The sequence below is a fragment of the Hyperolius riggenbachi genome, chromosome 12, assembly GCF_040937935.1.
Source record: "Hyperolius riggenbachi isolate aHypRig1 chromosome 12, aHypRig1.pri, whole genome shotgun sequence".
NCBI classification, from domain to species: domain Eukaryota; kingdom Metazoa; phylum Chordata; class Amphibia; order Anura; family Hyperoliidae; genus Hyperolius; species Hyperolius riggenbachi.
The window spans coordinates 220,675,243-220,819,421 of NC_090657.1; the positions used below are offsets into that span (position 1 = coordinate 220,675,243).

General features: G+C 46.4%; 4 protein-coding genes across 10 annotated transcripts in view; 1 reads left to right on the forward strand and 3 right to left on the reverse strand.

Annotated features, from left to right (window-relative positions):
• MRPL12 (mitochondrial ribosomal protein L12) overlaps positions 1 to 18,668 on the reverse strand; it is a 35,545-nt gene extending 16,877 nt beyond the window's left edge. The window contains exons 1-3 of the mRNA XM_068264475.1: positions 18,497 to 18,668; positions 14,904 to 15,081; positions 854 to 937 (exon numbers count right to left, since the gene is read on the reverse strand). Of these exons, the coding sequence (XP_068120576.1) occupies positions 854 to 937; positions 14,904 to 15,081; positions 18,497 to 18,558 (324 nt within the window). The 5' untranslated portion in view covers positions 18,559 to 18,668. The remainder of the gene's footprint in view (positions 1 to 853; positions 938 to 14,903; positions 15,082 to 18,496) is intronic.
• Positions 18,669 to 31,957: 13,289 nt separating this feature from the next.
• HGS (hepatocyte growth factor-regulated tyrosine kinase substrate) lies at positions 31,958 to 93,769 on the reverse strand. 7 transcript variants are annotated; one of them, XM_068263688.1, is made up of 21 exons: positions 93,614 to 93,769; positions 87,554 to 87,638; positions 85,360 to 85,435; positions 81,803 to 81,895; positions 75,500 to 75,623; positions 70,794 to 70,846; positions 68,841 to 68,909; positions 56,803 to 56,927; positions 56,615 to 56,693; positions 54,918 to 55,016; positions 50,168 to 50,230; positions 50,003 to 50,041; positions 48,880 to 49,026; positions 44,934 to 45,147; positions 42,055 to 42,227; positions 41,834 to 41,974; positions 40,605 to 40,782; positions 40,393 to 40,520; positions 37,719 to 37,829; positions 34,812 to 34,907; positions 31,958 to 33,054 (listed from the first exon to the last, which is right to left on the reverse strand). In XM_068263688.1, exons 1-21 carry the CDS (start codon positions 93,648 to 93,650, stop codon positions 32,953 to 32,955), a joined length of 2,232 nt encoding a protein of 743 aa, XP_068119789.1. In that variant the 5' UTR covers positions 93,651 to 93,769; the 3' UTR covers positions 31,958 to 32,952. The 7 variants fall into 7 exon arrangements, with proteins under 7 accessions (XP_068119789.1, XP_068119787.1, XP_068119788.1 ...); XM_068263686.1 differs by having other exon boundaries at positions 50,144 to 50,230; positions 93,614 to 93,768; XM_068263687.1 differs by having other exon boundaries at positions 50,168 to 50,236; positions 93,614 to 93,768.
• ARL16 (ADP ribosylation factor like GTPase 16) lies at positions 93,640 to 105,824 on the forward strand. Its single transcript, XM_068263691.1, has 5 exons — positions 93,640 to 93,970; positions 101,314 to 101,369; positions 103,923 to 104,039; positions 104,134 to 104,249; positions 105,645 to 105,824. Exons 1-5 carry the CDS (start codon positions 93,904 to 93,906, stop codon positions 105,808 to 105,810), a joined length of 522 nt encoding a protein of 173 aa, XP_068119792.1. The 5' UTR covers positions 93,640 to 93,903; the 3' UTR covers positions 105,811 to 105,824.
• Positions 105,825 to 142,211: 36,387 nt separating this feature from the next.
• Positions 142,212 to 144,179, reverse strand: part of LOC137542310 (uncharacterized) — a 21,194-nt gene continuing 19,226 nt past the window's right edge. Inside the window, exon 6 of the mRNA XM_068264135.1 lies at positions 142,212 to 143,665. Within this exon, the coding sequence (XP_068120236.1) occupies positions 142,961 to 143,665 (705 nt within the window). The 3' untranslated portion in view covers positions 142,212 to 142,960. The remainder of the gene's footprint in view (positions 143,666 to 144,179) is intronic.

Here is a 144,179-nt window from a genome sequence, read left to right on the forward strand (position 1 = left end):
CCCATTACAAGAAGCACAGGCAGCAGAAGGAAAAATACTTCACATTAGTGTCCTTCATGCTTGTGGTTTCTGCAGCACTTTACAGACATTGTACATCGCATACATGCAGGACTACTGTTGCCTGAAATGATCACTTAGGATAGTATTTTGCATGATATCTGAGCTCTGCCAAGCAGACGGGTCTCGCTTCTGCACTTCTCACCGCCATGTCTGATGGGCACAAATGTACTACTCCTTCAGTGACACCATAACCCTAATGGCCAGGAATAGGATCTACTCACCTTCCTGCTGTTCCCCTGACGATCGGCGCTGCCTACCGCTCTGGCCAGCAACCCCACTCGCTCTGAATGGTCTCTGACGAAAGACTGAGAACAGACACTGTCCATTCTCAATAGGCTAGTCGTGGCATCCGCGTAGCCTGTCCATCACTGACGTAATACTCACGCCAATAGCAACACCTCGGTCCCTTCTGAACAGCCCAGAAGCCGGGGGATCTCCAATGGGTTGCAAAAGACCAATGGGAATCCTCAGCAACAGGGAAAATTCTCATTGGTTCATGTTGGCCAAATGAAAGTTCTCCCTGTTGCTAAGCAGAATTGGCCTGCTGCAGCCTATGGCGAGACGCATCCTTCTGCTGGCCTCCGGGCTGTTTGGAAAGAGCCGAGTGGCTGTGGGACAAGTGAGCGGCGATACGTCTGGGCGGACGTGATCCGTGCAGGAGCGGACCGGGAATCCCTCACAGAACCGCTTGTCGTTTCCGTTCTGCATCTGCTCAAGTGTGAACCGGCTCAAACTCTACACGCTGCCATCTCTCTCAATGCCTGTCTTGTAAGGAGTTATGGAGCGGCTTTACCTGGGCTGCTGCGGGCACACCTGCTGGTCCCGCCATCATGGCTCCCATCGGCATCATTCCAACATCCTGAATCTTCAAGGTTTTCTATTTAAAAGACAGAAAAAGAAAAAAAAAAAAAAAAGGATGGAAACTGGTTTAATGAAAAGCATATCAGTGAAGCGAGCCACAAGCACAAGAATTTTAAAAAGCAGTTGAGGTCAAAGAATATGCAAATCATTTCTACTTGATGCAGGATTATGTCAATCCTGTGTGCAAATATATGCAGCTTAAAGAGAAACTCCGACCAAGAATTGAACTTTATCCCAATCAGTAGCTGATACCCCCTTTTACATGAGAAATCTATTCCTTTTCACAGACAGACCATCAGGATGCACGGTATGACGGATATTGTGGTGAAACCCCTCCCACAAGAATCTCTGAGGACCGTGGTACTCCTGGCAGTTTCCTGTCTGTGAACCTTGCTGCATTGTGGGAAATAACTTTACAGCTGTTTCCAACTGCAAAACAAACAAAAAAAAAAAAAACAAAAAAAAAAAACACAAGCAGCTACATCACCTGCCAGCAGTAAAAATGTCACCATGTAATAAATGTCAGAATGTAAAAGATTTTACAAAGAGCAAACACTGACTAAATCATTTATACATAATTATTGTAAAAATGAAGCACTTTTTTATTACATTATTTTCACTGGAGTTCCTCTTTAAAGAGAACCCGAGGTTTTATTTTGGGGGGCAGATGGCTCAGGACATGCCTCTGTGACCCCACACCGCTCTCTGCCCCCCAAGATGAGCAATAATATTTGTCGCCATCTTGGAGTGTAAATACGGGAGAGAGGGATTCCCGGTTCAAAACGCACGCCAAGGGTGTTCCTGCAGGATTTCCAGAGCTGCCATTGGGCAGCTTTCTCTCCCTGGCCACATCCCCTGACGCTCCCCCACCTCCCTGCACGCTGAGAGATAGAATTAATCTCTCCTTTCACCATCGTGACCCAGCAGTCACGAAAACGAAGAAGGTTTTGGCGGCTACCTGATCTGCAGCCCCCCCATCATTTTATGAGCCCACCTCTGCCTCTGATAATGACCGCCTCAGCCGATAGCGTGTACAGTGGCCCCCGACCCACAGGAGATCCTCACAGCTGATCAACTCGGCCCCACGACAGCCAAACGCATCGTATTTACATCAGCCCACAAATTGTTTCTGGGCCATGAAGGGTCCTCATTTTTACAAGTTGGTGTGTGGATTTTGATTGCATTAAAGAGACACTGAAGCAAACTTATTTTGCCTATTTTACCTTATAATTCGCTTCAGTGCTCTAATGCCAAGTAATCCGCCGTGTCCCCGCCGCTAAACAAGGGCTGCAGAGCCCCCAAATGCCGGGGGGGGGGGGGGGGGGCAATCCGGCCGGCATTTCCTGGGAGGGGCAGAGCTTTCAGCTTCAGCTCTGCCCCGCCTGACGTCAATTGCGGCGGTTTGCCGCCTCTCCCACTCTTCCTCCACAGAAAGGGGCGGGAGAGGCGGAGATCCGTGTGGCGATTGATGTCAGGAGGGTCAGAGCTGAAGCTGGAAGCTCTGCCCCTCAGCGCAGCAAAATCCACGACCAAGTTGGAAGAAATCCCCGCTGTTTACACCAATACGGCAGCAGCACCGTAAAGGAGATCGGCGGAGATCGGCGATCCAGGCCCTCTGATTGGCTGGGGATCGCCGGCATCTGATAAGCTAAAGCCTATTAAAGGCGGCGCAGGACAGATCTCCGTCCTGCGCCGCCCACAGCACGGAGGGGAGGGAGGGAAGGGCAGAATAGTGCTGCGGAGAGGGGCTTTGAGGAGCCCCCCCCCCCGCAAAACCCAAGTAGCCGGCGGCGATCAGACCCCCCCAGCAGGACATCCCCCTAGTGGGGAAAAGAGGGGGGGGGGGGCTGAAACACGATCTGTGCTGTGGGCTGAAGAGCCCACGCAGCACAGGTAAGGGGAAAATCCCCTGGTCATCAAGTGGTTAAAGTGAACCCCTGGACTAAAAATCGACTCAGCAGCACTGAAAAGGCTTGGTGTTTCTTTAACAGTTTCACAGCATCAGAACTTAGTTTCTCTTATCCAAGCCTCATTTTTAGCTGCACAAAAGAAAACTGCCTGGGCTTTTTTCCCCTGATTTTGTGCAAAGCATGATGGGATTTCTGATATTGTTGCTCTCGTTCTGTTTTGGTGCAAAAAAAAATTTTCTTACATTTTGAATTTGACATTTGAAGCCTAGTGTGTGCAGCTGGGAGGTGTGATCAGGACACAGGACAGTTGGAACTGTGTCTCCTGCTCCTTGTCACCTCCTTTCAACCAAAAAGATGGCTGCCCCCATGACAAAGAAGGCAGCCCCCATGAATCACAAACACTTGCCTGTTCTTTCAAAACAGGGTGGGTAGAAGATTATATTACCTATCTATTCTAATTAACATAACTAATGTAACTTAATGACAGTATGTTTGTTTAGGCTGAAGTTCCCCTTTAAGGAGCATACACACGCACTACTGTCTGCTGAAAGTCCGCCCAGTGGGAGGGTCTGACAGACCCGTCGTTGGCTTCTGTAGTGTATGTATGCACCTTTAGAGTTTGCCAAACACTCAGGCAGAGATAAATTAAGATGTAATGAGGCTCTAGGCAAGGTAGGAGAATTGGGGCCCCCTTGTGGTCTTTTTGTTAAGCTGAAGTGGAGAGAGGTCGGAGATGGTGGCAGGTGGGCCCCTTGACACCCACTAGGCCCCAAGCACCTGCCTAGGTTGCCTGGTGGATGATACTACTCTGCACACAGGTTAAGTAAACAGAATGTCATCAGGATGGATGGGGTGCCAAACTGAATCAGTTTGAATGAAGATATACTGTATAACTGAGCCTACAATGATGCAGTGTGCCTGTGTGACGACATTTCTAGAGGTCTGGGGGTGGGGCATGATTTGAGAGTGCGATACTGGTAAAATGGGCGTGCCCTAAACCAGGCCAAGGGGGCCGTGCCCTAGACCAGGCCAAGGGGGCCGTGCCCTAGACTTCATATCATGCTGCAAATTGAAATCAAACAGATGAGCTCTATGTCCAATTTTATATCATGTAAGGCAGAACTTTGGGATGGGTTAAACAGATGTAGCTCAACAAGTTTATAAAACATTTTTTAAAGTTAATCTGAAGTGCTTTTTAAATAGAACATACTCTACTAAGAAGAGGGAAGGCTCTGTGTCCTATAGAGCCTTTCCGTCCTACTGCAGGTCTTCCTTGTTCCTCCGCAGGCTCCTCCATTCGAATCTCCCACCGTGGGAGACTTAGGCAGTGTTCGGGAACACTCAGGCTTCCAAAGACAGGCAGCACTGTACTGCGCATGCGCGTGAGAGGGCACTTGCGCAGTACAGAGGGGCCCATCTTCAGAAGCATGAGTGCTTCCACAGGACTGACGAAGCAGTCTCTGGGAGGCTGAACATATAAGGGTTTTTCAGTCCTTTAGCTCCTGATATTTTCCCAGTGGTTCTGTGTCACCATGAGCGCTCTGTGTATTCCGTAGTCTCTGGAAGGAAACCTAACCATTTCACAGACTACTATAAAGAGATGAACTCAAGGGCTTGCCTCTATGTTCAGCACTGTCAGCAATCACCAAGTTACAACAGTGACACCTAGAGGATATAGGTAATATATATTACAGACAGTAATATAACTGCTGTGTAGTTGAAGGGGCACTATGGCAAAAAATTGTAAAACTGAAAATATGCAAACAGACAAATAAGAAGTACGTTTTTTTTTCCAAAGTAAAAATTAGCCATAAATGACTTTTTGCCTATGTTGCTGTCACTTACAGTAGGTAGTAGAAATCTGACAGAAGCGACAGGTTTTGGACTAGTCCATCTCTTCATAAGGGATTCTCAGCAAGGCTTTTATTCTTTATAAAAATATTCCCGAAATAGGATTTAAACAATGATGCTGGCCAGCTTCCCTGCTCGCTACACAGTTTTTTGGCAGTTGGACAGAGCAACTGCCATTCACTAAGTGCTTTTGAATAAATAGATCCCTGAGAATCCCCCATGAAGAGATGGACTAGTCCAAAACCTGTCACTTCTGTCAGATTTCTACTGCCTACTGTAAGTGACAGCAACACAGGAGAAAAGTTATTTATGGCTCATATTACTCTGGAAAAACAAATGTACTTATTTGTATATATGTTTGCACATAATTTAATTTTAAAATGTTTCGCTATAATGCCCCTTTAATGTAGCCACGTCACTGGTACAAGGAAACCGATAACGCTAATGGTGCCCATACACTGTACAATAAAACACATTAAATTTTCCCGTTTACTCCACCAAAACGATTGAATTGAAAGAAAGTTAAAGGGAACCAGAGACGCCAGGAAAGAGATTTTATACATACCTGGGGCTTCCTCCAGCCCCATACGCACGGATTGCTCCCACGCCGCCATCCTCCGCTTCCTGCATCAGCCAGTTCCGGGTCCCGTAGTTTCCGTCAGTCGGCATCAGCACGCGGCCAATTGTCCGCATCACAGGGGCTCCCAGCATACCATTACGTGTGTGGCTGCTTAATGCGAAGCTGCATGCGTACGGGTATGGAGGGAGCCCCTGTGATGCGGACAATTGGCCGCGTCCGCCGGAAGTGACGGGCCCGGTACCGGCTGGTCCAGGAAGCGGAGGATGGCGGCGTGGGAGCGATCCAGGCTTATGGGGCTGGAAGAAGCCCCAGGTATGTATGAAATATTTATTTCATTTTCTAAGTGCGGCGTCTCTGGTTCCCTTTAAGACATTTTTTTTCTTCATCAAGAAAAAATTTTCAATAAAAATCAGATCTGACATGTTGGAAAAATCTTTATATTTAATCTAATGGAATAATTGAATGAGATGATCTATTAAAAAAAAATAAAAATTGGACCACGTATGTGGGCAGCATTAGGGCCCTTCCCCATGAGCAGTTGATAGGCAGTGAAAAGACCATCAAACAACTGCTTGCCGCTGCCTGGCAACTGCTCGGGGGAACATGGGGACCAGCAGGAAAATGGGGAGGCTCTATAGGACCTAGAGCCTTCCCTCTCCTTAGGGGAGTATCAAAAAAAAAAAAAAAAAAAAAAAAAAAAAAAAAAAAAAAAAAAAAAAAAAAAAAAAAAAAAAATCGCACCAGAAAGCGATTGCGCATTTAAAATCGAATCACTATAGTGGAAAAAAACTTCTCATGATTTCTATGATAAAGTAGAAACCCCAGCGATTTAAAAATCACTCGTGATTTGCGATTCAGCTGTGTAGTGGAAAAAGACCTTAAATGTCACTAAATACAACCCAAAGTTCTCACCTACAATGGGGTAGAAATCAATAAAACAGACCAGTGCCTGATACCTCACAACACTGATTGTTTGCAAAGTCACCTTAAAGGGAAGGTCCAAGCAAAATTAAAAAAATGAGTTTCTCTTACCTGGGCTTCTACCAGCCCCATGCAGCCATCCTGTGCCCTCGTAGTCACTCACTGCTGCTCCAGTCCCCCGCTGGCAGCTTGCCGACCTCAGAGGTCGGCGGGACGCATTGCGTACATTTTTATGCATTCCCGCTAGTGCAGGAACATTAACACATACATTTTTACGCGTTAGTGGTTCAATGCATACATGTTTACGCATTGAACCAGTAATGCGTAAAATTGTATGTGTTAATGTTCCTGCACTAGCGGGAATGCATAAAAATGTACGCAATGCGGCCCGCCGACCTCTGAGGTCGGCAAGCTGCCAGCGGGGGACTGGAGCAGCAGTGAGTGACTACGAGGGCACAGGATGGCTGCATGGGGCTGGTAGAAGCAGAACTAGCTGGCGGCGGGGGACTGGAGCAGCAGTGAGTGACTACGAGGGCACAGGATGGATGCATGGGGCTGGTAGAACCCCAGGTAAGAGAAACTCATTTTTTTATTTTGCTTGGACATTCCCTTTAATAAAGAGAACTATTATTCTGTATTTATATAGCACTGACATCTTCTGCAGCACATTAGAGTACATAGTCATGTCACTGACCTCAGAGGAGCCACAATCTAATCCCTACCATAGTCAATGTCCTTCCATATTATTATTAATGTATGTATACAGTACCGGCATCTTCTGCAGCACATTAGAGAGTACATAATCATGTACAGGATGATCTCCCTGTAACTAATTATGTGACTGTGAAAAACAATTGGCTGCACCAGTGATGACAAAAGTAATGTACACATTAGACTGAACTTGCTCAAGGTGGCCATTTGGGGCTCTCTTGGCAGAAAATCTACAGCATACAAGTGTCCGACAAGGTCGCTTAAAGTAAACTTGAAGTGAGAGACGTATGGAAGCTGCCATATTTCATTCTAAACAATACCAGTTGCCTGACTGTCCTGTTGATCTCTTTGGCTGCAGTAGCGGCTGAATTGTACACCTGAAACAAGCATGCAGCTAATGCAGTCACACTTCAGTCTGTGAACCTGAGCTGCATGCTTGTTCAGGGGCTGTGGCTGAAAGTATTAGAAGCAGAGAGTCAGAAAGATAGCCAGGCAACTTGCATGGTTTAAAAAAAAAAATTGTGACGATAAGATGAACAGGTGTATGTTAAGTAATAAACATTAATAACCGGGCTGTTCTACCTGTTTTATTTTGCTGCCTGAAAGTTAATCTTTAAGGCTGGAAATTACAGCTTCTGTCTTGTCAGGAGCTTGTCAGGAATATTGTAAACATCACTGATAGGCAAATTACAGCTATAAAAGTTTTCCTGGCAGAATACATTTTTCTACATATTTCTGAAAGCAGAGGGGGAGAGAAAAGGGTCACTATAGTTCATGTATTTTTATTTAGGGACACTTAAAGAAACTCTGAAGAGAGTCTAATTTTCCTTTTTTTTTTTTTTTTTTTTTAGCAGGCAGTCATGTTAATCAGTATAATCAGTGCTAAAATGCTACTATCCCGCGTCTAATAGTAGCGTTGCAAGCCTCACTTTGAAAGAGGAAATGCTCCATAGCGAGGCTTGCAACCTCATTGACACGCTGAGGGGAGAGCGGCATTAGGGGTAATTAACCCCGCCGCATCCAGCCGCTCAGCTGGCCCAATTAAAGCTCATTTGAGTAACCACTGTGGTTACTCGCGATTAATCCGTGATGAGAAAGGCTAATCGTAACACAAATGTCAATCATGAGCCTGCAGCACAGCGCATGCATGTCGCACTGCCGCCAACAGGTTTTCATTTCCTGCGTCACCCACTGACTTACATTACTTCCGCCGCTGCATTGCCGAAGTACGTCAGTAACGGTGTGGCAGCTAATGAGGTTTCCTCCGTCCTCCTCAGGCATCCGATCCAGGGCTGGTTCCCCCAAACAGCTGACAGGAGTCGCTATGCACATGCGCAGTAGTGGCTGGTGGACATAGCCGAGCCTGATCGGGTACGCGCTACTGCACAGATACAGACAGCATGTGCCTGCGCAGTGAAGCAGACCCCATCGGGTGGGGAGAGCCTCTTTAGGGTCCAGAGACTTTCTCCTCCTCCTCCTGAGGCAAATACCCCCCAGAGGCACTTTTTCTCAGGGCTGTGGAGTCGGTCCAAAAATCCACCGACTCCGACTCCTCAGTTTAGGATTCCTCCGACTCCTCTAATTTGCATATTACAATTTTGTTGATTAAAAGTATGTAACATGAAATTCGTCTCTTAACTGCCAACGCTTAGGAATTTTACAAGACAACTGAAGTGAGAAGGATATGTAGACTACTATATTTATTCCCTTTAGATTAAAACTAGTCCTTGGTAAGAGTACTTGTAAAAAGGCACAAACCGGAACAAAGAACATCTATCAGGCCCTAGGCAATGTAAGTGTGGGTACATGTAAGAATGATGTGCAGGTACTCTGCAGGGGAATGAGGAGATTGTAAACAGACAACACCTCTGTGTTCAATGTGCACAGCATTCTCAGTGGATTCCCTGCAGCTCTGTGGGGAGTGCATATGTAGAGTATAGTACTACTGTGTAACAAAGTAAACCTGAGACAGATGAAATTAAAGTTTTATACATACCTGGGGCTTCCTCCAGCTGCCTTCAGGATAATCAGTCCCTCGTCGTCCTCCTCCACCACCTGGATCTTCTGCTATGAGTCCAGGTACTTGAGCCAGTCAGGCGTAGTGCGCATGCTCACACTCCGCCGCCAGGAGCATACTACACCTGTGCAGCACTATTGCGCAGGTGCAGAATGTTCCTGGCTGTGGGAGCGGCATGCGGCCGGACAGCGCTGACTGGCTGAAGTACCAGGACTCATAGCAGAAGATCCAGGTGGTGGAGGACAGTGAGGCACTGATTAGCCTGAAGGGGGCTGGAGGAAGCCCCAGGTATGTATAAAAACTTTACTTTTCATCCGTCTCAGTTACCCTTTAATTTGTAGTCACCAAATCAAATTTTAATAACATATCAAATTATTTGATTTCATCAGGAAAGGGAGTGCATACATTTGCATAAATCAGCATCAATGCAGAATTATTTCCATCTCGTTGACCATCTCTATTAGTGACACGGCTACACATCAGGCTTTATACTTACAGCATAGATGTTATTTCGTATATATAAGAGATTCCTGTGTACACATCATATATACAGTCACAATCAGATATGTATATCTGACCTTAAAAATACGGGGACTGCTTTATTGAAGCAGCACAAGTAACTAATTTTGATTGGTTTATTTCATTTTTGTGGACTAAGCATAGCTATTACTGTATATATACACATTATTTTTAATGACTATTATCTGAGAAATAGAACATTATCATATTTTCTATATTAATTACAGTTACAAATTCATTAGGAGTCGGTGCATTTTTTCCCGACTCCAGGCACCCAAAATTGCCCGACTCCACAGCCCTGCTTTTTCTTACACGTTTATTCATAAATTGTACTAATAATTTCATAAAACCAAATTTAAAGAGTGTGAGGGTGTGTGTTTTTTTACTGCACCTCCCATGGCCTGGCGGCTGTCTCCATTCATAATAAAGAGGTCCCAGTACAATGCAGTGGTTGGTGCAGCGGCAGTATGTCCGCAGGAAATCGTAGCCGGCGTGCGTGCCCCCTGGTGCCCAAGTGGACATTGTGTGCATGCAGTATGCCTGGGTCAGAGCAGGCAGGCACGCTACATCTTCCCAGGTGAATGCGCGCATACTCCTGTGGACATACTGCAGCTACACACACACGACAGAATTTATTAGGCACCAAGGTATCCTTTAACTCCATTCTACCATATATACTTGCATATAAGCTAAGGTACCCCAAGAAAAAGTTATTGACTCGTGTATAAGCCGTCTCCCCAGTAGCCAGATGTGCCCCCAGTACAAGTCAGCGCCCCTCTCCACAGCCAATGTGCCCCAAGAATTAGACAGCTGTGTCTCAAGATGCCACTAGATGACATCAGAGATATGAGACAGCGAATGCCACACAGGAAGAATACCCAATCATTGCAGCAGCACACTCTACACACCGTGTTGCAGGGGATCGGGGGCCACGGGCAAAGCAGGGAGTCAGCTGGCAAGTGCACAAACCTTTCGCTCCTCTGAAGTTAAAATCTGCTCCACCATGTGTTCTGCTTCACTGACTCGCATATAAGCAGAGGGTATACTTCAGAGTTCGCCAGACTTGCTCACACTTTACAATGCATTTTATATACAACGCTGTGGAGTACCTCCCATCACAGAAACTGGGCCATATTGCTTTCATTGTAGCCAGGCTGAACTCCAACAGCCTGTTAAAATTAGAAACCGTTTTCATTTAAACCTGAAATTGTGTATTTCAAATTCCTGAGCAAGAGCTCTCTCCCCTCCGTCGTGACATCAGCCGCTGCCTTTGCACCTTTATGAAAATATGAAGATCAGATTGACTGCTAGAGTCGCCTTGCTGGTGTATACATGGTTCTCTGCCAACTGTCTGCCGTGCTTGTGAGGGCTGATGCAGACCTAGAGCGCTTTTCAAAACGCTAACTTTCGCAAACGCTGCATTTCTGTGGCAATTCAGCCTCAATATTAAAGGACTTACGAGGCGAAATGCGCAAAAAAAGTTAATCACTTGCCTCATTTTTTAAGGCACGGAGGACGCTGTCTGCGCCGATCCGCCGGGTCCCCCCGCTCATTAGCCCCCCGGGCCGGCTGCCGACCCCACAGCCCGGGTCAGGCTCTCTCGCCTCTCCTAAGATGGCCACTTGCACTGGCCGCGGCTGCGCAGTCCGCATAGCCGCGAGTGCGGCTGCGCAGCTCTAGGGCCAACCCTCTCCCCCCACCCCCCGATCCACACCACGTGAAAAATCACTCTAGAAAGCGGTAGAACAGAGTGATTTTTTTTTTTTTTTTTTCTTTTTTTTTTACAAAAAAACTGTACACTTGCAGCTTAAAGAGGAACTCCAGTGAAAATAATGTAATAAAAAAAAAAAAAGTGCTTCATTTTTACAAGAATTATGTATAAATGATTTAGTCAGTGTTTGCTCATTGTAAAATCTTTCCTCTCCCCCATTTACATTCTGACATTTATTACATGGTGACATTTTTTACTGTGGGCAGGTTATGTAGCTGCTGCTAGCTGTTTTGGCTGTTAGAGACAGCTGTAAACAGCTATTTCCTGTCTGTGAACCTTGTTACATTGTGGCAAACTGTCAAAAGTACCGCGGTCCTCAGAGCTTCTTGTGGCAGGGGTTTCACCACAATATCAGTCATACAGCGCCCCCTGATGGTCTGTGAAAAGCAATAGATTTCTCATGTAAAAGGGGGCATCAGCTACTGATTGGGATAAAGTTCAATTCTTGGTTGGAGTTTCTCTTTAACTGCACAAAAAATAAAAATTGCTACACAAAACGATCCAAAAATCGCTAGGCATAACTAAAAAACCGTTAGGCACATGCCTAGAATCACTTCGAAAAACGCTGAGCATTTGCAATTACACTAGCTCTTTTAGGTGTTAACCAGAGATCTGACCAGGGCTATGGAGTGGGTACAAAAATCATCCCACTCCGGACTCCAAGTACCCAAAACTGCTCCGACTCCACAGCCCTGCTCCTGGCAGCAGTCAGTGAGGGGCGGAGAGAAGACAGTACACTAAGTTTACACACTAGATATTATCCTGTATAGAAGACATAAAATATAACTTAATATGAAGATTAAAATAAAATTACTGGAAGCCTATAGAACGGCTGCTATTTTACAAATAGAACTGAGTAAATACAGAGATTGTGGGTACTAAGGCAAGCATAAAAGTAAGAAGGTGAGGTATTGGCCTCACCCACCCATCAAATCTGCACTGTAAGGCTTATATCTAAAAACACTACCCCCAACAACCCAACATGTTTCACTTCCATAAAGGTAGCTTTATCAAGGGAAAGTCCTGCATGCTAGAGTGCAAATAAACAATATACAAAATTCAGTTCATAGTAACAGCATAGTGGCTGTATAGTAGCAGCCACTATGCTGTTACTATGAACTGAATTTTGTATATTGTTTATTTGCACTCTAGCATGCAGCACTTTCCCTTGATAAAGCTTCCTTTATGGAAGTGAAACATGTCGAGTTGTTGGTGGGGGTAGTGTTTTAGAAGGCCAATACCTCACCTTCTTACTTTTATGCTTGCCTTAGTACCCACAATCTCTGTATTTACTCAGTTCTATTTGTAAAATAACAGCCGTTCTATAGGCTTCCAGCAATTTTATTTTAATCTTCATATTAAAAGTTATAATTTATGTCTTCTATACAGGATAATATCTAGGGTGTAAACTTTATGATTCAGGTATTTGTAAATTGTTAAAGACAGTACACTACCAAGATGATTTCTGAAAGCTGTCATTTTAACGCACTAGATAAGATTTTCTTTTTACTCAAAAGTTTTTATTACACTCAAAGCATTTCTGCCTTCAATACATAATGAATAAAACCAGTTATGAATAAAATGCAAAAAAAACTGTACTTTGGGGTACTTGTAATTTCTAAATTACCGCATATACTCGCAAGCTGAATTTTTGACCCCCCAAAAGTGGGCCAAAAGTTGGGGGGGGGGTCGGCTTGCTTGCGAGTCACGTTGGCCGGTGGTCGTAGTGCGCTCCACCCCCCCACCCCCCCCCCGCCGCTGCTATTAGCTTACCCTGCGGCTGCCGGCTTCCAATAGTCCCCTCTCCGTCTCCCGGGCATGTAAATAGATCACAGCAGCTCGCTCCACGGCGGCTGCTGTGTGATGACAGGATTCGAAGCTGTAGGCAGAGCGGTTTCCATAGCAACGGCGATACACATCGCCGTTACAGGAAACTGCTCTCCCTACAGCTTCCTGTCATCACACAGCAGCCGCCGTGGAGTGAGCTGCTGTGATCTATTTACATGCCCGGGAGACGGAGAGGGGACTATTGGAAGCCGGCAGCCGCAGGGTAAGCTAATAGCAGCGACGGCCGCGGGGGACAGGGGTTGCTTGAGGCGGGGGCACTATACTAGCCATGGGGGGCACTAAACTAGCCATGGGGGGCACTAAACTAGCCATGGGGGGCACTAAACTAGCCATGGGGGGCACTAAACTAGCTATGGGGGGCACTAAACTAGCTATACTGGGCACTATACTAGCCATGGGGGCACTATACTAGCTATACTGGGCACTATACTAGCCATACTGGGCACTATACTAGCTATGGGGGGCACTATACTAGCTATGGGGGGCACTATACTAGCTATAATGGGGCACTATACTAGCCATGGGGGGCACTATACTAGCCATGGGGGGCACTATACTAGCCATGGGGGGCACTATACTAGCCATGGGGGGCACTATACTAGCCATGGGGGGCACTATACTAGCCATGGGGGGCACTATACTAGCTATACTGGGCACTATACTAGCTATACTGGGCACTAAACTAGCTATAATGGGGCACTATACTAGCTATGGGGGGCACTATACTAGCTATGGGGGGCACTATACTAGCTATAATGGGGCACTATACTAGCTATAATGGGGCACTATACTAGCTATAATGGGGCACTATACTAGCTATACTGGGCACTATACTAACTATGGGGGGCACTATACTAGCTATACTGGGCACTATACTAACTATGGGGGGGCACTATACTAACTATGGGGGCACTATACTAGCTATAATGGGGCACTATACTAGCTATACTGGGCACTATACTAGCTATACTGGGCACTATACTAGCTATGGGGGGCACTATACTAGCTATACTGGGCACTATACTAGGGCACTATACTAGCTATACTGAGGCACTATACTAGCTATACTGTGGCACTATACTAGCTATACTGGGGCACTATACTAGCTATACTGGGGCACTATACTAGCTATACTGGGGCACTATACTAGCTATACTGGGGCACTATACTAGCTATACTGGGGCGCTATACTAGCTATACTGGGGCGCTATACTAGCTATACTGGGGCGCTATACTGGGGCACTATACTAGCTATACTGGGGCACTATACTAGCTATACTGGGGCGCTATACTAGCTATACTGGGGCGCTATACTAGCTATACTGGGGCACTATACTAGCTATACTGGGCACTATATTAGCTATACTGGGCACTATATTAGCTATACTGGGCACTATATTAGCTATACTGGGCACTATATTAGCTATACTGGGCACTATATTAGCTATACTGGGCACTATATTAGCTATACTGGGCACTACACTAGCTATACTGGGCACTACACTAGCTATACTGGGACACACTGGGGGGGGGGGGGGGGGGGGAGAAATCACACGGCCAGCATTTCCTACCCCCGGCTTATATGAGGGTCAATCATTTTTTCCTGGTTTTTCAGGAAGAAGTTGGGGGGTCGGCTTATATGCGGGTCGGCTTGCTTGCGAGTATATACGGTAATAATAATACTTATGCACAAAGGCAAATATGATAACCGCATGACATATAAAAAGTAGGGAAACATGTTTTTATGGAATATTATTGTCAGGGTTTTATACCGCTTTAAAGGGAAATGCATACTTGTACCCCCCCCCAATCACTTCCATACAGAGTGAACTTGCTCTAATGTTGATGTCCTACCTTAAGCAGTTCATTGAGGTCAGAGACTTCCAGCAGAGTGAGGGCTGCTATCTCATCCACCAGGTGCTGGATCTTTGGTGGGTATTGTTTTGAGGCATTGTCCAGAGCCGGTATGGGCAGAGGTTCACTCCTGAGTGTGCAGGATGTCCGTAGATACCTCACCGCCGATATCTCAAACCTGCCAGACAAAACAGCATTGGCTAAGTTATAACAACAACAAATTAGCATCAAGAACAAAACTCTACGTTTAACCATTATTGCTTAGAAGGAAATAAATATGGCAGCCTCCATGTCCATCTCGCTTCAGTTGTCCTTTAACAGGTCCAGTAATAGCAGCCGGAGCCCAAATCACATTAAAGTGGACCTGAACTCAGAACTTTCTCTCTGTTCTAAAAGATAAGCAACAGCATAATAACCTTTAAAGAAAACATTTCTTTGATACAGCTGATACAAATCCTACAATAAAAATGCAGCGTCCACTTCCTGCTTTCATGATGTGTTTACAAATTAGCTACTCTGCTGAGGAAGCCAGCTGACAGAGCTGAGAGATAAAATTACAGTTGTGATTAGTCACAGATAAGGGGGTAATTAGACAGCCTAAACTCTTTAAAGAGAACCAGAGATCCTGTAAAGAAAAGAAGTTATACATACCTGGTGCTTCCTCCAGCCCTATACGCACGGATCGATCCCACGCCGCCGTCCTCCGCTGCCCGCAGCTATGAGAACCCGGGACCCCGCTCTGCCATCAGTCGGACTCAGTCTAGCGTAGCAGAGTTGCGCTCTTTGCGCATCGCTGCAGGAATGTATGGAGAGATACGTAGAGGGCACACTTCTCCTGCTCCGATTACGTCAGCTGGTCCTCGTAGTTGCGGGCAGCGGAGGACGGCGGCATGGGATCGATCAGTGCGTATGGGGCTGGAGGAAGCCCCAGGTATGTATAACCTCTTCTTTACAGGATCTCTGGTTCCCTTTAAAATACATACAGGATGCATTTCCCTGGGTTTTCCTTCTGTTCTGTGCAAGAGTTCAGGTCCACTAGGCATAGTGTGTACAGTAGGACTAGATTAGAAACAAGAAACCTGCTGAATGTATGGCCACACTCATAGCTCCCTCTTTTGGGAGGAACCCAATCCCGTCCCTCTTTCTCCCTCATTTGTCCCCCATTCAGGACTCGTGCAGATGTTTAACCACTTCCCTTCACCCGGGACAAGTGACTACGACCCTTCAAAATGCCATATCTCCGTGCAGGGAGCTACTACATCCCGAACCGCTCGCTCCCCACCCCCACGTGCGTTACTGCCGCTAATCGTTAGCCAGGAGATCAATAAATGGGAACAGTTCCCATTCATTGATCTAAGTCCCCGCATGAATGACCGCAGCCGTCTAAGAGATGACACCGCCGTTAAAAAAAATACATACCTTTGGCTTTGTGTCGTAATACTACGCATACGGAAGTTATGCGCAAGGACATCTTGTGGCCAAATAGTAAGATTACATTTACACTTGTTTTTTTTAAGAACATTTTGGGTAAAAAAAATAAAAATGTATGGCAAGAGGGTATACTACTGTTACTTTATAAATTATGGGCTTGTATTAGGGATGGACGCAAAACTGAAAAAAATGCACCTTTATTTCCACATAAAATATTGCCGCCATACATTGTACTAGGGAAAAAATTTAAACGTTTCAATAACCTGGGCAAATAAAATGTGTGAGTTTTAATTACGGTAGCATGTATTATTTTAAAACTATAATGGCCCAAAATTGAGAAATAATGAATTTCTTCCATTTTTTTTCTTTTTCCTATTAAAACATTTAGAATAAAGTAATTCTTAGCAAAAAGTACCCTCCGCCCCCTCCCCCAAGAACGCTTAATTGATAAAAACAAGATATATAGATTGTTTTGCTGTGATTAGTAATAAAGTTATATGCAAATGAATGGAAGGAGCGCTGACAGGTGAAAAGCCATTGGAGGTGAAGTGGTTAATTCACTCTAAACTTTATTCCCGTTCTTTAAATTGATATATTATTTTAAATTGTTAATATGGAGGAAAATGAGCCAGGATAGAAAGGACCAGTGTGGTTTTAATTAAAAAAAATTCTTATGAAATCTTTATGGCATGCCTGACTGGGGGGCATGGCAGGGGTATGGCTTAAAACAGACCCAAACTCAAAACTTCCTCTCTGATCTGTAAGTTGCACAAAAGCATAACCAAGAAAAAACATAGTTTAAAAAAAAAAATTCTTTGTTACAGCTGATACAAAACCTAAAATAAATCTACAGTGTTTCTACTTCCTGCCTTCTTGTAAGCAGACATAGGGTTCACATTCTGTGCTTTCAAATGAGCTTATATGCCATGGCAGTCAGGTGACACAGAGAGAAATCAATTTACAACTTGTGATTAGACAGGCTAAAACATACATACATACATACGTTTTTCCCTGTGCAAGAATTCAGGTCTACTTTAATTGTCGCCCTTATCTCAAAAAGTTGGAAGGTATGGACACACTCATTTGGTAGTTTGCCACCAATAATTACAAGAAACATTTCCATATGGGGTTTAGTCACTTAAAGTGGATCCAAGATGAAAAACTAACTAGAATAAAGTGACTTGTGTATATGTATATATATATATATATATATATATATATATATATATATATATATATATATATATATATATATATATATATATATATATATAGTTCACAGCAAATCTAGCTACAGACAGCTTCTCAATAGAATAGGATTATTTATTTCTGTGATACAATGACAGCAGCCATGTTTGTAAACATTACAAACAGGCAAGCTTATCTGCATCTTCAGTGAAACAAACCTACTCCCCCCCCCCCCCCTCCTCCTACCCTCTGCCTCTGAAATCTCTGGCTAGTAATACCTCCCCCTCCTCCTGCCCAGACTGAGCTCCCATGAGCCCTTGCTACTGCCGAGGCTCTCTAAAAAACTGTGGGCGAGGCTTATTTAGTTTATAGGGAATTAGAGTATTAAAACAAAAACTAAAAAGTATTTGGCTTGAGGAATGCCCTATAAACAATAGGAAAGGAACACAATTATGCAATGAGTAAAAGTTCATCTGGATCCACTTTAACTAAACTAGCACTGATATTACTCTGGAACAGAAGATCTGAGCTATCAGATGTGATTTCCCTCAGGAGGTCTGTGGGTAGAGCAGGGACTGGTTATTCTGTAGTGACTCCTGTCAGAAGATCTGTGCACAGTGCTGACATCACCAACAAGATGGCAGCTCCCATGGTGTCATAAGAACAAACAGCACAAATCATCCATAGTAAATACTGATTATATAGAAATAATGTGAAGCCTGATGAAAAGGTTTGCTCTGCAGATGGGAGGAGCTGCTTGTAATATGCAGTGTGTGTGCTGGGCCTGGTGATAGGAAAGCATAGCCTGCTGCAGGGTGTGCAGAGCAGCCCTCACCACTGATGACCTTACCCCCCTCTCCACACAATGGTACAGTCCGCTCACTACTTGCAGGGTGTGCAGAGCAGCCCTCACCACTGATGACCTTACCCTCACTCCCCCCCTCCTCCACACATTGGTACAGTCCGCTCACTACCTGCACAGGCTGGAGGCGGTGCTCGTGGCTCTCAGGCAGCAGCGGGCGGCGGGGTGGAACATGACGGCAACGGATCTTCCCGGCACTCAGCAGCCACTCTGTCACCGGCTCCAGCACATGGAGTCCTCCACACTGTGACCTACCCGGCGTACACCGCGCCTGCCAGGGAACTCTGTCAACAAGCAAAACTTTATTCATAACACCACCTGTCCCGTGCATGCGGCTCAATAGGCAGTAGGAAGTGACGTAAAGGGGAAAGAGTGTCAGCATACAGCCATATCTACTGTGGGCAACTGGCTGATATATGCACGACACGTGATGCGTGACAAGCATGGTTTTTTTTTTTTTTTTTTTTTTTTTTTTTTTTAGCCTCAGATTTTAGGAGTGATTAAAAAGTCTACCCCTGAATCGGGGAAAGAGGGTTGGGTGGTTGGAAGGGTAGACTACCTCCTCCTTTGAAGTTTCTGAGGCCCTATATATTGAAAAATGCAATAAATGATTCAGGATACTAACTTTTATGTTAATTTTCCTAGTTTTTGGCTTCAGAAACACTTCACATATCTATATATTGTTGTATTGGTCTGTAGCCCCGCCCTCCCAGGAACGTTTAGCCTAGGCTGTTTAGCTATGTGGAATTCTCTTCCCAGACTATTCTAAGAGACCGGGGGCCATATGCAATTGTCTTTTTCTCCTGCGTTTTCTCCTAGGAGATCATTTTCAACTTCTTTTTAATATGATTTTTCAGCACCTTGCAATGGAAAAAGTACTATCAAAGTCTTTTGAGTATATTCTTGCTTTCTGGGGGAATTTTATTGACAAGGGACCACATGCAATTCTCTTTTTCACCGGAGTTTTCTCCTAGGAGATAATTTTTTCATCTTCAATTTTAAATAACTTTCCAGCACTTTACAACTGAAAAAGTACCAAAAGTAGGTGAAAAAGTACTATCAAAATTATTTTGAGTATTTTCTTGCTTTCTGGTGACTTAAAAGGCATTTTATTGACAAGTTGACATTTTATTGACAACCTGGGAGAAAACTCAGGAGAACAAGGGAATTGCATATGGGCCAAGGTGTAAAAAAAAAATACCTCCAAGGAGAAAACTCAGAAGGAAAGGTTAGTTGCATATGGGCCCAGGGGTTATTTTCACTGGCTTCGGAACTCTCAGTAAACAAATATTCTGCGGTGATGCACCTGACAGGGTTAAAGATATTGCCACCTGCGCACCATGGTTTATTAGTGCTACTGTACAAGTGTGACATCTACAGGCGCCTGTACAGTGTGAACACGCTCATACATGGGGAGGGGAGCACAACAGCGAAGATGAAGAGAGTTCCTGCAGCGGAGGGGATGTGGAAGATCAGAGAAGTCTCTAGAGCAGGCTACAGGCTCATTCACAAGAGCTGGAATCAGTGCAATTCAATACAATTGCATTGCATTAGCGATACAGTTCGATTATATTGCAGGGAGAGGTGGCAGCACTTCCTAAAGCAGGCTGCATGTGAAATAGGACTACCAGCATAGGCGTGCAGGCAGGGGACACATCTGGTTTGTGTACACATTGAACACATGAATTAACTTAGAATAATATGCTGAGTTGATGCAAGTTTTATGCAGCTAATCCAATACAGCAAATGGCTTCGGTTGGTCCTTTTCCAAAAAGGACCAACCCAAGCCATCTGCTGTATTGGATTAGCCTTATTACAAGCCACATAAATTTACATAGACTTAGGCCTCTTTTCCATGGACAGTTCAACTGTGTGCTCAGCAAGAAGTTCCCAGGCAGCAGTGAGCAGTACCCAGGCAGCAGTGAGAGCAGTCAGGGCCTGAGCCCACTAATGCAGTTGTACGCAGTTGTGTCCGCTTTCTTTTCAGCATCTGTAACATTGATGTGTTACTGAAAAGCGGACACAACTGCATTAGTGGATTCAGGCCTTAAGCAGGCAGCAGTGAACAGTTGTGAGAGTTTGAGAGGCATTTCACTGCCTATCAAACTTGCATTATCTCAGAATTTTTCTCGGATGTTTCTCGAAAAAACGGGATAATCGTTCGAATTTCTTGATAAAAAAAAAATATTTTCAACTTTCATTCGATTCGATCATTTAGATTGAAAAAAAACGGGAAAATGGAACGTTTTTATTATATCGTGTATGGGCACCATAAGACTTACTTTTTCTCCCTGAAAAGTGGGGAAAATAGTCACTGCTTATTATATTCCAAATGCAGGGAATTCCTGACTTGTGAACGCTGCCAATACCAACCTCCAACCCGCCGCAATGTCAGGGACGCCCTGTACTGTGCCCATGCAGAGGAGGACACAGGAGGACACAAAAGGGCATAGAGGACAACACATAGGAGACTGGTCACAGGGTGACACAAGAGGTACAAAGGGGGTATAATCCACAAGATTCCCCCTCACCAGGGATGCATCAGGTTTAATATATATTCTCTTCCTGTTTTTTTCCTCTAAACCTAGGTGCATCTTATGGTCAGGAGCGTCTTATAGTCCGAAAAATATGGTAAATAACAACAACAAACATTTGTAAAGCGCTTTTCTCCTGTAGGACTCAAAGTGCATAAGCATGGCTCAGATCTGTAATTGTGTGATTGGTACATTTTGTTACAGAGGAAGAATTCTACAAGTCTGCAAATTGCAGGATAATTAGGTGGCTTTTTAGTCTGGATTTGCATAACTCCAAGGATGGGACTATCTTTACTGGGTGTGGTAGGGAATTCCAAAGGGTAGGGGCAGCATGACAGAAAAGCTCTGGCACCAAAGGTTTTGAGGTGCACTCTGGGAGTGACCAAGTTTATGGATCCTGCTGATCTGAGGTCGTTAGAGGTGTGGTGCAGTTTCAGCAAGTCCTTCATGTTTCCACGGCCCAGCTTTCTGCCTCCGTAGAAGCATGAAACGGCCGTTGGGCATCCTCTGCCTAGCACCCACGCTAGCTGTCTTTCACCTGTGCAATGGTATGGGACTTGCTTACTTGGACATAATCATCCGTTTATCTGAAGTGTTCATGTGATTGCACAATAAACAGAAAGCAGTTCCGACATTCCACTCCTCTTTGTTATGCCAAATAACGTAAAACATTATTTGGCTGTAGGGCCGGACCTCCCCCAGCCTGGCAGGCTAGCAGGGTATGCCGAGCGGCACAGGGAGCTTTTATAGTTAGCAGGCAAATGATGGAAAATGGAAAGCTGGCACTGCTGCAGGTGTTCAATTTATTGCTACAACATCATGAAGTGCAGATGTGCAAATGTACAACATCGAAAAAAATTGCAATAGGTGAAGCACATACCCTGTGAGAAGAGGCGTGTGTGTCGCACAATGACGTATATGTGTCAATACGTACGCGCACACGTTGCGGAAGTATGGGCGGCGCTACCACCGGAAGTGACGCTACACGCTGGCTCTGGATGATATATAACCAGAAGCCATTGCCCGCATGACTGTAGCCTCCGTAGAAGCGCTGTTTAGCGTGAAACGGCTGTCAGGCATCCAGGGCCCAGAGCCGGAACAAGGTCCTCCAGCACCCAAGGCTGAGACACCAAAGTGCGCCCCTCCATCCCTCCCACCCCAGCTGTCACACACTGATTACTATTAGACTAAGAGGGCCACAGGGCCCACAACCTCCCCAACACCTTAATATCTAGTTATCTGGCTTGCAGGCACTGCCATGTATCCCCTTTTCTTATTTCTTTCTGCTTCAAAACACAATTAGGAATGACAGCTGAATGAATTCTGCGCCCCCTCCTACACTGCGCCCTGAGGCTGGAGCCTCTCCAGCCTATGCCTCGGCCCGGCCCTGCCAGTGCCCAGCACCCACCACCACCCACCCCTCTTCTCACAGGGTATGTGCTTCACCTATTGCAATTTTATTCGATGTTGTACATTTGCACATCTGCACTTCATGATGTTGTAGCAATAAATTGAACACCTGCAGCAGTGCCAGCTTTCCATTTTCCATCATTTGCCTGTTATCAGAACTTTAAGCTTGAGCACGCTAAAGAGGGTGTCAAGAAGAGGCATACCTGAAGTCCTCTTACATCTACTGCAAGTCCTGGTGTTGAGTGGTAGGTGCTTGCCACTGTAGTGCCAACCTCCTGTCTTCTTCTGTTTGTACATAGCTTTTATAGTTACCTGCTGTGTACGCTGAACCAGCTTCCGCACTTCATCCATCCGCCACGTTGATGGAAAAGACCACCAGGCGGCGCTGTACCACTGACACTATCCTCTGAGCCCCAATCACTAGAGATAGGCCGAACGGTTCGCCGGCGAACGGTTCCACGCGAACTTCGGTGGTTCGCGTTCCGCTGGCGAACCTTTGCGGAAGTTCGGTTCGCCCCATAATGCACCTTGAGGGTCAACTTTGACCCTCTACATCACAGTCAGCAGGCCCAGTGTAGCAAATTAGGCTACACTAGCCCCTGGAGCCCCACCCCCCCTTATATAAGGCAGGCAGCGGCGGCCATTACGGTCACTCGTGTGCTGCCTGCGTTAGTGAGAGTAGGGCGAGCTGCTGCAGACTGTCTCTCAGGGAAAGATTAGTTAGGCTTAACTTGTTCCTGGCTGGCTGCATACCTGTTCTGTGAACCCACCACTGCATACCTGTACTGTGAACCCACCACTGCATACCTGTTCAGTGAACCTGCCACTGCATACCTGTGCTGTGAACCCACCACTGCATACCTGTTCTGTGAACCCACCACTGCATACCTGTGCTGTGAACCCACCACTGCATACCTGTTCTGTTCAGTGAACCTGCCACTGTATACCTGTACTGTTCAGTGAACCCGCCACTGCATACCTGTTCTGTTCAGTGAACCTGCCACTGTATACCTGTACTGTTCAGTGAACCCGCCACTGCATACCTGTTGTGTTCAGTGAACCCACCACTGCATACCTGTTGTGTTCAGTGAACCCGCCACTGCATACCTGTTGTGTTCAGTGAACCCGCCACTGTATACCTGTTCAGTGAACCCACCACTGCATACCTGTTGTGTTCAGTGAACCTGCCACTGCATACCTGTTCTGTGAACCCACCACTGTATACCTGTTCTGTTCAGTGAACCCGCCACTGCATACCTGTTGTGTTCAGTGAACCTGCCACTGCATACCTGTTCTGTGAACCCGCCACTGTATACCTGTTCTGTTCAGTGAACCCGCCACTGCATACCTGTTGTGTTCAGTGAACCCGCCACTGTATACCTGTACTGTTCAGTGAACCCGCCACTGCATACCTGTTCAGTGAACCCGCCACTGCATACCTGTTGTGTTCAGTGAACCCACCACTGCATACCTGTTGTGTTCAGTGAACCCACCACTGCATACCTGTTCAGTGAACCCACCACTGCATACCTGTTGTGTTCAGTGAACCCGCCACTGCATACCTGTTCTGTTCAGTGGACCCGCCACTGTATACCTGTTCAGTGAACCCACCACTGCATACCTGTTGTGTTCAGTGAACCTGCCACTGCATACCTGTTCTGTGAACCCGCCACTGTATACCTGTTCTGTTCAGTGAACCCGCCAATCACATGCAATAGAGGAGGATTCTAGGAGTGCAGCGCTGTGGGTGTATGGAGAGGAGAAGTCCACCGTCCGGGAACAGGTAACTATAATACTGCTCCCTGCGCTGCTCTGCATGACCTTATTAGGCAGAACAATGGCTGAGGTTAAAAGCTGTGATCACTGTGATTGGCTCACAATAATCGCAGGGTCATGAGCCAGCTCCGCTATCAGACAGTTGAATGAGCGGCTATCACGGTGGGAGTGTGCACCGGGAACAGGTGAAATCTACATCCTGTCAGAGACTGACTGCCACAAACAGGACGTAGATTTTACGTACATCCGTTCTGAAAGGGTTAAAGTGTACCCAAGGTGACATGATGAGATAGACAGTTGCAAGCATACAAATAACTAGGCTGTTTTTTCCCCCTTCTTTTTCTGCCCGAAAGAGTGAAGCATTTAAGTATGGAAGCGACAGCTTCTCTCCAGTGACGTAACCCTTACTGATAAGGAATTACAGCCATAAGACTCTTACCTGGCAGAGAACAGCTTCTGAGTGCAGGAAATAAAGGACAATAGCTTGTATTTCAGCTCTGGGACACAGAGATCATTAAGACTGTATTATTCATATGAGACAGTAAGGGCTCTTCCACACTTGGACGTTGCATTTGATGCAATGTTATGGTCGCACAACGTGCCCCTAACGCAACGCATGTCACTTTTAAAGTGTGACGTTAAATAGCCGTGTTGTGTCTCGTAGTGCGTCAAAAACATTACTGAGCATGTGCAAACAGTCCAACATAATAACGCAGAGAACGCACAGCATGCAGCACTTTCTAAATATTGCTACACGTTACACACAACGCAACATGTGCACTGCGAATGTCGCACAGACTTTGTGTTACTGTGCGTTAGTCTGTGTTATTACTTTTTATAACCTGCGACCTTAACGTCGCACTGTGAAAGAGCTCTAAAACATTAAACCTACTTTAGCTTTTAAAAAGAAAATAAAACTGAGGAATTCTAAAAATAATAAATAAATAAAAATCATTTACAGGTATAGGAGGAGAGATACAATTGTTTATCACATCATATTACTATCACCTCGGGTTTCCTGTAAAATATACAGAATGTGGAAAAAAGGTTGTAACTGGCGCATGCACAGTCTACTCTGCGCTCCCTTGTGGATGGCATTTCCAAACAGCTGTGCATAGGAGCTGTGGCTGAGAGCGTCCTGGGCATGCACAACTCTAAAGCAATCATTACTGCACATGCCCAGGGTGCATCCAGCAATGGTGGCTGATGCGGCTGTGCACAAATCTGCAGATTCTTGGATCGCTCCACACGCAATGGAAACTGTTCCATTGCTGTGCACTGGTTTCAGGACACCCCCGGTGCGATCAGGACCTGTAGCTGCATCGCACCGCATGTAATGAATCAGGCCCATAATGTCAACTGAAGTTAAAAAAACCCAGATACTGCGAATCAGTTCTTTGCTGAGCGCCGTCATAGCAGCAATGCTATGCTGCGTGCTCCACATAACAATAATTCAGGGCTCCGGCGGTTTTTCAGACCCCAAATTACATATCCCTTTGAGCTGCGACAATTTGGAGGGGGAATAGTATTTAACGCCACCGGGGAGTTTAGCCGCAGCAGGGAGAGCCGTCTTATGGTCCTCGTACTCCGATACTTACCTATTGAAAAGGTCCTACAGTGCCTTCCCGATCCTCTCATTCTAGCGCTGTCACCCCCGGTTGCAGCATCCGTCCGTTTGGTTGAATACTGCTATGTGCTGCTGCGGGAGGCCTCAGAAGTCTTCCGGAGCCAGAGTGCTCCTGAGGACGGGAGGCTACATACCTTGCATGCTCATACAGGCGCAGTACGGAGCTGCCCATCTTCGGGAGCACTTGGACTCCGGACTTTTAAGTCTCCAGTGGCGGCAGATTGAAACAGGTGACAGCGCTGGAACGGGCGGCCCGTGAGCGGAACAGAAAGGCTCTGTAGGACCCAAAGCCTTCCCTCTCCAAAGGTATCTTTTTTTATTATTTCAGTTGACATTGGCTTTAAAGAGTAACTGTCGCAAAAATCTTAAAATTTAAAACACAAACAAATAAGAAGTACATTTCTCCCAGAGTAAAGTGAGCCATAAATTACCTTTCTCCTATGTCGCTGTCTCTTACAGTAAGTAGAAATCTGACATTACAGACAGATTTTAGACTAGCCCATCTTCTCATAGGGGGATCTCAGGGTTTTCTTTATTTTTAAAAGCACTTAGTGAATGGCAGTTGCTCCGTCCAACTGCCAACAAAGTGTGCAGCAAGCAGGGAGGCTGGCTAGCATCTTTGTATAAATCATTTTCAGGGAGTGTCTTTAGAAATAGTAAAGGCCATGCTGAGAATCCCCCATGAAGATATGGACTAGCCCAAAACCTGTCGGTTCTGTCAGATTTCTACTCTCTACTGTAAGTGACAGCAACATAGGAGAAAAGTGATTTATGGCTCATTTTACTCAGAGAAATGTAATTCTTATTTGTATGCGTTTTTAAATTTAAAGATTTTCGTGACAGTTCCTCTTTAAAGAGACTCTGAAGCGAGTCTAAATCCATGTTTTTAACTTCTATTTACGTTAAGCACTATAGCTAGTGCTAAAACGCTGCATCCCTGCGGCAAAACGAGGGGTTTACACCCCCCAAATCCTCTGTGCAAAATACACGACTTTCTTGGTCGTGGATTTTGCTGCCCATGGAGGCAGAGCTATGAGCCGCAGCTCTGCCTCCATGTGCGTCAATCTGACCACGGATCTCCGCCTCTCCCCGATCCTCTCTGTGAAGGAAGATCGAGAGGGGCGGGGAGAGGTGGCGATCAGCGGGGATTGACACATGAAGAGGCAGAGCTACAGCCCTAAGCTCTGCCTCAAGCAGGAAGCGCTCCCCGCACTTAGCACAAGGGAATTTGGGGGGTATAAACCCCTAGTTTTGTCACGGGGATTCACTGTTTTAGCACCAGCTATAGTGCTTAACATAAAAGTTAAAAACTTGGATTTAGACTCGCTTCAGAGTCTCTTTAAAGCAGGGGTGTCAAACTCAAATACAAAGTGGGCCGAAACTGTATACTGGGACCAAGTCGCGGGCCAACTGCAATGTCTACTGGCCACCCTCCTCCCTTATAAAGTTCCCAGGTGCCAAATGGCCCCCTCCAACCCTCATACAGTTCCCTGGTGTCTAGTGGTCCACCTCCCTCCCCTATACAGTTCTTTGGTGTCTAGATGCCCCCACCCTCCCCTATACAGTTCCTTATTGTCTAGTGCTTTCCCTCTATCCCCCCCCCCCCCCCCCATATGGCTTCCTTGGTGTTCTAGGGTTTCACCTCCAATATAGCTTCCCTGGTGGTCTAAAGTGGGCCAAACAATGCAAAGTGGGTAAACCACTTGAGGGCCAAATTTAATGGCTCTGAGGGCCAGATTTGGCCCACGGGCCAGAGTTTGACACGTATGCTTTAAAGGAAGCATCAGCCAAAATATGCTTCCTCCGATCTACTTACCTGGGGCTTCCTCCAGCCCCTTGCCACCGATACGTCCAGCGGCGCAGCTCTGCTCCTAGCCACCTGCGCAGTATGCTCCGAACAATGAGGGCTTGATTAACAGCGGCGCTCGCACAGGCGCAAAAGAGGATGGCCTCGAGGTCGTCCTCTGCACCGGCGGGAATCCCGGGCCGGCAGCTGGGAGCGGAGCTGTGCCGCTGGACGTATCGGTGGCAAGGGGCTGCAGGAAGCCCCAGGTAAGTAGATCGGGAGATGGAATTGACCCTCAGACAGACAGGTCAGCTCATGAGTCACACACCGCCATCATCCACTCACAAATGACATCACTACACCGCCGCCAACATTACATACCAAGACAAGAGCAGTGATCCAAGATTGATACATGTTTATTGTCACTAATCCAATAGATTAATACAAGCAAGAGTCCTGCGGTGCGAGGGCTGTCATTGGCTGACTCCGCACCTTCACAGTTTACAAGCACAGGAAGCAGCAAAACACAAGAGGTGGCTGGAATGATGGGTAATCCAGAGATCATAGCAGCGCTCAAAGCCCCGCTTACACAGCCTCACTCTAAACCAGTGGTGGCTAACCTTGGCACTCAAGCTGTGACAAAACTACAAATCCCATCATGCCTTTGCCTCCCCGGTGTATGCTTAGAGCTGTCAGAGTATTGCAATGCCTCATGGGACTTGTAGTTCCACCACAGCTGGAATGCCAAGGTTAGCCATCACTGCTCTGTACGGTTATTATTAACTATCGCACATATTATATTCACAAGGGAACAACAGCCTCGATTCATCAAGACTTATCTAATCAATTACCGACAGCTCGGTAAAATACCAAACTCGATAAGTTGATTTCAGGATTCATCAAAGTTATCTACAGCTGTTAGCGAGCATTCGGTAATCATTCGTTAGTGATGCGGTAAAACGGAAGAAAGTACAATTCATGAAAATGAAAGTGGGCGTGGTTTAGCGTTAAATATATAGGATTAGTTATCTCCTTCACTGCTCTGTCGTCATTCCTGTCAGATCATTGCTGACAGAGAAGACTGAGCCATTTGAAGTTGTTATGTATCAGCTGAGAGTGATTCAAAGGTGCAGAAGGGCAAGAATAAGGTCTAGAACTACATCAATTTGCAAGAGAATGTATTTATTTGCTATACCAGGACATCGGCATTTCTCTTGAATCATCTTGTAAGAGAACACAGGCAGTGCCAGGGTTAACTAAATTGCTAGCTGCAGTAAAAAAAAATTCAGAAAAGGCTCCTATCAAGCCGTAGCTGGCGAAATTGTGGAATTCTCCCAAGCCACTTCCAGAATCCTGGTCCAGGATGTTAAAGAGACACTGAAGCGGAAAAAATTTATGATATTATGGATTTGTATGTGTAGTACAGCTAAGAAATAAAACATTCAGATCAGATACATCAGTCTAATTGTTTCCAGTACAGGAAGAGTTGAGAAACTCCAGTTGTTATCTCTATGCAAACAAGCCATTAAGCTCTCCGACTAAAGGCCCATACACACGTCGGGTTTCCGCGAACGACAGGTCGTTTGAACGTCCCATCGTTCGCCCGCTAAATCCGGCGTGTGTACAGGCTGTCGTTCGCTTGATAAGGGTGAGTTTGAGCGATCCGCCTGTCACCCTTATCAAGCGAATGACAGCCTGTACACAAACGTTCAAACGACCCGTCGTTCGCGGAAACCCGACGTGTGTATGGGCCTTAAAGGGACTCCGAGCTCAGCGTAAAAATAAAATTTGAACCTACCCGGGGCTTTCTCCATCCCAGCCCTGGTCGGGACGTCCCACGCCGGCCTCCTGGCTCTTCTCCCGGCGGCTGTCCGCATAGCGCGGACAGGCCGGTCCCCCGGGCGACACTGGCGAGTGTCGGGCCTTCTCCTTCCATATACGTCACAAATGACGTCACACGCCGGCCGCCGCGCGTCATGACGGCGGCCGGCGTGACAGCACGGCGCATTTGCGATTAAACCGCGCATGCGCCGTGCTGTCACGCCGGCCGCCGTCATGACGCGCGGCGGCCGGCGTGTGACGTCATTTGTGGCGTGGGACGTCCCGACCAGGGCTGGGATGGAGAAAACCCCGGGTAAGTTCAAATTTTATTTTTACGCTGAGCTCGGAGTCACTTTAAGTTAGTCCTGGAGAGGGCTGTTATCTGACTTTTATTATCTCAACTGGTTTCTTTTCCTCTGCTAGAGGAGAGGTCATTAGTGCACAGACTGCTCTGAAAGACTCATTTTGAATGCTGAGTGTTGTGTAATCTGCACATATTATAGAATGATGCAATGTTAGAAAAAACACTACATGAAAATAAAAGTATGAGAATATTTTCTTTGCTGCTAATCTTCTAGTAATTATTCGTAGTACACAACCAATTCACTATATATATTTTTTTTCCCTTCTCTTTAAGCCCTATTCACAATGTTGCTACGTAGTGTTCAAAGGACTGCCTTTTTACCCACAATTTCATGGGAATCTTATGGCCTTGTGTTAAATTACCGCTGTAAAATGGAAATATCGACACGTTATCGTATGGTTACCGATATTTTATCGACAAGTTACCGAATGCGGGAAAACCTTGATGAATACAACTAGAAATCGATAAACTTCGAATTTGGTAATTTAATGAACTGGAAAAAGTTATCGCAAAGACAATGATGAATCGAGGCCAATGGCCTACATTTGAATTAAAAAGAAAAAAAAAACAAAAAAACAAAACAGCAATTTCACATAAAATTCAATATACGATTGTGAACACTTTAATAGCTATATAGGCCGATAAAACTGATTTTGTAGGTTTCATGCCTGCCTTAGGCTTCTTCTTTGATACAAAACTAAATGTTATCGGATGATCCACAAAAGGAATTTTACATGAAGGTAGTACAGGACCCACAAAAGGAATTTTACATGAAGGTAGTACAGGACCCACAAAAGGAATTTTACATGAAGGTAGTACAGGACCCACAAAAGGAATTTACCTGATGAAGGGTAGTACAGGACCCACAAAAGGAATTTACCTGATGAAGGTAGTACAGGACCCACAAAAGGAATTTTACCTAATGAAGGTAGTACAGGACCCACAAAGGAATTCTACCTGATGAAGGTAGTACAGGACCCACAAAAGGAATTTTACCTGATGAAGGTAGTACAGGACCCACAAAAGGAATTTTACCTAATGAAGGTAGTACAGGACCCACAAAGGAATTCTACCTGATGAAGGTAGTACAGGACCCACAAAAGGAATTTTACCTGATGAAGGTAGTACAGGACCCACAAAAGGAATTTACCTGATGAAGGTAGTACAGGACCCACAAAAGGAATTTACCTGATGAAGGTAGTACAGGACCCACAAAAGGAATTTTACCTGATGAAGGTAGTACAGGACCCACAAAAGGAATTTACCTGATGAAGGTAGTACAGGACCCACAAAAGGAATTTTACCTGATGAAGGTAGTACAGGACCCACAAAAGGAATTCTACCTGATGAAGGTAGTACAGGACCCACAAAAGGAATTTTACCTGATGAAGGTAGTACAGGACCCACAAAAGGAATTCTACCTGATGAAGGTAGTACAGGTTCCACAAAAGGAATTGTAATTCGTGAATTTTCATGTGTTTTCAACATTTACTGTACTATATTTTTTTTTAATTTCTCCTGTTTGTTTCCCATGTAATCTTGTTACAAAAGAAAACAAAAACTTCTGATGCCCTTTAAATGTGTAATATTTGGATATACCGTCAGAGCTATTTTCACAAAGACTTCCTCTGGATCGTGGTCATTATTCATCTGTGGTTTAAGGAGGGATAAGCCACTGAATTCTTGATGCAGGTGGTCTCAGTACAGAGCACCCGAGCTAGGAGCCGCTATTACACTAATGCTATAGTGTGCATACAGTGCAGAAGGGTAATTCAGGGTAACAGCAGTTGCCTGCGCAAGTGGAGCAGACCCAATCAGTCTTGTCTCTTTCCACCGGAGAAAGAAGCAGCGCGGATTGGTAAATACTGCCGCACGCTGAAGCCCCCACTGTGCCTGCAAGCGGATTTTCGGTGGCTGCCAGCCCTGGGTCCCGGGGAAGTCTCATTAGGACCCAGAGGCTTCCCCCTCCCGAGGCAAGTACCCCATAGGGCCACTTTATTTCCCTGCAGGTTTACTTGAAGGGACAGTCTATTCAGCCAATATATATTTCTGTAGCTGTCTGTGGACTGAATTTAAAAATGAAATTTAAAAAAAAAAAAAAAAAAAAAAAACAAAACACCTAGCGCCCTCTTGATTGTCAGTCATACTGATCGGGATATTCTACCCATTCTTCATATAAACATGGGTGGAAGCAGTACTCTATATTCCCACAGCTTGGTTTGCATCGGGCAGAACAAAGCTAGCAGCCGCTGCCATCAGACTGATATACCTTTTATTTTTGGTCAGAGATTGGATGGAAAATCAGGTGGTGCACAGCAGTATCTTGGTAAACCGTTAGCCTTAGCCCAGGTAAACTATCAATATCTAATAATGCATGGTGGTCTTACTCAAGGAACAGAATATCTGCAACTGGATTCCCAAATCAGCTAAGGTGACTCAAGAGGATGTGCATAACCAGCTGGAAGAGAACAACCGGGGGCTGTGAAATGACTGCGCAGAAGCAGGTAGAGGATAACAGCTGAGGTCAGGGATGAGGCTGTGCAGGAGAACCAGCAAGGGGGGGGGGGTAACAGCTGGGATCAGGGGAGAGACTGCGCAGAAGCAGGTAGAGGATAACAGCTGAGGTCAGGGATGAGGCTGTGCAGGAGAAGCAGCTAGAAGAGACCTGCTGGGGTCAAGTAACTGTGCAGATGAAGCAGGTAGAGGAGCTGTGGTCAGGCAAGGGGCTGTGCAGGAAAAGCAGGTAGAGGATAGCAGCTGTGGTCATGCAAGGCGCTATGCGTAAGCAGCTAGAGGATAAAAACTGGGGTCAGGAAAGGGGCTGTGCAGGAGAAGCAGATAGAGGATAACAGCTGGGGTCAGGTAGAGATAATAGCTGGGGTCAGGCAAGGGGCTGTGCAGGAGAAGCAGATAGAGGAAAACAGCTGGAATCAGTGAACAGTTGTGTAGGACAAGTGGCATTAGGACACCAGTTGTGGTCAGCAGGAGGCTGTGTAGGACGAGCTCTGGACACAGCTCAGGTGTGCTACAGACAGATTACAATGTTAGTACAGCATAGTGAGGTATTACCAACACTGGAGATCAGACAGCTAGGCAGACAAGAGAAATGGCAGTTACATAAATGTAGTGTTTACTGCAGCAGCACTGATAAAATGAGCATGCTACACACGTCAGGGAGGGGTGCCAGCGATGGCTGGGGGAGGAGGTTCATTCTGACAAATGTCTAGGAAATGACAGGTGTTTTGGGGTATCAATCAAAACAGATGAGCTGGGCTTCGCTGCCCCCTGGAACTTGCTGGCCGTGTGTTGCTTGTTGTTGTGGAGGCTGTTGTTGTCCAGCTCCTACCGGCATCTAAAACAGAAGACAAAGGTTATCACTCTATAGAATAATGCATGTCTGATATATTCCATGCACACAAAAATCCTACTTCATTCCTCTGAGCAGACAACTAAGCTCCCTCATGCTCTCTCTGGAAGACAACTTGTCTAAAGGCTTGTAGACAAGTAGGAGGCAAGTCGCCTGGCAGAGTCCAGTACCTGCATCTAGATCAGCTTGTGTATAGCCGGCTGCAGCAGCCCTGCCCAGAGTTATCCTCGGAGTCCTAGTATCCGCTGCCTCCCCTAATTAAGACACCTCAGATCAGGGCGATCAGAGAGGCAAAGCAGGGCGCTGACACTTTAATGCGGAAGTGATGTCATTTTTCACTTCCGCATGAGAAGTGTACGGGTCTGGGCAGGTAGGGTGCATCCTGCTCTTCCGCTCGCTGCCTCTCCTGTAGCCCTAATCTGAGGTCTGTGAGTAGCGCAGGCAGTGCCCAGCAGAGGCCCCGCTCCCCCAGCCCAGCAAAGCTCCCAGCACCTAACCCAGAAAAATGGGAAGCAAAGCACCAAGCCCAGCCGTGCAAAGCAAAACTCCCAGCAAAGCCCCCAAGCCTAGCAAAGCTTTTTTTTTTCTTCCCCTTTCTACAGGAGGTGTGTGTGTGTGGTGTGTGTGTGAGATGTGTGGGCGGTGTGAGATGTGTGGGTGGTGTGTGTGTGTGTGTGAGGTGTGTGTGTGAGGTGTGTGTGTGTGTGTGTGTGTGTGTGTGTGTGTGTGTGTGTGTGTGTGTGGTGTGTGTGGTGTGTGTGTGTGTGGTGTGTGTGTGAGTGTTGTGTGTGTGTGAGTGTTGTGTGTGTGTGAGTGTTGTGTGTGTGAGTGTTGTGTGTGTGAGTGTTGTGTGTGGTGTGTGGTGTGTGTGTGTGTGTGTGTGAGGTGTGTGTGTGTGTGTGTGTGTGTATGTGTGCGTGTGCGAGTGAGTGTTGTGTGTGAGGTGTGTGCGTGTGTGGTGTGGTGTATGTGTGTGAGGTGTGTGCGTGTGTGGTGTATGTGTGTGAGGTGTGTGCGTGTGTGGTGTGGTGTATGTGTGTGAGGTGTATGTGCGTGTGTGGTGTGGTGTATGTGTGTGAGGTGTATGTGCGTGTGTGGTGTGGTGTATGTGTGTGAGGTGTATGTGCGTGTGTGGTGTGGTGTATGTGTGTGAGGTGTGTGCGTGTGTGGTGTATGAGGTGTATGTGCGTGTGTGGTGTGGTGTATGTGTGTGAGGTGTGTGCGTGTGTGGTGTATGTGCGTGAGGTGTATGTGCATGTGTGGTGTGGCGTATGTGTGTGAGGTGTGTGGTGTGGTGTATGTGTGTGAGGTGTGTGCGTGTGTGGTGTGGTGTATGTGTGAGGTGTGTGCGTGTGTGGTGTATGTGTGTGAGGTGTGTGCGTGTGGTGTGGTGTGGTGTATGTGTGTGAGGTGTATGTGCGTGTGTGGTGTGGTGTATGTGTGTGAGGTGTATGTGCGTGTGTGGTGTGGTGTATGTGTGTGAGGTGTGTGCGTGTGTGGTGTGGTGTATGTGGGTGAGGTGTATGTGCGTGTGTGGTGTATGTGTGTGAGGTGTGTGCGTGTGTGGTGTGGTGCATGTGTGTGAGGTGTATGTGTGTGAGGTGTGTGTGTGGTGTGAGTGTGTGCGTGTGTATTTGTGTTGTAATTTGCCAGGAGAGCGGTAATAACCTTTGACTATCATATATCATTGTACATATATCACGGCTTACAGCTGCCAGTTATAGGAGGAGGGGATCACATACCGGCTGATACATTGGCTGCTGTCCGGCCAGGTAAGGCTGCTGAGAAGGCATGTTGCTCAAAGCTGGGTCTTGTCCAGGGAGGGCGGAAATTAGGTTCTAAAAGAAAACACCCAAATTTAACAATAATAAACATTAGGGAACACCCATATATTATCAGGAATGGACTTTTCATTGATGTCTTCTTTAAAGGACACCTAAAGTGAGATGGCTGCCAAATGTATCTCCTTTTACACAATACCAGTTGCCTGGCAGTGCTGCTCATCTGCAGTAGTGTCTGAATTGCACACCTGAAACAAGCATGCAGATAATCCAGTCAAACTTCAGTCAGAAACACCTGATCGGCATGTTTGTTCAGGGGCAATGGCTAAATGTATTAGAGGCAGAGAATCAGCAGGACAGCCATGCAATGTGCATTGTTTAAAAGGAAATAAATAGGTCAGCCTCCATATCCCTCTCACTTCAGTTAATAATGCAAGTAAAAAAAAATAAAAAAATTTAGCAGCCACAACAAGACTAACCTTACAAAAGTAAACCACAGAAGAACTTGTGCATCAATGAGCTAATTAAATCAAACATGTGACCAGAGGAAGCAGGGGGTGCGGAGTCGGAGTATTTTGGTACCAAATCAATGAATCAATCAATGATTTTGGGTACCTGGAGTCGAAGGTCTTAAAAACTGTGGCGTCGGGAGTCGGATGATTTTTGTACCACATCCACAGCCCTGGTAAGTATTAGACTAGGGAGTTGGAGTCGAGGAGTCGGAGTCCTTTTGGGTACCTGGAATCGGAGTAGGAGGTTTTCTAAACGGAGGAGTCAGAGTTGGATGATTTTTGTAGCGACTCCACAGCCCTGAGAGGGAGGGCGAGATCTGGATACTTACCAAAGTAGTGGAAGCTTGTGAATGGTTCCAAAGCATCACAGGTCTTCTTGGAGCCCACCATTGCCACCCAGGCCCCTCCTCTTTTCGTGGTTGCATCCCCGCCGTGTACGAGCGCATCCAAACTTGGCATGCATGAGTATGGTCTGAAAATACCCAGCAGAATGAAGCCGCCAGTAAATTGGAAATATCCGTTGTACTGGGCATGTGCGGACCGTACTCACACATGCTCAGTACAGATGTGCTCGTAAACGGGGCCACAAGAAGCATAATCAATGAGCTCTTGTCAAGTAGGTTTAGAGGGACACAGTGCTGGAAAGAAGTGCTGGTAAGAAGATCAGGGAAGCCTCTGGACCAGGCCGGGGAACCACAGGCCACATTCCTAAAATATTTTTCCTTACATGCAGAGTCGATAAGTGTGGGTTACCACTCACCTGATCCCTTCTTCCAGCGTCACATCTCCATGGCAACAAGGAGCCACGTGACATGCCATCAGGACATGGCAGCATATTACACGCTGGCTGCCAGTGTATAATACGATAGCCCGTCCCGGCTCCGTATCACGTGATGCCCTGTTGCCATGGCGATGCAACACTGGAAGCGGCGATTAGGTGAGTGTTAAACGGAACCTCAACTGAGAGGGATATGGATGTTTCCTTTTAATCAATACCAGTTGCCTGGCAGTCCTGCTGATCTCTTTGGCTGCAGTAGTGGCTGAATCACGCACCTGAAACAAGCATGCAGCTAATCCAGTCTGACTTCCGTCAGAGCATCTGATCTGCATGCTTGTTGAGGGGCTGTGGCTGAAAGTATTAGAGACACAGGATCAGCAGGAGAGTCAGGCAACTGGAATTATTTTAAAAGGAAAAATCCATATCCTCAGTTTAGGTTCCCTTTAGCCCACGCTTATCGCCTGCTCACTACGCTGCATGGTGGTGGTGGGTATAGAGGAATCTACAGCGTATGTGGTCAGCAGTTTGCCCAGCACCACTCTGACCTATCCCAAGGCTTCCCACTACTGAAGTAAATATTTAGGACAACTGAAGTGAGAGGTATATGGAGGCTGCCATATTTAGTTCCTTTTAAACAATACCAGTTGCCTGACTGTACTGCTGATCTCTTTGGCTGCAGTAGTGTCTAAATAACACCAGAAACAAGCATGCAGCTAGTCTTGTCAGACTTGACAATATTGTCAGAAACCTCTGATCTGCATGCTTGTTCAGGGTCTATGGCTAAAAGCATTAGAGGCAACAGGATAGCCAGGTAACTGGCATTGCTTAAGGCCTCTTTCATACCAAAAAGTTGCGTTTTAGGGGACGTTAAGGTCGCATAACGTGCCCCTAACGCAACGCCTGGTGGTGTTGGAGGTGGACGCCAGAGTGAGCCGCGTTTTGCGGCTGTTGGTGCGCCTGTTTTGTCTCATACCTTGCGGGGACCACGTGATCGGAACACTCCGCATCACGTGGTCCCGCCAGCCAATCAGCGGCCGCTCCAGGAAGAAAACACAGCAGAAGTGATGGGAAGTCCGGCTCTTTTCAATGAATCGAGCCGAACTTCCCATCACTACAGGGCAGTGCAGTGAATATTAATTAGCCATGTGGCTAACAATACCGGACTCTCCCCTCCTCCTCAAAATAATAAAAAAAAAAAACTCAATACTGAGCATGTGCTAAAGCCACATAAAATGCACAACATGCTGCACTTGTAAATAACGTGTAGCGTTACAATGTAACGCAACGTGGGCACTGTGAACAGCCCATTGATTTTTCATTACTGTGAGTTGGGCTGCGTTTCAGGCTGCTCTAACGTGCGCCTGTAACGTCCCACTGTGAAAGCAGCCTAAAAGGAAATAAATATGGCAGCTTCTACATACCTTTTGCTACAGTTGTCCTTTAAATCAGGGAACCTAGACCTTGTTTCACACATTCACAAGAGGCTGGTCCACCCTTCCTGGGCTTCAGTCTCACTTTCCTTCCTCCCCTTCACGCCTCTCACACACGCTTTGTACACAGAACAGGAGCAGAACTGACCTGCATGTTATACGGCTGGTAGCCCATGGAGACAGGCTGAGCGCCCATGTACGTCATCCCACTGGCAGGAGGATTCTGGGAGATGGAGGGAAGGCTCTGGGAGGCCACATTCTTTATTAATACAAAACATAACTGTAAGCTTTACCAAGTATCAAAAGTTGCATTTACAATTAACGGCCGAATTAAAGTAGTAGCTTGGGATGGTTAAGGAGATGCAAATGATTATGAGTGGATGCAGCATTATGCAAATTCTTTATGCAAATTGATGCAGCTTGAAAAGAAACCAATACAATCTTGCTGAGGTAAAATGTGATTGGTCCATTTTCAAGCTACATAAAATTTGCATAATCCTGCTTTAACTTGAAATTATTTGCCTCTCATTGACCATCCCTAGTAGTAGCAGTAGAGTACAGACAGGTCCCTACTTACGAACGACTCTAGGTACAACGTTGTCTTCATGTGCAAAATATGCAGGTTTTTTATTACATGTTTTTGCTGTTACATGTTACAGTACTGCATACACTGTTACAAGGAGTTTGAAACACTTTAAAAACACACTGAAAACATAGAAAAAAACATACAAGGACAGTTTATACTATGGCCTCAATTCATAAAAGGCTTTGCGGTAAAAAAAAACAAAAAAAAAACCTGATCAGGAAAATACCGCATTTTGTATTTTAGACCTCTGTGTGCTAATTCATAAACATTTTCACAGCTGGGATAGAAATGCTGGGATTTTCTGAACTAAAGTGTCAGTAACATGAGAAGAGTAGCTGGCTGAGCAGAGACAGCATAACAATAAAAGAGGCATCCCCAACTTCAGTTTAGATGTGCATGTTTAGTTATACTGCCTCTCCTTGCCCTGAATCTGCCTTGCTAAACAATCTAATTGCCGCCACTTAGAAGAACTTCAAGAAACTTGACATATGCCAGGCTTGATGTTCACCTCCAGCAAATATACATCTAAAAACAGGTGCCCAAGAGGTTTAAGAACAAGTGACACCCATGCTAGCCTAGAAATAAAAAACACATATATAAGTAGATAAATACATAACAGATGTATTGTGCTATCTACGTAATGATTCCTGTGCATTTTATAAAGGAAAAGCAGAAAATCCTATTCTAGGCAGTTTCCATCTTGCCAAGCTAATGCTGACATCATATCCTCCCTGACTCTTGTTTCCCCCCCTCCCTTCTCTTGCTCATTGTGTATTCATTAGCTGCCCTCCTCCCAGAGTCTTCAGACACTCCCACTGAGGTGTATACTAGGAAATACACTGTCTTATCCTCCAATCGCTGAGTCACCTCAGCCTTGCTTGTGAACACAAGTGAGCAGAGGTGTTTCAGATAAGAAAGCTAGGCAAGGAAATGAATGGAAGAGGAGGAATATATTATAGATAAAAAGAACTCCCAGCATTCAACTCTTTGGCACTGTTTGGCACTAGGGCCAATGCTCCTAAAGTATGTGATAACTACAAACCACAACAGCATAAAAAGTTTTGCAAGTTTTGAATGCAGGATTAGCATCTTTATCACTTAATACACTCAGATCAGTTGCTGCTGAAATTTGATTTTTATGGTGACAATACCGCTTTAAAAAACACAGCCTAGGGTATTCAGAGGAAGCCTTGTTTGCTCAAATTGCTCTGCTGCTGCCTGTGTCTCACTGCTTCTGCGGAGTCTCCATTCATCCCTGCACTTATCGCTGTGGCCCAGTGCGATCCGCAAACCGCTTTCCCCTGTGAAAACGCTTTGCTAATGTATTTCAATGAGATGGTGCACACGAGCGGTTTGAGGTTTTTAGCAAACCACAAACGTGCCTCTAGCAGCCCTCCTACCCTCCCTGTACAATTCCCTGGTGTCTAGTGGTTCTCCCTCCCCTATAGAGTTCCCTTGGGTCTAGGTCTCCCCTACCATATATATTTCCCTTGTATCTGGTGAAGTCCTCCTGCCTCCCCCATAGGACTTCCCTGGTGATCTAGGGCTTCACCTCCAATATAGCTTCCCTGCTTGTCTAGAGTGGGCCAAGCATAATGCAAAGGGGGTGGGGGGGGAACCACTTTGATGCTCCTGTGCGCCAGATTTTGCCCACAAGCCAAAGTTTGACACGTATGCAGTAAAGCGTCATTTATTCGTTCTAGGCGGGATTGCCTGGTGCTGGATAGGTGTCCTTGACAGTTGCTTGAGATGTCAAGCAACCGGCGTTAAAATTCACAATACCCTCCCAAAGCCACCCCGCCCTCCCCAACTGTAGATGAAAGGCATAGGGGCATGCAGCAGAAAATACTTCCAAATCCTCCAGGCACCGGTCTTCTCTCCCGCAACTCCCAGCTGCTTTGCCGTGTCCTCTGGGCGTGGCTCCAATGTGTCACATGACATCGGGGAGCCATACGAGGACACAGCAAAGCAACTGGGAACTGCAGGAGAGAAGAAGAGTGCCCCCCGGAGGATTCAGAAGCTCCTTCTGCTGCACACCCCTCTGCAAAATGTGATAGGAACGTTTCCATTCTCCCCCGCCAGGCTTGCCAGTTAGGTGAGACTTCTGGATGACTGAGTTCTGGTTGACTGAGACTTTATTGTAGTTATCAATCAGTAAAAGCAGCAACGGTTGATTGAAAAGCAATTATACACAATGACCGAGCTCTCGTATGAAGCGACGTGTAATAAAGCTTACCTGGTAGGGCTGTGTGGGGGTGGGTTGGTAAGAGGTATACACAGGGTTGGCGTTTGGCACTGGTTGCCCTTGCTGTGCGGCAGGGGCTGATCCTGGCGGGTACATGTAAGCATTCACCATGGCGGGATCTGCAGCAATACAGGATTGAGAAGGATTACACAATCTGCCAGCTTTATTAACACCACACGCACAGCCGGCTGAACACTACTGACCTTGTCCAGGTACAGGCATGGAGGGGTAAGGTGCAGAGGTGGGCTGCCCTTGTTGATTCATGTAGACCCCATGCATGGGAGAGCCCTCCACTGACCCAGAAGGACTGAAGGTGGCAGAGTAAGCATTGGGGCCGGAGGGTGGGTACATGACGCCTCCTGAGGATGGCAGAGATTGAAGCTGGAGGGAAACAGGAAGACAATGTGAACACAAAAAAGTTAGACGGGGATCTACTGCACTCTCCAAAATTGTGAGTGTGCTATGGAGAATTAGATAACTGTAGCACAAAAGGCTCAGGACAGATGCCCATTAAATCAAACATTCATTAAAGGGAATCAGAGACGAAGCACCCTCATGTATTTTACCATATATATCAGTGGGAACATTAGAGAAAACACCTACCCTGCTCTGTTTCATTCTTCACTGCTCAGCCTGCTTGTTATCAGCCCTGATAAAATCCCAACTGAGCATTCAGTCTGGCTTTGCTCAGGAATCATTATAGCCGAGTGTCTTCTGTGATGTCTTTTCAAGTCCAAGCCTGCCCCCTTCTGGCTCTGCTCAGGAACCATTATAGCAAAGCCAGACTGAATGCTCAGCCGGGGATTTTATCAGGTCTGATTAGAAGCAATCTGTGCAGTGCAGAATGAAACAGAAAGCATGGTAGGTGTTTTCTCTAACCTTCCCACTGATATATATGGTAAAATACATGACGGTGCTTTGTCTCTGGTTCCCGTTAACCCATATAACAGTGCAATGAGCACATTAAAATATTGGAATAGGTGCAGCAGTGCACAATAAGAGTTTACCCATCACCCAGTAATAGAGCGTGCAGGCAAGGGGCGGACCATGGAGAGGGAGACAGGTGGCGACAGGCAGACAGGTCCACCGGTTCCCCGGACATTTACAAGGTGGGAATCCCCTGGCTGGGTATTGCTGCTGCTCTGTTTAGTGCTGGGGGTCAGGTGAGTCTGCGCTTGGGATGCCTGGAAATGCTGCAAATACTTCTTGGGGCGCAGGTGGAACACAACCAGGAAGTAGGGAGGTAACAGTGCCGGAATGCAATGAGTTCCTGTGTATGTCAGGCACTCAATGCAATAAGAAAAGCACTTATTCCATGGCACAGCCATACAAAAGCATACATGTTGGAGCTGACAATTAGAGAACATATGTCATTCAATCATATCTACCATAGAAACCTGACAATCAGATCTCTGATGATCCCAGAACACACCTGTGCATAGGGCAGGGAGAAGGCTGGCATCTGTGCCCGCATCTGTATGGTCTGCTTCTGCTGCTCCAGCCGCATCTGCCGCTCCTTCTCCTGTTCCTGCAGGCGCTGGATGGCCAGCTGTCGCTGCATCTCCAGATATTCCTGAAATCACAGGCAGGGAGTATGAGCCAAGCAGGGCACAAGCTCTACCGCTGTACACTCCGCCCATGCTGACCTCTTACCTGCTTCTTCTGTCTCATGATCTCCAGCTTCTGGGCCAGCTGAATCTGCCTCTGTCTCTCCGCCTCCTCTGCAGCCCGCCGCAGCTTCTCTCTGTGCTCCTCCCTCAGTGCGTTCAGCGCCCCCCGGGCATCCCTGATCTGCGCCAGCTTGTCCTGCAGACCCTCATAGTACACTGCAGAGGGGAAGGGGGGCATGTAGTAATGAATGTATGTACTATTATACATGCTGACAGTATAACGGCAATACTTGGAGGCACTCTACCTAATAAAAGCATGCAGAAAACTCACAAAACAAGGATTTTTTTCTCTTGTACTACCACTATGTGTCATTAGTAAGTCCATTCCGTTTATTAAAGTGTAACGGTCAGGCATAAAATCAATTCTTTACTTTTATCTGGTAAACAAGTAATAAGGATGCTAACCAGGCAATCCAAAAGTTAAAATCACTTACTTTTCTTGTTGATAAATGATCATTCCCCAGTTTACCTGACCCTTATTTGGTACACACAAAGGAAGTTGCAGGGCATGCTGGGTTGTCCTCTTTTGCTTCTCTACTTTCCCCTCAGACTTAACTAATGCAGCCTGATTGGCTGAAGCCTCTTTCCTCCTGTTTTCCCCTCCCACACCTCTGTTCCCCTCTGATTGGCCAGTATTTCTCATGCGGAGACAATGTACTTTCTATAGTGAAGAACGGACAATGCACACACAATCAGGCAGAGTAGAGTAAGGGAGGAAATGATATCAGGATTGGCTTCAAAATAGCCACAGTTAAAATGGGAAATGCTAAGAAGGATTTTCTCTTTTTACTGTAGAAAAATCACTGAAATCAAAGACGTGGACAGTACTATACATATGTTATGTAAGTAGAGCAAGTATTTATCTACTTATATATATGTGTTTTTTTCTGAGATAGTATGGCTGACAGCTCCTCTTTAAAGGGAAGGTTCAGGGACGCTTTGAAAAAAATAAAAATCCAAATCCACTTACCTGGGGCTTCCTCCAGCCCGTGGCAGGCAGGAGGTGCCCTCGCCGCTGCTCTGCAGGCTCCCAGTCTCCTCCGGTGGCGCACCCGACCTGGCCAGGCCGGCTGCCAGTTCGGGCTCTTCTGCGCTCCAATGTGCGTCTCACTGGTGCGCGCTGACGTCATCGGACGTCCTCCGGGTTGTACTGCGCAGGCTCAGTAGTTCTGCGCCTGCGCAGTACAGCCCAGAAGACGTCCAATGATGTCAACGCGCCCACGTGAGGCGCATTTTGGAGCGCAGAAGAGCCCGACCTGGCAGCCGGCCCGCCAGGTCGGGTGCGCCACCAGAGGAGACCGGGAGCCTGCGGAGCCGCGGCGAGGGCACCTCCTGCCTGCCACGGGCTGGAGGAAGGCCCAGGTAAGTGGATTTGGATTTTTATTTTTTTCAAAGCGTCCCTGAACCTTCCCTTTAAAGGTGTTCAGAAAAAAAGTACAACTTTGATAGTGTTCAATTAAAGTAAGTCTGGGATCCAGCGCTGTCAGCTGCGGAAGATCGGACATGTAAATAGTTACCTTTAGTGTTTCAGCATAGGCCCAGCAGTAGCTTTCCGATGGGCTCTGGCAGAAATAGCCGAGCTTGATCGGGCCTGCTCTTCTGCACAAGTGACTCGATAATTCCGCCTGCGCCCGATCGAAAAGCCACTGCTGCATCTGTGCTGGAGCTGGGAAGGCAAGTACTGCAGGTGCCACGGCTGTATTTCGGGGGCTGCCAGTGCTGGATCCCTGAGGCTTAGGAGGATGGGGGAAGCCTCATTAGGATTTCTTTTTGTTACAGTATTCCTTCAAGAACACATCCCCCAACCCCTTCCTGGAAAAATGATCACACTGGAAAACATTACTCCAGATGAAAAAGGATGCCACTGTTTAACCGCTTCCGGGCTGCATTGGTAGAAATCTATGTCCTGCAGGTAGCTGCGCAGCTCTGACAGGAAGTAGATCTTTCCTTACTCGCGTGTGCTCCCGCTGTTCCCTTCAATCTTGCCACTCTGCACCTGCTGCAATTCACTCGCTCTGCCGTCTATAAGATGGTAGAGCTCTGTGAGCAGGTCAGGAGCCGCTTTTATTGGCTCGTGACCGCGTTATCACTGTGAGCCAATCACATTGGCTTACATCGACAGACCGCGTCAGGAGCCATTGAAAGCGGCTCCTGACTGGCTGACAGCGCTCTGCCGTCAGAGACGGTCCTGCGGCAATGGAAGAGCGTCGTGTCCATCAGGTATGTGCGACGATTTGTCGGGAGGCGCCGGTTTCTGGTACCAGCGGTCTCTGGTCCTTAAAGGGAACCAGAGATGAAGCACCCTCATGTATTTTACCATATATATCAGTGGGAACATTAGAGAAAACACCTACTTTGCTTTCTGTTTCATTCTGCACCGCACAGCTTGTTTCTTATCAGAGCTGATAAAATCCCAGACTGAGCATTCAGTCTGGCTTTGTTCAGGAATATTTATAGCTCAGTCTGTGTTCTCTCATGTCTTTTCAAGTCCAAGCCTGCCCCCTGCTGGCTCTGCTCAGGTATCATTATAGCTGAGTCATTATAGCAAAGCCAGACTGAATGCTCAGTCAGGGATTTTATCAGGGCTGATAAGAAGCAGGCTGAGCAGTGCAGAATGAAACAGAAAGCAGGGTAGGTGTTTTCTCTAATGTTCCCACTGATCTATATGGTAAAATACATGAGGGTGCTTCGTCTCTGGTTCACTTTAAGGGGGCAGGGACTGCTGGCAGACAAAGGGTTGTGCTAGTACACAAAGAAAAGGTTGTTTTGAACATATAGTAGACAGAGGTTTGTCAGAAGGTCTCGCAGCGCCTCCTGTAAGCCTCCGAGCCACAAGCCTGCAGAGATCTCTGGGTAACTTACGCCTTCTCTCATCCAGCTGGTTGAGCAGCTCCAGAAGCTGGGGGTGCATGTTGTTAATAGACTGGAACAGGGACAGCACAGCCGAGTCGTTGGTGATGCTGCGGCCCCGCATGTGGTTACTCTTCATGCGGTTCACGAAGGTGGTGACGGCGTTCTGCAGAGCCTTTAGGAACTGCTCGTGATTCTCCTCCGACTCACCGTTCTGGTACTGCTGCTGAAAGAATGGGGACAATTCAGACCAGAACCAACACCCCAGCTACAGAACCGCTCACATCCTAAAGAGGAACTCTACTGAAAATAGTCATTAACCACTTAATGACAAGCTGACTTATAAAAACGTCCTGCTACAGCCTCTTAACGGCTCCAGGACGTTTTTATAAGTCAGACAGTGCTGCTGCCGCTGTGCGCGTGAATGTGCGCGCTCCCGCACATGTGCACTTGCATTCCTGTGCACGTGAAAATTGTAAAAAAAAAAAATACACCTTTATTTCCAAATACTATATTGTCACCATTCTTTGTACTCGGGACATCATTAAAATGTTGTGATAACCAGAACAAATAGGCAGATAAAATGTGTGGGTTTTATGTACAGGAGCAGTAATTATATTTAAACTATAGGGGATGAAATTGGAGAAATAGTGTAATTTTTCATTTTTTCCTTGTATTTCCCTTTAAAATGCATAGAAAAAGTAATTACTGGAAACAAATATCAACCCCAAAAAGCCTAATTGGTGGTGAAAAAAACAAGATATAGATGATTTCATTGTGATTAAGCTATTGGCAAATGAAAGGGATGAGCACTGAAAGGTGAAAATCGCTCTTGTCCGTTAGGGTAAAAAATGCTTTGGGGTGAATTGGTTAAAGGATCCCTATTGCGAAAAATTGTAAAATTGAAAACACATGTTAACAGACAAATAAGAAGTACAATTCTTCCAGAGTAAAATGGGCCATAAATGACTTTTCTCCTGTGTTGCTGTCACTTACAGTAGGTAGTAGAAATCTGACTAAGGCCTCGTTCACACTGTATGCGCTGCCGTGGGCACACAAGCACGTATGGGATGCGATCAGCAAGAACATCGGAGTGCATAGAGAGCACTTCTGACGTTGCGCGCTGTGAACAGTGACAATTTTTCGCAAAGCGGATCGCCGATCCCATTCACTGTAATGAATGGGATCAGCAGTGGAACGCACAGCAATGCAGATGGCGTGTCATCGGTGTGCTTGCGTCCCGAAAATACGACCATACGCATTGCCTAATTGAACGAGGCCTTACTGGCAGGTTTTTGATTAGTCCCTCTCTCTGTATGGGAGGATTGTCAGTACTCCATTTACAACACACACACACAGACAGACAGACAGACAGACAGACAGACAGACAGACAGACACACGTTTACATGTATTTTATATTTTACAATTTTTCACGGTAGTGGTCCTTTAACATTTTACAATAATCACAAATTATTTATCCAAGGTTTGCCAAAATGTATCACAGGTGGTGACATTTTTAGTCCTGTCAGATGCAGCTCTGTGGAATGTTCGTTTACTAAAGGTGGCCATAGACTGGCCCGATTCGCCGCCGTTTCGACAGCAGATTCGATCACTGGGATCGAATCTGCTGCCAATCGTTCGCACTACACGCCGAATTTCGATCCTTTTCGTCCGATCCCGTCGATCGCTCCGTGCGGAAAATTAGCGTCGATCGCCCGCGGGTAGGGAGCGCGTCGCTAGCGGCGTTCGAGTACCCGACGACCGACGCAATAGAGCCGCATACATTACCTGCTCCGCCCGCACGTCTACGCCCGGTCACCGCTGCTCCGTGTCCGCGCTGGTCTCCGGCATGCTTCAGTTCCTCCTGCCCGGCAGGAAGTTTAAACAGTAGAGGGCGCTCTACTGTTTAAACTTCCTGCCGGGCAGGAAGAAGTAAAGCATGCCGGGGCCGGAGACCAGAGCGGAGACGGAGCAGCGGTGACCTGGGGACTGGAGTCGCGCCGGCGGAGCAGGTAATGTATGAGGGCGGGGGGAGCGGCGGCAGCACCACCACCACCACAACAGATTGTGATCGGTTTCAGGCTGAAATCGGTTCACAATCTGTTTGCAGTAAAGGCAGCCATACGATCCCTCTCTGATCAGATTCGATCAGATAGGGATCTGTCAGTTGGTCGAATCTGATGGCAAATCGACCAGTGTATGGCTACCTTAAGAAGTCTATGCACAGAGAGAGAGATAATGGTTGGCAGTTGGAAACAGCCGTTATTTCCCACAATGGGACGAGGTTCACAAACATGGCATTGACATCACACTGTGGGAGGGGTTTCACCACAATATCAGTGATACAGGTGTCTGTGGTGATCTAAAGGTAAAGATTTAAATGGCGGTGGTGGTGGGAGGGCAGGGGGTATGGGCTACTGATTGGGATGAAGTTCAATCCTTGGTTACAGTTCCTCTTTAAGTTTCAGTTGAGTTGGCTATTGTATAAAAAGAAGGAATAGGTCTGCTTTTTCAATGGCAAGAAAGTCACATTATTTTATTCATATTACAGGTTCACAAGAAAAGCCTTGCATGCTCGATTGATCTTGGGGGGAGGGGGTTAGTTCATGTACAATATTGTTACTGATAAATCCTCATTAATTGCTTACTTATTAACAGGGCTTTCAAACCAGAAAAACAAAAAATAGTAGAGGGCGCTCTACTGTTTAAACTTCCTGCCGGGACAGGAAGTTCAGTGAAGCCAAGCCAGCCGGACCCGGAGCCCAGCGCGGAGAAGAAGACAGCGGAGACCAGACCAAGTAATGTATTGCCGCTAGTGGTTGTCGGGCATTCGCACCCCGCTATCGACGCACTCCCGCCCCGCTGGCGATCAAGCAAAATCTTCTGCACGGACGGATTGACGGAATGATTGATTTCGGACGGAAATCGATCGTTCTGTCAGTGTTTGCGCAACGATTTCACAGCAGATTCTATCACAGTGATTGAATCTGCTGTATATCGGCGGGAAAATAGTTAGGTGTATGGGCCCCTTAAGGAATCGGAGCAATTTTGGGTTCCTGGAGTCGGGGGTTTCATAAACTGAGGAGTCGGATGATTTTTCTACCGACTCCACAGCTCTGCGGGTAAGTGCATGATAAACTACAGGTAATGCAAATTAATGATCTTTTTACTAGCGGCACCTAACTCATGAGTGTCACCACAATGCGTTCACTAGCTAATACACATCTCAGGCGACGTTACCAACAATTTGGTTTACTTGACTAAATGTCATGATTAATAAAGGGCTACACGCTATCATAGTGTTGAGAAACATGACAAAGTTGAAGATGCACAGGAACTGTAAGGCTACTTACACACTAAGACGTTGCGTTAGGTGCTACGTTAAGGTCGCATAATGTGCACCTAACGCAACGCATAGTGTTGTTGTAACTGGACGTTACATTGAGCCGCGTTGAGCGGCTCTTCACACGTCCTGTGATGCGTACTTTTGGACGCATGCGGCATCACGTGGTCCCGCTGGCCAATCGCCGCACAGAGCGGCGCTCCAGGAAGTAAACACTGCACGTCACACCATGCAGTGAATATTAATTAGCCATGTGCCTGGCCGAGGAGGAGGAGGGGGAGTCCTCCTCCTCCAATACTACTGAGGATGTGCAAATAGTCTAACGCGGCTTAGCCACGTAGAACGCACAGCATGCAGCACTTTAAAATAACGTGAAGCGTTACAATGTAACGCAACGTGGGCACTGTGAACAGCCCATTGATTTTTCATTGCTGTGAGTTTGGCTGCGTTACAGGCTGCTCTAACCTGTGCCTGTAACGTCCCACTGTGAAACCAGCCTAAGACCAGTAGCCCCCTGGGATGGTTGCACAGTTGCAAGCAAACACAGCTGCGCATTCAATATTTTAAATTGTGAATGAAGCCTCCCACATTGGATAATAAAAGCGGGTTCTTACCTCCATCACGCTCACCATGCTCACCGGGGGCACCTCGGCCACCTGTACTACGGGGTCACTGGTGGGGACTGGAGCAGAGGGGGTGGGGCTCTTCCGCACCTCCTCCTGCTTCTTCTCCCAGTAATTACGGTTCAGGTAGCGGGCGAGCTGAAGAGACACAAGAGCGAGCACAATGAACTCACAAAAATCACTCAATGGATTAAAGGGAACCTGAAGTGAGCGGGACATGGAGGTAGCCATATTTATTTAATTTTAATCACTTAATGACCACAAGCTTTACCCCCCCGGCTATTTTTTTTTTTTTTTACAAATTACCCCACTGCAGCTTTAAAGGCTCGCTGCAGGGCCATACAACTCAGCACACAAGTGATTCCCACCCCTTTTCTGCCCACCAACCGAGCTTTCTGTTGGTGGGCTCTGACCGCTGCTGCCCTGTATATATATATATATATATATATATATATATATATATATATATATATATATATATATATATATATATTTTTTTTTTTTTTAATCACTAGCCCCCCCCCCCCCCCCCGCCAGCCAAACACCGCAATCGGATGTCATAGGCATCAGCCTTTGACAGCTGATCGCTCCTGGGCCTCCCAGGGGGGCAGCCGTGTCACACAGCTGTCCCCAGTACAGCGCTGCTGTACATCGCAGCCCTGTACCATGTAAATATACATCGGTTTCGCCATCTAGCGCCGATCACCACTGCTAGACTGATAACAGAGCGGACCTCGGTCATTCAAGTGAAGCTGCGCACGCAATCCCCTGCAATCTCCACCCCCACGCCAATTGCCGTTGAGAGGCCTGGGACTGCCACCGCATTCATGCCAATTGGCGTAGAGCGGTCGGCAACAAGCCAGACTCCCTGCTGATCCTCTGCCTCTAATACTTTTAGCCATAGCCCCTGAACAAGCATGCAGATCGGATGCTTCTGGCTGAAGTGTGACTGGATTAGCCACATGCTTGTTTCAGGTGTGGGATTCGGACACTACTGATGCCAGAATGATCAACAGGACTGCCAGGCAACGGATATTGTTTAAAAGCAAATAAAAATGGCAGCCACCATATCCCTCTCAACTTCAGGTGTCCTTTAACACTAAACCGCACTTACCTCAGGGTCAATGTCTTCAGCGAGGGGAGCGGAGGAGTTCTAGAGGTGGATGGAGAAGACGTGTGAGATACTATACACTAGTGAGACCCCACCCAATACTGAATACAACAATCCAGCTGTGCCGGCCATGCAGCTACTCACCACAGAGGCGTACAGAGTACTGACCGGAGGGGCGGAGGAGGTGACCGGGGTGGGCTCGGCTTTTGGATAAATGCCATATGTGGTCTTCTGTTTCTGCAAAAAAAGAATAACTGAATCTTCTTGACATCACCATGACACCGGCAATGCTACACGAGTCCTGCTACAGGAAGCACAGTGTGTTCATTTACAACCAAATAGATTGGGTGACTGTACTTTTCCTCTCTTAAAGAGGAACTCCAGGGAAAATAATGTAATAAAAAAAAAGTGCTTACTTTTTACAATAATTATGTATAAAGGATTATAGTCAGTGTTTGCCCATTGTAAAATCTTTCCTCTCCGATTTACATTCTGACATTTACCACGTGGTGACATTTTTTACTGCTGGCAGGTGACGTCACTGGAAGGAGATGCTGCTTGCTTTTTTGGCAGTTGGACCCAGCTGTAAACAGCTGTTATTTCCCACAATGCAATGAGGTTCAGACAGGCACTGTGGGGGGTTCACCACAATATCAGCCATACAGAGCCCCCTGATGATCCGTTTGTGAAAAGGAATAGATTTCTCATGTAAAAGGGAGTATCAGCTACTGATTGGGATGAAGTTCAATTCTTGGTCACCATTTCTCTTTAAGGTCCTATTTACAGTTTAATGCATTGCATCTCCTTGCGTCCCACAACTCATTGTGATGCAGCTCAACCCAATAAGTAGGGCCTAAGGGAAACCGAAAATGAAACTAATCACGCCAGTTTAACTTACTTAGAGCTCCTTTCAGCCCCCCTGTAGCCCTTCTGGTCCTACACGGTCGTTCTGTGCCAATCCACTCAGCAGCTGTTCCCTCCAAAAGCTGCATGCGCGGCCCCGGGCTGTACGGCTCCTCAATCCCGCGTTTTGCGTTTGCACAGTTTGTAAAAATTGCAACTGCACCATGGGTGTGCGTCAAAGAGGCGCGTTGGCGGTGCCATGCATGCACAGGGGCCCATGACTGGCTCCGTCCACCAGCTTTCAGAGGGGCACAGCTACTGAATGGAGCAGAGTGGAACGACAGCGAGGGAAAAGGATTACAGGGTGCTGGAAGAAGCCCCAGGCAAGTTTAACTAGACACCTTTGTTACAATTTAGGTTCCCTTTAAAAGAAAACCTGTAACTCAAAAAAGTCAGATACTTACCCAAGTACAGGGAAGCCTCTGGATAGACCACAGTGCGAGTGCAATAGTTATTCCCACACTTGAGTACAGCCACGCTCAAACATGGAGAAAACAGGGGGCGCAAACAAGAGGAGGGTCCCAGCCAATGTGGGTGGGGTCAAGGAGGACATGGGAAGCCTCTGGATAGACCACAGTAAGAGTGGAATAGTAATTCCCACACTCGAGTACAGCCACGCTCAAACATGGAGAAAACAGGGGGAGCAAACAAGAAGAGGGTCCCAGCCAGTAGGGCATAGGAAGCCTCTAGACCACCCAAAGGCAGCAGCTTAGTGAAGCAGGAAAGGGCAGGCACAATTCATGAAGCAGTAAGGGGCGGGCACAATTTATGAAGCAGTAAGGGGTGGGCACAATTTATGAAGCAGTAAGGGGTGGGCACAATTTATGAAGCAGTAAGGGGTGGGCACAATTTATGAAGCAGTAAGGGGTGGGCACAATTTATGAAGCAGAAAGGGGTGGGCACAATTTATGAAGCAGAAAGGGGTGGACACAATTTATGAAGCAGAAAGGGGTGGGCACAATTTATGAAGCAGAAAGGGGTGGGCCAAATTTATGAAGCAGAAAGGGGTGGGCCAAATTTATGAAGCAGAAAGGGGTGGGCACAATTTATGAAGCAGGAAGGGGTGGGCACAATTTATGAAGCAGGAAGGGGTGGGCACAATTTATGAAGCAGGAAGGGTCGGGTACAATTTATGAAGTGGGAAGGGTTGGGTACAATTTATGAAGCAGGAAGGGGTGGGCACAATTTATGAAGTGGGAAGGGTTGGGTACAATTTATGAAGCAGGAAGGGGTGGGCACAATTTATGAAGTGGGAAGGGTCGGGTACAATTTATGAATCAGGCCGCAGTCTCTCTCTCCACAAAGGGAACGTACGCTACCTAATATACATTTCAGGTGATGTTAACAATTGGGTTTACTTGACTAAACACTGATTAATAAAAGGCTTACATGTTATGATAGTGTGGAGTAATGCTACAGTACATGACAGCCTATAATCCTTTTAGTGGTAATTTATTACAGGAAATACGTAGCAAGGAGGAATGGGTTTATGTCAAGCACGCTTTACAAGAGAATTTATACAAAACTTGAACCTCTAAGCATATTATGGCATGCTCCCTGTCTATACTCAAATATAAACCAACATTTCCATGGCCCCTAAGAAAATATAAATTAAAAGAAATTACACATCCCACGAAAATGGGGACCTCAGCTAATATTGGATTAAGATTGTTAGTGAATGAAAATACAGCTTCACATTACTGTGAGTCTCCCATAGTATTAGTAATCACCAGTCTTTTACCTCACTGAAACTCAACTCTGCAAAACCACAACCTCAACTTGTAGTACGTCTCAAACATTCTAAGAGATGGAGGTGTAACTAAATGTGTTCTAGACAATGCCCACGGCCTCCTCGCTCCATGTAAACCATGAGAGGAGGGGCTTGTGCATTGCAGGTGTGGAATGTGGGAAATGTTTGCACAACTTTATGAAGAGTCTTTCTGCATAACTAACAACATTTCCATTATTACACATGAAATAAGGACGATAACTATCAATGGGAAGCCTGTGATGCCTACATTGTGGCACAACTTATAAGTGAATAGGGATGGGCAATGAGACGCAAACCATTTTAGGTTTATGCAGGATTATAAAATGTTTTAATGCAAATATATGCAGCTTAAAAGAAACGAACCAATCAACATCCACCTTGGCTGGAGTTGATTGGTGCATTTTTCAAGCTGCATTCATAACCCTCCCATTTCCTCCTCTTGAAGGAGTTGTCAGGCAATTTTGAATAAAATAAACGCTACTTACCGGGGGCTTCCTCCAGCCCCAAGCTCCCAGGACCTCCCTCGCCGCAGCTCTGCCCGCAGCCGTTCGCCACAGCTCCGTCCCGTCCCAGTAGTTCTGCGCCTGTGCAGTCCGCTCCGGCCCACGTGGCGGTGATTGACAGCGCCAATTGTGCAAGCGCAGTACGTCATCACCGGGGACGGAGCGCCGGCAAACTGCTGCTTGCAGAGATGCGGCGAGGGAGGTCCTGGGAGCTTGGGGCTGGAGGAAGCCCCCGGTAAGTAGCGTTTATTTTATTTAAAATTGCCTGACAACTCCTTGAGGCTGGTTTCACAGTGGGACGTTGCGTTTTAGGGGACGTTATGGTCGCATAACGTGCACCTAACCCAACGCCTGGTGGTGTTGGAGCAGGACGCTACCAAGAGCTGCGTTACAAGCAGCTCTTAGTGCGCCTGCTCTGTCGGAGGCACTGCGGAGACCACATGAGCAGAGCTCTCCGCATCACGTGGTCCCGCCAGCCAATCTGCAGCCGCTCCAGGATGTAAACACTGCAAGTGCAGTGAATAATAAGTAGCCATGTGCCTGGCTACGTAGCGGCCTCTCCCCGCCTCCTCTCCGCCCATAAATTGGAAAAAAAACACCTACTGAGCATGTGCAAACCGTCTAACGCGGCTTAGCCGCGTGTAAAGTACTGCATGCAGTACGTTATATAGACGTGCTGCGTTATAATGTAACGCAACGTGGGCACTGTGAACAGCCTATTGATTTTTCATTGCTGTGCGTTGGGGTGCGTTACAGGCTGCTCTAACGTGCGCCTGTAACGTCTCACTGTGAAAGCAGCCTCAAAGAACATCTGTAAAAAACAAACAGAAAAAGAAGAGCCCCGGGTTGTACTTACATGGGGGGTGGGGGGAAGCCTCTGGACCCTAATGAGGCTTCCCCCATCCTCTTTACCCCCAGGATACAGCGCTGGCAGACCCCGAAAACCAGTGAGGTGAATATTTACTTACTGCGATGCTGCCCAGGCGCAGTATCGGCTTACTGATCAGGCTCAGGAGGAAATAGCCGATGCCGATCGGGGGGCTGCTCTACTGTGCAGGGAACTCACGCCTGCGCAGCAGGTAGATAACGCAGGTGCTGCTCCACAGCCGACATCCTTGTTTGATGTATTTTTTGGGGGAGACAGCAGTGGATCCCTGAGGCTTAGGAGAACAGAGGAAGCCTCATTAGGATCCAGAGGCTTCCCCCTCCCGAGGTGAGTATCCCCCCCAGGGGGTGTATTTTGTTTTGGTTACAGAGTCTCTTTAAGAGGATAGAATGGGGTGGGGAAAATAAGGAAATGGGAGGATGATAGGAGGGAACATTGCAGCAAGCCCGCCTCTTCCTGTTTAAAAAGCTGACCTTAGCTAAAAGTCAAATTTTTCAAGTAATACTGGCGAGGATCAGACAATGCACAGAGGTATTAGGAACCAGTAAAAGCAGACATGTGCTTACCTTAGGGCCATTTCACAACACAAATCACGATTGGCAGTGCAAACGTGCTGCAATGTCAATCGCGATCTTCAATTTGTGTCTTTTTGCCGGTGATTCGCAGCGGCTATTTTAAAACCGAATCTGCCCCTGTTAACCGCAGTTCCCTTGCGATCGGCGAATTGTGGCGATCCCTAACACAGTCGGTGGAAACAGGCCCTTAGGTAAGTTTGCCTCTGGTCAGGTATCCTGCATCACTTGGGAAATACTTGCATCTCATTGACCAGCACTGTAAGTGATCACCATTACTCACCATCCTCTCTTTCTCTTCGGCCTCAGACTGTGATAGGGCGATGGCCAGCTGCAGCTCCTCCTCTTCCTGCAGGGCGCTCTCATCCCTCTTGGGAGGCACCTAGACACAGAAGGTTTATGCAGTGATGGATCTGAGCACCACAGATGGTCAATGAGATGCAGAGAATTCCGGCTGGCGTACAAATGGTGTGCGCGGCTTGTCGTTTGGCCAACCAAATGCACTTCCTGTCACTTTTGACTGGCCTAATTCCAAACTGCATGCAATGTGCATTACATTTGCATGCAAGCTGGAGTTATTTGCATCTCATTGTCCAACTCTAATCGAGCAGTAATCCACACAGTCAGCAAACTTTACAGCTAAACCAGGCATGAGCAAACTTTTTCCTCCAGCTGTTAAGGAACTACAAGTCCCACAATGCATTGCAGGCATCTTACAGCCACAGTCATGACTCAAAGGCAAATGCATTGTGGGACTTGTAGTTCCTTAACAGCAGGAGGACCAAGTTTGCCCATGCCTGAGCTAAACTCTAAGCCACATATTTAAAGGGGCACTATGGCAAAAAATTGCAAAATTTAAAACATGCGCAAACAGACAAATAAAGTAGTATGTTTTTTTCCAGAGTAAAATGAGCCATAAATTACTTTTCTCCCATGTTGCTGTCACAGTAGGTAGTAGAAATCTGACAGAAGTGACAGGTTTTGGACTAGTCCATCTCTTCATAGGGGATTCTGGGCAAGGCTTTTATTCTTTAAAAGGATATTCCCTTAAACAATTATGCTGGCCAGCCTCCCTGCTCACTACACAGTTTTTTGGCAGCTGGACGGAGCAACTGCCATTCACTAAGTGCTTCTGAAAATAAATAAATCCTTGAGAACCCCCCTGTGAAGAGATGGACTAGTCCAAAACCTGTCTCTTCTGTCAGATTTCTACTGCCTACTGTAAGTGACAGCAACATAGGAGAAAAGTAATGTATGGCTCATTTTACTCTGGAAAAAAAATGTACTTATTTATGTTTGAACATATTTTAAATTTTACAATTTTTCACTATAGTGCCCCTTTAAAAAGAGGCCCCTGTCGTGACATATATTAGAATACAGTAAATTATTCAGGATACCCACGTTTACTGCAATTTTTCCTGGTTTCAGCATCAGAAACACTTCATTTATCTGTATATTGGTGTAGAGCCCCACCCTCCCAGAGGATGATTAGCCTAGGCTGATTAGCTATGCGGAATTCTCCCCCGGAGGATTCTGAGAGACCAGGTATAATAATTTCTACTGGCTTCGGAACTCTGAGTAAACAAACATTCTGCAAAGCTGCATCTGGCAGGGCTCTCTTACACTTTTGTGTTTAGGAATTTTCTATACCTTTTGTTCATCAGGTTACATTTGACGCTAATTACTATGTCTACCAATTCTGTACCAATGTCGATATTTGATGTATACCATTGTCTGTATTATTCTGTACCCCATGATTGTTTCTTACTCTGTACAGTGCCGCAGAACGTTGGCACTTTATAAATTAATAATAATTATTCTAATACAGAAGCAAGAAGTTTTGAATCGGGATGATACCAATTATGATTCAAACCGTCTTGCTTTGCTGATGGCTACCAAGGTACAATACCCTACTATAATACAGAAAGGCGAGTAGTTGGATAATACAGTGTTAGATTTCAGAGGCTTTGTATTGCTCACCTGTGATTGCTGGGAAAGGGGGCTGGTCAGGTACTCTGGAGGCAGCTCGGCTGCAGTCGCGGCCTTTCCCTCACCCTTCCTGCAAAAAGACCAGAGATGATGCACTGAGAACTCCCAGCAGCTTACCGGCCAATAACTAACTAGGATTTTCAAAATGCCCCCGTGAGGTCATCACCCCTAGCGCTTACTTGTTCAGCTGCTCGTAGCACGGCTCACAGACGCGCACCTCCTTCTCAATGCCAAACTTGGGGATGGTGGAGTATTTGGAAGAGCATTTACCGCAGAAGATCTGCCCGCAGGCTCTACAGTGATGCTGCAGAGGAAGAGAGAGATGGTGAGAGCTGGCAGGTGCTGGGATTACAGAGATGGTGAGAGCTGGCAAGCGCTGGGATTACAGAGATGGTGAGAGCTGGCAAGCGCTGGGATTACAGAGATGGTGAGAGGTGGCAAGCGCTGGGATTACAGAGATGGTGAGAGGCGGCAAGCGCTGGGATTACAGAGATGGTCAGAGCTGGCAGGTGCTGGGATTACAGAGATGGTGAGAGCTGGCAGGTGCTGGGATTACAGAGAGGGTGAGAGCTGGCAAGTGCTGGGATTACAGAGATGGTGAGAGCTGGCAAGTGCTGGGATTACAGAGATGGTGAGAGCTGGCAGGTGCTGGGATTACAGAGATGGTGAGAGCTGGCAGGTGCTGGGATTACAGAGATGGTGAGAGCTGGCAAGTGCTGGGATTACAGAGAGGGTGAGAGCTGCCAAATGCTGGGATTACAGAGAGGGTGAGAGCTGGCAGGTGCTGGGATTACAGAGATGGTGAGAGCTGGCAAGCGCTGGGATTACAGAGATGGTGAGAGCTGGCAGGTGCTGGGATTAGAGAGATGGTGAGAGCTGGCAAGTGCTGGGATTACAGAGATGGTGAGAGCTGGCAAGCGCTGGGATTACAGAGATGGTGAGAGCTGGCAGGTGCTGGGATTATAGAAATGGTCAGAGCTAGCAAGTGCTGGGATTACAGAGATGGTCAGAGCTGGCAGGTGCTGGGATTACAGAGATGGTGAGAGCTGGCAAGTGCTGGGATTACAGAGATGGTGAGAGCTGGCAAGCGCTTGGATTAGAGAGATGGTGAGAGCTGGCAGGTGCTGGGATTACAGAGATGGTGAGAGCTGGCAGGTGCTGGGATTACAGAGATGGTGAGAGCTGGCAGGTGCTGGGATTACAGAGATGGTCAGAGCTGGCAGGTGCTGGGATTACAGAGAGATGGTGAGAGCTGGCAGGTGCTGGGATTACAGAGATGGTGAGAGCTGGCAGGTGCTGGGATTACAGAGATGGTGAGAGCTGGCAAGTGCTGGGATTACAGAGAGGGTGAGAGCTGGCAGGTGCTGGGATTACAGAGATGGTGAGAGCTGGCAGGTGCTGGGATTACAGAGATGGTGAGAGCTGGCAGGTGCTGGGATTACAGAGATGGTGAGAGCTGGCAAGTGCTGGGATTACAGAGAGGGTGAGAGCTGGCAAGTGCTGGGATTACAGAGAGGGTGAGAGCTGGCAAGCGCTGGGATTACAGAGATGGTGAGAGCTGGCAGGTGCTGGGATTATAGAAATGGTCAGAGCTAGCAAGTGCTGGGATTACAGAGATGGTGAGAGCTGGCAGGTGCTGGGATTACAGAGATGGTGAGAGCTGGCAAGTGCTGGGATTACAGAGATGGTGAGAGCTGGCAAGCGCTGGGATTACAGAGATGGTGAGAGCTAGCAAGTGCTGGGATTACAGAGATGGTCAGAGCTGGCAGGTGCTGGGATTACAGAGATGGTGAGAGCTGGCAAACGCTGGGATTACAGAGATGGTCAGAGCTGGCAGGTGCTGGGATTACAGAGATGGTGAGAGCTGGCAGGTGCTGGGATTACAGAGATGGTGAGAGCTGGCAAGCGCTGGGATTACAGAGATGGTGAGAGCTGGCAGGTGCTGGGATTACAGAGATGGTCAGAGCTGGCAGGTGCTGGGATTACAGAGATGGTGAGAGCTGGCAAGCGCTGGGATTACAGAGATGGTGAGAGCTGGCAAGTGCTGGGATTACAGAGATGAGAGCTGGCAGGTGCTGGGATTACAGAGATGGTGAGAGCTGGCAAGTGCTGGGATTACAGAGAGGGTGAGAGCTGGCAAGTGCTGGGATTACAGAGAGGGTGAGAGCTGGCAAGCGCTGGGATTACAGAGATGGTGAGAGCTGGCGAGTGCTGGGATTACAGAGATGGTGAGAGCTGGCAAGCGCTGGGATTACAGAGATGGTCAGAGCTGGCAAGCGCTGGGATTACAGAGATGAGAGCTGGCAGGCGCTGGGATTACAGAGATGGTGAGAGCTGGCAGGTGCTGGGATTACAGAGATGGTGAGAGCTGGCAGGTGCTGGGATTACAGAGATGGTGAGAGCTGGCAGGTGCTGGGATTACAGAGATGGTGAGAGCTGGCAGGTGCTGGGATTACAGAGATGGTCAGAGCTGGCAGGTGCTGGGATTAGAGAGATGGTGAGAGCTGGCAAGTGCTGGGATTACAGAGATGGTGAGAGCTGGCAAGCGCTGGGATTACAGAGATGGTGAGAGCTGGCAAGCGCTGGGATTACAGAGATGGTGAGAGCTGGCAGGTGCTGGGATTATAGAAATGGTGAGAGCTGGCAAACGCTGGGATTACAGAGATGGTGAGAGCTGGCAAGTGCTGGGATTAGAGAGATGGTGAGAGCTGGCAAGTGCTGGGATTACAGAGATGGTGAGAGCTGGCAAGTGCTGGGATTACAGAGATGGTGAGAGCTGGCAAGCGCTGGGATTACAGAGATGGTGAGAGCTGGCAAGCGCTGGGATTACAGAGATGGTGAGAGCTGGCAAGCGCTGGGATTACAGAGATGGTGAGAGCTGGCAGGTGCTGGGATTACAGAGATGGTGAGAGCTGGCAAGCGCTGGGATTACAGAGATGGTGAGAGCTGGCAGGTGCTGGGATTACAGAGATGGTGAGAGCTGGCAGGTGCTGGGATTACAGAGATGGTGAGAGCTGGCAGGTGCTGGGATTAGAGAGATGGTGAGAGCTGGCGAGTGCTGGGATTACAGAGATGGTGAGAGCTGGCAGGCGCTGGGATTACAGAGAGATGGTGAGAGCTGGCAGGTGCTGGGATTACAGAGATGGTGAGAGCTGGCAGGTGCTGGGATTACAGAGATGGTCAGAGCTGGCAGGTGCTGGGATTACAGAGATGGTGAGAGCTGGCAAGCGCTGGGATTACAGAGATGGTGAGAGCTGGCAAGTGCTGGGATTACAGAGATGGTGAGAGCTGGCAAGCGCTGGGATTACAGAGATGGTGAGAGCTGGCAAGTGCTGGGATTACAGAGATGAGAGCTGGCAGGTGCTGGGATTACAGAGATGGTGAGAGCTGGCAAGTGCTGGGATTACAGAGAGGGTAAGAGCTGGCAGGTGCTGGGATTACAGAGATGGTGAGAGCTGGCAAGCGCTGGAATTACAGAGAGATGGTGAGAGCTGGGAAGCGCTGGGATTACAGAGATGGTGAGAGCTGGCAGGTGCTGGGATTACAGAGATGGTGAGAGCTGGCAGGTGCTGGGATTAGAGAGATGGTGAGAGCTGGCAAGTGCTGGGATTACAGAGATGGTGAGAGCTGGCAAGCGCTGGGATTACAGAGATGGTGAGAGCTGGCAAGCGCTGGGATTACAGAGATGGTGAGAGCTAGCAGGTGCTGGGATTACAGAGATGGTGAGAGCTGGCAAGTGCTGGGATTACAGAGATGGTGAGAGCTGGCAGGTGCTGGGATTACAGAGATGGTGAGAGCTGGCAGGCGCTGGGATTACAGAGATGGTGAGAGCTGGCAGGTGCTGGGATTACAGAGATGGTGAGAGCTGGCAAGCGCTGGGATTACAGAGATGGTGAGAGCTGGCAAGCGCTGGGATTACAGAGATGGTCAGAGCTGGCAAGTGCTGGGATTACAGAGATGGTGAGAGCTGGCAAGCGCTGGGATTACAGAGATGGTGAGAGCTGGCAAGCGCTGGGATTACAGAGATGGTGAGAGCTGGCAAGCGCTGGGATTACAGAGATGGTCAGAGCTAGCAGGTGCTGGGATTACAGAGATGGTCAGAGCTAGCAAGTGCTGGGATTACAGAGATGGTGAGAGCTGGCAAGCGCTGGGATTACAGAGATGGTCAGAGCTGGCAAGTGCTGGGATTACAGAGATGGTCAGAGCTGGCAAGCGCTGGGATTACAGAGATGGTGAGAGCTGGCAAGCGCTGGGATTACAGAGATGGCGAGACCTGGCAGGTGCTGGGATTACAGAGATGGTCAGAGCTGGCAGGCGCTGGGATTACAGAGATGAGAGCTGGCAGGCGCTGGGATTACAGAGATGGTGAGAGCTGGCAAACGCTGGGATTACAGAGAGATGGTGAGAGCTGGCAAGCGCTGGGATTACAGAGATGGTGAGAGCTGGCAAGTGCTGGGATTACAGAGGTGGTGAGAGCTGGCAGGCGCTGGGATTACAGAGATGGTGAGAGCTGGCAGGTGCTGGGATTACAGAGATGGTGAGAGCTGGCAGGTGCTGGGATTACAGAGATGGCGAGACCTGGCAAGCGATGGGATAACAGAGATGGTGAGAGCTGGCAGGTGCTGGGATTACAGAGATGGTGAGAGCTGGCAGGTGCTGGGATTACAGAGATGGTGAGAGCTGGCAAGTGCTGGGATTACAGAGATGGTGAGAGCTGGCAAGTGCTGGGATTACAGAGATGGCGAGACCTGGCAAGTGCTGGGATTACAGAGATGGTGAGAGGCGGCAAGCGCTGGGATTACAGAGATGGTGAGAGCTGGCAAGTGCTGGGATTACAGAGGTGGTGAGAGCTAGCAAGTGCTGGGATTAGAGAGATGGTGAGAGCTGGCAAGTGCTGGGATTACAGAGATGGTCAGAGCTGGCAGGTGCTGGGATTACAGAGATGGTGAGAGCTGGCAAGCGCTGGGATTACAGAGATGGTGAGAGCTGGCAGGTGCTGGGATTACAGAGATGGTGAGAGCTGGCAGGTGCTGGGATTACAGAGATGGTGAGAGCTGGCAGGTGCTGGGATTACAGAGATGGTGAGAGCTGGCAGGTGCTGGGATTACAGAGATGGTGAGAGCTGGCAGGTGCTGGGATTACAGAGATGGTCAGAGCTGGCGAGTGCTGGGATTACAGAGAGGGTGAGAGCTGGCAAGCGCTGGAATTACAGAGCTGGCGAGTGCTGGGATTACAGAGAGGGTGAGAGCTGGCGAGTGCTGGGATTACAGAGATGGTGAGAGCTGGCAAGCGCTGGGATTACAGAGATGGTGAGAGCTGGCAAGCGCTGGGATTACAGAGATGGCAAGTGCTGGGATTACAGAGATGGTGAGAGCTGGCAGGTGCTGGGATTACAGAGATGGTGAGAGCTGGCAGGTGCTGGGATTACAGAGAGGGTGAGAGCTGGCAAGTGCTGGGATTACAGAGATGGTGAGAGCTGGCAGGTGCTGGGATTACAGAGATGGTGAGAGCTGGCAGGTGCTGGGATTACAGAGATGGTGAGAGCTGGCAGGTGCTGGGATTAGAGAGATGGTGAGAGCTGGCAAGTGCTGGGATTACAGAGATGGTGAGAGCTGGCAAGCGCTGGGATTACAGAGATGGTGAGAGCTGGCAGGTGCTGGGATTATAGAAATGGTCAGAGCTAGCAAGTGCTGGGATTACAGAGATGGTCAGAGCTGGCAGGTGCTGGGATTACAGAGATGGTGAGAGCTGGCAAGTGCTGGGATTACAGAGATGGTGAGAGCTGGCAAGCGCTTGGATTAGAGAGATGGTGAGAGCTGGCAGGTGCTGGGATTACAGAGATGGTGAGAGCTGGCAGGTGCTGGGATTACAGAGATGGTGAGAGCTGGCAGGTGCTGGGATTACAGAGATGGTCAGAGCTGGCAGGTGCTGGGATTACAGAGAGATGGTGAGAGCTGGCAGGTGCTGGGATTACAGAGATGGTGAGAGCTGGCAGGTGCTGGGATTACAGAGATGGTGAGAGCTGGCAAGTGCTGGGATTACAGAGAGGGTGAGAGCTGGCAGGTGCTGGGATTACAGAGATGGTGAGAGCTGGCAGGTGCTGGGATTACAGAGATGGTGAGAGCTGGCAGGTGCTGGGATTACAGAGATGGTGAGAGCTGGCAAGTGCTGGGATTACAGAGAGGGTGAGAGCTGGCAAGTGCTGGGATTACAGAGAGGGTGAGAGCTGGCAAGCGCTGGGATTACAGAGATGGTGAGAGCTGGCAGGTGCTGGGATTACAGAGATGGTGAGAGCTGGCAGGTGCTGGGATTACAGAGATGGTGAGAGCTGGCAAGTGCTGGGATTACAGAGATGGTGAGAGCTGGCAAGCGCTGGGATTACAGAGATGGTGAGAGCTAGCAAGTGCTGGGATTACAGAGATGGTCAGAGCTGGCAGGTGCTGGGATTACAGAGATGGTGAGAGCTGGCAAACGCTGGGATTACAGAGATGGTCAGAGCTGGCAGGTGCTGGGATTACAGAGATGGTGAGAGCTGGCAGGTGCTGGGATTACAGAGATGGTGAGAGCTGGCAAGCGCTGGGATTACAGAGATGGTGAGAGCTGGCAGGTGCTGGGATTACAGAGATGGTCAGAGCTGGCAGGTGCTGGGATTACAGAGATGGTGAGAGCTGGCAAGCGCTGGGATTACAGAGATGGTGAGAGCTGGCAAGTGCTGGGATTACAGAGATGAGAGCTGGCAGGTGCTGGGATTACAGAGATGGTGAGAGCTGGCAAGTGCTGGGATTACAGAGAGGGTGAGAGCTGGCAAGTGCTGGGATTACAGAGAGGGTGAGAGCTGGCAAGCGCTGGGATTACAGAGATGGTGAGAGCTGGCGAGTGCTGGGATTACAGAGATGGTGAGAGCTGGCAAGCGCTGGGATTACAGAGATGGTCAGAGCTGGCAAGCGCTGGGATTACAGAGATGAGAGCTGGCAGGCGCTGGGATTACAGAGATGGTGAGAGCTGGCAGGTGCTGGGATTACAGAGATGGTGAGAGCTGGCAGGTGCTGGGATTACAGAGATGGTGAGAGCTGGCAGGTGCTGGGATTACAGAGATGGTGAGAGCTGGCAGGTGCTGGGATTACAGAGATGGTCAGAGCTGGCAGGTGCTGGGATTAGAGAGATGGTGAGAGCTGGCAAGTGCTGGGATTACAGAGATGGTGAGAGCTGGCAAGCGCTGGGATTACAGAGATGGTGAGAGCTGGCAAGCGCTGGGATTACAGAGATGGTGAGAGCTGGCAGGTGCTGGGATTATAGAAATGGTGAGAGCTGGCAAACGCTGGGATTACAGAGATGGTGAGAGCTGGCAAGTGCTGGGATTAGAGAGATGGTGAGAGCTGGCAAGTGCTGGGATTACAGAGATGGTGAGAGCTGGCAAGTGCTGGGATTACAGAGATGGTGAGAGCTGGCAAGCGCTGGGATTACAGAGATGGTGAGAGCTGGCAAGCGCTGGGATTACAGAGATGGTGAGAGCTGGCAAGCGCTGGGATTACAGAGATGAGAGCTGGCAGGTGCTGGGATTACAGAGATGGTGAGAGCTGGCAAGTGCTGGGATTACAGAGAGGGTAAGAGCTGGCAGGTGCTGGGATTACAGAGATGGTGAGAGCTGGCAAGCGCTGGAATTACAGAGAGATAGTGAGAGCTGGGAAGCGCTGGGATTACAGAGATGGTGAGAGCTGGCAGGTGCTGGGATTACAGAGATGGTGAGAGCTGGCAGGTGCTGGGATTAGAGAGATGGTGAGAGCTGGCAAGTGCTGGGATTACAGAGATGGTGAGAGCTGGCAAGCGCTGGGATTACAGAGATGGTGAGAGCTGGCAAGCGCTGGGATTACAGAGATGGTGAGAGCTAGCAGGTGCTGGGATTACAGAGATGGTGAGAGCTGGCAAGTGCTGGGATTACAGAGATGGTGAGAGCTGGCAGGTGCTGGGATTACAGAGATGGTGAGAGCTGGCAGGCGCTGGGATTACAGAGATGGTGAGAGCTGGCAGGTGCTGGGATTACAGAGATGGTGAGAGCTGGCAAGCGCTGGGATTACAGAGATGGTGAGAGCTGGCAAGCGCTGGGATTACAGAGATGGTCAGAGCTGGCAAGTGCTGGGATTACAGAGATGGTGAGAGCTGGCAAGCGCTGGGATTACAGAGATGGTGAGAGCTGGCAAGCGCTGGGATTACAGAGATGGTGAGAGCTGGCAAGCGCTGGGATTACAGAGATGGTCAGAGCTAGCAGGTGCTGGGATTACAGAGATGGTCAGAGCTAGCAAGTGCTGGGATTACAGAGATGGTGAGAGCTGGCAAGCGCTGGGATTACAGAGATGGTCAGAGCTGGCAAGTGCTGGGATTACAGAGATGGTCAGAGCTGGCAAGCGCTGGGATTACAGAGATGGTGAGAGCTGGCAAGCGCTGGGATTACAGAGATGGCGAGACCTGGCAGGTGCTGGGATTACAGAGATGGTCAGAGCTGGCAGGCGCTGGGATTACAGAGATGAGAGCTGGCAGGCGCTGGGATTACAGAGATGGTGAGAGCTGGCAAACGCTGGGATTACAGAGAGATGGTGAGAGCTGGCAAGCGCTGGGATTACAGAGATGGTGAGAGCTGGCAAGTGCTGGGATTACAGAGGTGGTGAGAGCTGGCAGGCGCTGGGATTACAGAGATGGTGAGAGCTGGCAGGTGCTGGGATTACAGAGATGGTGAGAGCTGGCAGGTGCTGGGATTACAGAGATGGCGAGACCTGGCAAGCGATGGGATAACAGAGATGGTGAGAGCTGGCAGGTGCTGGGATTACAGAGATGGTGAGAGCTGGCAGGTGCTGGGATTACAGAGATGGTGAGAGCTGGCAAGTGCTGGGATTACAGAGATGGTGAGAGCTGGCAAGTGCTGGGATTACAGAGATGGCGAGACCTGGCAAGTGCTGGGATTACAGAGATGGTGAGAGGCGGCAAGCGCTGGGATTACAGAGATGGTGAGAGCTGGCAAGTGCTGGGATTACAGAGGTGGTGAGAGCTAGCAAGTGCTGGGATTAGAGAGATGGTGAGAGCTGGCAAGTGCTGGGATTACAGAGATGGTCAGAGCTGGCAGGTGCTGGGATTACAGAGATGGTGAGAGCTGGCGAGTGCTGGGATTACAGAGATGGTGAGAGCTGGCAAGCGCTGGGATTACAGAGATGGTGAGAACTGGAGAGCGCTGGGATTACAGAGATGGTCAGAGCTGGCAAGCGCTGGGATTACAGAGATGGTGAGAACTGGAGAGCGCTGGGATTACAGAGATGGTCAGAGCTGGCAAGCGCTGGGATTACAGAGATGGTGAGAGCTGGCAGGTGCTGGGATTACAGAGATGGTGAGAGCTGGCAGGTGCTGGGATTACAGAGATGGTGAGAGCTGGCAGGTGCTGGGATTACAGAGATGGTGAGAGCTGGCAAGCGCTGGGATTACAGAGATGGTGAGAGCTGGCAGGTGCTGGGATTACAGAGATGGTGAGAGCTGGCAGGTGCTGGGATTACAGAGATGGTCAGAGCTAGCAAGTGCTGGGATTATAGAGATGGTGAGAGCTGGCAAGCGCTGGGATTACAGAGATGGTGAGAGCTGGCAGGTGCTGGGATTACAGAGATGGTGAGAGCTGGCAGGTGCTGGGATTACAGAGATGGTGAGAGCTGGCAGGTGCTGGGATTACAGAGATGGTGAGAGCTGGCAGGTGCTGGGATTACAGAGATGGTGAGAGCTGGCAGGTGCTGGGATTACAGAGATGGTGAGAGCTGGCAAGCGCTGGGATTACAGAGATGGTGAGAGCTGGCAGGTGCTGGGATTACAGAGATGGTGAGAGCTGGCAGGTGCTGGGATTACAGAGATGGTGAGAGCTGGCAGGTGCTGGGATTACAGAGATGGTGAGAGCTGGCAGGTGCTGGGATTACAGAGATGGTGAGAGCTGGCAGGTGCTGGGATTACAGAGATGGTCAGAGCTAGCAAGTGCTGGGATTACAGAGATGGTGAGAGCTGGCAGGTGCTGGGATTACAGAGATGGTGAGAGCTGGCAGGTGCTGGGATTACAGAGATGGTCAGAGCTAGCAAGTGCTGGGATTATAGAGATGGTGAGAGCTGGCAGGTGCTGAGATTACAGAGATGGTGAGAGCTGGCAGGTGCTGGGATTACAGAGATGGTGAGAGCTGGCAGGTGCTGGGATTACAGAGATGGTGAGAGCTGGCAGGTGCTGGGATTACAGAGATGGTGAGAGCTGGCAAGTGCTGGGATTACAGAGATGGCGAGACCTGGCAAGCGATGGGATAACAGAGATGGTGAGAGCTGGCAGGTGCTGGGATTACAGAGATGGTGAGAGCTGGCGAGTGCTGGGATTACAGAGATGGTGAGAGCTGGCAAGCGCTGGGATTACAGAGATGGCGAGAGCTGGCAGGTGCTGGGATTACAGAGATGGTGAGAGCTGGCAGGTGCTGGGATTACAGAGATGGTGAGAGCTGGCAGGTGCTGGGATTACAGAGATGGTGAGAGCTGGCAGGTGCTGGGATTACAGAGATGGTGAGAGCTGGCAGGTGCTGGGATTACAGAGATGGTGAGAGCTGGCAGGTGCTGGGATTACAGAGATGGTGAGAGCTGGCAAGCGCTGGAATTACAGAGCTGGCGAGTGCTGGGATTACAGAGAGGGTGAGAGCTGGCGAGTGCTGGGATTACAGAGATGGTGAGAGCTGGCAAGCGCTGGGATTACAGAGATGGTGAGAGCTGGCAAGCGCTGGGATTACAGAGATGGCAAGTGCTGGGATTACAGAGATGGTGAGAGCTGGCGAGTGCTGGGATTACAGAGATGGTGAGAGCTGGCAAGCGCTGGGATTACAGAGATGGTGAGAGCTGGCAAGCGCTGGGATTACAGAGATGGTGAGAGCTGGCAGGTGCTGGGATTACAGAGATGGTGAGAGCTGGCAGGTGCTGGGATTACAGAGATGGTGAGAGCTGGCAGGTGCTGGGATTACAGAGATGGTCAGAGCTGGCGAGTGCTGGGATTACAGAGAGGGTGAGAGCTGGCAAGCGCTGGAATTACAGAGCTGGCGAGTGCTGGGATTACAGAGAGGGTGAGAGCTGGCGAGTGCTGGGATTACAGAGATGGTGAGAGCTGGCAAGCGCTGGGATTACAGAGATGGTGAGAGCTGGCAAGCGCTGGGATTACAGAGATGGCAAGTGCTGGGATTACAGAGATGGTGAGAGCTGGCGAGTGCTGGGATTACAGAGATGGTGAGAGCTGGCAAGCGCTGGGATTACAGAGATGGTGAGAGCTGGCAAGCGCTGGGATTACAGAGATGGTGAGAGCTGGCAGGTGCTGGGATTACAGAGATGGTGAGAGCTGGCAGGTGCTGGGATTACAGAGATGGTGAGAGCTGGCAGGTGCTGGGATTACAGAGATGGTGAGAGCTGGCAGGTGCTGGGATTACAGAGATGGTGAGAGCTGGCAGGTGCTGGGATTACAGAGATGGTCAGAGCTGGCGAGTGCTGGGATTACAGAGAGGGTGAGAGCTGGCAAGCGCTGGAATTACAGAGCTGGCGAGTGCTGGGATTACAGAGAGGGTGAGAGCTGGCGAGTGCTGGGATTACAGAGATGGTGAGAGCTGGCAAGCGCTGGGATTACAGAGATGGTGAGAGCTGGCAAGCGCTGGGATTACAGAGATGGCAAGTGCTGGGATTACAGAGATGGTGAGAGCTGGCAGGTGCTGGGATTACAGAGATGGTGAGAGCTGGCAGGTGCTGGGATTACAGAGAGGGTGAGAGCTGGCAAGTGCTGGGATTACAGAGATGGTGAGAGCTGGCAGGTGCTGGGATTACAGAGATGGTGAGAGCTGGCAGGTGCTGGGATTACAGAGATGGTGAGAGCTGGCAGGTGCTGGGATTACAGAGATGGCAAGTGCTGGGATTACAGAGATGGCAAGTGCTGGGATTACAGAGATGGTGAGAGCTGGCGAGTGCTGGGATTACAGAGATGGTGAGAGCTGGCAAGCGCTGGGATTACAGAGATGGTGAGAGCTGGCAAGCGCTGGGATTACAGAGATGGCAAGTGCTGGGATTACAGTGATGGTGAGAGCTGGCGAGCGCTGGGATAACAGAGATGGTGAGAGCTGGTAAGCGCTGGGTTTACAGGACGCATACAATTATGAAGATGGAGAGGAGATGTAAAAAAAAGGATTACCTTTCGAGTTACTACTCCAAACTGGACACGGCAGCGGTGACACTCCTCAGCATCCACCCAATCTGGAGCCTACAGTATCAAGAGAGCTCGTCAAAGCCAATATAGTCTGGCATCGCTAACAATCAAAAGCTGTTTCCTAACTTTTTACTTTCCCCATACAGTTATATCTGCCTTCAGCCCAAAATAATGTTACATGTGCAAACTCAAAGCGTCACAGTACATGCAGCAGCCATGTGCATGGTTACGTCATCTTCTCTACATTCAGAAGACACTGGGCACATGAACTCCGTGCAGCTGACACAATCAGTCATGCAGATAATATTCCTCCATTGTTCACCACACAGAAGTATCTCTCCTATTCCCCAGAGCTGAGCCAAAAAGTTTCTCTTAAGCGGCCCATACACCTAACGATTTTCCCGCCGATACACAGCAGATTAGATCACTGTGATCGAATCGGCTGTGAAATCGTTACGCAAATGCTGACAGAACGATCGATTTCCATCCGAAATGAATCGTTCCCGTCGAGCTGTCCGTGCGGAAGATTTCCCTCGATCGTGCGTTGATAGCGGCGAATGCCCGACGACCGACGCTAGTGGCAATACATTACCTGCCCCGGCTGGCGCCAGTCCCCGCTCTCTCTTCTCCGCTGAGTTCCGGGTGGCTACTTCCTGTCCCGGCAGGAAGTTTAAATAGTAGAGCGCCCTCTACTGTTTAAACTTCCCCAGACGTGAAGTGAAGCCAGCCGGTCCGGAACCCAGCGGAGAAGAGACAGCGGAGACCTGGGGACTCGCTCCGGCCAGATCAGGTAATGTATGTGGGCAGGCGGGCGGCGGCAGCTCCAGAGATTGTGATTGGTTTCATAGTGAAATCGATTCACAATCTGTTTGCAGTAAAAGCAGCCATACAATCCCTCTCTGATCAGATTCGATCAGAGAAGGATCTATCTGTTGGTCGATCTGATGGCAAATCGACCAGTGTATGGCCACTTTTAGGCTATGTTCACATTATAAATCGCCAACGCTATCGCAAGTGCTGAGCGGTTTATCAAGAGTTTGGTCAGCGCTTTTCTTTGCGCTTTGAAAAGAGCTTTTCTAAGCGCTCTTGCAGAGCAATTTGTTTTTTCACTTCCTGATGTCAGTCAGGAAATTAACTCTTTGACCCAGAAATGAATAAATACAATGTATTTATTCATAGAAGCGCTCAGGAAATGGCTATACAAAGTGCTTTGTGATTACCCTATACCCTCCATTGAGCCAAAGTACTCAGAAAATGGTCCAGGCAGCGCTTTTGAAAGTGGATCGCAATCAAACCGCTCATATGTGAACACTCTCATAGGGAGTCATCACACAAGCACTTTTTAGGCGATGCAATTTCTAAAATCGCCAGTGCTTAAAAAAGAATACGCAAAGGCTCATAGTGTGAAGAAGCCCTCAGGCCTTATTTCCAGTAGGGTGCCGCATTAGTTTCCAAATCAGACGTAGCACCAGTGCTGCTGCCCATGCATAGCTATAGGGATTGGGATGCATGCCTTCCAGAATCGGACCGACATACAATTCAGACGCATGCCATTGAACAGAATAGACAGCGTTTCCCTGTCCAGCTTGGATTTGAGGAAACGCTGCATATTCCATCCCAGTGGAAACAGGACCTTAGGGTAATCACGTGTAGAAGCTCCAGGAAAAGGGAAAAAGCTGATTTTAGCTATTTCCGGTAAAGCAACCCCCACCTTCCATGTGGGGGTGGGGTTTCCTTTGACAAGCTTTGAAAAAGAATGCAGTTTGCTTAAACCTGGCTTTTCGAGAGTATAACGGAATGATCTGCAACATCACTCACTGTCCTGAAGTGGTGCATTATGGGAACTCACGTCTGCCTCATGTGAAGCTTAATATTTGCCACACCTTCTGGTATAGGAAAGCAAAATTGTACTAATAGGAAATGAAAAGGATCACTCACTCTCTCCGCAGCAAACATGGCGTCGCTCTCCTTGAACTCTGGAAAGTTGTGACCTGAAAAAGAAGCAAAGTCATAAACACAGGAAAGATTTAGAAGGTTTTATTTCAGGTGTCTGAAAAGACCTCTTAAAGAGAACCTGAGCTGAAAATTAAATGTCAAAATAAACATAAACACGTCATACTTACCTCCCGTGTAGTCTACTCATCAATCTCTTTCTCCTCTTCTGCGTCCTGTTTGTCCACTGCCATTGATGGAATCCTCCATTTTGAAAATGGACGTTATCCCATTACAGCTTCCTGATCAGCACACTGTTAAACTGTAATATCGCCCACTTGAGCCATAGGGAAACATGGACATTACCTTGCACATTAAGTTGTAACTGACAGCTGCTGATATATAACTGACAGCAACTGGTATATTTCAGTCCTGACAAAATATTATCAGAACTGGAAGAGATCACTGTAAAAAGAAAATAGTGAGCTTCTGAGAGGAACAGACGATGAGGTTAATATTTGATATTCATTTGCAGCTACATCATGTGTTTATTTTAAATAATTTCACTTGCTTCAGGTTCCCTTTAATTTATTCATTTTGTTATTTTCACTACAGTTCCTCTTTAAATTCCTTTGGTGAGATATACTTATTTATACAAGACAAGACAATATACTCTGTGCAGAGCTGTGGACGATGTCGGCGCTATATAAATACTAGATGATGATGATAATAATAATAATACTATTTTGCAGGGGTGGAAGCAGGCATTTGGCAAGCCAATTGAGAATAGAAACTATTAATTGACGAATGATTGAATTAAACTGCTGGATAGCTGATCAGATGTAGAGAGTCAATTATATGCTGGTAATTTCAAGTGGATGCAAATTTTCTATTGATTCTATGCAAACCTATGCAGCTCGCAAATCCCAATCACTGCATTTGATTGTCCAAGCTCCATAAGGCCTGGAACCCACTGCAAAACGCAATCGCTAGCGCTTTGTATGAGCGGTTTGTAAGAGATTCCTTGAGCTTTTTAGGGAACGATTTTAAAAAGTGTCATCAATTTGCCAGCGGCTGTGTAGCGATTAGCGTTTTAAAGTCCAATTGGCTCTATTAATTTTGTTAGTGTACATTAACTTCAAAAAGCTAGCAAAATCGCTCCGTGCAGGTTTTGATGAGCGATTACGCCAGCGATTATATACTTTACATTGAAGCGCAAACGCTAACAAAATGCTGCATGTCCTGCGTTTGCGATTTTGCTAATCGCAATCGCTTCTGAGAAATTTGCACCATCCATTTATATTGGCAGAGCGTTTAGGGAAATCGCTAGCAATTTCTCACGCTCCCTAAATGCTCATAAAAAAAATCGCTTTAGTGGGTTCCAGCCCTTAGAATGAACAGAATAAATCGGCATCCACTCGAAATTATTAGCATCTGACTGAACATCCGTAGTAATAAACATATGATTAGGTGCTACAAAGTTTGGCTCTTTTTGAACTGGAAGTTGGCCATTCGGTACATTTTTGGAATTTGACCACAGTTCTGCAAAGTCCAAAGTTCTCAAAAATGTCCTGGTTCACACATAAATCTGTACATTTGCGGTCCTGTCCAGTGTAGTCCTGTCAGTTTTGCATCAGGTTTCTGTCAGTTTTACCTGACTGGGTCTGAAATGTACACCTGTATGAGCACCACCATAGAAACACTTACAAAACTGATGCCAATTGTCAAAAACTGACTGGACACCTTTTTATGTGTGAACCCAGCCTAAGGGCCCTTCCACACTGCACGCGCTTTGATTATACAAAGCGCATGTGTTTTTCCGATCGCAAGGGCACCGCGATTAAATAGTAATCACGGTACTCTGTGGTAGTGTGATCCAATGTACACCCAATCGCAAATGTAGTGCTTGCTGCATTTTCCATGTGTTAGTGTGAAACGAACGATAGCACATGAAGAATTGCAAACGCAGTGCTTTATTTTGCAGTCCACTATTTAAAAAAAACTTCCCGCAGCTTTCTATTTTTATTTCCCTTGTCAGGAAACAATCGTTTAAAAGGACAACTGAAGTGAGAGGTATATGGAGGCTGCCATATTTATTGCCTTTTAAGCAATACCAGTTGCCTGGCAGCCCTGCTGGTCCTCTGCCTCTAATACTTTTAGCCATAGACCCTGAACAAGCATGCAGCACATCAGGTGTGTCTGACATTGGCTAACGTTCATAAAGCATTCCCGCATGCGGAAATGCTGAAAACAGCCGACTTTAACGAGCACATAGCAAAATGTGTATTCATAAAGGCTGTTTCCGCATGAAAAGCTGACACTACCGAGCAGAGCGATAAATTACCGCCTTCTACGGTGACTATCGTAACAAATGTAACAAAATGTTAATTCATAAAGATTAGAGCAATCGGTGTGAGGTCGGGAAGTACCGCTCCCTCTGATGTGGCGATAACAATGTAAGTGAATGGAGACACAGACCTCCCAGGCAGCTGCAGTAGAGCGGAAAACTGAGAAATGTATCAACTCGGCAGCTTCCTGTGTTTCCGCCTGCCTACCGCCAGCCTAGTTCAGGAAATCTCCGCACTGCTACCGCACCTGTACACTTTTTTATGAATGAGCACACAGAAGTGTGAAATACCGGCAGCGGTGTTTTCCCGTACTGATTTTCATTACCGACCACACTTTTATGAATGATAGCCATTGTCAGATCTGACAAGATTAGCTGCATGCCTGTTTCTGGTGGGATTCAGACACTACTGCAGCTAAATAGACCAGCAGGGATGCCAGCACCCAACTGGTATTATTTAAAAAGGAGATAAATATGGCAGCCTCCATAATATATCAGCCAATCGCATTTGTGACTGTGGCGAAACTCACGCTTGTAAGACTCTGAAAATAGCGATCCTGGGGCAAGGGCCCTGGATGAATGGGAAACCTGAAAATCTTTTGCCATGTATGGTGCTATGCGATTTTTTTATCTTGTTGGGGGAACAGTATTATGCCAAAATTGGGCTTTAGAAAACCCGCCGATTGCACCCATAATCGAGGCAAAACGCATGCTGGAAATCTCTGGAAATGTACACAACCGCAAACAGACCATGGAAGTCACTGGAAAAGCATTCATAAAAAATTGTCCAGGGGTGCAACACAAAGGGAAAAACTTCTGTGTGATCCACAAACAGACTGTTGTATTTTACAAGCACAGTCAGGGATCTTTCACATCGCAAATCAAGAAACGCAAATCGCAATTGTGTTTTGCATCTCACAATTTTCAATCGTCCTCATTTGAAACCTAGGAAAAGTGCAGCAGGACTACGACTGCCATTTTAGAAAATTGAAAACGAATTCACTACGAATCCATTCCCGTCATTCCAATTGTAACGTTACTGTACTTGCATTTGGAAAATTGCAAGCCTTTTCAAAAACATAAATGGAACGCAGCCAGTGTGAAAGAGCCCTCAAGATGACACTGGGCCCTTTTACTGTGGCTGTGTTCCATTTTGTTTCTGCGTTTCGATTAAAGTGACACTTAAAGAGACGCCTGTCATAAAAAAAAAATTAATTTCGTTTTACTCACCTGGGGCTCATAACAGCCCCCTGCAGCCGTCCCGCCATCGCAGTCACTCACGGAGCCTCTGGTCCCCCGCTGCCAGCTAGTTTCGTTTTTGAAGACCTCGGGGTCGGCGGACCGCATTGCGTACATTTTTACGACGCGTAAAAAGGTATGTGTTAACATTCGTGCACCAGTGGGAATACGTAAAAATGTACGCAATGCGGCCCGCCGACCACGAGATTGGCAAAAACAAAACTAGCTGGCGGTGGGGGACTGGAGCAGCAGCAGTGAGCGACGGCATGGGCACAGGATGGCTGCATTGGGCTTGCAGAAGCCCCAGGTAAGTGAAACTTTTTTTTGCCTGATAATTCCTTTAAGGATCCCTTTAAACCCAAGATAGTGAAAACGCAAAACGTATTTGCATTTGCAACTGTGCTGCAGGATTTTTGGTTTGAATGAGCCCACAGTGTATTGCATGCATGCTGTGTTTTACTGGCCTACTGTTTATGGTTATATAAATAATAATATATGGCTAATAAATAAAAATATATAGTTTGATTGGAAACAAACATTTGGGGCCGGTGCACACCAAAAACCGCTAGCAGATCCGCAAAACGCTAGCAGATTTTGGAAACGCTTTTTCTTATTTTTCTATGGCGTTTTGCTAGCGTTTTGCGGATTGCTGCAGCGGATATCAGTATAGTACATTTCATATATTGTTACAGTAAAGCTGTTACTGAACAGCTTCTGTAACAAAAACGCCGGCAAAACCGCTCTGAACAGGCGTTTTTCAGAGCGGTTTGCGTTTTTCCTATACTTAACATTGAGGCAGAAACGCATCCGAAATCCAAAAAATGCCTCACCTCAGCATTTTTCGTTTCTGCAAAACGCCTCCCGCTCTGGTGTGCACCACCCCATTGAGATACATTGACCAAGCGGATCCGCAGCCACAAGCGGCTGCAGAAACGCTGAAAAAGCTGCTCGGTGTGCACCAGCCCAAAGACTGTTTTAAAAACACACACACACACACACACACACACACACACACACACACACACACACACACACTTTATGGCTAGTAAATAAGACACACAATGAATAGATGTCACACAAGCGGGACATTCCACAGCTCCCACAAGAGGCGAATGATCCTCCATACCTTCCACCTTCATGATCTGGTACGTATCTTGTACAACTTTATACTTGGGCTCGTTGCGGAAGGCGTGGGCCCAGGCCTGGATCAGATACAGGATCTTGTTCCGGACATTTGGTTCCACTGCGCGCTGAAGGGAAGAAAATAGTATTAATTCCCCAGCAAGGCCTTCCTCTGTTGCTGGTAAGTCAGTCAGTGGGGCAATAAACCGGGTGACTTATGGATCCTTCAGTCTGCAGCACAGAGAGCATGAACTTTGTTGGCACACACCTACAACGTGAGAGTGAGTCAGGTGCCTTATTAGTCAACACTTGTGCTCAATGACACACACCAGGAAGTTGTGTAAAAGTCACATGACAGCCTTTGGGGCTTTCCAGACAGGCTTCTTTAGATAGAGGAAAGCACCAATCAGAATGGACCTGCTCAGAGTAGGTGGGGCTGCTGAAGGCAAGATAAGGAATGTCAGTATGAAAGTCCCAGTAACCAAACAACGTATGCAGAAAGTGAAATTAAAGAACTACTACAGCATCTCCTGTCAGATACGCAATTCAATAACAAAACATCTGCAGAATATTTTATTCTTCTTTTCCCCAGCCAGCTGTAATTACTCAATGCAACTTACAGTATATCAGACAAGTGAAATGTATAATATCAACAGTTCAGGTAAAAAAAAAAGAAGGCCGGTAATGAAAAAAAATCAGCACTGGATAAAAGGATCACACCTTTTCCTAAACATGCTTCAATACTATCACAAGGCCAGTCCACACCAAAAACCACTAGTGGTTCCACAAGTGTTAGCAGTTTTTGAAGCAGATTTCAGAGCGATTCTAGGCATGAGAGGTTTTCTAAACATGCCTAGCGTTTTTGGAGCGTTTTTGTGTAGCAGATTACAAATATTGTTACAGTAAAGCTGTTACTGAACAGCTTCTGTAACAAAAACGCCTGGAAAACCGCTATGATCTAGCATTTTTCAGAGCGGTTTTCCACTTTCCTATACTTTATATTGAGGCAGAAACGTCTCAGAAATCTCAAAAATGCTGCAGCCCCCGAGTTTGCGTTTGGAGGAAAAACGAACCGCTCTGGTGTGCAGCAGTCCATTGAAATACATTAGACAAGCAGTTTTCAACCAGAAAGAGTTTTAAAAAAACGCTCAGAACCGCTCTTGGTGTGCACCAGCCCAAGATCAGATACATACCTTAACCTCCCTAGCGGTATTGAAGGTTATGCACGTCAGTACAAAATATTCTGTGAACAGTGTTGACGTGCATACACGTCAATGCTCTCCTGCACTGTATACTAGACCCTTGCTTACAGGAAAAAGAGCTGCGTGACCCCGATACGATTAGCGACAATGCCTTGCCGCTAATCTCCCGGGGGGAGTGCTCAGCGACGGGGGACAGCAGAATACAGAGGGAAGCCTCAAAAGGATCCTGAGGCTTCCCTCTCTTTAGGTAAGTATCTCATTTTGTACCAGAGTTTCGGCTTGGGTATACCTTAACTCAGTCAGGTGTAAGGCACAGATCAGGGAAGGGTGTGGATGTCCACACTGCAAACAGAATGGACTAAATGCAGCCTATAATATTGTAATCCTTTTTACTCGTATGTCGGCGGTTTGCAGCGCATCGGGTGGGCATGTAATACTACATGCCCACACTGATAGTGCCCCCCAGCCCCATACCTGATGACCCCCATCAGCGGAATAAGGAAGTGACATTTAGATTTAAATGTCACTTACGTTTTTTTTTTGTTTTTTTTATAAATAAAAAATAGCTGCAGATTCAGTTTTGCAGATTCCATTCTGCAAAAAAAATAAATCATTGCAGATTAATTTTTTTTTCTTGCAGATTGCCTGCAAACTTGTTAACAGAATGAATGGCATCCTATGGGATGGACTGGGGGAGGGTGTAAAAAGTAGCCAGTATAGTTTTCCTAATCTGTCCAATCGAAATACCAACGATTGCATTGTGTGTAGAGACAGTAAGACCCCGGGTGGCGGGCATAAAACCACCTATTATTGTGAAACCTGCTCACGCAGGCCAGGATTACACCCAGGAAACTGTTTTACAATTTACCATACCCTGGCTTTCTCCTCTGCTACCAGCCAATAGAAGATGCCAAACTGTCCAAATAAGGTATCAAATTAAACGTTATAATGTGTTCTTTAAAATAAGATATACCATGTTACTGTGTTATGTTCCATGTTAAAATGGGAGAGAGAGTAAATGGGAGAGCGCATTTCCTTAAAAAAAAAAAAAAACTCCGAGCAGAAACGACTTCCTTTAGGAAAGAACTCCAAGTGGAAAGGGTTAAGGGAACCTGAAGCAAGAGGTATATAGAAGCTGCCATTTTATTTCCTTATAAACAATAACAGTTGTCCTGCTGATCCTCTGCCTCTAATACTCTGTGCCATAGACCCTAAACAAGCATGCAGAGCAGATGTTTCTGAAAAACAATCTGACAAGTTTAGCGATAAGCTTGTTCCGAGTGTGCGATTCAAACATTACAACAGCCCAAGAGATCAACAGGACAGCCAGACAACTGGTATTGTTTAAAAGGAAATAAATATGGCAGCCTCCATTTACCTCTTGCTTCAGGTTTCCTTAAACACAAATCTTTTTTCCACTTGCTGTGATTGGGATGTGAACCACTGGGAGTGAAACACGATCACACCAATAATCGTGCAGCCCGGCGATTGCGATTTGTGAAAAATGGAAACGCCCTAATGGAAAAATGCATTGCGACGTACATGTAAATCACAGTGCATTAGCGATAGGCAAAACGCCGGGCGAGCAGTTTTTTTTTTTTAAGCAGATCGCGGCTAATGGAAAAGGGCCTTAAAGAGACTCTGAATCGAATTGAGATACTTGTTTTTACCCTTTATGTTAAGCATTATAGCCAGTGCTAAAACGCCGCATCCTTTCAAAGTCGCGGATTTTGCTGCCCAGGGAGGCAGAGCTTTGTGCTGTAGCTCTGCCTCCAATACAGTCATTCCCCGCTGAGTGAAAGACTGAGAGGAGCGGGGAGAGGCGGAGATCAGCGGGCATTGACGTGAGTAGAGGCAGAGCTAATGCGCAAAGCTCTGCCTCTATCAGAAAGCGCTCCCCGATTTAAGCCCCGGGGATTTTGGGGGCATAAATCCCTTGTTCTGCCGTGGGGATGCAGCGTTTTAGCACTGGCCATAATGCTGAACATAAAAGGTAAAAACAAGTATTCACTTCAGACTCTCTTTAAAGGACAACTGAGGGAGGGATATGGAGGCTGCCATATTTATTTTCTTTTAAGCAATACCAGTTGCCTGGCTGTTCTGCAGATCCTCTGCCTCTAATACTTTCAGCCATAGACCCTAAACAAGCATGCAGCAGATCAGGTGTTTGACAATATTGTCAGATCTGCCAAATTAGCTGCATGCTTGTTTCTGGTGTTATTCAGACACTGCAGCCAAATAGACCAGCAGGGTTGCCAGGCAACTGGTATTGTTTAAAAAGAAATAAAATGTGGCAGCCTCCATATTCTTCTCACTTTAAGTGTCCTTTAAATAAAGCTAGAAGGAAAAACTGATTTTCATGAGAACCCGAAGCGGTTCCATGGTGGGCAGATGGGGCACAGAGGCATGTTCTCTGCCTCCTGATGTGCCTCTCTCTGTATCCACACCACTGCTCTCTGCCCCCCCCCCCCCACTGCTGCGCTATAGCCCCCGAGATTAGTGACAAGATTTGTCGCTATTTTAGAGGTAAACACAGGGGAGAGGGATTCCCTGATTAAAAACGCCCACCAGGGGCGTACCTGCAGGGTTTCCTGAGCTGCCATTGGGCAGCTCTCTCTCTCCCTGGCCACACCCCCTGCCGCTCCCCCACACGGTGTGAATGAGAGAGAGTCTCATTCCAGCATCGTGACTCAGAGGTCACAAAAGTGAAAGTGGGCCACTGCGACCTACAGGAGCGGAGGTTTTTGCAGCTACCTGATCCGCTCAGCCCTGCAGATCAGGTAGCCTATGTTGTTTTTTTTTATGAGCCCACCTCGGGCTCTCTTTAGGCTACTTTCACTATAAACAAAACTTTATTAGTACAACCAGTCTGGACACAAACACATCATCCTCAGAAATACAGACCGGTTTAAGATCACTACAAAAACACAACTTGATGGCATAGTGAAGTTAACACACATAATTACCCACTTACAAGCTAAGAGTTGATCAGGCTAAATTATAGCTTGTCCATTTATCAAAAGGAACTCAAATGCCAGTCAGTTAGGGGCAGCAGATTACAGAAAGGCTCCAAAACAGCAGTTACAAAAATCAGGCTTGGTTCAAACTACAATGGTCCCAGCAGGAGCAGCACCATGTTGGTATTGTACGGACATGCTGTACTGCTTCAGGGATGTGCTGTGGTGCCTTGCAGGGTCTTCTACTTCTAAGAAGATGTCTAATAACCAAATATGGAGGGCGTGGCACAGTCAAAAGTAGGGATTTGCAACCAGATGCAAATAATTCAGAGTTGATGCAGGATTATGCAAGTTTTGTATGCAAATTATGGACTAATCAAAATAACTGGTCCATTTGCAAACTGCCTCAGGCCTCCTTTCCACAGACTGTTTAGCTGTGTGCTCAGCAAGCAGTTACCAGGCAGCAACAAGCAGTTACCAGGCAGCAGCAGGCAGTTGTGAGAGGCATTTCACTGCCTATCAACAGTAGGTTAAAAAAGGCCTAAATCTGCATAATGCTGCATCAACTCAGAATTATTTGCATCTCATTGACCATCCCTTTTCAGAAGCTTTCAGAGCCCGTTTCCACTATCGCGAATTCGCATAGCCGATACAAGTGGATGGGACTGTTTCCACTTGTCAGGATTTCTGAGCGTTTTCTTCCGCGTGAAATATCCGCATGGCAGAGCCATCAGAATTCGCATACTGCATACCGCTATGCAATTCGCATACAATGTATTTTAATAGGGAATTCACATGCGGTTTTGTTATGCGAATTTTCATGCGATTTCGCATGGAATCAATGGAAAAACAAACAGGCATTGCCATGGTTAAATTCGCATATATCGTCATCCATACGAAATCGCATGAAAATTCACATATAACCGCATGCGAAATCCACATCCAAATTTTTACCGCGGCGATTCCCACCGCACAAGTGGAAACGGCCCCTCAGGGTTGAGTTGTTAACAGGCACAAGTCAAGAGATGGATACAATAAAAAAAAAAGTCTTTAAAAAGGGACTCAGAGCTAATGAAAATAGCAAGATTTATACATACCTGGGGCTTCCGCTAGCCCCATACGCTCCGATCTCTCCCACAACGCCGTCCTCAGTCTTCTCCAGCACCGGTACTGGGTCCCCACACTTCCATCAGTCGGCTCCAGTCTACTCAGGAGAAGTGCGCTCTTTGCGTATCTCTCCAGCAGCTGCCGGAGAGATACGTAGAGGGTGCACTTCTCTTACGTCAGACTGGCTCCGACTGATAGAGATGCGGGGACCCGGTACCGGTGCTGCAGAAGACTGAGGATGGCGGCATTGGAGCGTATGGGGCTGGCGGAAGCCCCAGGTATGTATCAATCTTTTTATTTTCATGAGCTCTGGTACACTTTAACAATCTCTAGCATAGTAGAATCACAGAAAGCTGCAGATCATTCCAAATCTCCCACCCAATCATATCGAATCTCCCACCAAATCACCGAGCAGAAGATGAAGTAGCCATGTCAAGGACTGAGATCCTGAAAGCGGCAGGATTACAGCACAACAGAGTTAGGCCTCCTTTCCACGGACAGTTGATAGGTGCCTCTCAAACTGTCACAACTGCTCACTGCTGCCTGGTAACTGCTTGCTGAGCACAGTTCAACTGCCCGTGGAAAAGAGGCCTCACATTTGCTTGGATGCGCTGCTCCACCGACCAATACAGATGCATGGTCTGCTGACTTCTCTGGCACAAGGAGGGATTCGCAGACATTTCCACAGTTAGGGCCTGTTTCCACTGCACGCAGATTGGATGCAGAATGGATGCAGAAAAACTGACTCTAATGAATGCCTATGGGAAAATCTGCATCAGAAAATCCGCATTTAGTGGAAACAAGCCTATAGACATTCATTCGAGTCAGTTTTTCTGCATACATTCTGCATTCAATCTGCGTGTAGTGGAAACAGGCCCTAAGGCCCCCTTTCCACGAGCAGTTGATAGCAGGGAAAAGACTGTTGAACCGTCACAACTGCTCGCTGCTGCCTGGCAACCGCTCACTGAGCATACAGTTCAGCCGCCTGTGGAAAGGCCCTTATTTCTACAATCAATGCACCTGTTATATACTTATCTGTACCTTCTGCAGCTCCTTCAGCTCTTCCATAGTTAGTTTATTTGCCACCTCATCATGTACGGTGGAGCCACAGTTTTTCACTACAGATTCCATAACCTACAGGGATCAGAGGAAAATACACATGGAAGTAAAAAAAAAGTGTAAAAAAACTGCACTGAAAACCTAACGCTAAACAGAAACAGCTAAGGCTGGAGACACAACGCAGAGTGCTTTTCAGGTCATTTTCGTTTTTAAAGGACAACTGTAGTGAGAGTTATATGGAAGCTGCCATATTTATTTCCTTTTAAACAATACCAATTGCCTTGCAGTCCTGCTCATCTCTTTGGCTGCCGTAGTGTCTGAATCACACCAGAAACAAGCATGCAGCTAATCTTGTCAGATCTGACAATAATGTCAGAAGCACCTAATCTGCTGCATGCTTGTTCAGGGGCTGTGGCTAAAAGTATTAGAGGCAAAGGGTCACCAGGATGCCAGGCAACTGGTATTGCTTAAAAGGAAATAAATATGGCAGCCTCCATATCCTTCTCGCTACAGTTCTCCTTTAAAGAAACACTTCCACTTTGTTTGTTTTTTTAAATGCTTCCATCAAAAAATTGTAATGGCGGCTATTTTGTCACGATTTTAATGCAAGTCAATGCTCGGTGTTGCTATGTGCACGGAGGGCGGGGGCGACAGAGGGACGGCGAGCAGCGATTGTGTGGTGTAAGTGGCTGGTGGGGGAGCGGCACGAACACTGGGATTGGCGTTGCTTCGGTAGATCAGTCCAGCAGATCGCTCTCGGGTTGGGGGTCGTTGGGTGCAATACACACACCTGATTATCGGCTGAGCTGGTCTTTCTCGGCATCGACAGCCGACTTAAAGCGGACCCAAACCAAAAAAATTTTGTATTAAAAATATTTAGTTGCACCACTCTGACACATACAAAGATAAATAAACACTCCTTCAAGCCTATGAGCATTTCAGTGCATGCTTTTCACCCTTCTCTTTTCATAGCTAGGGTTATACTGGTGGCAGCCATTAGCAAGTCCTCCATTGCCGGACACCATCTACTCCACCAGTTTGCCGGAAAAATCCCGGCAATTTGAAAGGAAGGGAGGGGATCCTCCAATAAATGTAAAATATTTTATATTTGTCATCATGCAGCTGAAAAAAGGCTGCTATTTATTATTATAATTTAGAAAATAGATTTTATTTCTGAAATTTTGTGTTTTTAATTTGGGTCCACTTTCAGGGCCCTTTTCCACCAGCGCGTTTGCGCTGGCTGAATCGCAAAAACGCAAACCGCTAGCGATTTTACAATCGCTACGGTTTGCTTTTTAACATAGGAATCGCAGTAGGTCATTTCCACTACCGCGATTCGTTTTTTACTTGATCGCGATCGCGCCGCGGAGCGACTTTTGCCGCGATTTTGCTATGCAGTGCATAGCATAGCAAAATCGCGGCCGCGAACGTCGGGGAATCGCCGCTAATTGCGATTCAGCAATCGCTAGCGTTCAGCGTGAACGCTAGCGATTGCTAGTGGAAAAGGGCCCTAAGTCAGGCGTGTGTACGAGCCTTAAGGCAATTCCATTATCCCCCAAACTCACTTCCCCTTTCAGTAATGGAACAAGATATGATGTAAAAACATGCATAAACATGTGTTACTGCATTCTCTTTTAAAAACAACCCCACTCCTTCCATGAAACGTAACCACTTTACTCACGGCGGTACGAATTTCTCCGTCCCTTTTTTCCCCCCTAAAAAAACAGGGACGGAGAAATCCGTACCTTCCGCGCTACCGCCGCTCGTGCACACAGCCGCCCGCTCGCCCGGAGATCAATGAACGGGAAAATCCATTCCCGTTCGTTGATCTAGCCCCCGCAATGATCTGCTGCTTCTTTGAGAAACAGCACGATCATTGTGATTCTCCCAGCCTCCTACTGCTTCCTGCAAGCGTCCTTCCAGAGGCTTACAGGTCGCATGTAAACAGACTCACGGTGGCCATCTTGTGTCCAAATAGTAAACTACACCCTAAAGCCTTTTACACATACAAATACATTGTTTTACACAATAAATTAACTCATTACCTCCCACACTCCCCATTTTTTTTATTTTTTTTTGTAATTTAAAAAAAAAAAATACAATAAAAAAAAAAAAAACCATAAATAGTTACTTTAGGGACTGAACTGTTTAAATATTTATGTCAAGAGGGTATAACACTGTTACTTTATAAACTACGGGCTTGTAATTAGGGATGGACGCAAAACTGAAAAAAATGCACCTTTATTTCCAAATAAAATATTGGCGCCAAACATTGTGATAGGGACATAATTTAAACGGTTTTATAACCGGGACAAATGGGCAAATACATTTCATGGGTTTTAATTACAGTAGCATGCATTATTTAAAAACTATAAAGGCCGAAACCTGAAAAATACTATTTTTTCCCCACATTTTTTCCTATTTTCCCATTAAAACACATTTAGAATAAAATAATTCTTGGCATAATGTCACACCTAAAGAAAGCCTAATTGGTGGTGAAAAAAACAAGATATAGTTCATTTCATTGCGATAAGTAATAATAAAGTTATAGACGAATGAATGGACGGAGCGCTGAAAGGTGAAAATTGCTCTGGTGCTCAAGGGGTAAAACCCCTCAGTGGTGGAGTGATTAAAGAGAACCTGAGGCGACCCTAAAGCCAAAAAAAAATTAGATACTTACCTAAGACGATCCCACTTCCTCCTCCAGACCACCGCCGCTGCCTGGAACCTCTAGAAGTTAATGTCCATGCTCCTCTTCATGCACAAACAAGGCTGTGCTGCACCTGGGCCCAGAAGCATGCTTGCACAGTAGCATGGAACTGCTTATGGATGGTACCTCTGGCTTACTGCACAGTTGTGCACTCGTGCTAGCGCAGTATGTCCAGAGGAGCGCAACCACGTAACATATGTCACCACCTCTTGTCAGATGTATTCCAAGAGTCTGTGCCCAGCAACGGTGATGGCCATGTGGATATGGGAAGCCTCCACAGCATTCATCAGTTTCCCTCTTCTTTTAGGCTCGCCTCAGGAGGAAGGGCTAACTGACAGCCCAGGCACACCAACCTTGTGTACCCAGATTGTAAAGAGGGACAAGAAGCATTTTGTTTTGTGACTTGTTTCTCTAAAAATGAACCTGAAGTAACAGGGATATGGAGGCCGCCATATTTATTTCCTTTTAAACAATACAAGTTGCCTGGTTGTCCTGCTGATCCTGTGTCTCTAATACTTTCATCCATAGACCCTGAATAAGCATGCAGCAGATCAGGCGCTCTGTCTCAGCTGACTCAGGTTTTACTGGCTTACCCATATGCTTATTCCAGGGTTTTGACTAAGATACTACTTATGCCAGAAGATCAACAAGGCTACAAGGCAACTGGTATTGTTTACAAGGAAATTAATATGGCAGCCTCCATATTCCTCTCATCTTGGGTTCCCTTTAACAACAGCAAGTGGGCGTGGAACAGGAAGCCACACCCCCAGCACTGACGATTCTGTGCATAAAGTTTACTACTGATAATCCTCAACAAAAGAAATCCTACCTCCAGCGCAAAGAGCGCAACATGTGGGTTTTTGTCATTCACTTTCTTCTTAATAGCCGCTACCGCGTATTTCGCTCTATAAATAAAAAGAGAAAATAATTAAACTAACAACTAATTTCTCTAACAATATTAAGATTATGCTGGCTACGAAGGTGGACATCTGATTAAGCAATATATGTGCTGGTTTTTCCTTATTTCTATGTACATCAATTGGCTTTGACATGAAACCATCTGCCATATATTATGTGGATCCACTCTGTGCAACCAACAAGTCCGACCCATCATGCCAAAGACACCCCAAGCCCTCTGATGGTGTTCTGTGCTATCAGATACACAGATGGTAGCAGTACGTATTTTAAGTTCTGTAAACTGTAAAAAAGGGACTGTTGATCAAACTTGTTTTTTATGCACTGCTCCAATGGGTTAATATTTGGGCAGTTTGGTTGGTCATTGGACACATGCATGTTAAAAGAATTGTTCTGTATGACAGTACTGGCCATTAGGACCTTAAAGCGGGCCTGAACTCTTGCAGAGTAGACAGGGAAAACAGAGAAGTCCACCCTGTGCGTGTTTCACAGAGAACAGCCTGTCAAATTCTCCCTTTTCTGCAAGTAATGAGCAAGTGTAATTAGAGCTCTCAGCTGTCTGCCGAATGCTGAGCTAATATATAAACACAGGAGGTTTACCCTCTCTGTGCTCCCAGGATAGCAGGAAGTAACTACACCGCAGCAACTCTGTGGGACCTCTATAAGCTGTAACAAGGTATTTTTTTCTTTTAGGCCTCTTTCCCACCAGGACGTTGCGTTTTAGGGGATGTGATAGGTCGCATAACGTGCCCCTAACGCAATGGCTGGTGCTGTTGGAGGAGGACGCTACCTGGAGCTGCGTTATGCAGCTCTTGGTGCGCCTTTTTTGTGTTATGTGATGCGGAGACCACGTGATCCGCATCACGTGGTCCCGCCAGCCAATCGCGGCCGCTCCAGGAAGTAAACACTGCAGTGAATATTAATTAGCCATGTGGCTGGCTGCAGAGGAGGAGGGGAGACCTCCTCCTCCAACATTACTGAGCATGTGCAAACAGTCTAACGCGGCTTAGCCCAGTATAACGTACAGCATGCAGCACTTTCATTTGACGTGCAGCGTTACACTGTAAAGCAACGTGGGCACTGTGAACAGCCCATTGATTTTTTTATTGCTGTGAGTTGGGCTGCGTTACAGGCTGCTCTAACGTGCGCCTGTAACATCCCACTGTGAAAGCAGCCTAAAGGTTATTATGCTGTTTATCTTTTAGAGCAGCGAGGAAGCTCTGAGTTCAGGTCCACTTTAACATGGGACTTGGGGGGGAAGGTCCTTGCTGTCAGAAAGGAGACGTAAAGCCAGCTCTATCAGATGTGTTGAAACCCCCCACTTAAAGAGACTCCGTAACAAAAATGTCATCCTGTTTTCTACCATCCTACAAGTTCCAAAACCTATTCCATTGTGCTCTGGTTTACTGCAGCACTTTCTACTATCACCATCTCTGTAATAAATCAGCTTATCTTTCCCCTGTTGGACTTGTTGCCCTGTGTCTGGAAGGCTGCCAGGTTCTTCAGTGTTGTGGTTCTGTGATGCATCCCCCCCCTCCTGGCCCCTCTATGCACACTGCCCATGTGTTATTTAAATTAGGGCAGCTTCTCTCTGCTCTCTTATTTTTTACAAGCTGGATAAATAGTCCTCTGAGCTGGCTGGGCTTTCACATACTGAGGAATTACAGACAAGGGCAGAGCTGTTTGCAGGAGGAAACAATCAGCCTGTAACACTTCAGTGGATGAGAGCTGCAGGGGAAAAGAAACACACAAATGATCTCTTGAGATTCAAAAGGAAAGCTGTATACAGCCTGCTTGTGTATGGATGTATTTTCTATGTGTGGACATACTGTAAATCAACCTACTTCCTGTTTTGGTGGCCATTTTGTTTGTTTATAAACAAACTTTTTAAAACGGTTTTTAACCACTTTTAGTGCGGCGGGGAGTGGCGAAATTGTGACAGAGGGGAATAGGAGATGTCCCCTAACGCACTGGTATGTTTACTTTTGTGCGATTTTAACAATACAGATTCTCTTTAATACCACTCAGCACAATTTTTTTTCCTTATTCAAAGAGTCATTCTATCAAGTTCAGTGTGACACTAACAAGTAACTCTGAGTCATACTTACTGGGTGTCGCCTTGACGAATCATATCACAGATTTGCAGGATCGACTCCCAGTCTGTCTCCAGCAACAGCTGACTGGTTGCTTTATCTAAAAGGCAGAAATAGGAAAATAACGGTTACAATGACATTGTATCCAGATCAATGTGGCTGCCCAGGGAGCTTCTAAATGGCCGCTCATGCAAGTAAGGAGGAAAAGAAACAGCCTATGGTCATGTGACTGCGGGAATCCACATCTGGAAGTGTATTGTTAGCACCCAGATTGTTAGCACCTACTATATCAGGGGTGTGAACAAGGTGGGGCACACAGTGAAAAAACAAAACAGAGTTGGAGTTAAAAATAAAGGAAATCGCTTGGGACATTTAATGTGTGTTTTATATATGGCGTTGAAATCTTCCACAACGCTTTACAGAGTACATAGTCATGTCACTAACTGTCCCTAATGAAGGATCACAAACTATTCCCAACCATAGTCATAGTCTAATGTCTTACCATAATATTATTATTATGTATTTATATAGCATCTTCTGTAGAGATGTGAGCGAACAGTTCGCCCTCGAATCTCTATGTGGCTGTACTACTTGCGGGTCGCTATGACCCATAGTAGTAGTACGGCTGCACTGGGCTGGCGCGCCTGTTGCTGGGTGCTCTCTGTGCATGAGCGTGACGTCACGCACATGCGCAGAAAGTTCCTGGCAACAGGCGTGCGATCAAAGACGCGCACCGCCGGCCCAGCGCAGCAGTACTACTACGGGTCATAGCGACTTTTCATTTGTTTTACCCCCTATTTTAGCTCCTATGCTCTCCTTGATTTGTAACTTCAACTGTGTCCTTTAAAGGATACCCGAACTGAAATGTGACAGGATGAGATAGACATGTGTATGTACAGTGCCTAGCACACAAATAACTATGCGGTGTTCCTTTTTTTCTTTCTCTGCCTGAAAGAGTTAAATATAAGGTATGCAAGTGGCTGACTCAGTCCTGACCCAGATAGGAAGTGACTACAGTGTGACCTTCACTGATAAGAAATTCCAACTATAAAACAATTTCCTTGCAGAACATGGCTTCTGAGAGCAAGAAAGAGTTAAACAAAATGGGAATTTCTTATTAGTGAGGGTCACACTGTAGTCACTTCCTGTCTGAGTCAGGACTGAGTCAGCCACTTACATACCTGATATTTAAATCTTTCAGGCAGAGAAAGGAAAAAAGGAACACAGCATAGTTTTCTGTGTGCTAGGCACTGTACATACCCATGTCTATCTCATTATGTCACATTTCAGTTCGGGTATCCTTTAACCTCCCTGGCGGTAAGCCCGAGCTGAGCTCGGGCTATGCCGCGCAGGGGGAGATCTCAGCCCCTGGTGGGGCGATTTTTATTCTGTAAAGTGCTGTGCGCGCAGCCAGCACTTTGCTAGCCGCGCGCACAGCTTGATCGCCGCCGCTCTGCGGCGATCGGCCGCACGCAGCGGCGAAAGAGGGCCCCCGCCAGAGCCCTGCGCTGCCCGGACCAATGAGTTCCGGGCAGCGCTATGGGCTGGATCGAGTGCGCATGACGTCAGGACGTCGGCTGACGTCCATGACGTCATCCCGATCGTCGTCATGGCGACAGGAGAAGCCAAACAGGGGAACGCGTTATATACGCGTTCCCCTGTTTGCTATAGATGCCGGCGACGATCGCACTAGAGGGACACATGCGCCCTCTAGTGGTGTTTCATGTAGCTACCACTCTGGTAGCTTTACATGAAACAAAAAAAAAAATTTTTTTTTAAAAAAAAAAGGATTTTTGCCAATTAGGCAAAAAAAATTAACCGCCAAGGAGGTTAAGCTAATGCCAAGTCAAATTCCTTGTAAAGGTGTCCACACACGGTACAATAAATAAAAATCTGATCTTATTGCAATTCGATACAAAAAAAAATCGGATTTGCAGAAAAATCTAAAACTTGTTTTTTTTTTTAATTCGAGTGAGACATCTGATCAAATTTCAAGGTTTTTTTTTTTTTGCTATAAAACTCAATTGGGCGTGGCGGAAATTACTGTACAATTTTCAAAAGATTAAATGGTATATGATAAATTGTCAGGACAAGAAAGCAAAGGATCTCTGTAGCTGGTCAACTCAGGTGCAGCCTGCATTTGGAAGCGCTGCTAATATCTCCTGTTGTACGATGGATTGTCAGTTTTTTTTATTTATTGACCCAAGTATCTTTTCTTGAGTTTTTAATCATCTTTATTCACAATATGGGTAAAAATTGAACACATTATACATTGGTCAGATTTTTCAAATGTTACAATTAATCAGAAAAACTGATTTGTTTTTCTATAATAGAAAAGAAATATAAAAAACTGTATCGTGTGTGGCGCTGTATCGTTTGAAAAAAAAATGCCCACTAACAGCCCGATATAAACAGATTAATAGAATCAATCCATTTTTGAGATTTATATGATCAATCAGATAGCAGGTTTTTTCTGTTAGTATGCACCATCGATCATGATGGTGATCGGAAATGATCAATCGTATGTATCATTGGCCAACATTAGTCTTTCTATTATTACAAAGTATTATCAGAAACAGTTTAGTTTTAAAATATGTAACTCCATATTTTCTTGACACTGTATTAAATGAGATATATTAGATTACTGTATAGTTATACATCTTCCAGACTCATTTCTAATATTAGTCAAACTTCTTGGTTGGGATATCTTTATTCAGTATAATCTTGATATAGTCAACTCTAATATAGTAAAACTTTGGGTATAGAAAATTAAACGTCCAGGTCCCGGCAGAGCAACATTATAAGTATATGGAAATATATGGGAGCCTGGTATAATAAACCCGGGTTTAATAAAACTGCTGTTATAGTAGACCTGTTTTTTGGCCCCTGTGGTGTTCTGTATCTGGCAAAAGTGGAAAGTGGGTAGGGACATGCATCATACGTCAGTGAGAGACCCATGAGAGGGTTAGCAGCCACTTGTAGCCTGCCCACTATCTGCACACTAATCTGTGCCTGCATGGGATTACCTCAAAAGCATAAAACTTAACTAATAGTCTTTCCACCATCCCTGTCCACCTCTTTGCCTGAAATTACAATAAATGGTAACAACAGGTCTATAACTTCAGTTCCCAAAGCACGGTGCTTAGGGGTAATATTTGATTCTTCTCTCTCATTTACTCCTCACATTAAAGAGGAACTCCAGTGAGGCAGGGAACACACTTGTCTTTCAGTTTTCTGCGCGTTTTCCTGCATACTTTTTCTGCACACCAAGTGTGTTTCTATGCAGGAAAAAGCGCGCGTTTTTTCACAGCAGCTGATGTAATTGATAGAGAAAACTGCCAAAATGTACAAAATCAGGATGCAGAATGTCAATTTTTTTCTGCGCGCGAACAACATATTAAGTGTGGACTAGCCCATTGATTAACCTAAGTTCTCAGTTTTTCTGTGCAGAAAACGCGCACGAAAACAGTCAAGTGTGTTCCCTGCCTGAACATTTTACTGTTGGCAGGTAATGTAGCTGCTGCATGGTTTTTGGCAGTTGGGAACAGCTGTAGACAGCTATTTCCCACAAAAGTTTGAACTTTTCTTGTGGGAGGGGTTACTTGTGGGAGGGGTTTCACCACAATATCAGTCATACAGCGCCCCCTGATGGTCTGTTTGTGAAAACGAATAGATATTTCATGTAAAAGGGGGTATCAGCTACTGATTGGGATAAAGTTCAATTTTTGGTCAGAGTTTCTCTTTAACTCCCTAACCATCTCCTGTCATCTCCAACTCAAAAACATAGCACGTATCCAACCTTTTCTCTCCCATGACACAACCAAAATGTTAGTACATGCTCTTATTATATCTCGATTGGACTATTGCAGGCATGGGCAAACTCGGCCCTTCAGCTGTTACGGGACTACAAGTCCCACAATGCATTTGCCTTTATGAATTCATGACTGTGGCTGTCAGATTCCTGCAATGCAGTGTGGGACTTGTAGTTCCTTAACAGCTGGAGGGCTAAGTTTGCCCATGCCTGGACTATTGCAATATATTGCTTGGTGGACTTCCAACTAACACCGCTCAATTCTGTACTGAACTCTGCTGCTCGACTCATTCATCTCTCCTCTCGCTCTTCCTCTGCTGCTCCTCTCTGTCAAGCTTTTCACTGGCTACCAATTAACCAGAGGATTCAGTTCAAACTCTTAACCCTAAGGCCCCGTTTTTCTCCATACTAGCAGTGCATTGTGAAAAAGATTTCAGTTAAAACGAGTTAAGTGTGAAAGGTGCCATAGGAAAACATGGGATTTACTTTAAAAAACTGTTGACCTTTCAGTTATAACTGAGAGAAACTGATTAAGTGTAAACAGGGTCTTACCTACAAAGCTCTGCACAATCTCTCTCCCCTGTACATCTCCTCACTGGTCTCCAAATACCAACCCAACCGCAATCTCAGATCTGCACATGAGCTTATTTTATCCTCTTCTACAATTACCTCCTCACATTCACGTGTACAAGACTTCTCACGTGCCTCACCCCTCCTCTGGAATGCCCTTGCACAGCACATCCGCCACTCTCCCACCTTTGAAATCTTTAAACGCTCCCTCAAAACCCACCTTTTCTGACAAGCATATTCTCTAGCTTAGGCCATGCACCCACTAAATAACCTAACTACGCACTGCCTGTACACCTACTTTATACTTCCCCCACCTCTTGCTTCCACCCCATTCCTTGAGGGCTTGTTTCCACTGTTGCGGTGCGGAATCGCCTGGATTCCACCGCGGACGAAATCGCATGCAGATGCGTTTCCGCATGCGGATTTCCCCGCGATTTCGCATGCCAAGGAGCCAGGCGAATTTAACCATGTCACTGCCTGTGCAAAGTTCCAGTGCATTTCATGCGAAATCGCAGGGAAATCCGCATGACAAAGCCGAATGCGATTTCCCTATTAAAATCATTGCGGGCGATTCGCCAGCATTCCTGCCGCACGCGAAATCTGACAGCTCTGCCGTGCAGATTTCCCCCGCACGCCAAAACGCACCCGCACGACGCACAAGTGGAAACAATCCCATCCACTTGTATTGCCTATGCGAATCCACATGCGGTGCCTGCATGCGGATTCGCTATAGTGGAAACAAGCCCTTAGATTGTAAACTCCCAAGGGCAGGGCTCTCACCCTTTTGTGTCATGGAATGTTATTAATTTAATAGCTTGCACTCTGTTAGACATTTATACATTTTAGTCATCATGGTAAATTTGCTATTGTAATCAGCAGTTCTGTATTTTGTATCAGTGTTCATATTTGATGTATATCATTGTCTGTATCATTATGTATCCCTTGTTTGTTTTCTTACATTGTACAGCGCCACGGAATATGTTGGCGCTTTATAAATAAATAATAATAATAAAAAAGCACCAGCCGGTGAGACCTATACTTCCTGTGTAAACTGATTACTGAGGCAATTTCCTGTCATTTGTGACTTGCTTGTGCATGGCTGCACCTCCACAGCATAATCCTGGCTTGCGCTAAAATGTGGAGAGGGGCACACGATCAGTACTGTACCTGCATTAACTGGTGAGACCTATGCTTCCTGCGCAAGCTGTTCCATGATTATTGCATGCAAATCCCTGCATATTTAGCACTGTGCATTTAGATTAGACACTGGAAAAAAAATGACTCCCAATTATTGACTGAATAAAGATGCAGAACTATAGTAAACTTTATGTGCTTGGGTGTGACCATTTCTGATATAGTAAAGTTCTGCTCTAGTAAACTATTTTGCCTGGTCCCTTGGAGTTTACTGTAAACAGGATGTTGTGCCTGGACTGGAACAGGTCTGACAACCACACCAGGGCCTGCCATTATTCCTCTAGCATACAGCCTGAGCTCTGATCATGAGACTAGAGCCTTATCCCACCAGCATATAGCCTCAGCCTGATTGGTTGCCAGGACCAAAGGTAACCATTGACCTCTTTAGAAGCCCTCCACTATCTGAGGCCTGGTGGCAGCACAGGAGACACAGGGCTGCCTATCACGTGACGTCAGGCCCACAGCGAGCCAGCCAGCCCCTCCCCCTCCACGCTTCTCACCCAATAGCCTCTCGAACGTGCCGCCTCCTTTTCCCATCTTGACACCGGGGGACCGAGCGACGCACACGGACACCGAACAGGCAGACACCGAGCTGGCAGAAACTCTTCCGCTTCCGTCACTCTGGACCGGAAGCAGCCGGGCAGGGCAGCTGAGCCGAGGAAGTGACGTCACGTAGGCGAAGCCGATGAGCAGAGTCAGAGGGAGCTGACTGGAAGGGCGGGAATGTGAGGGCGGAGTCTGTGGTTTCCAGGGTGACGGGGCGCGCGCGGTGCTGTAACCCGGGGCAACGATGACGCTGGTGCTGGTGCTCGGCTCTTCAGGGGTGGGGAAGACCCTTCTCATGAAGAGGCTGCAGAATATCCTTTTATTACGCGGCTGGCTGTGTGCTATTAACCCTGTCAGGGCTGGAGGTGGTGATAAAGGGGACCTGTCACCAGCCCTGTCTCTGCATGAGGGGGGATAGCCAGCTTTCCTCAGAGGGAGGTGGGCAATGGTGGGCTCAGGAACCTGTTCTGAGGTAACCCTGTCAGGGCTGGAGGTGGTGATAAAGGGGACCTGTCACCAGCCCTGTCTCTGCATGAGGGGGGATAGCTAGCTTTCCTCAGAGGGTGGTGGGCTCAGGAACCTGTGCTGAGGTAACATGATGGCTGCTGCTTATTTGTAAAGCGTAATTACAACTCATGGGGCCCCCCAGCAAACGTTGATCGAGGCCTTGTTCACATTGCGTTCCGTTCGCGTGGCTGTTTTGGTGGGCGGTTTTTAAAGCTTTTGTTCTTTAGATTCCCGGCACTTGGGTGGGCGATTCGTTTTTGTGCTAAGCGGTTTTGTAAGCGTTGTTCCCGAGCGGTTTTTGTAATTCACTCCCTGATGCACGTCATAAAGGGAACGCTTTGGCCCCGAATAAATACGATGTATTTATTCCTAAAAAAACGCAATCGCTGCACAAAACGATTTTGTGAGCGTTTTTGCATCTTTCCTATACCTTCCATTGAGGCGGAATCGCCTCAAAAATTGCCAATTATCCAATTTTACAGGAGCAGTGCTTTTCCAGCGCTGCTAGATTTGGGTGCAGCCGACGCCACCATAGACTAGAATAGGAATCACATCTATAGCGGCGCTCAGTGAGTAACGTCGGCGCCGTCAGAAGACGGAGCCGAAGTTGCTTAAAAAACACAATAATTCGGCCTCCAGCAATCACTGAAAGCCGAATTATTTAATTCCCTACCATCCATGGTGGCCTGGAGGGGGAATAGTATTTAATACGGCCGGGACTTGTGCAGAAGCAGGATCAGCCATATACCGGCTGTATCCTGCGCCCAAGTCTACCGGCGCCGATTTCAAATGTATGCAATTTTACCTTCTCGATAAGAGCTTACCTGCACAATATCTTCACAGCATTAAACACCTGTTGGACCTTGCACTACATGGAGGTGGTAACATTGTCCAAGCAAAATTGGATGTGTGTACCCGGCTTTAGGCCTGAGACACACTGCAGAGCGTTTTCTGATCAGTCAACGCCGCATTTTAAAAGAGCTTCCATTGACTTGCATAAAAATCGCTGCGATTGCGATTTTTCAAATAATGTTGATCAATTTTCCCGTAATTTTTAGGCAAGTCAGTGGAAGCATTTCACAAACACAGCGCTGATGTATCACAAAGCGCTCTGCAGTGTGTCTCAGGCCTAAGGCCCTGTTCACATCCAAAATCACAAAAAATTGCGGGAATGATTTTTCCGTGATTAACACAGAAAAATCACTGGACACTAGCGTTTTGGGAGCGATCGCAATTAGCGGTTCTATACATGCTAATCTTGATTGCTCAGGAATCGCCAGCAAAACGCTGCGTGTAACGCGTTTGCAGTTGACGCTAACCGCAAAATACCGCGATTGCGACAGTGAGAACACTGCCATAGGATTAAATGGTTTGCGGGACTCGCGCAATTCCCACTTAAGTTTGGACGAGCCCTTATGCCTCTTTTCCACGGACTGTTGATAGGCAGTGAAATGCCTCTCAAACTCACAACTCCTTGTTGCTGCCTGATATCTGCTCACTGACGCCCAGTAACTGCTCACTGCTACCTGGTAACGGCTTGCTGAGCACACAGTTCAACTGTCGGTATTATTCCGTTAGCCGGGCGCATCCTCTAGGTGGCGTTGATTACTATTCCCCCTCCAGGCCGCCATGGATATTAGGGAAAGATGTAACTCTGGTGGAGTTTTATCGCCACCTAGTGGATGCGCCCGGCTAACGGAAAAGAACCCAACTGTCCATGGAAAAGAGGCCTTAGGCCTGTTGCACACTGAGCGGTTTTTGTAGCGTTTTCCAAACCGCTTCCGCCTGTGAAAACGCCTGGCTAATGTATTTCAATGGGATGGTACACACCAGCGGTTTGAGGTTTTTAGCAAACCGCAAATGTGCCTCCTGCTGCACGTTTGGGGTTTGCAGAAGCGTTTCTGCCTCAATGTAAAGTATAGGAAAAACGCAAACCGCTCTGGAAAGCGCTACATCAGAGCAGTTTTCTAGGCATTTTTGTTACAGAAGCTGTTCAGTAACAGCTTTACTGTAACAATGGGTATCATTCATAAAGAGGCTGTCGGTAGTGCGGGAAAACACCGTTCTTCTCCGCAACCAGTACTTTAGACTTCTGGGTGGGCATTCATAAAGAAGTGTGTAGGTGCGGTGGCAGTGCGGAGATTCCCCGAACTAGGCTGGCGGTAGGCAGGCGTTAGGCAGGCGGAGACACGGAAGCTGCCGAGTTGATACATTTCTCCGTGTTCCGCTCTGCTGCAGCTGCCTGGGAGGTCTGTGTGTCTCCATTCACTTGCATTGGTATCGCCACATCAGAGGGAGCGGGACTTTCCGACCTGACACCGCTGGTGGTATTCTTTATGAATTAACATTTTGCTACATTTGTTCCGTTAATCACCGCACAAGGCGGTGATTTATCACTCTGCTCGGTATGTCTTTTTTTCATGCGGAAAGAGCCTTTATGAATGCTGACTTTGCCGAGTGGTCGGTAAAGTCAGCTGTTTTTAGCATTTCCGCATGCGGAAATGCTTTATGAATGATACCCAATATGTGTAATCTGCTACACAAAAACGCTCCAAAAAAACGCTAGGCATGTTTAGAAAACCTCTCTAAACATGCCTAGAATCACTATGAAATCTGTTCCAAAAACCTCTAGCGTTTTGAGGATCTGCTAGCGGTTTTGGTGTGGACTGGGCCTTAGAAAGCATCTCTTTGGCTGTCTACTTCTGAGTAGGAATGATCAAAGTGATGCAAATATATGCAGTTTAAGGCCTCTTTTCCACGAACTGTTTCTAGGCAGTGAAATGCCTCTCAAACTCTAACAACTGCTCACTGCTGCCTGGTAACTGCTTGCAGAGCACACAGCTCAACATTTCGTGGAAAAGAGGCCTAAAAATGGACCAATCAATTTAAACCCAGGTTTAAATTGATTGGTCCACGTTGAAGCTGCATGTATTTGTAAAAGAAAAAAAGGGACCGCTGCACTCACGTGTAATACACAAAAGGGAGCATTGAAGTAAGATGCCAAAGTTTGTAAGTAACCAAAAAAAAAAATCCCGCTGCACCAATTGGTTGGGTGAAAATAGAAAATCTCTTTATTCTTTTAATCCATCATCAGTGTTCCAATAAAAAGCTCACGCGTATCAGAGCATAGAATGGCTCCTTAATCATAGCTTCATTAAGGAGCCATTCGGTACTTATCCGTTAGCCGGGCGCATCCTCTAGGTGGCGACAAAACTCCACCAGAGTTACAGCTTTCCCTACTATCCATGTCGGCCTGGAGGTGGAATAGTAATTAGCGCCACCTGCCGGATGCGCCCGGCTAACGGATAAGTACCAGCCATTCTATGCTCCGATACGCGTGAGCTTTTTATTGGAACACTGATGATGGATTAAAAGAATAAAGAGATTTTCTATTTTCACCCAACCAATTGGTGCAGCGGGATTTTTTTTTTTTTTGGTTACTTACAAACTTCTGCATGTATTTGCATATACATTTGCATAAAGTCAGAAGTATTTGCATATCATTGATCATACCTACTTCTGGGCTCAAACCCACTAGCAGCCTTTTCTAATCGCTAGTGATTTGAATCTGTCTATTAGTCTTCCTAATCAATCTATTTAATTGCTGCAGCTTAGAAGAAGTTCCAGAAATGTTACACATGCAGGCTTTCTGATGTAAAATTTATCTGAAAACAGTTACCCAAGGGGTTAAAAAAAACACAGCTTTGGTATTCCGGGATGCCTTGTCTGCTCTGCTCTCACTGCAGCTGCCTGGGAGGTCGGTCTCTCCATTAGCTTGCCTGTTATCGCTGGCTTATCGCCTTATCTAAACAGCCGGGTTTCTCCGCTAACATTCAGCCTGCTCTAATCTTTATGAATTAACCTTCAGTGACACGTGTTGTGATAATCTCCGCACAATGGGCTCTATTCTCAATGAGTTTCCGCATGCGGTAAAGTACATGCGGGAAGTTTGCACCCAAAATACCGGCAAGTTGGGATTCTCAAAATGTTCCGCATGTTTTTTCCGCATGCGGAAAAAGTGTGATAAAAGTGCGGGATTCATGCGGTAAAATTTCCGCAAAAGTCGGTATTTTCCGCAATAAAAGATCAATTCTCAAAGATGTTCAGGCGCATCATTTCTTCGTTAATTACCGAATTTTTATCACCTACAAGAAGTAGGTGATATATTCCGCATCCCATTGACTGTAATGAAGTGTGGAGGCTTAAGGGCTGTGCTTGGTGGACTTTAACTTTTTTTTTTTAAACACTTTTTCATGCGACCTTTTTACCGCATGATTCCCGCATGAATAATGCCTGTTTCCGCATCTTTTTTCACGCATGCGGAAAACATGCGGAAAATATTAGTGAATCTGGAAATTTTGCGGCGTTTTCCGCATGCGCTTAATTTCCGCACAAATAAAAAATACCGCACATGCTTTTGAGAATAGAGCCCATTGGGCTCTATTCTCAAAGACTTCCCGCATGCGGTAAAGTACATGCGGGAAGTTTGCACCCAAAATACCGTCAAGTTTGCATTCTCTAAATTTTCCGCATGTTTTTCCCGCATGCGGAAAAAGTGTGGTAAAAGTGCGGGATTCATGCGGAGAACTTTCTGCAAAAGTCGGTATTTTCCGCAATAAAAGATCAATTCTCAAAAATGTTCAGGCGCATCATTTCGTCGTTAATTACCGATTTTTTTATCACCTACAAGTAGTAGGTGATATATTCCGCATCCCATTGACTTTATTGAAGTCTGGAGGCTTAAAGGGAAGGTTCAGGGAGGGGATTCAAAAAATAAAAATAAATTTCCACTTACCTCGGGCTTCCTCCAGCCCGTGGCAGGCAGGAGGTGCCCTCGCCGCCGCTCCGCAGGCTCCCGGTGGTCTCCGGTGCCCGACCCGACCTGGCCAGGCCGGCTGCCAGGTCGGGCTCTTCTGCGCTCCATTTCCTGGGACTTCTGCGTCCCACGACGGCGCGCTGACGTCATCGGACGTCCGCCGGGCTGTACTGCGCATGCGCAGTAGTTCTGCGCATGCGCAGTACAGCCCGGCGGACGTCCGATGACGTCAGCGCGCCGTCGTGGGACGCAGAAGTCCCAGGAAATGGAGCGCAGAAGAGCCCGACCTGGCAGCCGGCCTGGCCAGGTCGGGTCGGGCACCGGAGACCACCGGGAGCCTGCGGAGCGGCGGCGAGGGCACCTCCTGCCTGCCACGGGCTGGAGGAAGCCCCAGGTAAGTGGAAATTTATTTTTATTTTTTGTATCCCCTCCCTGAACCTTCCCTTTAAGGGCTGTGCTTGCTGGACTTTAACTTTTTTTTTTTAAACACTTTTTCATGCGACCTTTTTACCGCATGATTCCCGCATGAATAATGGCTGTTTCCGCATCTTTTTTCCCGCATGCGGCAAACATGCGGAAAATGTTAGTGAATGCTGAAAAAATGCGGAGTTTACCGCTGGCGGGAATTTAGCGGTAAAATTTTGCGGTACTTTTGGCTCTTTGAGAATAGAGCCCAATGGGCTCTATTCATAAAAAATGTTTGGCGAAAAAACTCCTGGAGGGAAAATACCGCAGCGGTATTTTAGACTTCTGGGTGGTCATTCATAGAAATCTTGCCAGCGGCGATGTAAGTGCGGAGATCTCCCGCTAAAGGCTGGTGGTAAGCTGTCGGAAGGCATGCGGAAACACTTCAGCCGGCAGAGTCCCTCTGTGCACTGCTCTCTCTGGTCGGTCTGTCCCATTCACTTGTATGTAATCCGCAAAATCAGAGGAAGCGGTATTTCCCGTCCACATACCGCTTCCTCTAAACTTTATGAATGGCCATTTTGTTACTTTTTTCTAAATAGATCTAGAAAAACACTGGAGAAGGCGGAAATTTCTCGTTCTGCTGGGGGATTGTAGATTTTCATGCGGGAACAGCTTTTATGAATGCCCACTTTGCTAAATGGACGGGAAAATCCGCTGTTTTGAGCGGAAAACTTGCGGGAAAGTTTTATGAATAGAGCCCAATGCGGTAATTTCTTGCACTGCACAGGAATGTCAGATTTTCAAGCGGAAACAGCCTTTATGAATGCCCACTTTGCTAAATGGTCGGGAAAGTCAGCTGTTTTGAGCGGAAAACTTGCGGTAAAGTTTTATGAATAGAGGCCAAAGTGCTCCTAGTGAGTTCCAGGCCTTTGAGCTGCTGAACTTTGTTTTGGATAACTTGCAGCACATGAGTTGTCCAGGTGAGATAATTACTAGGGCTAATAAGGCCTCATTTCCACGGACTGTTGAGCTGTGTGCTCACCAAGCAGTTACCAGGCAGCAGCAAGCAGTTGTGAGAGTTTGAGAGGCATTTCACTTCCTATCAACTGTCCATGGAAAAGAGGCCTAAATGAGATGCAAATAATTTCTCCTTGCATTCAAATGCTATGTAAATAATATGCAGGAAGTTGTTTTGATTGGTCCAATGTCAAGCTGCATATCATTTACATGAAATTTGAATGCAAAGAGAAATTATTTGCATCTTATTGATCATCCCTAATGATTTCAGCAAGTTGATAAATCTCCCAACTTACACCTCACATTTCTTTTCCTTTGTGATTCAGCCTATGGGTATCATTCATAAAGAGGCTGTCGGTAGTGCGGGAAAACACCGTTCTTCTCCGCAACCGGTACTTTAGACTTCTGGGGGGGGCATTCATAAAGAAGTGTGTAGGTGCGGTGGCAGTGCGGAGATTCCCCAAACTAGGCTGGCGGTAGGCAGGCGGAGACACGGAAGCTGCCGAGTTGATACATTTCTCCGTGTTCCGCTCTGCTGCAGCTGCCTGGGAGGTCTGTGTGTCTCCATTCACTTGCATTGGTATCGCCACATCAGAGGGAGCGGGACTTTCCGACCTGACACCGCTGGCGGTATTCTTTATGAATTAACATTTTGCTACATTTGTTCCGTTAATCACCGCACAAGGCGGTGATTTATCACTCTGCTCTGTATGTCTTTTTTTCATGCGGAAAGAGCCTTTATGAATGCTGACTTTGCCGAGTGGTCGGTAAAGTCAGCTGTTTTGATACCCTTTGTGTCTTTATCATGTGTGCTCAAGTCATTTTGATTAGGTTCTTTATGGAGCCTTGGCATGCAAAGGCTAGACTTTTAGTATGTTTTGTGCCTGTTCCTTAATGCATGTGCACAGTTGTGTTCCAGAGATTCAAGCGATCTGAGGGATCCGCCACCTACTCAGCCCACTGTAAGTAATATTGTAAAACCTCCCAGTATGATAACCAGCACTGGTGTAATCTCTGTATTCACTATACATATTGCTAGCCCTGAAGAGAGAATATATACTGGTACGTACATACAGGTAGTCCCTGACTTGCGTGTACATGATTTACAAACAGCTTTTCAATATGAAGAGCCCTAAAATGTGAAATTTGATTCAGTGGGAATAAGTTAAAAAAAAATGTTTTTCTCAAAAAGACTTTGGGCTCTATTCACAAAGCATTACCACATTGGGTAATGCTCAAAACCGCTGATTTCTTACCAGTCACCTTCCCAATTCACTATACCTAGTACTGCACAGAAAACCAGATTTCCCGATTCGTGAGGTAAATTACAGACTTGTGCGTTAATTACCTCAGGAAACGTCAAACTGTAATTCACAAAGATTTTCACATCTTATTTACCGGCCAAAAATGTTTGGTATTTTTCACCAGCTCCCAGCAGCCGCCAACCTGTTCTCCTCAGGCTGTCTCTGTGCGGTAACTTGACAGACAGCCTTTGGGGAGAGCCATGGGGCCTGCTTCTCCCTGAGATTGGATGCGACAGGGATGCCGGTGGGTTTTCTAGTGTATCAATGCAGAAGAAGCTGACAATTTCTGTGTGCACCCCTGCATCCCTTTAGATGTGCATATTTGTATTTTAGCACCTATAAGCGCTCCACCTGGTGGCTCCAGCACATCTAAAGGGATGACAGGCGGCACAGTCTGGAAAACCTCCAGTAGCGCGGAAACGTCCGAATCCGCAGAGGTTCCCCGCAGGCAAATCGCGTGGGGAAACTCAGCCATAGGAAATAACGATTCTGCCAACATTGCCATCAGTTTTCATGCGGGAGGCAGCGAATCCCATGGCACGGTTGCTTGGATTCATCTGCATACCCGGAATTGCCACCGCGCGCTGGCTAGTGGAAACTCACACTCACTCTTTTGTGACTGGGGAAAAAAGTGTAAAATGCCGCATGAGATTTTTTTTTTTTTTACCTCCCTCAAAAATGTACCAAACTGCTTATTTTGAATAGAGCCCCTTGTCGTTGAGAAAATCAATTTTAATAATTAAAAAAAAAATGTAAAATGGTGAAATGACATTTTGCTGCTGAGGGTAAAAGGGGACAGAGGTGACCTAGAGGTGGACACTGGAGGTACAGGGCACAGATTGCACAGTTTCTACTTGTGGACAGATTCAGGTTAAGAACGGACCTATAGTTCCTATTTTGCTTGATAGCCGGGGATTATATATAACTGAATAGTGTCTAACTGTTAAAACTTGTCCGAGTCCAATGACAACCTCCTCTGCAGAGGATTTAATGTGAGCACAGCAATCCCCGACTCGCTTGATCAGCAATTGGCCTAACCTATTGCTTTGGACCACACATAGCAACAGAATGCAGGCTAGTGACATGTCTGCAAAGTCGTCCGAGGGATTGGGCAACATGCCTCTTCAAACTTAACTTTTATCCTAAGCTTCAGTATTTTTAGTATACGTGCTGAGCTTGCTATTTTAAATACCTTCAGGGCCCTTTTCCACGAGCAGTTGATAGGCAGCCCCCGCTGTCTCTTCTCCGCTGGGTTCCGGACCGGCTGGCTTCACTTCCTGTCCCAGCAGGAAGTTTAAACAGTAGAGCACCCTCTACTGTTTAGACTTCCCCGGACAGAAAAGTGAAGCCAGCCGGTCCGGAATCCGGAACCCAACGGAGAAGAGACAGCGGGGAGTCGCGCCGGCCGGATCAGGCAATGTATGCAGGTAGCCGCCGCTAGCACCACCACAGATTGTGAATAGAGTTCAGCATGAAACCGATCACAATCTGTTTGCAGTAAAGGCAGCCATACGATCCCTCTCTGATCAGACCAGTGCATGGCCACCTTTAGGGGTTGATTCACTTTGTAGGACGTGTTCCCCGCACTTTGGCCCAATAGGCTGCCTGTCAAGTGACAAGCAGCCTATTGGGCCAATCAAAGTGCGGGGAACTCATCCTACAAAGTCACTGGACCCGACAGGGCCCAGAGTGGGACAATTGGAGAGCCATTAGCTTTGGGGTAGCGCCAGTAAGTTAGTAGTGCATGCTACAGCGGTAGCGTGCCTACTTTGAAAATGTTACTTGCGCTGCCACAATAAGCTGCGCTGCTTGAGCAGAGTAGCTTTGTGAATCAACCCCTACTGATTTGTCTGAGCCAGATGTAGCGATCAAGAGCCACATCTGTCTCCCGAGCCATAGGTTCCCTACCCCTGGCTTATTAGCTGCTTGTGGAAAAGAGGCCTCAGCGCTTCTGACTCGCAGTGCTTTCTGAGCGCTTTGGAAAAAAAAACCTTGCATTAAAATTGCAGTGATATCACTCTGATCCTGGAAAATCACTTTTGTGGTTTTTGGGTTTCTTTTTTTGTGTGCTTGTGGCGATTTTAATGCAAGTGAATGGGAGCGTTTTTTGAAATCGCTGAGTCAACGCTCAGTGCGGCTACAGCCTAAATGCCTCTGTATCACCTGCAGTATAGTGTTGTTATCGCTCTTCCTTTGCTGTGTTTTCTGCAGGTTGGTACGAATCTGACAGATCTGACCATACACAGGACACGAGTCACTGTGCGAGAAGTGGGCGGATCTATGGGACCGATCTGGTCCAGTTACTATAATGATTGCCAGGCTGTGCTGGTGAGTTACTGCCCCTGCTTGTTGAGCACAAGATGATGCATTGGCCTGACCTTTTTATACTGATTTCTGTACATTTACCTTTTTCTCATTTTAGTTTGTTGTGGATGCAGCCAATCCGTTTCAGGTCTCTGCATCCTGTACCCAGCTGCTGTCCGTGCTGTCTGCTCCTGCTCTGGCCTCTGTCTCCGTGCTCATCATCTTCAATAAAGTGTGAGTAACATTCCTGAAGTATGCGGAATCCACGATTTTCAACAGATCGCTGCACATTTGATTTGAATGTTCAGAGACTAAATACTTTTAGGGCTTGGCATGTCCTTTATAATCAGATTTGTAGTGTCTGTAGGCCGGCCATGCCAAGCTTTGGCTACATTGCTACGATTAAAGTGACACTCTAGTGAGGATGTGAAAAGCTACCTTTAGGCTCTGTGTTGCGGGAGTGATTTTTCCCACGATTAACGCAGAAAAATCACTGGACACCGTAGTGTTTTGGGAGCGATTGCAATTAGCGGTTCTATACATGCTAATCGCGATCGCTCATGAATCGCCGGCAAACTGCTGCTTGTAACACGTTTGCGGTTAACGCTAACCGAAATCGCGGCCGTGAGAACGCTGCCATAGTTTAAAAGCCGCTAGCGGTTTGCGGTGAGCCGGAATCGCGCGATTCCCGCTCAAGTGAGAACGAGCCCTTATAGTTTTCCTTTTGAGCTATGTTGATTTCTTGGCTGTCGTGTAATACTTTCAGCCATATTATTATCTTCATGTCATATTAGCTTCTGGTCATATTAGCTTCATGTGTGGTTTTTTTTTTTTTTTTTTTTTTTTTTTTTTTTTCTTCTCTTCAGATGTGTGTTTCAGACAATACTGCTGCCCTGCTGCCAAGAGACCAGCAGGACAGCCAGGAAATTGGCATTGTTTAAAAGTTAAAGGGAACCTTAACTGAACGGGGGTAAAGAGTTTCAATTACCTGGGGCTATTACCAGCCCCCTGCAGCAGTCCTGTGCCCTCGGAGCCGCTCTGGAATCCTCCGGTCCCCCGCTGTTAGTTTCGTTTTTGACGACTCACCAGTCGGCTGGCCGCCATACGTATTATTGGACACATTCCCTACTGCAATTAGCGCTGTTGCGGACTGCAACGCGTACAAAAATACGCATTGCCGCATATCTGCGCGTGCGGAATGAGGAAACGCGTATTTTTGTACGCGTTGCGGTACGCAACAGCGCTAATTGCAGTAGGGAATGCGTCCAATAATACGCATGGCGGCTGGCCAACTGGTGAGTCGTCAAAAACGAAACTAACAGCGGGGGACCGGAGGATTCCAGAGCGGCTCCGAGGGCACAGGACTGCTGCAGGGGGCTGGTAATATCTCCATAAAAAAAAAAATCCTATAACCTGATTGCTTCACCAACTTCTAGAACTACATTTATTTTTATACCCATTTAAAGCGTGACTCCTTTTAAAAATATTGAATTTGGTACAAACCTTCTTCTGCTTTTATATACCATACATGGTTCAGAGGTGCCAAAATGAAATAAAAGTAAAATGGCAAAACCACAGCACATCCCTCCACAGCTGTTGTCAGAAATGTGACCGTTTTTGTGCTTGCAGGGATCAGCCGTGCTGCATGTCATTGGTGGAAATGAAATCGCTGTTCAGACTGGATGACATAGTAGCTTGCGCTAAGCAGCCAATCAAAGTCATGGAAACCAGTGCTCTTGAAGGTACTGGTCTGCAAGAGGTCCTGCAATGGCTGCATTCAACTAATGGGTCATAAATATGAGACTGGTGTGTTTTGTTCCTTTCACTCTGGGCATTTTACAAGACGGGAAGACAATTGTTGGATGGATACCTCTTCCTGGCGGATAAAAACGTGATGTCCCAACATGACCATACGGGAAGGCTGCTTTTGGTCTTCAGCATTTTAGAATGTCTTTAGACTGAACCATCGGATACAGGTCTGAAGGGTCTATGAACACTGCTGGGAGCATGGCCCTTTACAGTGATGACTTTCTGCTGCAATGAAGCAATTGTGCTTGCTGAACTCTAGATGTGAGGCCGATGGGGGTGTGGACCTCTGTCAGAGCTGGATTCACCAACTGGAGGAGTATATACAGGTTTCTACTCTCGCCTCTCAATCCAGAGGATTTACAAGGAAGTACACTATGGTGTACACCATTACTCACTCCTGTGGCTGAACTTGTAATACATATGTAATAGCTTTTGTATGGCACTGATAGCACTTTAAGGCTAGTCACACACCAGGACGTTGCGTTTAGGGGACGTTATATGGTTCATAACGTGCCCCTAACGCAACGCCTGGTGCTCTCTGGTGTGGACGTCGGAGTGAGTGCAGCTCACTCTGGCGTCCGTGATGCGTACTCTTGGACGCATGCGGCATCACGTGGTCCCGCACGGCCAATCGCCGCACAGAGCAGCCGCTCCAGGAAGTAAACACTACACGTCACTGAGTGCAGTGAATATTAATTAGCCATGTGCCCGGCCGCTCTCCCCTCCTCCCCAACATGACTGAGCATGTGCAAACAGTCTAACGCGGCTTAGCCGCAGAGAACGCACAGCATGCAGCACTTTGCTGCGTTACAATGTAACGCTACGTGGGCAGTGTGAACAGCCCACTTGTGTTACATTGCTGTGCGTTGGGGGAGCGTTACAGGCTGCACTAACGTGCGCCTGTAACGTCCCTGTGTGCAAGAAGCCTAAAGGACAACTGAAGTGAGAGGCATATGGAGGCTGCCATATTTATTTCCCTTTAAGCAATACCAGTTGCCTGGCAGCCCTGCTGGTCTGTTTGGCTGCAGTAGTGTCTGAATCACACCAGAAACAAGCATGCTAATCTTGTCAGGTCTGACGATGTCAGAATTGCCTGATCTGCTGCATGCTTGTTCAGGGACTATGGCTGGAGGTATTATATGCAGATGATCAGCAGAACAGCCAGGCAACGGGTATTGCTTAAAAGGAAATAAATATGGCAGCCTCCATAGCCATCTTGCTTCATTTGTCCTTTTTAGCAGAATATATGCTTATAAAAGGGGTATCATGTTTAAAGAGAACCCAAGGTGAGAGATGTATGGAGGCTTCCATATATTTTTTCTTTCTTTTTAAACAATACCAGTTGCCTGCATTAAAGGGACACAAGCCAGGAATGAAAAATCAGTTTTACTTTCCTGGGGCTTCTACCAGCCCGCTGCAGCCGTCCCGCCCTCTGTCACTCACAGAGCCTCCGGTCCCCCGCTGCCAGCTAGTTTCGTTTTCACTGACAGGGAGTAGGCGGGCTTTCTGCGCCTGCAAAGGCCTGGCCACTTGTATCCTTCATGTTCCCGTCGACAATAACGTCCTGCACAGGCCCGCGGTGCTATTGCACTGAAGGAAACGCAAAGAAAAATACACGTGGCCAGGCCTGTCGGGTCTGTCAGCGAAAATGAAACTAGCTGGCAGCGGGGGACCGGAGGCTCCGTGAGTGACTGCTGGAGGATGCGGGTAGAAAGAAACTTATTATTTTTTTATTCCTGGCTTAAGTGTCCCTTTAAGCACTGTAGTTTCTACAAGGAAAGGGGGAGGAGAAAAACGTGTATCTTGACATAACCTTACAATTAACCTGAAGTTGAAAGTAAATTGATGAGATAAGCAATTATACCCACAGAGCAATTTCAAAATACATGGGTTCCTGCGTGGATTGTTGTGTGAAAGAATTGCAGGCGAGTGTGCAGAGGGTTAATTGACTTCTCGAATATAAGTCTAGATTAACCACAGCGAAAACAGATATGTCAGGGAAGCAAAGCTGGAAATGGTCGTCCGGGAAGGGATGTTATGGATTCAGGAATTGTGGGCAGAAAATAAGTCTAGCAGTAGCAAACTCAGGATTTTCAAGGGGGGTATTCCTGAAGGGTCTCCCTCAGCCACGCACAATATAGTATAATATGGTGGGTCATCATGCTAGGTACACACAATGCAATTTCTTGTCCAACTGATTAGGAGCAGTTTGGATACAGATGACAGCTGACATTGGTAATGAAGGGAAAAGTGAAGCATTCACACAGGGCTTTGCTGAGGGCACAGAGTTGTGCTCATACCTGACTCTGTGATCTCTTCCCCAGAGCTGCTCCGTGCTCTGTACACACGCTGCTGCTCCATCCAAAGTCAGCTGTAGCAGGGAAAGAAAGGGGGCGGGCTGTGAGCTGAAGGATGCCTGCAGATATTCTGGTGTCTACACTTGTGCCTGTCCCCAGACACTGCACCAGCCCTGGGCTGAGGGGGGATTCTGGGCAGCTGTAATCCTCCCCCAGCATTTGCCTATGTCTAGAATTCTTAATTTGTATGTAATTTTTCATTCTTATTTAAAATGCCTTAAGAGTATAACTAATGCTGCTTATTCCTTTTGAATGTTGGTGAAGGATCTACGGAAGTCTTGTAATAAGTGGTATCGCTCAATGAATTTGTGGCTTCATCCATATATATTGGGTTTGATTCACTAAAGTAATAGCGTGACCTCTTGTTATTCAAGCTCTTACACCAGCATACCTTAAATCCCTGCACACTATGCACACTAGTAGCAGCGTAGCGTGCATAATTAAGCTCAATCGGTGCTCCACTCATCCTGCCCTGAGCCCCCTTCAGGTCCAGTGGTTTTAAAAGATGTGATCCCCGCACTGTGGCCCAAAAGGCGGCCTGTCAAGTCAGGGCGGGACGAGTGGAGTGGCCGTTATTGACAAACGCAAAGTTACCAGCCCTCGTTGTGCTTCAATACCACAGCATAATGCGCACTCCTCTGTGCTAAAAGGACACCCGAAGAAAAAATAAATGACTGACATTATAGTATCTATCTACCTTCTCCTAAAAATGACTTTTTAAGATATTCCACAGTTCTATTTTATATTTAAATCTACTTTTTAAGTTTTAACTGTTTTTGTTGTTTTTGTTCAATGACACATTCATTGAAGTATGCCAGAGCTAAAATCTATGAACCATTGACCCCCTTTTATCTCTTTCCTGCTCTCAGGAACCATTTTCTGCTTGGAAAGTGTTTTATAGTTGAAGTTTCTTATCAGTGAGAGTCACACTGTAGTTACTTCCTGTCTGAGTTAGGCCTGAGTCAGCCTCTTACATACCTGATATTTAACTTTCAGGCAGAGAAAGAAAAAAGCAACACAGCATAGTTATTAGTGTTTGGCACTGTACATACCCATGTCTATCTCATCATGTCACACGTCACTTCGGGTATCCTTTAAAGAGACTCTGTAACAAAATGTTCAGCCTTATTTCTTCTATCCTATAAGTTCCTATTCCTGTTCTAATGTGGTCTGGATTACTGCAGCCTTTTCTAGTTGCACTGTCTCTGTAATACTTATCATCTCTTCTTTGTCAAGCTTTGTCGACCCAGGGAGGAATGGGCTGCCTCTGTTGTAATGAATACAAGTTGATCCTCTAATACTTTTAGCCACAGACCCTGAAGGACAATGTCAGATTGTTATGGTTATAATTTGTAGTAGGTGGAAGGAGGAATCTATGGAGTGGTGACCTGTATGTTGGGGGTGTTATGTGGGAGGGGCATTCCAAGAATATTGAACTAGGACTGGGGTGTGTGGTTGGGTACTCTCCTGTGAGGTTCCAGTTGGGTTGGTGGGTGATTGTGGGTTTGGTGGTTGGTAGTGTGTGGTAGGATTTGGCAGGTGGATTGGTGGACCTGGCAAAAGGTTGTGAGTTTTTTTGTTCTAGGTTATTTTTGTAGAGCATTTTCACTATTCACTTTATTATCCATGATTTTGCATTTAAATGTGCTCATTCTTGGGCTACATGTTAGTTATTTGCTATTCTTTACTCCCTGGGAATGTTAGATTTGTTTTATTTATTTCACTCGCTAATCTGTGGGTTTAAAGGCTTAGTGCAGGGATCTCAAACTCCAGTCCTCACATTTTCGGCACAGCTCAAACTAATTTATTGGACATCGGGACAGGTGGGCTTTATCAAGTAGAGCACATTTCTCAGTCCATCCTAATCACTGGTATGGATATGACCCTCGAGGACCAGAGTTCGACACCTGTGCTTTTTGTGTATACTCGTATGTGTTTTTTTTTTTTTTCTTCTTATACTAGTCTTTGCATCACACCCTGAGAGTAAGTTAACCCTCCTGGCGGTAACCCTGACCTACAGTCGGGGTAGCCGCCGCAGAGTATTTCTCTGCCCCGGGAGTTTTGTTTTTTTTTATGTTTTTTTATCCATTGAAGCTAGCAGGGCTTGTGGAGTCGGGGCAATTTCGGGCACCCGGAGTTGGAGTCAGTCGTGGTTTCAGAAGCTGAGGAGTCGGAGTTGGAAGATTTTTGTACCGACTCCACAGCCCTGGTAGCTAGCAGTTCGCTAGCTAGCATTGCCCCCCCCCTCCCCCCGATCGCTGCCGTTATATGTACCCCCCAGGGATCCTGCGATGGCGCAGCCTCTCCAATCAGCGCCAGGCTTCGCTATGGGGAGGATCGGGATTGCGCATGATGTCATGACGTCAGAAGTCATGTCTGATCGTCGCTATAGTGACGACTGAAGCACATTGGGGAGGCTGCGGCGATCGGGGGGGATCAGAAGGGTGCGGGGGGACAATAGTAGCTAGCGTAGAACTAGCTACAACAAATTTAATTCATAAAATCCCTCCCGTGGATGCAGCCTCAGAAACTGCGTACCGCCAGGAAGGTTAATAAAATTTGTGCTACTATGCAGATCATGTTTTCTGTAAAGGATGTTTCAGTCATTACCTGAAGAGCCCCAGGTGACTTTTATCCTATGCATCTGCCTGCTTTATTAAAAAAAAAATCTTTTTAAAAGTCCTAAGGGGACATGGTACAATTTTTACATTTTTTTTTTTTCGATTAGATAATTTAGTTCCATTATTCTGTTAGATCGAATATAAAGATTTTTCCAGCATGTCCGATCTGATTTTTCTCCAAAAAATGGGATAATTGTTCGAATTTCTTGACCGAAAAAAATATTTTCAACTTTTCATTCGATCATCTAGATCGAATAAACTGGATAATCAAATGTTTTTATTGTACCATGTATGGCCACCATAAGGCTCCCTGCACATTGCATGCGATTCTGTTTTAATAGTTTTTTACATCCGATTCTGGTTTTTTTTTTTTTGTTTTTTTTTATCGTTACTGGAAGCTGCATTTTTTCCTCCGTTTTTCTGTTGATTGTATTCAGGGAAAATCTGAATTGAAAATCGGAAATGGAATCTGTATCGCAAAACTGATTTGCAGTGTGCAGGGAGCCAACTGCATAAAAAGTTGGCCTAAGATCTGATGTTGGTAATACCTGTGGTGAATTAGATGCTACATTTTGCATATCCGTAACGTCTCCTTTGATCTTAAACTGGAAAAACATTACACCGGTGTTGAGAGGCTGTATTTTTAGCGTAGGTTTTTTCTTTGTTCTTATTTTTTTTTTTATTTTTTTTTTTTTTTACCATGACATTCCTAATCACCAGTAGCAGGTCTGGTGTGCCCATGATGCCAAGTGAAGTGACTTCCTCAGGCGGCAGAAGTCTGGGTGCAGCACCAGGCAGAATCAGGAAGTGAAGAGTGCCTGGCCAACCTATACTGGAGCAACTGTACCTAGCTACCAATACTGGGGTCAACTGTACCTGGCCAACCTATACTGGGGTCAACTGTACCTGGCTTACCTATACTGGGAGCAACTGTACCTGGCTTACCTATACTGGGAGCAACTGTACCTGGCTTACCTATACTGGGAGCAACTGTACCTGGCTTACCTATACTGGGAGCAACTGTACCTGGCTTACCTATACTGGGAGCAACTGTACCTGGCTTACCTATACTGGGAGCAACTGTACCTGGCTTACCTATACTGGGAGCAACTGTACCTGGCTAACCTATACTGGGGGCACCTGTACCTGGCTAACCTATACTGGGTCACCAATACCTGGCTTACCTACCTATACTGAGGGTGTTTTTGGGGGGTTTCCGCAGCTATAACGTGCAGTGCAAAATGTCAGGGGATGTGCGATCCTTCCTATTTGGAAGGGGGCGCATCCTCACAAGTTTGCCTCAGTGCAACTTTTGAGGCTCCTTGCAAGCCTGAATGGGGCCGGGAATTCCTCAGTATGCCATGTTGGTGGTTGCAGTTCTTTCAACCTGAAATTGATGAGTGTCACTACTTTAATTTTTATTCTGTCTTCTTTCTGTTTCCTCAGTCAGATTTTGCTAAAGAAATCCACTTCCTAAATGAGGATTCACATGTAGCATCCACCACAGCTACACAGGGGCATAGAGGAGATTAAAATAGTTTGACGCTTGTGGTGATGCATTTCACAGGAGTACACACCAGCTTCCTCAGGCCAATACTCTGTGCCAGTTGCAAAATTAGCAGCATTTCGAGCGCCTCTCGGCTACATTTCTTTCAAGAGTGCGACCAAGACCTACAAGAAACCTCAGGTATCCCGTGTGGAGACAAATTTTCTCTATACGGTTGGTTGCCCTTAAATCAACCACCTCTTGTGAGTATTTACTTTACATCCTTTTGAATTACCAACCTAGTGTTAAAGAACTGGAGCGAGAGGTGTATATAGAGGCTGCTATTTCCTTTTAAGCAATACCAATTGCCTGGCTATCTTGCTCATCCTCTGCCTCTAATGGTGGGGATACACGGGTCGACCGGCGGCTCGATTAGCTGCCGGATCGACCCCAGCCGCGTCCCCGCGCGGATCGATTACTGCTAGCCCCCGCCGGCGCTTCCTTATCAGCATTCGATTCCCTGCCATTGTCCGCAGGCGGGAATCGAGCGGGCGGGGGTCGAGCGGCTTGATCGGGCCAGCTGAATATTATCAGCTGGCCGAATCAGCTGGTCGATACACGGTACAGAAACATACCGTGTATCCCCAGCATAATACATTCAGCCATAAACTCTAAACAAGCATGCAGCATATCAGGCGTTTCTGACATTGTCACATCTGACAGATAAGCTGCATGCTTGTTTCTGGTGTTATTCGGACAGTACTGATGCCAAAGAGATCAGCAGAGCTGTCGGGCACCTGATATTGTTTAAAAGGAAATAAATATGGCAGCCACCATATAGCTGTTAATTCAGTTGTCATTTAATACTACACCATTTGGGCTCCGTGCGTCTAAGTTTTACAAGGTGATTCATCTCTTATCTCTCAAGATCCACAGCAGTTGTCACACTTAGGCCCGGTTCACATCTGCGGTTTTTCTTGGTCATCTGGATCCAGGAAAACGGTCCGTTTTTACAGCCAGTGTGCTGTAAAACGTCCATTTTCGTTGGTTCCTGTTTTGCTGCAAAACCTTCCGTCTCTGTTCCGCTGAGCGAAGCGGTCCGGAAAATTGGGTTTAGCTGCATTTTTTTTTTTATTTTTTTTTTGTCCGTTCAGCAGAACGGAAACCGGAGCTGTACGGCAGGATTTGCAGCTAAAAGCTGATGTGAACCGAGCCTTAAAAGAAAAGTCGTCTTTAACCGAGGAATAATACATTCACTGTAAGTCGGTGTATCATTAGCACTATAGGTAATATCTGATTCTTACAGGGTGACTTGAAATACTATCAAGAAATATCTAAAAGTGGGCACTGCCCGAATGTTGGTGTGCGGTAGCCAAGGTTTAAAGCTTCGTACACACGTCCGATTTTTACAAACCACGGGTCGTAAGACCCATCTTTGGGGGTGGTCATTCTGACGACAGTTTGCTGGTGTGTACAGTCTGTCGTCAGGCTGAGAAGGCTGGTTTTGACTGTTCCGCCGAGCGTGTGTATGTAGCTTATGATTTCTGGTTCTGACTAAGTAATAAGCAAAAAGCCTTATTATGCTTGCATGCAGTGGGATGGCCACTTCTAGTTTTTGACAGGCCAGAATCCGAAGTGACCAGACTTCGGGCTCTAGCCATAACATAGATAGGTGTATATAGATTTCTTTATTTGCACAAATATATACATTTTTATGTTGTGCTCTTTTTCTCTCTCTCTGAAACGCTGTTTCTATGAACAATTGTGGTGTTTTTTTTGTTTTGTTTGTTTTTTACTCGCCAAAGCAGATAGTCGGTACAAACAGTATGGTGACCTACAGGGCCGGGCCGAGGCATAGGCTGGAGAGGCTCCAGCCTCAGGGCGCAGTGTAGGAGGGGGCGCACAATTCATTCAGCTGTCATTCCTAATTTTGTATGAAGCAGAAAGAAATAAAAGGGGATACATGGCAGTGACTGCAAGCCAGATAACTAGAGATTAAGGTGTTGGGGAGGTTGTGGGCCCTGTGGCTCTCTTAGTCTAATAGCAATCAGTGTGTGACAGCTGGGGTGGGAGGGATAGAGGGGCGCACTTTGGTGTCTCAGCCTTGGGTGCTGGAGGACCTTGTCCCGGCTCTGGTGACCTACGTCTCAGTCCATGACAGCAGGACATAGACACACTGCAGATTTATATCTGGATTTGCATCGGCTGTAACAGTGTTTTACTTTAATCTTATGCTGTTGATCCAGCTGAGACGAAGTGCTGCGTTCGGGTCCGCTTCCTCTAGGGAACAAAGGGGCCCAATCCCAAAGGGGTTCACACAGCAGGTTTTGGCAAAAAGCCTGGGGCCTGTTATTACGGCGCACACACCGGGCTCTCAAACCTTTTTTTTTTTTTTTTGCCTTTTCCCCCAGAGTGCCTTTCTACCGAGACCACCTTACAAGACCACCTGTTGGTGTGTTGTGTGTGTTTTGTTCCAGGTCCCTCTGTATCGAGATGCTCCGCAGTTCCCCATCCACTGTTGTTCTTCGGAGGGTCACAGCTGTCAGCGGCTCCTGTTCAAATTTACTGTGTAGTGGTCTAACACCAGCAAAATTGTGTTCTATTTATACAGAAGGTGAAGATAGACAAACTACTCAATCTCATACAAAATTATTTCAGGAATAAAATGCTAAGGAACAAAGATACAATAATAAATTTAGAAAAGAGGTTGGAGAGGCCCAACTCCAAAAAAGTCAATATTAATTGACAAGGATTAAAGACAAAGTATCTGTGGCAGGTAAGGAAAGGGGGCATGAAGACCTGAGAAAAAGGCAGGTTCAGGGTACAGCATAAATCACGTTTTAAGAGCCAGGTACCACCTGGCATTCAAACCCTGTGAAATTCTAGTATTCATTCAAAATATCCACATGGCCTCCCTCTGCAACAGCCTTTGATAAAAATTGCCCCCCTCCTCCTCTAGGTGGAACAATCCTCTCAATTCCATAAAGTGAGAAACTTGTCATGTCACCCCCATGAATATCATAAAAATGCCTCTTCACATCGGTAATGTTAGAGGTCTGCCAACCAACCCCTAAATAGTGCTCTGCTATTCTGTCTCAGCGGCCGTGTGGTGCATCCTACATATTAAGAGCACGCACCACAAGTAATAAGGTATACCACGTACCTGGTACTGCAGTTAATTGGCTGATCTTATAAATGGGACCGTTTGAAACAGACAGCTGTCCTGCATCTGCAGTGGACGTGGCAATACTTGCAAGTGGGAATACCACCTTTTTATAAGAGCCCACAATGGACAGCCATGTCCCAGAAACAGACCTAGAATTGAACATACTTGGGGACAACATTTGTCACAGTTGAGTCACGTCTGTTTACAAACCTTATACCATTCTTAAAAACTGTGAAAGGCCAGTGTCAGCTTCTAGTATTGGGAGATACCTGGTAAGAATGTCTGTTATCTGTTTGAATTCTGCTGAAGTAAGTAGTGACAAAAGTGGGTCTATAGGGTCCAGGGTCCCGTTGTCCAGCAAGATGGACTAGGTCTGCCCTATGCCTTCTAGCTGCTCTGGCTCTCCCCCTACTAATGAACCGCCCAGGGTATCCCCTTGCTTTCAAGCAGGACTCCACAATGTCCAATTCTTGGGGCAAGCTGTGTTCGTCAGAACTGTTTCGTCTAGCACTGATAAATTCCCCTACTGGTATTCCACAAATGGTTTGAATAGGGTAACGGCTATCTGCCCTTAGGGTGGTGTTGCCACTGCATGGTTTATTATGTCATGGTCCCAATACTTCCCTGACCAATGTCCCCTTTCAAAATTATGTCAAGGTAACTGATGGACACCTCATCTACCGTATGGGTAAAGTTATTATTATTATTATGATTGAGGTACTCCACCAGAGACCCGACATGTGAGACATCTCTTCCAGATCAACAATAGGTCGTCTATGTACCTCCCATACCACACAACATCCTCCAGCAGGTGGCAGGCTCCTCCGAAGATGTAGTTTTTTTCCCACCATCCCATGTACAAATTAGCAAGAGACGGTGAGAACTTCGCACCCATAGAGGCACACCGCCTCTGGATCATACTTTGCTGCAGGTGCGACAAGAGGGACTGCACCGCACACTCTGTATTTCGGCAAATAGTGCTATATAAACACACAAACCTATAAATAAGTAGCTCATAATAATATTTTCAAGACATACACTCCATTCGTTGCACTTGCTTCGGGGTTCTCTTCTGTTAATTTACTACTACCTAGGAGTTGTACTGACTTCACGCCTCTAGGTACTCGTAATTTCTTTTACAATCGGTATACAATTTTGATGGAGATGGAAGAAAGCAAAGAATTACCGTTTATTTGTGCGACCCGTGCCACATCTGGTGCTATTGGCTGACTACCAACCCGTCCATCGTGCGATGCTAGAATAAACAAGTGGATGCAATTACATAGGTTTTTTCCAGAATGTTACCTAACCAGGACAAACTCACATAGGAAATTTGTGGGCAACGCTAAAATAACTTTAGTGAGCGCTGTGCTATGGGTTTAAAACTGCTTGTTTGGTTTGGGGTTGTTTACAATCTAATTTCCTTCAATTGGCATCATCTCTGAAGGAAAACTTTCAGCTGTTGCGCACCTTTTATATACTGGGAAATGGAGCAGCAGTAATGAGACCCCGCTACTGTAGCAAATTCCTGATAATCTTAACTTGTGGGGGGGGGGGGGGAAACACAGTTAACCCCACTTTAGTAACAGTGCTTCATTTAGTCACTTAAGGCTTGTACACACGTTGGATTTTCGCAAACGACCCGTCGTTTTAGACGTCAAATCGGGCGTGTGTACAGTCTGTCGTTCAGCTGGTAAGACTGGACTTGAGCGATCCACAAACACTGTACACAAGCCCGTATTGACGTCCAAACGACGGGTCGTTTGCAAAAATCAAACGTGTGTATGTACCTTAAGCCTATTAATCTCTCCTAATAATTCAGAACCTAGTTAGAGCAGCAGCCATAGTCTTGCCATCGTTGTCCTGTTCTCACGTTGGCTCTCTTGTTTTTGAAGGAAACACTGTTGCCGCTCTTCTGCCTCTTCCTTCCTCACCACCTGACTCACTCACGCAGGCAGAATCACTCACGCAGGCAGAACAAAGGGGAGGGGTTGGGAGAAGAGCATGTTACTGCCACTGGGCTTTCTCTAAGCATTCCTTCAGTATAGGTAGCCAGTTGAACCCCATCCAGTATAGGTAGCCAAAGGACCCTTCACTCTAGTATAGGCAGCCAGATGATTCTCCCCACCTCCAGCATAGGTAGCCACATAACCCCCCTCCAGTTTAGATAGCCTGATGACTCCCCTTCCCTTCAGTATCAGCAGCCTAATGACTCCCCCCCCCCCCCCCCCCCACCCCACCCTTCCCTCTAGTAAAAGAATCTAGATGACCCCCTCCCCTTCTGTATAGATAGCCTGATGACCCCCCCCCCCCCTCCAGTAAGGGTAGCCAGGTAACCCTTTCCCCCCAGTATAGCCTGCTACCCACCTGCCCTTCATACTGTGGTGCCCCTTCACCCTCTGGTGCCCTGGCCTAGGCCCTAGACCATGGCCTATCTGTCCTTGGCTTAAAGTGGATCCGAGATAAACTTTTACTCATTGCATAATTGTGTTCCTTCCCTATTGTTTATACAGCATTCCTCAAGCCAAATAATTTTTTGTTTTAATACTTTAATTCTGGGCAGGAGGAGGGGGAGGTGCAACTAGCCAGAGATTTCAGAGGCAGAGGGGAGGAGTGAGGAGGAGGGGGGATTCGTTTTTTTGCTTAAGATGCAGATAAGCCTGCCTCTGTGTAATGTTTACAAACATGGCTGCTGTCATTGTATCACAGGAATAATCAATCCTATTCTGTTAAAGCTGTTTGCAGCTAGATTTGCTGTGCAAACTTTAGATAAGCTATATAGACAAGTTACTTGTTATAGTTTAGTTTTTCATCTCGGATCCGCTTTAAGTCCAGCCCTGCACGTGAGCCATAAGTGGTGAAATTCTTTCTCAACAATTTTCTTAACCCTTAGTGGTGTGGAGTATTTATGGGGGTGGGGTAAAGGAATATGGGTGTGTGAAACTTTTTTAAGAGGTGGTGGGGAGAGGGAGACCAAAAATATGGGTGGTTATGTGTTCAAAAACTTTTTGGTGGTATACAGGGGTGGATAGGGAGAGAGTACATGGCAGGAGAGGTATACTGATTGGAGGTGTAGAAGGAGCTATAGAGTTTTTGAGGGGGAAAACTGGCAACTGTAGTAGTATCACTTAGAGCATAAAAAACTTCACTGGGCTAATATTTTTTTTTTTTTAGTGAAACAGTAAAACAATATATATAGTGGGGTAGGGGTTAATATAGTGAGGAGCTATGTGTATGGTAGTGGGGGCAGGGGTGGGGGTGTGTGTGCTGCCATGTATATAGGGCATATGGCACATTGGGATCAAAAGAAGATTGTGAGTGGAAGCAAGTGATGGAGAATGTGGTGAGGGAGGCATCATAAGGTGGAGCAAATGAACCAAGTAATTCCAATGCTTACCTAACACAGTCCAGGTCTGTATTAAGTGCCTCTGTGTCCTTGAACTGAAAATTAAAAGTCAAAATAAACATACACAGGCCATACATACCTCCCATGTAGTATACTCCTCAATCACTTTCTCCTCTCCGCGTCCTGTTTGTCCACTGTGATCGATGGAATTCGGTGTCCTACATTTTGAAAATGGCCATCATCCCATAACAGCTTTCTGGTCAGCACACTGTTAAACTGTAACGTCGCCCACTTGAGCCATAGGGAAACATGGACATTACCGGCCACATCAGTTGTCCACTCTGCTATAACTGACAGCAACTGGTATATTTCAGTTCTGACAAAATGTTGTCAGAACTGGAAGGGATCATTGTCAGAAGAAAATGGTGAGCTTCTGAGAGGAACTGATGGCAAGGTAACTATTTTATTTAAAGCCAATGGGTACCAGTTTAAAAATAAAAAGTCAGATACTCACCTAAGGAGAGGGAAGGCTCGGTCCTAATGAGCCTTCCCTCTCCTCTCCCGGTGCCCTCGGTGCTGCGCTGGCTCCCCCGTACGGGTCCGCCGCCGCAGGGACTTCGGAGGTCTTCGGGAGCACTCGGGCTTCCGAAGACGGGCTGCTCCATACTACGCACACGCGATTGCGTCAGAGGACGCTCGCGCATGCGTACTATGGAGCGGCCCGTCCTCGGGAGCCCGAGTGCTCCTGAAGGCTTCCAAAACCTCCTTTCTGCAGTATTTGACCGAACTGGTCGAATACTGCTACGGGGGATCCTGCGCGGGACTGGGCACCGTGAGAGGAGAGGGAAGGCTCATTAGGACCGAGCCTTCCCTCTCCTTAGGTGAGTATCTGACTTTTTTTTTTAAACTGGTACACATTCACTTTAATGTTCATATGAAGTTACCTCGTGTTTATTTTAAATAATTTTACTCAGTACAGGTTCCCTTTAAGGTATTGTTGTGCGCTTTTAAATATGAACCTAGCGGTCAATTAGCCTATGAGTCGCTCGTTGTCATGAGGGCCCGAGATGCTGTTGTGTGCGAGCCGCATCTTATGACATCATGCTCGTTTGCATTTGGACTAGATGAGCTGTGACGGCCATCTTTAAGGTCCACTGTAAGGGCATGTAATCATAGTAAATTATGGCTCAGTGACTTTTTTTAAAAGAGCAGGAGGGGCATGAAGATAAGCCCGGGGAGGGCTGTTTCCTTTAGAGATAAAAAAAACTAACAAAAAAACCAGGAAGATAGGCATGAAGCATGGACGGGGGAGACTCTGGGAATTACGGTATGAGGAAAATACAGGGTGTTAGAACTATTAAAGTGGTATCGTCACCATAAAAATCAAATTTCAACTGGTCTGAGTGTATTAAGTGATAAAGATGCTAATCCTGCATTCAAAACTTTCAAAACTTTTTCTGCTGTTATGATTTGGAGTTATCACATACTTAAGGAACACTGGCCCTTTAGTAGTCGTGCCAAGAATTGCATGCTGGAGGTTCTTTTTATCTATAATCTATTCCTCCTTTTCCCTTTATTTCCCTGCCTGCTGCTTATCTGAAACCTAATCCCCTACTCACTTGTGTTTACAAGCAAGGCTGAGGCGACTCAGCGATTGGAGGAGACAAGAAAAAAAGTAAAGGGCAGAAATGACATCACGAGTTAGCCTTTACTGTGGGCAAAAGACATGGCCCCCACCAGGAACAGAATTCTCGTCATTTACTATATAACATTCACTGAAATCAAAACGTGGACAGTAGAATACATGTGTTATGTAAGTAGATCAAGTATTTATCTACTTATATATGTGTTTTTTTTCCCCCCTGGCATAGTATGGCTGATCCTACTGCTTTAATGAATGTGTGCTAAGGGCTCCCTCTGGTGGGTCCTTGGGGTAATGTGGGCGATAAAGTATACAACTTTAGTATGTACTAGATGGGCAGAGAATCCTTTTGTGCTGTCTTAAATTAATGTTGCATGTAGAATAAATGTGGTAAAACATCTGAAATCGCAACATCTGGGTCTATGTAAGCCTAGAGCTTTTGTTTTAAACACAACCATAAATATACACATATAAAATAAGGGACAGAGATTCATAAAACTTGTGAGGTAAAGTAAACGGACATAATTATAAAATACCTCTCGGGTGGATGTGCAGCCTTGGCAGTTTAACATTTTGTACACAAGGTTTTTCAGGCATCTCAACAAGCTATGTTAAAACCACCAGTATGAGATTTAAAAGTATAAACCAAAAAGGGATAAAACGAACAGGCACATAAAATGTACATAAAAGAGGACTATATAAAAACTCAGTACAAGGTGGCTTGGTGAATTTTTAGTACATTTTCGTTCATTCAGACCACTTGGGGTAAGGTTTTCCTATATCTGTATCCAATACGTTTCTCTCGTTTTCAGCATTTTGGAAGCATGTGGGGTGATAGGTGTATTGTTTCAATGAGGGTGATGCAGAAGAGGTGGGGATTATTATCGTGGGTGGTGCTAAAGTGACAAGATACGCTGTGCAGTGGGTAATTCTTGGTGATGATGCGCCTGTGTTGATAAATTCTGCTGCATGCTTGCTGTGTAGTGCGTCCCAACGTGTTGATGCTGATGGGCATATTATAATGTATATAACCTATCTGGAGCTGCAGGTAATATTATCTTTGATCGGACAGCTAGTCTGGGAGCAGGTGGAGAAGGTGTTTGTATGGTTCCCAAAACTACATGCTTGGCATTTAGGTAAAGCACATGGGGAGGACCCAGGGCTTGATGTGGGGAGTGGGGGAGCTGTATGGGAATCCATGTTGCGTAGGCGGCTTGGAGCAAGGATGTTGCGTAGATTTAATGCTCTCCTATAAGTAATGGTTGGGGTCAGGGTAATGACTGTCGAAGGAAGGGGTCTTGGAGTAGAACTTCCCATCGGTTCTGTAGAATGTTTACTGTTGCTGTGTTTTGCACTATATCTGTGTCAAAAACCTTATGGTCTGTGCAATTTCTGTAGATTCTGTGGTACTGGCTGTAGGGAATGTGTGTTTTTTTTTTTTTTTTTTTTTTTTTTTTTTTTTTTTTTTTCTAGGGCGATGGTGGAAACTATGAAAATGGATATAGTTGTTGGCATCTACTTGTTTAAAATGTGTTCTTGTTTTGATCTGGTTATTTTCTGTGTATAGATTGAGGTCAAGAAATACAATGTTTGTGAGGTTGTGGTGGAACGTTAAGTTGAGGCCTGCGAGGTTGGAATTGAGGTAATCTATGAAGAGAGGGAGGAGAATGGGGTCCACTCTCCATATAAGGATCAAGTGATCAATATAGCGTCTGTAGAATGCGATGTGCTTGGTGAAGGGGTTGTGTATGTATTTTAAAAACTTTGAGGCCCGTTGTCAAATTTGCATACAAGGGTCAACCAGCTACCCATCACCGTGCCATCGGTCTGTTGGTAGACGTCATTCATAAAGGTCAAAACATTATGGGTAAGGATGAATTTGGTACATTTAGTTAGAAATTGTTGTTGGGCTTGGGGCATTTGTGGGTGGTGGAGAGAAAGTGTTGATGGCAGTGAGCCCAAAGGAATGTGGGATGTTGGTATAATTCCACAAAGATGGGTCAGCAGCACCACCAAAGTTATAGCTCTTTTATTGGCAAGGCAGTAATTACAGACTGCTGTTTCAGACTCTCTAGTCCTTTCTCAAATTGCAGATATAGCCGTGACAGTTAAACACACACCACACATTTAAATAATCAATCCCCAAGTGTAGCGCCAATCAGCGCCCACCTGGTCGGGGTCCCAATGCGGACCTGATGGGGAACTTATCTATAGAATCAGCTTGTGCATAATGAACTGAATATGAAAAACTCACCACGTTGGATACACAGGCACCCAGCTCTCCTACGCAATCACTCATTCCGGAGTGATGCACCCATCTGGTCACGTGGGGCAGCTTCCCCACGGCGTGATGTCATTGAGGCGGCGTCCTGTGAACCAAGCCGGGTGGCCCAATCAGCGTGAGTCAAGCATTGCCATGGCAACGCTTGACTCTGGTACCAAAAATAAATAACAAAGGCCACCCTCAGTTAAAGCAGCGCCCCCAAATCAGCGCATCCGCTGATCTGAATATAGCATTAATGCATAGGAGACGCAGCCACAAATCATAAGGTGTTAAAGCAAGAACGTACCTGCACAGCTCACACAGATAAGAAAAAGTATACCCCCATCAGCAAACCGCAGATTATTCCCCAGAAGAACTAAGAACAAAATGGCATGAAAAGAGATAATTAATAATCAAAAGATGACCTGAACAGCAAAATAGTGGTCAGAGTCGCGATTAAGACCCCCATTACCCTTGGTCCCTAACTTTCGTATCCAGAAGGCCTCTTTTTTTATGGAGGGCCTTTTCCCTATCCCCCCTCCAATTGTGGGGAACCCCATCAATTACTATGGCTCTCAACTGTGACAGTGTGTCCTGCTGCAGAGAAATGTTCTGCCACGGACTGGCCGCTCACCCTATTTCTAATTGCTTATTTATGTGAGCATATCCTATCCTTTAATCGCTGGGTAGTCATGCCCACATATGACAGGCCACAAGTGCACTTCAATAAATATACCACAAATGAGGAATCGCAGGTATAAAAACCCCATACCCTAAAAGTGGTACCCAATGAAAAGTGTGAAAAAACATTTCCCCGGATGACACAATTACACATGTGACAGCTCAGACATGGGATGGTGCCCGATCTACCAACGGTATCCCGGGACATCAAATCACTGCATACATTGTATGTTGTTACCATGGGGATACGTTGTCTCCCCGCCCCCTCCTTCTCCTATTGTTTTTCTCTCTCGGTTGAAAACAAGAATCAAGGTAACCTCTAGACCTAAATTTACTCTTCATCTGGGACTTTGACCCGTATAACATCCTCATTACTGACTATTGTGTCCACCCGCATAAGTTGATTATGTGGGATACTATCCCTAGAAGACTTGGGATGAAAACTCCCATAGTGAAGAATGGACTGGAGTTTCTATCTGTCTCTTTAACAAATAAGTCAGTAACAAAACAACCTTCATGTGCCATAACCAATGTATCAAGGAAAGCCACCTGTGAATTGGGCAATGAACAGTTAACCTAATATGGGGGCATCCATCATGGAGCTGTGACACAAAAAGTTCCAAGGAATCACGTGACCCCCTCCATACGCAAAAAATATCTATAAAACGCCACCAACAAACCGAGGGTTGGCTGAACAAATCATTGGTATAGACGAACGCCTCCTCGTAGAGGCCCATAAAAAGAATTGCATACAAGGGGGCCACATTAGATCCCATGGCTGTGCCACATTGCTGCACATAAGACACCCCCATATTCAAAGTAATTAAACCGTAATATGATCTCCAAAAGGGTAACCATAAACTTATGATGTTTAATGGTCAAGTCAGCATACAACATAAGATGCCAATCTATAGTCTCTATACCTCCATGTAGGATGGAGGTGTAGAGACTCTCAACATCTAAAGTAAAAAGTCCTCATCAGGAACCACAAGGATACTCGGTTTCTCCAAAAATACTCCTGTATCACGCAGAAAAGAAGGAACACTTCTCACAATTGGTTGCAAAATGGCATCAATAAACCTAGCAATTGGTACAAAGATCCATCCCACCCCAGCAACGATGGGTCTACCTGAGGGGGGGGGGGGGGGTATCTAGGGTCTTGTGGATCTTGGGAAGTGTATACAGGGTTGGAGTAGAAGGAAATTCCTCCAACAAAAATGTATAAAGACCCTGATCAATGACATGATCCTCCAAGGCCCTATCCAACACCCTCCCAATCTTAGATCGCACAATGGGTAAAGGATTAACCTTTCACGATCAACTGGTTCACACACCAATTGATGTGAAAGCTGGCGCATAATTTCTTCATTATACATAGTGGTATCCAAGATAACCAGGAGGACAAGTTACATTCCACTACAAATTCCCCTTTGGTAAACTTCTGTTCTAATTCATTTAAATCGCGTTAAACACGAGAGACAAATGAATCCACTATGGGATGACGCACTGGAGTAAAGGTACTAGGGTTTCTCGGACCCAAAACTGAAAGTCTAAAGCAACCATCGTCCCCACCAGTGGAGCTCAATAAAGATGGGATAGAGGCAAAAAACTGTTTCAACTTGACCGACTGAAAAAAAAAAAGTGCATCTCCAGGTCAATCAAAAAAAAGTCAGGATAGTTAGTTAGCCAAAATGTTAGTCCATATTTAAGGAGCTTGATCTTTTCCATAGAGTGCATAGGAGTAAATATTTATCTCCAATGATTGTGGAGTTACTTCCTCGGAAGTAGAACCCTCGGGCTCACTGGATTCCTTCCTCTGCAACCTCTTGAACCTTCAGCCACCCCTGCGCCTCTGACGTTTGGGGAGTTTTCCCTAGAAGTGACGCTAGATGCCTCTGTGGCTGATTTAACCTTCGAAGTCGGATCCTGTGTTGGCGATTTCCTTCTCCTAGGTGGTCTCTGTCCTCTTAGTACCGGCCTCCATTGACTTGGTTGTCTTTGCCAGGCATAAACAAACCCAGACAAGTAGTCTGATGCATCACATAAATACTTGCTACGTTTTTCTTTTTGAGCAGATTTCTTGTATGAAAACATTTTAGATTTAAGGGTCTCTATTTGTCCTCAGCAGGAAGAATATCTTTAAATTGATTTTTCAGCATAGTGATTCTCTCCTCCAAGATGGGGATTTCCTGCTAAATACGCACAATTTTGTGTGCAACATTCCATCAAACGATGCCTTGTTCCAGATTTTGACTTAAATCATACAGAATGCAGGATTCCCTGGAAACATCAAAGGAGCTATGAGATCTCAGGGCTCGAGGAATGCACCTGTTCCGGCAGTATTCCGCCAGTGTAGTGGCATGCAGGTCCAGGTAATCCTGTTTTTTTCATGAGCATTTCAAGCTCTCTTTGCATAGCTTTAATATCCGGGGTCTGTAGAAAATCGACTTCCCCTCCAACAGCGGCCAGGATTACAGTGGATTGTTGATTGCTGTAGTAGAATGTATCCACGCCAGTCTCACTGTCAGTGTTCGCCATGGTGCTAGCACTTTCCGAGGCGCTCATCCTAGTAGTACAATGAAACCGCAAAGGAGCACCAATGGATGAAGTGGTGTGCTAGACACCTGCCCCAGCACCTCAAGGGGCACACACTATAACTCCACAAAGATGGGTCAGTACCACCAAAGCAAGCTATAGCTCTTTTATTGGCAAGGCAGCAATTAGACTGCTGTTTCGGACTCTCTGGTCCTTTCTCAAATTGCAGATACAGCCGTGACAGTTAAAACACACACCACACATCTTTAAATAATCCATCCCCCAAGTGTAGCACCAATGCGGACCTGGTGGGGATTTTATAGAGTCAGCTTGTTGCTATAATGGGATGTCTCGTCACAGATAAGCCAGAAAAAGTCAGATCACCAGTCTGGGGTGGTGGGCCGCCTGCCTCAGGAGTTCTATTAGATGTTGAGTACTTTTAAGTAAGAAGGTAAGGATTGAATGTGTTTTTACACCATAAAACACATTGTACTACTTCTCCCGAGTACGGCGATACCACATGTGTGGCACTTTTTTGCACCCTAACTGTGCTAAGGGGCCCAGAGTGTAATGAGTATCGTTAAGCTTTACAGGGGTGCTCAAAATTTAGCTCCACCCCCCACTTGCCAGGACAGTTAACAAACCCCCAAAATGACCCCAAACCCCCAAAATGACCCCATTTTGGAAAGAATACACAACAAGGTATTCCATGAGGGGAATGGTGAGGTCATTGAAAAATTTTATTTTTTGTCACGTTAACGGAAAATGACACTTTGTAAAAAAAAGAGAGAAGAAAAAACTTCTAACTTGTGACAAAAACTAAAATCTTCTATGAACTAAACATGCACCTCACAGAATACTTTAGGGTGTCCTCTTTCCAAAATGGGGTCATTTGTGGAGTCTGTCCTGGCATTTTAGGGTCTCTGCAATCATTACATGTATGGCCAGTATTAGGAGTTTCTGCTATACTCCTTATATTGGGTATACGGGTAATGCACTCTGGGCTGAAAGGAAAAATGAACGGCAAACATACCTTGCTCCACATCAATGGCAGTGATAACCTCAGGAGAGACACACCGTGCCACCCTGCACTCAGGGTGAGCCACCAACTTATGTGACTGGGCCTCAGAACTTTAGTATACAGCATTATGCCTGTGGTATACAGCAAGATGCCTGCCAATATAGATGACTCTGTGTGGCATTAAAGTATCATCATAGGCCCAAAGTAAATCGCATATAAACCGGGGGTGTCCACACTCAAGGGAAATTCAAACATGCCGTCTTATATCGCCAACCCAGGACGAATCAGCAATATCAAGCATGGAAACCGATCCTCCTTCCGACTTTTATGCTTACCTGTTTGTTTGGTTTTCAAGCTTACCTCTCCTCCCCCTGGGACAATGTGCGAAATACCACTGAGTGTGTGCCTACTCCTGTGTCTAGAGTTTCCTAGGTTCTAATAGTGTACCTGCTCGTGGTACCTTTCAAAACACTCCCCTAGGCATAGGCCAGGCTGGTCAGGACATTTGGGACAATAAAAACTGGTGTCAGTCCTTCTTCTAGCACTGCTGCAGGGACGACAACGTTTTGTTCGGATGCGTTGACCTGGGGTACTCGGAAGCTGATAGACTTAATGCCTTCCATGCAGTCGGCAAGTTGCATTTGGGGGGGGGGGCTGGCACCTCCTGGATACAGGAGGTCCAGAACGATCTGTTCCTGAAATTGAAGGAAAGATCCAGTTCTCCCAGCCTTACTGTAGAGAACAAAGCTGATGTAAACTGCCAATTGAATCAGATAAAAAGACACTTTCTTATACCAGCGTCTTGTTTTCCGGGAAATGAAATGGGGTGTTAACCTCTGGTCATTGAAGTCCACCCCTCCCATGTTGACATTATATTTGTGGACGACAAGGGGCTTTTCATTGTGAGCAGGTCGTCAGTACGCAAGGCGGCCCTCTGCCCCCATTCAAGTCTGGTGGTAACGAGCCATTGGGGGAAGCCATGGCGACTAGGCCGCGCAGTGCCACAGCATCGGATTCCTTCTAACTTTAAGTGCTGATAGAGGGCCACACTTGTGTAATAGTTGTCCACATAAAGATGGTACCCCTTCTGGAACAAGGGTGACACCAAGTCCCACACAACCTTTCCACTGCTCCCCAGGTAGTCAGGGCATCCGACCGGCTCCAATTTTGAGTCTTTTTCCCTCATAGACCCTAAAACGACATGTATGGCCTGTGGCCCTTTCACAGAGCTTATACAGTTTCACCCCATACCGGGCGCGCTTGCTTGGGATGTACTGTTTGATGCCAAGGCGCCCGGTAAAGCGTAGGGACTCGTCTACGCAGATGTTCTGTTCAGGGGTGTAAGCATCCGCAAATGTTGATGACAGGTGGTCTATAAGGGGCCGAATTTTGTGGAGCCGGTCATAAGCAGAGTGGTCCTTTTTATGACTGGTTTTGTCGTCATTCAAGTGCAGGAAGCGCAGGATGGACTCAAATCGTGTCCTGGACATGGCAGCAGGGCACAAGGGAACATGATGTACTGGGTTCGTAGACCAATACGACCGCAATAAATTGTTTCATTAGTCCCAAGTGAAGGATAAGGGCCAAAAAGATTTTAAGTTCGGAAACTTGGACTGGTTTCCACCGGAAAGGCTGGGCATAGCTGCTCTCCGGGTGCTCGGTGATGAATTGTGTGGCTTTACGGTTGGTCTCAACCACAATTAGGTCCAAGAGAACCTGGGTGATGAACAGCTGCAAAAAGTCTAGGGCCGTTCCTAGATGAGCTGTCGCCACCTGGACTCCAGACTGGGCGGTGAAAGGGGGCACTACGGGTGCGGAGGAATCAGGGGATTGCCAATCTGGATTTGTCAGCACCTCTGGGAGTCTAGGGGTACTACAGGCCCGTCTTATTCTTGGTGGCTGCGACGGGGGTATTACTGCACGTGCCACCGTACCAGTTTCAACTTCCATGCTGACGCTCACCACTTCACCAGAGTCTACGGAAGTACTGGTACGAAGTCCAGGAGATGCTGCGCTGCTGGTGCCTGCCTCACCAAGAAAACTCTCATCAGCGCTAGCACCACCCTGCTGCCCTTGAGGCGGATCCTGCGCCACCTGCGGTCTGACATGGGGTCTGGTATGCCTGGCTCTAGCCGGGACCAAAACCTCGTCATTCAGACCCGCTGATTCGTCGGCTGAGTCTTCCCAAACGCTCTCATCCGACTGGTCCATGTACCTGTATACCTCCTCATCGGAAATCCCCCTTCTTGCCATTGTGGACTGCTAAATTTATGGGGTTTTCCTCCAAGACTACCCAGAAAAAAAGAGCACCTACCTAGCAAAAGGGAGTATTTGAGAGGTAGAAAGCTGTGGTCACTGAGTTTTGATTAAAAAAATCAAAATTGATCTTTACAGCGCCACAGCTAGTGTACAGTGTTTTTGCAGTGATCAGAAAAAAAAATGTCACTACAGTGGGGCGGGTGAACGCAAGTGCGGGCAAACAATTAGGCCTGATCGGGTAAACGCTGCGTTTTTAGTGGAGCCTACACTAAGGTGACCCTAATGTACTGCTATAGATCTGTCTGCGATCAGGAATGATCACTAGATACTATATAGTACCAATGCTGATTAGCGACAGTGATGGCGCTAATCGGCGACTAATTGGTGAATGCGGTGCAGTGGGCTCGGCACTAACTGACCCTAACAAAGGGGCCTAGCTAACTGGCCTAACTGCTAACACTAGTGATACTAAAGTGTCAGTTTTCACTGATAACTGTTTTCAGCTCACTAGGATAGTAACAAGGGGATGATCTGGGGTGGGGGGGTTTGGGGGTGGTGGCGAGTGGGGTCTCAGGGGCAATCAAACAATCACGGGACAATCGAATACTATTACAGCACAATCGAATCCAATCACAGCACAAGCAAATCTGATGCACTCGGAAGGTGGTGGTTGGAGGTGGGGGAGGGGTTGGGGTGGCGAGAAGTGGGGTCTCAGAGGCAATCAAATAATCACGGGACAATCGAAGCAGATCACGGGACAATCGAATACAATTGCAGCACAGTCGAATACAATGTACTCGGAACGTGATTGGGGGGGTCTGAGGGTGATTTGAGGGGGTGGGGGGTTGATCAGGAGCCCGCATGGGGCAGACGGAGTCCTGATCTGATGAGAGGCAGACACGGGGTTACTGATCGCAGATCAGTTAGTGATTGCTGGGGAGGACAGATGTAAACAAAGAGCAGGGGATGTAATTAGGAGGGGGGTCTGAGGGCAATCGAGGGTCTGGGCAGGTGATCAGTTGCCCCCGCGGGGCAGTTAGGGTCTGCTCTGATGGGTGGGGGTGCTGAGGGGTGATGGACAGGTGATCAGAGGGGATCAGGGGGTAAGGTAGCTGTATACAGTTTACAGGGGGGTGGTCTGGGATGGGGTCTGGGGGTGATCTAAAGGTAGGGGGGGGGGATCAGGGGTGATTAGGAGGCAGTTAGGGACCTAATCTAAGGGATAGCGTCGATAGTTAGTGACAGGTGGGGGGGGGGGGGTTTAGAGGGGTGCAAGGGTGCTGGCAGGGGTCTGCTGGGGTGATCAGGGGAGGTCTGAAGGCTGGGGTGGGAGATCAGGGGGGCTGTTTGAAAAAAAAAAATGTGTGGTGCATACTCACTATAGCTTCCTCCTCGCTGGTGGTCTCTGGAACAATGAGACCACGAGGCGAGGAGGAAGCATGTATAAGGCACTTTGTTTACCTAACAAAGTGCCTTATACACTTTGACTTGCGGATTTTCTGTATTCCTCCGCCCGCCGGCGCTGCTAATTGGCCGGCGGGCTGGAGGCTAAATGCCCGGCCATCGATCCCCGGCGGAGGATCGCGTCACGGATGACGCGATCGATCCGCCCATGCCCGTACAAGGACCGCCACCTCTGTGCGTACGGCGGTCCTTGCGGCATCCACTTTCTGACCGCCCCTGTGCAGTGGGCGGTCTTTAAGTAGTTAAAGAACTCCTCTCTCGTCCCACTGAGGATGGGTTTTTGTACTTTGGTATTAAAAATGGTTTCAGATTTCTTTACCCACTCTGTCCTGAAAACTTAAACTAATTGTTTAAAATCTTAATAAAACCTTTTTGGATTCAAATGGATTCTGTTAGAGTTTTAACGGATTCCCCACCTCCGCATCGTGTATCTGGGCCCCTCCGAACCTCACTTAAAAACCAAGGGTGTAGATGCACATATCCTCTAACAAGCAGCGCCCGCACATGCATGGGGAGAGAACAGCCAAATCTGAATTCTTAATTCAGTCCGTCTGGACTTCTTGTCTGTAGCATATGGACCTATCTCCTCTCTGAGCATAGCAACTTACTGTTGATATCGGCCCCTTGTATGCCTTGTTTCATATTTCCAATCCACAGAATAGCCAGTCCTTCAGAACAGGGCTTCCCGACCCTGTTCTCAAGTACCACAAACCGTGCATGTTTTGTAGACCTCGGCGGATGTAGTTGATCATTTTTGTTGAGATACTAATTACCTCAACTGTGAGGCTGGATTCACAGTGGTCAGTTGCATAACGCGTTATGCGTCTGGACAGCAATGGAGACTGGACATAGATTTTTATACAAAGCCTGCATGCAGCGAGTTAGAATAATGTGATCCGTTGCTATGCAGTACTGTGAACAGGCCCACAGAATTATATGGGCTGTGAGTTGACCTGCTTAATTCTGCAACTCAACTGAGCTCTGTGAACAAGCCCTGAAGGTTTGTGGTTTTCTGCAAAACATGAACTGTTGGTGGTACTTAAGGATAGGGTTAAGAAGCCCTGCTTTAGAGAGCCCCAATGTACTCACAGGGCACGTGTAGCCAGTAGATTGATGGTTTTGCACTGTCCTCCTTTTGGATAAAACCTCATGCTTTTGACCACTGAAATGCAGGGCTTTGGAGTCTGAGTCGAGGAGTCGGAGCAATTTTGGGTACCTGGAGTCGGAGTCAGTGGTTTTATGAACTAATAAGTCAGTCGGATGATTTTTGTACAAAATTCACAGCCCTGGTAAGTATTTATACTAAGGAGCTGGAGTTTACAAGTCTGAGTTGGGCCCGTTTTGGGTACCTGGAGTCTGAGTTGAAGTCGGTGGTTTCATAAACTGAGGAGTTGGATGATTTTTGTACCGACTCCCCAGCTCTGCTGAAATGTGTTTGTAAGTGTAGCTTGAGAGCATTCCTCAGCTGCCCCATATACAGGGAGTGCAGAATTATTAGGCAAGTTGTATTTTTGAGGAATAATTTTATTATTGAACAACCGTATTCTCAATGAACCCAAAAAACTCATTAATATTAAAGCTGAATATTTTTGAAAATAGTTTTTAGTTTGTTTTTAGTTTTAGCTATTTTAGGGGGATATCTGTGTGTGCAGGCGACTATTACTGTGCATAATTATTAGGCAACGTGCCAAAAAACAAATATATACCCATTTCAATTTTTTTATTTTTACCAGTGAAACCAATATAACATCTTAACATTCACAAATATACATTTCTGACATTTAAAAAACAAAACAAAAACAAATCCGTGACCATGAAAATCATGTTTTTCTTGAAGGATGCAGACTTCTTCCTGTACCATTGCTTGAAGAAGGTGTCTTCCAGAAACTGGCAGTAGGACTGGGAGTTGAGCTTGACTCCATCCTCCAACCCGAAAAGGCCCCACAAGCTCATCTTTGATGATACCAGCCCAAACCAGTACTCCACCTCTACCTTGCTGGCGTCTGAGTCGGACTGGAGCTCTCTGCCGTTTACCAATCCAGCCACGGGCCCATCCATCTGGCCCATCAAGACTCACTCTCATTTCATCAGTCCATAAAACCTTAGAAAAATCAGTCTTGAGATATTTCTTGGCCCAGTCTGACGTTTCAGCTTGTGTGTCTTGTTCAGTGGTGGTCGTCTTTCAGCCTTTCTTACCTTGGCTATGTCTCTGAGTATTGCACACCTTGTGCTTTTGGGCACTCCAGTGATGTTGCAGCTCTGAAATATGGCCAAACTGGTGGCATCTTGGCAGCTGCACGCTTGCCTTTTCTCAGTTCATGGGCAGTTATTTTGCGCCTTGGTTTTTCCACACGCTTCTTGCGACCCTGTTGACTATTTTGAATGAAACGCTTGATTGTTCGATGATCACGCTTCAGAAGCTTTGCAATTTTAAGAGTGCTGCATCCCTCTGCAAGATATCTCACTATTTTTGACACTTCTGAGCCTGTCAAGTCCTTTTGACCCATTTTGCCAAAGGAAAGGAAGCTGCCTAATTATGCACACCTGATATAGGGTGTTGATGTCATTAGACCACAACCCTTCTCATTACAGAGATGCACATCACCTAATATGCTTAATTGGTAGTAGGCTTTCGAGCCTATACAGCTTGGAGTAAGACAACATGCATAAAGAGGATGATGTGGTCAAAATACTCATTTGCCTAATAATTCTGCACTCCCTGTACCGCAACCACACAGATACTGAATGAAATAGATTACTTCATATGATTTGCAGTTGGTGAAATCATTAATCCAATATTTGGCTGCTGAGGTATGACTCGTTACAGCCCTAGTGGGTGGCCTGTTGAGGCATCAGATTGCCACAGGCAAAACTCTCTATTGAAAGTTCAAATCTTGATCTTTGTAACCTCTGTTTAAGAATTGTTGCGTCTCTTAAAATCCTCCTAAAATCTGTTCTCATAGCTAGCTTGCTTTGTGAATGTGTGCACAGCAAGATCAGATTTCTGCCTTGTCAACTGCTCTCAGCCAATGAGGGAGGAGCAGGAATGTGGGAGGGGAGATGACCGCTTCCTCCTTGTTGGCAATATACCAAATTCAGCCAATCTGTTGGAGAGAAGACTTTATTATTTAGAACTGGGCAATTTGAAGATGGGCAGGTAGCCCGAAACAGCGGACTGTTTTGCCCTACAGTTCTTTTTAAAGATGTCTGTCTTTTCTACCAATAAATGAAGATACATGCTACAAGGTGGTGCGGAGTATTACGTTTTTGATATTGTTGGATCCCGTGGTGTCCGGGATTTTTCTCCAGCACACCTACCATTCCTGATTGGATGGTTTACCAGTGAGTGCTGCTCCACACATTGAACTTTGAGAAGACTTTATTACTGCAGAAACTTTTCTGATTAGATTGGGATGCTTGCATTGCATTTGTAAGGGACTTCCGTGGCTTCCAGCGCTTACATTTCTGGGTTGCGGATAGAGTGGGCGGATCCGCATTGCTGCATACACGATGTCATTGGGTCAGCTGACGCCTCCTCAGTACGGCGATTGGCTGGCATCTCTCAAGGGCGGTCACGTATGCACGCGCGGCCGTCCTATATGCTTAGGCCCCGTTCACACTGCACGCGTTTCCAGCCGCGTTTTGGAAACGCGTGCAGGTGGCCGACACGCACGACATCAGACATTGCATAGAGTGCAATGTCTGATGTTCACACTGCATGCGTTCCGGACCTGTGCGGTCCGGGAACGCATGCTGCACGCATTTTTTGCAAAAACTCATGGCTGTCCCATTCACTTTTCAGTGATGGGATCAGCCACGCAACGCATACAAACGCGGATGGCGTGCGTTCGTACGCGCTGCGTTTCGTGTGCGTGCCCGTCCGCGTTTGTAATGTGAACGAGGCCTTAGACTGCAAAAACAATAGTGTCAGCTGACCATCTATCTGCTGACGCTTGGGTGGGAAGCGCTGTGTGATTGCTGTGGCTGGCCACTAATTGGTTGACGTTGGTATTTAAACCCATGCTGTCATTTGTTTGTTTGCCTGTGATGGCGTTTGCTTTGGGCTATTTGCTGGATAGTGCTTACTTCTGTGATTGATTACCTGGATTCTGACCTCTGCCTGTAACCCGAATTTTCCCTTTGACCGCTGCCTGGATTGACTTTTTTTGCTTGGACTGACCCCTCTCTCTATTGATTGCTGCCTGGAATTGACCTCGGATTGTGTTTGACACTGATTTTGCCTGCTCCTCTGTACTGTACCAATCTGATCTTCTGTGTATGACTTGGAACTGTACCCGACAGTTAGCCTGCTGATTTGAAATTGTATTATTGTGGTTCTGGTTGCACCTCTGTCTTGCCGGCCTTAGTTGCTATACTTTGCATGCTTAAGTCCTGGGGCAACCGCAGTCAGGTAGATGCATCTAGTCTCCACGTGGGGGCTTGGCTATAGGTGAAGACCGTGGGATTGGGCTCAGAGTTCAGCAATAGATTGGGGTATAATGACTGAAGAAAGACGGGGATCAGCCAGGCCTCGCAGCGTTACTCACAGAGCTACAGCGAGGGAGCGCACATCACAGCTGTTGGTGGGGTCTGATCGCCCCCCCTGTGTTTTTGCTCTTTTTTTATAATTTTTTTTTACATTTTTTTCCCCCCCCTCTCCTCGCAGCCAGCCAATCACGGCAATCGGCTTTCATAGGCTTCTGCCTATGAGAGCTGATCGCTCTCTAGTGTCCTAGGGCAGTGGTTCTCAAACTTTTCCGGGTGAGGGCACCCTTGGTGACTTTGAAATTTTTTTCAAGGCACCCCTTGACAAAACCAAATACCGAAATGCTGTTATGACACCAGTTAGTATTTGTTCTAGTATAAGTTACAGTGGCTTGAAAAATAAGTATACATATACAAATTGCACATAATTCGATTTGGTAAAATGATTGTACTTTTAACGTGCGGACATATTACTATTCCACAGCACTAGACAATAAATAGAAAACATACAATGTTAACAAGGGCTGTCGGACGGAGAGGTAGACATGTTAACAAACCACTTTAGTTTACCTAATGAGAAGTATGAGCCTGTTGGGCACTGCACAACTTTTCAAACCTTGGAATCAGATTTGATACAGCCAGCCTCATTTCCTGCAACTGCTGAAAAACCAGCCTCGCATAGATAGGAGGTTGCAAATGGAATTAAAATGCGCTTGGCTTTAGCACTCAGTAGGGGATATTCATTAGCAATTGTTATCCAAAAATCAGTCAGGTCCATGTGAGAAAATTTTGGCTTTTAAATTTGTCACAGGACATTTCAATGAAACTTTCTTGTTCGGCAGAAGTAAAATCTGATGGAATCTCATTCCAAAATAAGTCTTGGACCCATGCATATTTATTACAATCTTCTGGGAAGTATTTTTCAAACCAGTAACTGAGCTGTGTAAGGTGGTATTTAAAAACACATTTCAGTTCATGGTCCAAGGATAGGTCATTGGATGTAATGAAATCCTGCATCAATGGGAAACAATCCTTCCAATCATTTTCTTCTAATTTCCTCCTCCAAAGTATTAATTTTTTTTTTAAAGAGACACTGAAGCGAAAAAAAATATGATATAATGAATTGGTTGTGTACTATGAATAATTACTAGAAGTTTAGCAGCAAAGAAAATATTCTCATATTTTTATTTTCAGGTATATAGTGTTTTTTCTAACATTGCATCATTCTATAATATGTGCAGATTATACAACACTCAGCATTCAAAATGAGTCTTTCAGAGCAGTCTGTGAAGTAATGACCTCTCCTCTAGCAGAGGAAAAGTAAATAGTCCAGGAACAGTTGAGATAATAAAAGTCAGATAACAGCCCTCTCCACGACTTTGAAAGTCGCAGAGCTTAATTGCTTTTTTGCATAGAGATAACTGGAGTTTCTTAACTCTTCCTGTACTGGAAACAATTAGACTGATGTATCTGATCTTAAAGAGAATCTGTACTCTGAAATTCTTACAATAAAAAGCATACCATTCTATTCATTATGTGCTCCTGGTCCCCTCTGTGCTGTTTCTGCCATTCTCTGCTGCAAACCTGGCTTGTAATTGCCAGTTTTAGGCAGTGTTTACAAACAAACTAACCAGCTTCTAATAGGCTCAGCTAAGCAGAGTGTGTTAGTCACACAGAGCCTGCAGGGGGTGTGTACAGCTTCTAGCTAATCACAAGCAGCCCTGCACATTCCAGTCTGACTGCCTCAGCCTGACTGTGCCGACTATAGAGAGAAGATTAGATCATATAACAGAGATAACACAGCTACTGTGCAATTAGGAAAAGCTGCAGTAAGCCAGACCACATTAGAAAAGGCATAGGAACTTATAGCATAGAAGAAATAAAGATAAACAATTTGTTACAGAGTCTCTTTAATGTTTTATTTCTTAGCTGTACTACACATACAAATCATATCATCATTTTTTTTTCGCTTCAGTGTCTCTTTAAAGGCTGATATCTTCTCAGTTTCAGAATGTGTGGGTTTTTTCCCTGCAGGGAGAGATTTAAAACATTAAATTTTTGGAAGACATCACTCAAGTATGCTAATTTTGCCAAGAAACCTGTATCTAAAGTGTCTTCCACACTCATGATCTTCTTCTTCAAGATAGGAGTAGAGTTGTTGACGCAATTCAAAAACCCGAGACAGTACATTGCCACGAGAGAGCCATCGTGAGCTACAGTAGTACAATAAGGATGTATGCTCAGATCCCATATCCTCACACATTTTTTTTTGAAAAAACGTGCTTTCTGTGGTCGAGTTTTAATGTAATGTACAACTTTCAAGACCTTTTTAAGTGGAGAACTGAGTTGCTTTGAGGTAAGTGCTTCTCTGTGGATAACACAGTGGATCCAGAGTGCATCAGGAGCTTTATTTCTTACAAGTGCCTGTAAGCCTACATAACAGCCAGACATAGAACGACCTCCATCCGTGCAAACTCCAACACACTTTGTCCAGTCCAGGTTGTTGTCACTCATAAGTGTCCAGAATATTGAACAAGTCTTGTCCCTTTATACCTGCCGTAATACTTTTACAAAACAGGAGGTCTCCCATGATTTTGTCTTCATCAATAAATCTTGCATAGCAGATCAAATGAGCATCTTTGTGGCTGTCAGTTGCCTCATCAAGCTGTAATCCAAATTCCTTTCCTTTCATTTTTTCAGTAATTTGATCATTGAGATCTTCGGCCATGCATTCAATTTTCTGACTAATAGTACTGTTGGATAAAGGTATTTTGGAAAGCTGTTTTCCTGTAGATTCTCCAGCCATAAGTGTGACAATCTCCATAGCAGCTGGTAAAATCAGATCCTCTGCAATGGTGTGGGGCTTTTTACACTTTGCCACTAAATATGCTACCTTGTATGAGGCTAGCAATGCATTTTTTGGTATTGAGGCTTGTTTCAAAAATGTTTTTTTTGTTCTTGTATGTCACTTAATCTTTTTTGCAAAAAATTCAGAAGATTTATTCGCCACATTAGGATGATTTGTTTCCAAGTGACGTTTTAGTTTACTAGGAATCCTGCACTCTGGAGCCAAAACTTTGAGACATACTACACACTGTGGATGCTCTTCCTGATGGATCTCCACTGAAGTAAAACCAAAGTTTAGATAAGTCGTCATATTTCCGACATTTACGTCTCTTCACACTTTTGCCACCACTTGTCTGTGGTTCACAATCTGTCTCCATTCCCGTGCTTCCTATTGAAGTTCAAAAACCTTTCCATTTTTAAAGCAGAGTTTTTGATTTTGTATAATTTTTTTCTTGTCTTGACGCTGCAATGCGTGAGAAATCTGCAAAAGGATAAGCAAAAAATATTCTTAAGGGTCTTGGCATAAACAGTAGCCATATTACACTTCAACTGTTGCCAAATTATATACATTGAACTTGAAGACCTCATATTAAGCCACATGTAGCATCAATCATATGTTAAGGCAGGTGCAGGCCGGACGGAGGCTCTCTGGCTGGTGCAGGCCGGAAGGAGGCTCTCTGGCTGGTGCAGGCCGTACGGGGAGGCTCTCTGGCTGGTGCAGGCCCGGAAGGAGGCTCTCTGGCTGGTGCAGGCCCGGAAGGAGGCTCTCTGGCTGGTGCAGGCCGGATGGCTGGTGATAGCGCTGCAGTGAGGTCATGTGTAGTGATTTTTGTAATGTATGCTCCTCTGAGCATAGTCAGTGACATGAAGTTGTACTCTGTACAATGCTTCATAAAATGTCAGTGCTATATGAATACATAGGAATGCAGGGCTTGGATTGAGTTCCTAGGGGGGCAGTCAGTGACAAGACTATAAAGGTGGCCATACACCGTCAGATGGCTGCTAGATTTTAGCAACAAATAGATCCTTGTGTGCAGTGTATGAAATAACCATACGTGCCACCGCTCTGGCCTGCATCCCCGCTCTTTCTGACGTCAGTGCCGGGTCCTGGCTTGATGACCTCATCAAGCCACAACCCGGAACTGAGCAGCAGTAGGAGCGGAGATGCCAGCCAGAGCGGAGGGGTCCACTGCAGCTCATCGCTGGAACCCGGAAGGTGGATAATGGCTGCCAGCTAAATAAAACTTATTTTTTGGATAAAATGGTCAACCTCTTTATCTGATAGCAAGTATTCCAATTGCGGCAGTTATGTCCACCAAACACAAATTAAGGTTATTAACTTGTCCACCAGCTGTCACAATATTATAAAGTCAAGTGTGCATCAAGTGTTGAAATGACTAACTCAGAAGACGCTCTCTGCCCCTCAGCTTGCTGCAGTGGTCCCCAGCTATGTTGGCTGTGTATGCAGCAGAGCAAACATACCCCCCCAGGTAACATCACCACATTTTGGGCCTGAGAGCATCCCCCCCCCACACACGGTAACGTCATGTGTGGGGCCAAGCAGCAAGCAACACCCCCTCCCCCACCCAGGTAACACTATCACATGCTGGCCCTGAGAGCATACCCCCCCCCCCAGGTAACACCACCACATTTTGGGCCTGAGCGCATTCCCCCCCCCCCACCCTGCGCGCGCACGCACAGTAATGTCATGCGTGGGGCCAAGCAGCAAGCAACACCCCCCTCCCCCCACCCAGGTAACACCATCACATGCTGGCCCTGAGAGCATACCCCCCCCCCTTCCCCCCAGGTAACACCACCACATTTTGGGCCTGAGAGCATCCCCCCTACACACGGTAACGTCATGTGTGGGGCCAAGCAGCAAGCATCACCCCCTCCCGTACCCAGGTAACACCATCACATGCTGGCCCTGAGAGCATACCCCCCCCCCCCCCTCCCAGGTAACACCACCACATTTTGGGCCTGAGAGCATCAATCCCCCCTCCACACACACGGTAACGTCATGCGTAAGGCCAAGCAGCAAGCAACAACCCCCTCCCTCCTCCCCCCCCCCCCAGGTAACCATGGTGGGCCTAAGAGCATGACTCTTCCCCCCCCCCCCCCCCCAGGTAAAAATGCCACCAAAACTCCCTTCACCCACCAGGCAATATTGTACAATAATAGGGGACCTTACTTTGTGCTGTCTGTGCGCCGCTCGTTTCTGGGTACGAAGGCAGTCCACCCAGTCCAGGAGTGATGAGCCTGTGCTTTGAACTGCGCGGCTCGGATCTCTGGAGCTGCACCCCCCACTAATAACTAGCCGGCCAATCAGAGATGGCTGTGAGCGACGGGCGGCGCTGCTCGTAAGCACAGCGTGACACGTGACTCACACACGCAGCCGGCCATTCAGAACTAATGATCAGCAGCAGCTGCACAGTGGGACACAGACATAGCTGTGACTCCAGCACACAAGGACACAGCCGCGGCACCCACTTTGGGAACCAGTGTCCTAGGGGGACAGCCGTGTCACACGGCCGTCCCCAGTACAGCGCTGCTGCAGATCGCAGCGCTGTACAAGGTAATTAGACGGCGATCCCCGCTGGGAGACTGAAGGCGGAGCTCCGCCTACCAAGCAGATGTGTGCATGATCTCCTACACTGCGAGCCCCAAGGACCTTACACCGATCGGTGTTAGGCGGTCCTGGGGCTGCCGCCGCGGCCACGCCCATCGGCAAGCAGTTAATTCGCAATAGTGCCCCTTTAATTGGATTGGGCCTTATATATGTTATCATTCTAAATGTGACTGGCTCCTCTGTTTGACAATGCCTCCACCTTTGTCTGCAGGTTTTGCTAATATCCTGTTTGAGGTTTGAATAAGGCCCCGCTCTCCACCTTTGTTATGTTGACTGTTGTAATTTTGGATGGAGAGTACTCTAAAATGTTCCATCACAAGTGGGTGAAATGCATCAATAAAATTAACTTTTTGACTTTACTAGATATAAACGGATTTTTCTTTTGGCCCCTTTTCTTCTGATTGCTGGACACCCAACTGGTACTGAAATGATGTATACAGGACAGGATGAGACAAAGCCTTTATCAGTCTTTGTCACCTCACATGCTCCGAATAGAACATAAAGACTATCAGCCACTTGGCAAGTATAGTAGTAAGAGTACTTAATATTGAATATATAATGAACGGGGTACTCCCAAAGATAGGTCACCTCAAAGGTAAGCAAGCGCTGTGCAACTGGAGAAAATTGTGCACAGTATCCAGTCAGGACAGTCTGAAAAAAGGATGTTAAAGAACACCCGCTTCCCAACCTTCCACTAAAAGTGGGTCAAGTACCATTAGTTGATGGGAAGAGTCTAGCCTTTTTAAAACAATTAAACATTTCAAAAAGAAGGAAAGTGGTGGATTTGCATTTAGAAGAATAAGAGACCAATATTCAGATTATGTTAAGTAAAAGTTTAAAATTTGACATATTTTAGTCAGGCGATAACCCGAGAAACTGTTATAGCTTCAAGTGATGTATTAAAATAAAAAATGCCCAGGGTCTGCCTCAGCCGCGTTAAGTTTTTAAACCCGCTGCAGTGTCAAAAATTTACTCACTCTGACCGTATGTTCAGATATATGAAAGCAAGGGAAGAGTGAAAACTAAAAATTGCTTTAACCGATGCAGCCAATATTTGTCACATCTTTTGATTGTTTAATGAGAATGTGCCACCTTTTAGATGCAACTATGAACTTCAGCTGTGTATGACCTATTGCCTTCCCGACTCAGTAAGAAACCACTTCAGACACACAAAATCCAACAAATTCTAAAGCCTGAAAAGAACTTTATTTATTTAAGTGTAAAATTGCAATTGTATAACCTAGATTAAAAAAATAAACATTTTGGAAATAGTGATTAGTCTTGACAATCTCAACTAGTTAGCAATATCATCCAAGATAGTAGAAGGAATACTGTTTAATGCAAGACATTTTTCAATGTAGAAAATCCAACTTTTTTCTTTTTTTATAGCAAACCTATATTTTACCAAAACTATACAGTTAGTAAAAGTTTGAGTGAATTCTTACAGTAATTTCTCCTAGGTGGAGATAAAATCTGAGGTAATGCAAATATAAACTTCTTAAAACACAGTAAAAAAAAACTTTAAACTGCTTTTAAAGTAATTAAATCTAAAAGGTATACAGTTTGAAAATACTGATACAAAAAATCTGATTTTTTTCAAAAATTTTATTTTTTATTACAAAAATGCACTTTTGAAGTAAATAAAAAATACATAGAGCGCAATGCAGCTTGGAACCGTGATAAGCGTGTTAGTAAGCTCTCGCTTCAATATGACCTGAGAATAGATTTACAAATTAAATAATCCTCCCTGGCGGTATCATTATAGACCCGAAAAGCTTGAAAATCATCATACTGCAGATAAATCTGCCGCAGCTCTGCAAATTACTCCCCTGGATCCAGTGCTGCAATTCTCCCGCCTGTCCTCTGGGTGGCGTTCTACACCTATGGTGAGATCGCTGTCTCTCATTATGTGACAGACCATCTCATCTGAGGGAAAGAGAGCCTCCGAGACCAGAAGAAGACTGTCTGCCAGCGTCTGGTTCCCGGGGTAGGGGAGTTACACGCCTACTGCTCTGCGCATGCTCTGCATACACCTCCCAGTGGCTACCCCGAGCCAGGATTACCGCTACAGCATCTTTTCCACCCTGAGCCTAGCATGAGATTACCGCCAAGGTTAAAGGATGCAATTTATCATACTCCTATCCTATACATTTATCGTGTATCATACCCTATACATACCATAGTATATCCTATTCAATTCTAGTCGTCATGATCTACAGTATACAAGTCAACATAGTTGCTTCCTTGGCCCTAGATTGACTATAAGTGGTCACATGTCCTCTGAGGTGTGTTTACAGGAGTGACACCAATATTTAGTGATCTTTCTGCTTAACGTTAGGCAGCAGGAGTAAAAAACTTCCAGTCCTGTCGGGCCACCCGGAAGTCACGAGAAGCAAGGCGATTGGCAAGTTTTTCCCGCATGCTGCCTTCATGCTTGGCGGCAAATGTTTTCTCTATGTCCTCTCTGCTCATGTGCTGCCTGTTATCACCAAACGTATGCAGGTGGTTCCTCACTACTTTACTGCCCTGCAGCAGCTTGCTTAAAGACTCTGTTTCAGCGCAGTTGCCGTATCGCCATGGTTGTAGCTTCTTGACTACTTCGTATTCAGGATCAAAGTTGGTGATAAACATTTTGTGACATTTGACACACGGTGGAATTTCTTTATATCCATTAATTTCAGTTGTAAACCTGTAGGCCTTACAGTGGACGTCTTCTGGAAAGACTATGCCATGACCAGTGTCTCCACAGCTCACCGCATATGAAATAGCCTTGTCCCAAACATACAGGGCACTGATATAAATCATTATCATCCTTGGAATTTTGCCTTTGCAGGACAGCGACGCTCCATAAAAAGACTCTAGAATGTTAGCATTGTGGGGATCTGTTATGTAGCTGTGTGTGACCACGGAAGCCGAGAAGGCAAAGTCATTGGCCACACATTGATCTCCTCCTTCATTCAGTGTCCACAGCGAATTGTTTAGCTTCACCAGTTCTTCCATCAGTGACTCGGAGTTTCCTATATTGTCCACCTTTGTCATCTAAGGGAAAACAATGGTTATTTTTATTAAAGCACACTTTGTTCACCTGAAGATTTTTTTTATTTTTTTTTAACAACTTATCCTCAAAGGGGTTTTCCCCATAAATTCAGAGCAGTTTTCACATTTCAACGATGCGTCTATTCAGCAATAACTTTATTATTACTTGTTAAACCTAAATCTATACTTGAGCTTTTTTTATGCCACAAATTAGACTTTCTTTGGGTGGTACTTTTTGATAAAAGTTTTTTTTTTTTTATATCCTATATGCATTTAATGGGATTAAGAAGGGAAGATAATTACATTCATTATTTCTCAGTTTTCAACTGTTAGTTTTGAAATAAATTGTTCTTCTGTAATTAAAGTATACTCATTTTATTTGCCCATTTGTCCCAGTTATTACATTTCAATTATGTCCCTAGTACAGCGTATGGTGACAATATTTTATTTGGAAATAAAGGGGTATTTTTTCAATTTTTGTGATTTTGGTTTTCTTTTTACTCCATCAGTAATTACA

What these genes read in the sequence shown, in the direction of transcription:
- ARL16 (XM_068263691.1), top strand. Translation starts at nt 93,904, where the DNA reads ATGACGCTGGTGCTGGTGCTCGGCTCTTCAGGGGTGGGGAAGACCCTT. An exon ending in TCTCATGAAGAGGCTGCAGA is followed by an intron (nt 93,971 to 101,313) that starts ATATCCTTTTAT and finishes ATGCATGTGCAC; the next exon opens with AGTTGTGTTCCAGAGATTCA. An exon ending in CTCATCATCTTCAATAAAGT is followed by an intron (nt 104,250 to 105,644) that starts GTGAGTAACATT and finishes TTGTGCTTGCAG; the next exon opens with GGATCAGCCGTGCTGCATGT.
- HGS (XM_068263684.1), bottom strand. Translation starts at nt 93,650, where the DNA reads ATGGGAAAAGGAGGCGGCACGTTCGAGAGGCTATTGG. An exon ending in CCCTTTCCCAGCAATCACAG is followed by an intron (nt 55,017 to 56,614) that starts GTGAGCAATACA and finishes TTCTGTGTCTAG; the next exon opens with GTGCCTCCCAAGAGGGATGA. An exon ending in GCATGGTGAGCGTGATGGAG is followed by an intron (nt 45,148 to 48,879) that starts GTAAGAACCCGC and finishes CCATTCTTTCAG; the next exon opens with CAGCAGTACCAGAACGGTGA.